Genomic DNA, 144,179 nt, shown 5'->3' with positions numbered 1-144,179 from the left:
AATTACCCCTCAGACGCAGCCCACTGAGCTTCTCACCGGATCTTCTCAGTGGGTCGCGTTTCCGATCCGGTGGTAGATTCTGCGAAGCACAGCTCTTGCTGGGGTTCGTGTTAGCAACGTCGTCAGGTTTGAGCCCCGTGAGCTCATCTACTAGTTAAGGTTACGCTGATATAGCCTCTCAAGGCTACCAGCTTAGGTAGGAAAAAAAAAGTAAATAATAACCCACTTCAAATAATCAACGTAAAAGATATTTATTTGGCAGCATAGAATGTTATTCACGTTGGCAGTAAGCCGCGTCACGCGGTCGTGAGCTACAATGTAGGTATAAGGAACAGAATTTTGGCTCGTTATTAAAAAAATAACCAAATTCCAATTGTTGCAAAATATATAGTAACACAAAATATGTAGTGTTGATCAGCTTCAGTCGAGATCTTAACCGATGCTGTAGAGCTCTCGGCGGGATGATGCGTTTGAGATCTCTTTCATATCCACCCCAAGGCCTGAACATGTGGGTTTTAATAAAAAGTAATTCATATATTTGCCAAGGAAGATAATATGAAAAAATATATTAAGTGTATAATCTATGATATGAAATTTAAAAATTAACGGGTGACATTGACAGAAGGATGAAAGAAGAACCGTCGAATGTAAATAATACATCTCTATATTACAGACTGAGGTCGCATAACACGCATTGTGAACTTCGCTCAACAGATAAGAAACTAGGAAGAGATGCTTGTGTCATGCAATCAATCATTATTGTACGAGTATATAGGCTACATATACTATGTATTAACCTTCATTTGTTAGAGGTGTTTTTTTTTCTATTCGCCGGACTTGAGCCAACGGGACGCAATCGATCGGCCTTAAAATAACGCAAAGAAATATAACGTCATATTATTTAGGTTTTTTTTAAAGGCAAACGATATACTGCCGTATATTGTACTGTGTTTTATAGAACTTGATAATTTTGTAAGATACCGATCAAATGATTTACTTTCACTCATATATATATTTAAAAATATATAAAATCATTAACATAGAATACGTAGTAAAATAAGATTAAAGTCGTCGTGACCTAAAGGGTAAGACGTCCGGTGCATTCGCATGTAGCGATGCACCGGTGTTCGAATTCCGCAGGCGGGTACCCATTTTCTAATGAAATACGTACCTAATAAATCAATCAAACAATCACGATTGACTTCCACGGTGAAGGAATAACATCTTGTAATAAAAATCAAACCCGCAAAATTATAATGTAATTTGCGTTATTACTGTGAGTCCGCCACCATGGTACCACATGGTACCACCGTTCTGCCTATTTATGCTGTGAAGCAGTAATGCGTTTCGGCCTGAAGGGTGGGGCAGCCGTTGTACTGTTAAAACTGAGACCTTACAACTCATGTCTCGAGGTGGTTGGCGGCATTTACCTTGTAGTGTCTATGGGCTCCGGTAACCACTTAACACCAGGTGGGCCGTGAGCTGTGTGCTTAGTGCGAGTTTTTTAACGTTCTCGATAGCGTAAAAGTTAACTTAAATTTGTGTGCATTTGGAACAGCGACCCTAGAGGCAAACGTAGGCAAAAGATCCAACTCCATACAAATTTGAGTTATTTTGTATTTTCTTTTTTTTATTGCTTAGATGGGTGGACGAGCTCACAGCCCACCTGGTGTTAAGTGGTTACTGGAGCCCATAGACATCTACAACGTAAATGGGCCACCCACCTTGGATATAAGTTCTAAGATCTCAGTACAGTTACAACGGCTGCCACACCCTTCAAACCGAAACGCATTATTACTGCTTCACGGCAGAAAGAGGCAGGGTGGTGGTACCTATCCGAGCGGGCTCACAAGACGTCCTGACACCAGTAATTACGCAAATTATAAGGTGGTTAAGTTTTACGCTATCGAGAATGTTAAAAAACTCGCACTAAGCACCCCAAGTCCACCCACGTAAACAATAAAAAAAATGCAATTTCTATTTTTAGATGTAAAAAAAGATAAAATATCCTATTTCCTTCGTTATTCTGAATTTTCATAATAACATCAAAAAAAAAACGTTCGCACTTACGTCCATCTAAATCAGCGGTCGGCGAACTTTTTTAATTATTACCCCAAAATATTTTGGTGTAAGTTGATATTACCCCATGGCCAAGAACAAAAAAAAAACGAAATCGCTTCTTTTTAGCATCTTTCATATTATAGCCCCCATGATAGTTTTGAAAAGAAAACCATAACTAAAAATTTAACGATTCTAAAGAAGTTTCACTTTACGTTTTTACTGGTGGTAGGACCTCTTGTGAGTCCGCGCGGGTGGGTACCACCGCCCTGTCTATTTCTGCCGTGAAGCAGTAATGCGTTTCGGTTTGAAGGGTGGGGCAGCCGTTGTAACTATACTGAGACCTTAGAACTTACATCTCAAGGTGGGTGGCGCATTGACGTTGTAGATGTCTATGGGCTCCAGTAACCACTTAACACCAGGTGGGCTGTGAGCTCGTCCACCCATCTAAGCAATAAAAAAAAATATATATATATACTTTTTACTCACAAAAGTTTCATTTTTACGCCCCAAAATTTCATTTTACCCCGGTAATTATAATTTACCCCGGTTCCCCGACCGCTGATCGACAGTTTAAAAATTAAAGTATATCCTGGAGTGAAATGTTATTTCGTGTAAACGACTTTTCACATAATAAGCAACTTTTATCTTTGTAATTGGTATTAGCTTTTTTTTTTTTTCCTACCTAAGCTGGTAGCCTGGAGCGGCTATTCCAGCGTAACCGTAACTAGTAGGTGAGCTCACGGGGCTCAAACCTGACGACGATGCTAACACGAACCCTAGCAAGAGCCGTGCTTCGCAGAATCTACCACCAGATCGGAAACGCGACCCACTGAGAAGATCCGGCGAGAAACTCAGTAGGCTGTATCTGAGGGTTAATTAACTCGTCGAGCCCTTCGTCGCAAGCGACGGGTTCGACGAGAACGGTGACCGGTGCTTGAAGTACCTAAAAGTACCGTTAGTGGATCGGGAGGATCCGAGATGACGTGTTTTGGGCGACGTCGACTGCTTTCCATTCTGTCCGCAGGATCGGGAATGTAGTTACCGGCGGCCACGATGAGAGGGTTCTCGTGTCGTGCCGCTTTATCGAAGTGGTGGTATTAGCATTGTTGAGTCTCTATATCGGGCAACGGTTAATAAGACACGTGCTCAGTTAAGTGACTAACGTATATTAGGATTACAACCTATCGTGCTATCGACAGCCCGACAATCCCGAGACTGACGTAGCATCATTGCAATATAATTATCGATAACACATACATATAATTGTTAGTTGCTAGGTGGACATTTGTGGTTCCCACAGCATCAACTGTTCGTTGTTTTTAATTGAAATTCAATTAAGTTATTAACACCATTCAAACTATGAGGTGTTTCAGGATTATCCATTCTTTCTGGGACACCCTGTATAGTGTATATTGCCTGCTTTCAGGCAAATAATGCTCTTCTGTTTGAAATTCTGCAATTTAATTACTTAAGTTCCTTCGAATACAGTGTGCTTAGTGCGAGTTTTTTAACGTTATCGATAGCGTAAAAGTAACTCAAATTTGAATGCAGTTGGAACAGCGCTCCTATTCCAACTCCATACAAATTTGATTTAACTATTACGCTATCGATAACGTTAAAAAAAAACTCTCACTAAGCAAAGAGCACGCTGCCCGGATCTTTAATAACATTGAGCACGTTTGGGCCATTTTAAAAGCAGCAGTATGTATGAGCAATACCGTCTTTACCATAAGGGCACACGGGGCCCGTGCCCAGGGCCCCCATTCTCAGGGGGCCCCTAAGGACCGACAATTTCTCTCACACATTTATTCGGTTTCCGTTATCGTAATCGTAACCAAAAAACCAGCAGCATTCTAATATCATTAATGACATATTATATCATACTGTATATGATTACCTATAATAAATGGTCATACTCAGTAAAAAAATGTTATTATAATTCGCTTTTTTTACTTTCCAAAAGGGCTTCAAACTCTTGTGTGCCCAAGGGCCCCAGCCTAATTTAAGACGTCCCTGTGTATGATAGACAAGAGCAATTTGGCATAAGTCGGACAATTTGTTTTTATTAGTTAGAATTATTGTTTATGTATTTTATGTCCTTTTTTTTCACAAATGAATCGATATTTCCAGTGAACAAACTTAAAGATATTGTACTATGAAGTTTTGAAGTTATCAAACCAATCTATACAATTTTCTATTTTAAAAAACTCGCACTAAGCACACTGGTTCGAACAAGATAACGCTGCGGTAAGTACTTAGCCCCTTATCTTCTCAACGATTCCGATCCGGTAGTAAATTCCACGAAGCACTGCCCTTGCTAGTGTTATTAAATTCTCTCAGGTTGAGCCCGTGAGCTCACCTACCCGTCAGGACGTAGCTGGGCTAACCCCTTAGACAAGGGCAAAAAAAGTACTTCATAACACACCGGATACTTATAGTCACACCGTGAAGAGTTGAGCGAGACGAATTGAAACCTTAAACGAATACTTTCACGGCCCCCCCCTAGCCGCAAAATAGCGTCTGAAGGAGAGGACAGCAGTCATCATGAGGGATTGGGGGAGGGGGCACAGAGCGGGCCCCGGAGTGTCCCCCTCTGCCCGAGCATTAAGGCATAGTTTTGATCACTACTACCTTAATTGGCCACGAAGCCAATCCTTTCCTTTCTTCTAGCTACTGGCTTTCCTCATTCATTTCTTTTGATATATATATATAAATCTTTTGCCTTTTATAACCTTTTTTTCAGTATGGCAATCGACTTCTCATAATGTTATGTTTTCATTGACGACTGGTTACCGGTGGTAGGACCTCTTTTGAGTCTGCGCGGGTAAGTATCACCGCCCTGCCTATTTCTGCCATGAAGCAGTAATGCGTTTCGGTTTGAAGGGTGGGGCAGCCGTTGTAAGTATACTTGAGACCTTAGAACTTGTATCTCAAGGTGAGAGGCGCATTCTCGTCATAGATGTCTACGGGCTCCAGTAACCATGAAACACCAGGTGGGCTGTGAGCTCGTTCACCCATCTAGCAATAAAAAAAAAGACTTTATACGGTCTTTAATTATCACTATAGATACATGCTCTGATGGCTAAGGTTGGAACGTATTGAATCCTCGCCCACCCGTCCCGGTGAAACTGGAAAGGCCACTGGGCTACCAGTACCAATTCATCATTCATAAAAAAAACTTGAGAGGTGTCAAGGGACACCCGGATGGAACGAAGTTCCTTTCGATTAATTAGTGAAGGAATTGTAATAAAAAAAATTTTTTTTAAGTTATAATAATATTTTTTTTATTATTAACAAATATAATGTTATATAAACTTAATCAGTAATATTTTATAATAAAAAAAAAATTGTACATATACATAAATATAATTGTATAAGAGAGAGAGAGACAGACAGACAGAGAAACATGCGACGCCGCACAGCTTACAATAGCTTACTATAGCAAAAAGTGTCGTGACAACTTTTCGTAAGGATTTTTTCCGTCTAGCCCCCTTTCACAACGCGCGTTGAAAAAAGAAATCTGTGTCTGTGGGTTAATTTACTCTCCGAGCCCTTAGTCGAAAGTGACGGGTTCGACGGATACGATGTCTGCCGACTGCATATATATACTTAGATACTGATGGACTCTAGGTTCAAGTCGTCGTTGAAGTCGACATTTCTTACGTACCATCGTGTTCCGGCGGCTATCCTGCAAAAACAGAATTGAATGACTTGAAGGGGTTTCAAATTATTGCGGGCCGCGTGAGCGAACACTACACTTGCATATGCTATGACCGGACGTATGCAAGTTTTGTACAGTGTCACGTTATTACGAAGGGCAAGGGACCCGAGAAAGCTGACTGTGTTTGTTGTTTGTTTTGCACTTACTCACAGATACTAAACTGTCAATAAGCCACCAACAATCGGTACATATTTGAACCATAAGAAACACTAAGCTAGACAAAGACAATAGTGAAAATTCACGCAATTTTACTTCTGGCGTTCCCGCGAAAAAAAAACGAGTTTAAAAAAAATATTATATATACATAATTAGCTATTTACACATTTTGAAAACCATTATAGCTCTGAAAATGTGACCACGTAAATATTATAATCAACAGTTTAAGACTTTCGCATATTATGTTTTAAAATCCCTTTACCTATTTGTATATATGTCGACCGGAAGTTCACAATTCAATACATTCGCTCAATTTTAATCTTTGCCTTTTTGAATACCGTTTGTGTGGACGTAGCAAAATCGATCTTATCCGTTCAGTTATGAAGCTTACATTCGCGTGTACATGTTCCGGGATAAATTAACAGTTGTGGCCACGTGTACGCAGAGGCGTACTAAGAAAAATAGAATTTAATACAGTTGCGTTTCGATATCTCGAATGACATAAGTAACGCAAAACAAAATCGAATTATTGAGTAGGTATTCGATTTAACAAGACATTCGAAATTTGAAGTTAGGGTCACTGCTCACGGGCCACAACCACAAAACGCCACCACCGGCATATTTCCTTTAATTTTCATACATTTTATATGGATTCGCCGCACACGGCTGACCCCGGTGACCCATAAACACAGCCCACTGAGTTTCTCGCCGGATCTTCTCGGTGGGTTGCGTTTCCGATCCGGTGGTAGATTCTGCGAAGCACTGCTCTGAGCTCTTGCTAGAGCCAGTGTTAGCAACAGTCCCGGTTTGAGTCCAGTGAGCTCGTCTACTAGCTCGGTGAATCTAGATGTAGTGTGCAACAACACGTTACTTTAGTTGTAGTGTAGGTATAAGCATTGTATTTTGTATTGAGTAATTAGTAAGGCAGTTAATAAACGGCCATCGACCAAAGCACTCGTTTCGTTTAGATAGCCCACACATCACATAAAATAAACCTTCGAGGTTACTAGAATAGGTAGGAAAAAAAAATTAAAAATTAAAAAGGGGTCTTTTTTACCAATACTACACGTTCTCACAAATACGCGCCTGTCTCGACAAACGACGCCATTCGCCCGGTGTCAGCTTTTACCAGATCGCACAAGTATGGTATGGTATTAAGTGACGCGAGTTGGTTTGCAAGAGGAACAATAGAGTCGTTAATGTCGTTATACATATTTAAGACTGCGAAAAAATCGGTTGTCTGTAAAGTCGGTTTACTAAGAGTTGAACGTGACAACGTCATAAAAAAATACTGATGGAATGGTTTCATTTTTCAAAAGAAAATTTTAATTGTAGTCGTTTGATAGATATCTTTTATGGACAATTGACACCACATTCACTTTTCACTGAACTTCATACTTGACGAAAACATGTAAATGTAATAATGTATAGCAGCTGTCCACGCGGATGCATCGCTCACTCAAGTAAGAGAGAGACAGATGTCGAAAGCTGCCGAACGCGGAGGCCGATTGTGCCTCTATGTCGCTCGTTGCGCGCTCTCGCTTGCACTTCAAGCCTTAAATGGAACGCCTCAATGAGTCATGTTTTTCGTGCGTGCAACCGGACCCATCGAATTATAAGACGTTGTCACGTCAAAAACGACAAGCAAATACACAGGAGGCTTTGACTTATAGTGTACATACGAGATTAATATCGACGGGTAAAAGACTATTTGATATAAGCGACATTTTTGCAAACATTACAGGAGAGCCATTTAAAGTTTAATTTGGAAAAAATATCATAACAAAAATTTCAACTATTTGAATAGAGTAACCTTAATTGAAATTCAATTAAAAACATTGAACTGTTGATGCTAGTCTATATTCTATACTAATATTACTAATATTACTTAATATTATAAAGAGGAAAGATTTGTTTGTTTGTTTGTATTGAATACGCTCCGAAACTACTGAACCGATTTGAAAAACTCTTTCACTGTTTGGAAGCTACACTATTCCCGAGTAACATAGGCTTCTTCAATTGCTCTTGCAAAGTGTTCTTTTATTTTAAAAAATAAAACAACGTCAAATATCGTTGAATTTTTTATTAAAGACCCGAGCGGAGCCGGAGCATGCCGCTAGTGTACCAAATAAATTGCTAGTACCAAATAATTACAAAAATAAATAAATGAAGTCATTGTGGCCTAAAGAGTAAAACGTCTGGTGCATGCATCGGTGGTCGAATTCCGCAGGCGGGTACCAATTTTTCTGATGAAATACGTACTTAACAAATGTTCACGATTGACTTCCACGGTGAAGGAATAACATCGTTTTATAAAAATCAAAGTCGCAAAATTATAATTTGCGTAATTACTGGTGGTAGGACGTCTTGTGAGTTCGCGCGGGTAGGTACCACCACGTTGCCTATTTCTGCCGTGAAGCAGTAATGTATTTCGCTTAGAAGGGTAGGGCAGCCGTTGTTCTGTAAAAACTAAGACCTAACTAATGACTAACTCATGTTTCAAGGTAGGTGGCGGTATTTACTTTGTAGATGTCTATGACCTCCACCAACTTAAGTGAAAAAAAGTTTTAAGCGAAATGTCACTTAAACAAACTAGCCTTTCAATCACTGAAGTAGGAAACCTATGGAAATGAAACGTCAACAAAAAATTCGTGCCACTGTGACGTCATCTGGCCACAAAACATGGCGGTTTTAGTGCTGCCCAGAAGATTTTAATGTTAGTAGGTTTTATCGATAAACGTTCTTGGCTTATTTTATTTTAAATATTGTTGAGTATGAATGTATTTGTAGAATTTATACTTTAATAGGAATTAAGTATATTGTTATGTGCAAAGATGATGTGATTTAGATATTATGTGAAATCTAAGACGAGTTCGTGCTTCAAATTCTCCAAGTAAACGATATGACGATTTTTAAAATTTGCTACACTGATTTTATAAAGTTGTCGTTGGCCGCAAAACATAAAGATATGGCATAGTACAGTGCCATCAGCCCATTTCTAGCATGCTGAATGTTATCGTATTTTGAGTACGTGTTTTTCTTAGACTATTACAATCTATTTTAATTGTTTTGCTGACTCTAAAGTCCGTAACAGACTACCGCAGTGCACCTCAAGGAAGGTGCACTGCACCATTTGAATCATTCTCACTTGAAAGTGATTCAAATTTTAAACTTATCAAGGAACCGCCTGATAAAAAAAAACACCTACAGAACATTTATTCGTTAATGAAATTACAAACGTCATTCCTTGTGACTTCCTCTCTAAAATCACTTAATTATTAAATATTTAACGAATTTACAATAGTGTTTTACTCACTGCGGAATAAAACTATTTTATTTAAATAGTTCCGAAGAGATTTTGTCGGTAGCCTTTTTCCCGAAATATCTAAACAGAATGTCTAAATATGTTTTGATGACATATTTTAAAGAGGTATTTATGATTAGTGTCATGATTAATAGATTCCGACCGAAAAATGGTGTCCGATTTTTCGGATGAGGGCTCCATAATGAATTTAAATATATATATAGATAATAGTTTTGGGGCATCGACTTTCTTGAGATCCTATAAAATATGTTTTAATTATTATTTTTGTATGTTTTAAGCATGATAAAACTAGAAATTTTATATAAGCAATCATATTAAATCGATATCAAAGTCAATAAATAATGTACAACCCAAAACAGACGGCCGAACTGACGTGACAATGACATTTGGCGCGCTAAACATGGCGGATTTTCGGCCTCATTAGACGGAGACGGAGACATTTACGTATATTCATGTTTCATTTTATGTACGCACTGAAATACTGTTATATTGTTTTCCTGCGAGTTAAAGTACTGAGTAAGAACGAGATAGATATATGTTTATGAGTGTGCCTTCAAAATGGGTGCTATTTATATAAGCAATTGTACGTATAGAACAATATGTCGTGTCCCTACTATATAAGTCTATGCTTTCAATACTCGACTGGATGTTTTTTTTTTTTTTTCTTAAATACCACAGCTGATGCTATTTCTGAATGCCTAATTTACCCTATTAGTCAGTTTTAATACAATTGTTCATTTTTTAGTTCAAGAACGAAAGAAGACTATTCATAATATTAATTGTGAAATCGACAAATGTGTTAGGTATTTACTAGAAAAATTTAGTGAATACACGTCTTTTGGTTGTCTTTGAAGGCCGACGAGCATTAGGCCCACCTGATTGGTAGTGGTTATCGTCGCTAATGCATGGCAGTTATGCCTGCCTACTATCGCGTATACTTCGCAAATTTCGTCTTCGTCGAAGAAGAACATGTTACAGCGATCGAGAAACACCGTGGAAAGGAGTTCATTCCAGAGCCGGAAAATATCTCTGGGATCGCACTGTGGATTAACGCAGCGGTTCTACGTGGTCTGTACTACTACTAATTGTACTAGAATCGGTCACCGTCCTCGCCGAACCCGTCGCTTGCGACGAAGGGCTCGACAAGTAAATTAACCCATAGACACAGCCCACTGAGTTTCTCGCCGGATCTTCTCAGCGGGTCGCGTTTTCGATCCGGTGGTAGATTCTGCGAAGCACTGCTCTTGCTAAGGCCAGTGTTAGCAACACTTCCGGTTTGAGCCCCGAGAGCTCACCTACACGCTAGGGTGAAGCTGAAATAGCCATCAAGGCTATCAGTATAAAAAAAAAAGGTACTAGAATATGTATGTACTGGTATAGTCGCGCTACTCGCATACAGTAATCTAAGCTATACATGATTTGAAAACACGCAAGGCAACCCTAAATTGCCTATGCACTAAAAGAGCGGCTAACCTAACCTATTTTTTTTGTGACAGGATAGTAAAACAAATATTTTAGAAGTTTGGTTTTCGAACTTCTTGGTAAAGGCGCCAAGACAACGCTACAAACACTACATACTGGCAACATAACTATTTGAAAGCTTCAATTTGATTATTTCAAAAAAAGAACACTTTAATTACCTACCTACCTAAGCCATTTTCGATAAAACGCCACTTTACTTGTTGAGGTTACTTGACCGAAACTCTATAAAAATACTGAAGACATTAGGTGTCTTCAAGTCATTGCGGCCATCTTTAAACTTTGTGGAATAATTTGATTGCGATAAGACTAAGTATGGTCATGATAAACCGGTACCTATTGGGCTCGACCGATTGTTCTATCAACAGTAATTGCTATATAATGCTCGATCAACAAATTATTTAACTCCATTAACTGCAATTAACTAAGATTAAGCAACAAATAATGACTTTGTTATCTAAATTAGGAAATTGAATTCCGAAATTCCAACACCCGTGTGACGTGCGATCAATGGCGGATGACGTCATGTTCCAGGTCATTGTGAAAACTGTCATCAGTACAATGACCTTGACGCAGCCGATAGATTATAAATGTAGGTTTAGGTTTGTAGTACATAGCGTAAATGCGTAGCACATATCTATATTATTATATAACTGTTCAGACGGGTTATGTAATCCACTGCATTATGACAAACATTATAGAACTTTGAACGGATACAAGAATTTAGCAATTCTTTACAAATTTTTCATCAGACCCTAAGGGTAAAGATTATTTACAATTTTCTTTCAGAAATAAATTATGTACTTTCAAAATAAAAACCAGTATGGGATTTTTATCATTTTTATTTTTTCTATCATTACATGTGTGCTCGTTTTGTATGAATTTTTCAGGAAAAACTCAAACACGAACTCTCTTAGGATCACAAATATTTTTACCTACATGAGATATTGATTGGCAGCTACACAGCGATTTTCAATTGATTAAAAACAATAATGTCAACTATTAGGTTCCGCACACCAATTTAACAAGTCACAAATGTCAGCGTTACATAATCAGCTTCAAAATCACATGATTTTACATTTAATAGCATAATGTGTACAGAAGTCAAAAATACACTACATAATTATGTCAAACTCACTCCCGCTGTGTAAGAAAAAGTGGAAATTCTCAATTCCCACAAAACTCAAATTTAAAATAGATAATAAGACATACACTTCTTTTAATGTGAAGTCCTGAACAATTTTTAGTTCAGCCTTGGCCTCCGGCACCAGACTGAAATGAGGTTAATTACATAACAGCCGCAGCCCAAACTATGTAATGTCACATAAAGAAAACCAATCATTTTTCATTTTGAATTAAGAATAGATTATATAATATGAAAGCAATTGAGATGTCAAAATTAGAAAATTTTCAAAGAGGTCCTATATCACTTCAGTTAGGACAAGCAATTATGTAACACTTAATAAAACAATAAATTATGGAATCATTGTATAACACTTTATTTAACTAAAAATAAGTTACTAAAGTCGTTTTCGTGTCTAATAATACATGATTTGAGGGGAGTGGCTGCGACACGGAATCACATAGAAATTATGGTAACAATTCTTACGTTAGATTTACAGGACCTTCTTGATCTCATCATACAAGACGAGCACGAAGGCACCACCAGTACCTCTGAGGACGTTGGAGAAGGCTCCCTTGAAGAAGGCCGAGGTTCCCTCGGTCTTGGCAATGGTAGCCCAGCAGTGGATGGTGTTCTTGTACAGGATATCGCTCTTGGCACGACCAGACTGCATCATCATGCGCCTACGGACTGTGTCGAAGGGGTAGGAGATGATACCGGCGACTGTGGTTACGGTCTGAGCGATGGCCCAGCTGATTACAATGGGTGTGTTCTTAGGGTCGGGCAGCATGCCACGGGCAGTGTCGTAGAAACCGAAGTATGAGGCACGGTAGATGATGATACCTTGCACGGACACACCGAAACCTCTGTACAGACCGATCAGACCGTCGGACTTGAAGATCTTGCTGATGCAGTTTCCGAGACCGGAGAATTCACGCTGGCCATCTCCCTTACCGACATCGGCGGCGAGACGGGTACGTGCGAAGTCGAGGGGGTACACGAAGCACAGAGAGGTGGCTCCGGCGGCACCACCGGAGGCCAGATTACCAGCGAAGTAACGCCAGAACTGCGTCTTCTTGTCAACGCCGCCGAGGAACACCTGCTTGTACTTGTCCTTGAAGGCGAAGTTGAGCGCCTGGGTCGGGAAGTACCTGATGACGTTGGCGAAGTTACCACGCCAGAATGAAAGGAGACCCTGCTCCTTGGGGATGCGGACGAAGGCGTCGACGATACCCTTGTAACGCTGGTCGGCGGCGATCTGCTTGCTGACGTGCTGTACTTGGAGCAGCAGCTTGACACGCTCGATGGGTGCTACGGCGGTCTTGGAGACGGCGGCGGAGATACCGCCAGCCAGGAAGTCCTTAGCGAACGCGACCGGATCGGCGAGGTTCGACATTTTGTTCGATTATGTGATCTTCACTAGGTGAATATGTCGAGGTGGGAGTTGCGGCACACGCGGATGGGGGATCACGAAACACTAACTCCTGATTTTTAAACAGGAGATTTGGAGTAATTTCGTAATCACGGGAGCACAGAGGGTAGGTGTGTGCCTTTTTTGAAATTCGATCGATCACGTTCTATCGCAGTTCTGCCCAGTGGATCGGCGCAAAAGGAAGGAAGGGGCAGACGCTGCCAACATAACGATACAGTACCACGAGGTCAGTGTGGCCGATATAACATTTTAATTTCCCTTAAAAGCAACTTTCGAGAATTTTATTCTTTCAAACTAAAACTTATATTTTAAAAATACTAAATTGATTTTAAAGATCTAAAAAATGAGTTTCTACTAAATAAAATTATTTTTTCTTTATTAATTTATTCGTTTTTCACTTAAGAATTTGAGTTTTAAACGTTTCTGTGTTCTGAAGTATTTTATGTGGTCGAAAGTTCCAAATACTTTAAATTTCAGTTCTAAAACATCGATTTTGTTTTTAAAACACGGTTCCCAAATTTACAAATTTCCATATCTTTACTTAAATGCAAAAATTGTGCAACACTAGAGTGACGTGCATCTTTTGCGTTTTATAATTGCAATGTAAATTCGCCACTCGCGGAAGACAAACTCAAACAAAAAAATCGTAACGAGTTATATTTACCCTTATTTTGTGTTCTTTCTAAAACAAAAAACTTTTCACATAATACTTTGTATTTATTATTTTTCGACCGCGATTCAAAAGCCGTACACTATTGCAGCTTTAATTATTTTTAGATGCAGTATCAAAACGTTTCTCATCTAGCCAACCTAAGTTAATTTTTTTTTTAAGATTTTATGTTTCATGGTATTCAGTATAATGAATGAATAGTGCTGCCATGACTGACAAAAGCAAATAAAAATTACTAGGTGAATGAAGTTAGCCCCTCAAAAAAATTTTTTTTTCCTATTTTATACTTATTTTCTATTAATTCGTTTGTTCATCATTTGTTCATGATTGTTCACTGTTAATAATTGTTTGTTCTGCATTAATTTATTTAAAAAATATATTTAAAAATATACCTACAAGTTAGCCCCTCTAATGCAATTTTTAATATTTTTTCATCCTTAATGACTCGTAAATATTCATTTTCGATTGTTCTTATACAAAACACGTTTGTTCTCTTTCGAAATTACTCGTTTTTTGTTTAATTTACTATTTTTATTAGTTGAATAAATGTATGCAAAATATGTGTACTGCGCATGCGTCAACTATAATGCCTAAACTTTCTACGCGGTTTTAATCGAGAAAAAAAAAAAACAAATATAAATCCTGAAGGAGCAATTAATTGGTATACAGTTTAATTAAAAAAAAAAAAAAAAAAATAATGAAATAATGTGCATTGGCGTTAAGTTAGACCAAATACATTTTTCCATCCTCCTACTTATCGTTATGAAGGTAAAAAGATAGGGAGTTTACATAGGTAATATAAACAAATAAGTAAATATGTCCATTATTTATCTTTCAAGAGATAATATAGGTATACATTATAATAACTTTTTTACACAGTCGAAATTATATTCCTAACATTAGTAAAATAACATTTTAATACGATAGGTAAGAGGATGGAAAAAATGTATTTGGTCTAACTTAACGCCAATGCACATTATTTCATTATTTTTTTTTATTTTTGGAGTTTACTCCTTTAGAATCGATTTACATATATAGGCCCGGGGTATGAAAATTATGGGGACCAAAATCGTACTAGCATGTCACACGAAATGCGTTATGCGCATTTCGTGTGACATGCTAGTACATGCGCCGGCAGTCCGCCACAAAGCCTCGTACTGATCGCGCGTTTCTCTCATTATTGTATTTTCATATATTTGTTAGTCGTTTGTTTTGTGTCTCGTTAATTTGTTAATAATCTGTAGTGTATCGTGTTGTCGTAATATAGAACTATTTCTCGTATTGTTTCGTTTAATTTTTTATATCCAGTAAACTCCAGTCGTGCGTCGGAGCGGACACACACACTTTTTTTTTTTTAATTAAACTGTATTTCAATTAATTGCTACTTTTTTTGGAGTTTACTCCTTTAGAATCGATTTACATATATAGGCCCGGGGTATGAAAATTATGGGGACCAAAATCGTACTAGCATGTCACACGAAATGCGTTATGCGCATGTCACACGAAATGCGCGCCGGGCTGCTGCGCCGGCAGTCCGCCACAAAGCCTCGTACTGATCGCGCGTTTCTCTCATTATTGTATTTTCATATATTTGTTAGTCGTTTGTTTTGTGTCTCGTTAATTTGTTAATAATCTGTAGTGTATCGTGTTGTCGTAATATAGAACTATTTCTCGTATTGTTTCGTTTAATTTTTGGAGTTTACTCCTTTAGAATCGATTTACATATATAGGCCCGGGGTATGAAAATTATGGGGACCAAAATCGTACTAGCATGTCACACGAAATGCGCATAACGCATTTCGTGTGACATGCTAGTACATGCGCCGGCAGTCCGCCACAAAGCCTCGTACTGATCGCGCGTTTCTCTCATTATTGTATTTTCATATATTTGTTAGTCGTTTGTTTTGTGTCTCGTTAATTTGTTAATAATCTGTAGTGTATCGTGTTGTCGTAATATAGAACTATTTCTCGTATTGTTTCGTTTAATTTTTTATATCCAGTAAACTCCAGTCGTGCGTCGGAGCGGACACACACACTTTTTTTATATCCAGTAAACTCCAGTCGTGCGTCGGAGCGGACACACACACTTTTTTTTTTTTTTTTATTGCTTAGATGGATGGACGAGCTCACAGCCCACCTGGTGTTAAGTGGTTACTGGAGCCCATAGACATCTACAACGTAAATGCGCCACCCACCTCGAGATATAAGTTCTAAGATCTCAGGTATAGTTACAACGGCTACCGCACCCTTCGAACCGAAACGCATTACTGCTTCACGGCGGAAATAAGCGGGGTGGTGGTACCTACCCGTGCGGACTCCCAAGAGGTCCTACCACCAGTGATTACGCAAATTATAATTTTGCGGGTTTGATTTTTATTGCACGATGTTATTCCTTCACCGTGGAAGTCAATCGTGAACATTTGTTGAGTACGTATTTCATTAGAAAAATTGGTACCCGCCTGCGGGATTCGAACACCGGTGCATCGCTTCAACACGAATGCACCGGACGTCTTATCCGTTAGGCCACAACGACTTACTAAAAACTCCTTCAGGATTTATATTTGTTTCTTTTTTCACGATTAAAACCGCGTAGAAAGTTTAGGCATTATAGTTGACGCATGCGCAGTACACATATTCTGCATACATTTATTCAACTAATAAAAATAGTAAATTTAACAAAAAACGAGTAATTTCGAAAGAGAACAAACGTGTTTTGTATAAGAACAATCGAAAATGAATATTTACGAGTCATTAAGGATGAAAAAATATTAAAAATTGCATTAGAGGGGCTAACTTGTAGGTATATTTGTAAATATATTTTTTAAATAAATAAATGCAGAACAAACAATTATTAACAGTGAACAATCATGAACAAATGATGAACAAACGAATTAATAGAAAATAAGTATAAAATAGGAAAAAAAAATTTTTTTGAGGGGCTAACTTCATTCACCTAAAATTACTTGAATAGCTAGGTACATAGCTTTACTACAAAATGATTCTATTCATTTTTATTTATGTAGAGCCCTACTAAAGCTATCTATGGAAGTAAACAACCACACACATGGTTTATGGAATTTGGACTGTAACATTAAGCAATTTAGATTTAGAGATTAAAATTTCCCAGATTAACAAATTAAAAAAAACCTTTTTCGAAATAATCTCTGTCATTATATTTTTTTTTTTTGACAAAAACTGATAGTTCGCTTGATGACTTTTATTACACAATGTTATTCCTTTGTTGGAACTATGGAGGGTAGAGGTAAGGAGAACCGTCTCATATGGGAGAAGCTTGAAAAAGTGGTCCACTTTCAGCACTAAATTACAGTCCAAAAATCTTCCAGAATGGCGCTAGGATAGGCACAGGGTATGATATGAATTAAGCAGTTGTTAACTGATTGAAGTATGCTGAGTTAGAAAATTTAATATTGTTAATGACTAGAGTAGTTAGTGACAGTGTAATATACAAACCTCACGTGTTTACGTAGTCCAAATTAATTTCGTCAATATAACCTAAAATTATTGCTGTGGTAAAACGTGGAGACATCGATCGCATTTTCTTATCAGCTTTAAATAAATTATTTTTTTGTGATTTTGTAGTGCTTACAGTTCTTTCGTCCTTATTTATTTCTCTACCTTATTCTAATAACTTTCATCGCCTTTCCTTTAATTTACCCGGTTGCTACTCTAGCGCCACCCTTATTTAGCAGATTTAACGGACACTTTTTACACACAGAGACGGCTCTCCTTACCTCTACCCTCCATAGTTGGAACTCTCAAATATTGAGTATTATTGGAACTACCAGCCCGTCTAGTATATGCATAGTTTATTCAATACGTAATGTATTCAATAAATCGCCAGTAGTAGTTTGATGATAGTTTACCAAAAACCATGTCTGATAGGCTTAAAGAACTGTATTAACCAGTCAATCAATCGAATACAGCTTGTACTAACGTTTCGATTAGAAATAATATAGCCAACAAATATTTTGTTTAAGAGATTTCACTTGCACTTCTCGTTCTGTAGAAAAGGACCTCGATACATCACACATTACAATATATTTCAAACGGCTATGCCACCGTGTATAATTGACACTTAGTTTGGCATTTTCCTCAACCTTTTATTACATAATAATTCTTGGAAATCCCCAAAAACAGTAAGCAGAATGTCTATCCATTAACAAGTTTATACAAGCTTAATAGAAATTAACTAGACAAGCAAATAGCGTTAAACTAATAAACGACGAAAATGAGAAATTTGTTGACTAGCTTCAACTAACATTATAGTGATTATAGTGAATATATTAGTGATTTATTTATTGATAGGTTTTAGAAGAATGTTTTTGCGATTACTATTTAATTTCAAATACAAAAGACAGTTTTATTCCAACTACCTATCTAGTCGATTTATAATTTGTGAGTTTTAATCTGGTTCAAACTAAGTTGAGGGCTGCCAGGGAAATATTGGATGATTCAGTTCTAAGGATAAAAGTCTTCAAAAAATTAATCCGTTTCAAAATACTGTTTAGTAAGCTTTTTTATTACACGATATTAATTACCTACTGAGAATCCGACACAATTTATCGAAAGGGTGAAAACTAAAAGTCCATAACATAATCAATTGAAAGAGATTGTTCGTTCCTAATTATTGCGTTAGTACGTTTTCAATCAAATTGTAATCAGACATTAGTTTGGGAATATGTAGTGTTTGCTAATAAAGTTTCTGAAAATACTTTTTACGACTCACTCAGCAACACTCGTCCAATCAAACTTCAAAGTGCTGGCCTAAAAGTCTAGATACCAGGCCATAAACTCCAAAAAAAAAACTTCAAAGTGCTGAGTGTACTAAAGTAAATGGTTTTTTAAATTGCAATAATTGTTAAATGTAAGAAAAGCATTAATTAATGAAATTTTCACTAAAGCGATGCAAATGAGCCGTATCGGTTCACCATCGGTCGGTATGGACGACGACGGTTGCGCAGGACACGCTTTAGGCGACTTCCTTCTTCAGCTTGAGAATTATAATCCATCCATACCTGATTCCGTGGTCGCATATTATTTGAATTTAACCGGATTCGAGTCACAGGATCCGAGGTAAGCCTTGAAATCCAATAATTAAACACTAATAACTAAAAGCCAAGTATCAATTAACGAAAAAAACATCAAAAAATGTTCAATTTTTTCATCTAAAATCACCTTGAAATTTTTACTTTTGTTCTAAAATGTAACACGTAGTTTTGTCAACATTTTGTTACAACAACATTATTTGAAGCGTCATAGTCTCAATGGATCAGAATTCAAATATTTACCTAAATCATTTAATGATTAATTTTGTTTTCATCATTGTTCACAAATGATTGAGATTTTTTGTCTTGTAATTGTCTATTAAGATATGTACTTCATTCAAATTTCTAAGTGTCAATTTAAGAGTTGAATTAACAGCTAACAAATATAACTGACTATTGATAATTCTGAAACATGTGGCTTGATGTTTGAAATATGTCTTTTAAACTTTCAATATGTTGCTTTGATCCAAGTATGTAGCACACATTAGATTTGGGGTTTTTCATGGGTCAATTATACCAATCATGTTAGACAACACTCAGAAGTTCAGTCAGCCTCGGCACTGATATGATGTCACTGTTGTATAGGAAACTTTTAATTAATTTATTGCTTAGATGGGTAGACGAGCTCACAGCCCACCTAATGTTAAGTGGTTACTGGAGCCCATAGACATCTAGAACGCAAATGTGCCACCCACCTTGAGACATACGTTCTAAGGCCTCAGTAAAATTTCAACAGCTATCCCACCTTTGAAACCAAAGACGCATTACTGCTTCACGGCAGAAATAGGTGGGGTGGCGGTACCTACCCGTGCAGACTTACAAGAGGTCCTACCACCAGTAATTACGCAAATTCTAATTAACAAGTTTGGCTTTAAAAAGCCAGGAAAGAAAGTACAAAATAAATATTTCAATAAGTCTAATTTCGTAAAAGCAATTGTTTTTTGTGTTCTGGTTTTTTAGTGATAGTCCACAAACTTTTTTTCATTATTACTTTGATGCATAGACGTGCCCACCTGGTGTTAAGTGTTCACCAGAGGCCACAGACATCAACAACTTGAATGTTGTCACCCACCCTGAGAAATGTCTGTTCTTATAGCATAACAGCTGCCCTACCTTTCAAACTGAAATGCTTTACTAGTTCATGGCAGAAATTAACAGAGTGGTAGTATCTGCCACCAGTAACATAACCCCACCCTACCAACCACAAGATTAACTTTTTGAACAAATCTCAGATATCGTGGAGCATTCTTAAATAGTTATGTAAAAAGTTCAAAGGAGCAAAACTTAAAATTTTGGTTCTACATAAATTACATTCTTGCTTACTTGAAAGTTAGAATAGTCTATTCGAATGTAATTTAAGCTAACATTTACATCTAAAGATTAATACTTAGTATAAAACCAGAATCCTGCCTTTAAGCTAATAATGTCTTCATAGTTTTTTATTGCTTAGAGAGATGAATTAACTTATTGTCCACCTGGTGATTAAGTGATTACTGGAACCCGTAGTCATTAATAACATAAATGCAGTCACCCACTTTGAGAAAAGAGATCTAAGTTTATAGTTCTAACAAGAATTCTAGGTAGTTGGTACATGATATGCCATGTGAGTTTTTTTTTTGTTATCATTTTATTTATGTATGTAATTTTCAAATCCATTTTCACATTTCAGACTTGTCAGATTGATCGCATTGGCATCACAGAAATTCTTGTCTGACATTGTAAATGATGCACTGCAGCATTGCAAGATGCGTACGTCGAATCAAATAAATCAAAGCTCCAAAAACCAGAAGGGACCCAAAGAGAAGAAATATGTCATGACCATGGACGATTTGGCTCCCGCATTACAAGAGTATGGCATAACAGCAAAGAAACCGCACTATTTTGTTTGAAATACATGAAATCAATATTTGAAATTGTTTTACTTTAAAATAAATGTTTAATACTGTACATTCCGCAATGTATTTAATTGGTTCCTCTCAATGCTGTTTAAAATCATGCCCGAATATAATCCTTGTATGCTTTTGTTAACAATGAAATTGAGCTTATCTCAAATCAAACAAAAAAGGTTTGTTTATTTGTATGTTATGGTTGGAGACGTCTCCTCAGAATTCCGTGGACTGCGTACCGTACCAACATTTCGATCCTGAAAGAGCTGAACATCATGGAGAGACTATCGTCAACAGTCCAAATACGAATCCTCAAGTTCTTCGGGCACATCACTCGTAATGAGGACTCCATTGAGTGGTTGGTGGCGCAAGGGAAAGTCGAGGGCAAAAGATCTTGCGGACGATCTCCAACATAAATGATTGCTCTCACTCTGCAAAACATCGTGCCACATGGCGTCGCATCGCGAGAGCATCGGTATCGTAGGATCCGACTGATGCATGACCACGACAAGTCTGTCATGAGTGTACGAATAGGAAGAAGAATGGTTTCCTTTTTTGTGGCCTTTAGAAATTGCTGTCATACACATAGGCAAAACTAAAGGCACAGTCAAGTCTGTCTTAATCCAATTGTTCTATCGAGTTTATTTGAAAACGCTTTTATATGAGTAGTAGTTTCACTTCTCGATATTAGTAATGGTATATAAAAGGAACGTTTTGGCGTCGTGGATATCAATTAATGCTTACAAACATAACAAATGTTCAGGAATGATTGTTATGATTTTCATGTTAAAGTAATAAAATCTATCTTATATATTATTATATAAAAATGAATTGCTGTTCGTTAGTCTCGCTAAAACTCGGGAACGGCTGGACCGATTTGGCTGATTTTGATCTTGAATTATATGAAATTACTGGTGGTAGGACCTCTTGTGAGTCCGCGCGGGTGGGTACCACTACCCTGCCTATTTCTGCCGTGAAGCAGTAATGCGTTTCGCTTTGAAGGGTGAGGCAGCCGTTGTAATTATACTTGAGACCTTGGAACTTATGTCTCAAGGTGGGTGGCACATTTAGGTTGTGGATGTCTATGGGTTCCAGTAACCACTTAACACCAGGTGGGCTGTGAGCTCATCCACCCATCTAAGCAATAAATAAAAATAACAATTTTGTTTTTCCCTTGATGTGTTCCCCGTCCGTCGGATTCCTTTTGTTGTTTTAAATTTTATTTTATACAAAAGTTCAGGTTTTGTATTTATTTATCGTCTGAGGCACTACGAAGTCCGCCGGGTCAGCTAGTTGTGTAATAAAAATCTCTCTGTAATCAAACTCAATAATTTATAATTTTTGTAATTAGTTGTGGTAGGGAGTCTAATGAGGTCGCTCGGATATGTACCATCATTTATTTATTTTTATTTATTTATTTATCATCCTACCTATTTCTGCTCATAGTTTGATCAGCGTGCCTGGTGCGAGTTTGTTAACGTTCTCGATAACGTAAAAGTTAATCAAATTTGTATGGGAGTTGGAACGTTTTCCTACGTTTGCCGCCAGGGACGTCGCGCCGTTCCAAGTACCTACAAATTTCGCACTAAGCACACTAGTGTACGGGAGCCATGAAACTCTCCAAAGGCTTTTTAGGCAGCCTCTCAAGTATTTTTTTTCTTACGCACTAAGTTTTCCAAACCTTGGAAAACATAAAAGACAGTCAGTGCAAGGTCTGATGGGTATATTGAGTTTTTTTTTATTGCTTAGATGGGTGGACGAGCTCACAACCCGCCTGATGTTAAGTGGTTACTGGAGCCCATAGACATCTACAACGTAAATGCGCCACCCACCTTGAGATATAAGTCCTAGGGTCTCAGTATACTTACAACGGCTGCCCAACCTTTCAAACCGAAACGCATTACTGCTTCACGGCAGAAATAGGCAGGGTAGTGGTACCCACCCGCGCGGACTCACAAGAGGTCCTACTACCAGTAATTTCATATAATTCAAGATCAAAATCAGCCAAATCGGTCGCAAAAAAACACGCAAGACCTTTTTTTTTTTATTATTGAAAGATTACTGGTGGCCCGGAGACCTTTCCGAGCAAAGGCTCAGCCAGGAGGGGTGGGATGAATCTACTACCGGATCGGAACCGCGACCCGCTGAGAAGATCCGGCGAGAAACTCAGCGAGCTGATTCATGGGTTAGGTTGCACGGCGAACTCTTTGTCGAGTTCGACGAGTACGGTTACCGAGGTCCCTAAGTCTGCTTCTAGTGTTAGAGCTGAAGGCGTTTATTGGATCTGTTGGATCCGTAAGGACGTGTCTAGGGCGTCGACGGTGACTGGCTCCTGCGTGATCAGGATTCGGGGAGTAGTCAGCGGCGGCAACGATAAGGCTATTATCATGACGACGCAAGACCTTGTTGCAACGCATAGGTATGCGTTCGTCGCGCTGGCGATCATTCAGTTCCCCCGGCACCCACATATCTAGTTTTTTTATTAAGCCAAACCAGCCAGTTTTTTGACGCAAATGGACCAATATTACTTCGATGCTAACGTTGAAACTTGCCGCTAACTTAGCAGTAGCATGAACAGCGTCAGCTTCCACTATCGCCTTTCGTCGTTATTGACTGTAGTTAGTTTAGTAGGAAGTCGTCGTGGCCCAAAGGATAAGACGTCCGGTGCATTCGTATGTAGCGATGCACCGATGTTCGAATTCGGCCGGCGGGTACCAATTTTTCTGTATTAATCATTGTGTAATAAAAATCAAACCAGCAAAATTATAATTTGCGTAATTACTGGTGGTAGGACCTCTTGTGAGTCCACACGGGTAGGTACCACCATCCCGCCTATTTCTGCCGTGAAGCAGTAATGCGTTTCGTTTTGAAGGGTGGGGTAGCCGTTGTAACTATACTGAGACCTTAGAACTTATATCTGAAGGTGGGTGGCGCATTTACGTCGTAGATGTCTATGGGCTCTAGTAATCACTTAACACCAGGTGGGCTGTGAGCTCGTCTACCCATATAAGCAATAAAAAAAAATAGATTTCCATTTTTTTTAATTAAAATTCATTACGAATTGAGAATTTACTGCCAGTCATACAATAAAATAGGTACATGCCTACATAAATCAGTTTAATTTTTCCTTCACCTTACTAGGTAGGTAATAGTTTTTTTGGGTTTCTAAATTACATTTTTCCGACATAGGCTCTGTCTTACTCAGCCCCCGGATCCCTATTATTTCGAGGAGCACATATTATAATATAATACCAGTGGCCGGGAGTCCGGACATGTTGATGCTACTTATTGCCTCTAGGATCAACCTTAGTGCCAATTTGAGGATCTGTACTGGTCAGGTGCCCCGATTAAGTTGAAAGAGTACAGAGTCAGGACTGGTATTTTCCAGTACCTATAGCGTCTAGGGTAAAAATTTTAGTTCAAAAATGATTCTGTATGAAGAATACATCATGGTCATTCATTTAAATTATTGTCCTCAGCAAACATGCAGACGTTGAGTGGTCACCGCCCGCTCATGACGTCAGGCAGCATTGCCCAGGGGAACAGCTAATAACCTTAATATACTGAATCGGTTTGAGCATGGAAACAAGCTTAAAAAAATAAAACAAAACTTTTTAAAACGTTTAATAAAATACTTGACAAACTTACAATATTTTTGAATCAACAACAAAAAAGAAATCAACCATTATAAATTAATAGAAATATTAATATTACGTTTACGCTTCGACCTGTCTTTCTTATATATTCTACGTAGGTAATTAACTATTTATTAAGTTGACTTTTTGGCGGGAACGCGAAAAGTGAAAGCGCAGAAATGTGGGAAAATGAAACAAAGCCGCTGGACGTAACTTCTCGGGATCCTCCAAAAAGTCCACTGAAAATATCACAGTAAATGACCACCATTTTACGGAGATTATATTTCATCCCATATCATCTCATCTCATTTCATTTAATTTCATTCCAGTTGATTAATGTCTCAAATTAATCATCTTTCACTTCATATTATCATTTTTCATAAAAATAAGAATATAACTTAAGATAAGACATGACTTAAAGGTAACCGGGTCACAAAATCCCTAAAAAAATAATAATTATAAAATTGTAAAAGAGTTTGAATGAAAACAGTCACAAGTCCTACATTTGATATAAACAGACTTTGTATAACAACTCTTTCGATGTTGAGACTATCACAATGTTATCACAAATATAAAGACACTGCATTCAACAACAATTTCTAACACTAATGTGTCGTGTCCAATCGATCTTATTCAAGCTCCAGAATAATTGATATGTAGCTTAACTGGTAGTAAAATCAAGTGTTAGAAAAAAAAAATCTTTCATATATTTCCTTTCACATTAATTAATATTTGGCATTTTTTTTAAATATCTAGAGTAACACATCAAGACAGTTTTTGGAATAGATAGCAGTAATGATGACAGTTCATGTAGGTATTCGTTTTATTTTTAAAAGTTTTTTAATTAACTGTTTAATTCTGTTAGTGGTTTCTGATTCAAAGGACATGAGGCCACTCTCCATACATTGCACGGCCAACTAGACGAAGTTCAAGGACAGTAATGAAATTAAGTTTAAATAACAGACTATATATCCCTTTTATTATAAACTAATTAAAATCAATATTGTTCATGGGGATATAGATGTTTAAAAAATAAAATAAGAATTATAGGTTATGTCATATCATTTTGCTGTCAATACACTGACAATTTAACATCATCATCAGCTTAAATAGTATTTATATTACTTACTATACTTTATATTACAACAAATTATAATAAGCAGGTATATCGCAACGAAACAATAATATCCACAATGCGCACGAGTGCGAAAACGAGTGATCAAATGTAAAACGTCAATAAACATTACACAATTATTTTTTTTTGCTTAAAACCAATAATTATTCATCCATGTTATGATTTATTATACGGATTTAAAAGTATAAAAATAGATTTTTGCTTAGATATAATATTTTGTATTAATTTTAAAATCTGTCAAAATCTGTAAATGGCATTCCTGTCATTCCTAACTACGACGTAGTTCGTGACTTTGGGGTCACGACGCGAGGGCTTAAGGCAAATAGGAGTATTTGCCTTAAGCCAACCCGGTCGGCTGGTTTTGGCCCAGCGGGGTATCCCGGAACACCAGCCGCATCGCCCGGGCGGCCTGGTAGGGCCGCCGTATCGCGGACACCGACGTCGTTGGTTGTCGACTATCGTCCTCGGGGTGGTCGCGGTCTGGTTGTAGCGTTGACCGCGTTTTGACCCCGGACAGAGATCGGACGTCGGGTGTAAGAGTGCAGGGGAGTCGTTTAGTGGGTGGGCCCTAATATTCCTTGGGCCCGCAGTCTGCTCTCAACACCTGCAGATCGATCGTAAAATGTCTGTCAGATTGTCGCGGAGGAATTCATATATATGATCGCGCTGTCGCGCGAGTCCGTTGACATTGAAGAATGCGAACTTTAAAGAAAAAGGTTTATTACGTACTTTTTGAGCCATTGATTACCGTTTATATTAGACTCGTAGACGTCCATATGATCGAATGTCGCGGTGAGACGTTCGTCGGCCATAGTCGAAAGAGCTCGACGTCGAACTAGTGAAAGAAGACCTCATCGGGCTGGCATACTCTATAGTAAGTGTGCACCGTATGCACAGCGGACGCGACAAGTTTGCATATTATATGGTGCTCGTCGCACTTGGAGCCTACCGCGGAAGGCAAACGGATTGCCTCATATCTCCGCACCGTCTGTGGCTTATTCGGGGTCACAGTCGAAGCCCCCTATAAACACGGCACTCCCGGGCAGTGCCATCGCTGCCAATCGTATGACTATTCCTCAACTGTCTCGGAGATCACGCGACCGCCAACTGTTCGCGCGTCAAGGATATCGCGACTGAACCTCCGAGCTGTGTCCTCTGCCGGAAGCAGAGTTACACGGCCAACTACCACGGATGCGCCAAGGCTCCGACCGGCCCCAAGACCTTGTTGCCCCGCGTGCCGAAGCTGGCCTTCGTGCCGGGTGTGGTGCCCACCTTCTCCGCGTGGGTAAAACCGCTGCCTTACACGAAGGCGGGTATGCCATTGGTACCCCATCCCCTGCGCCTCCCATAAACGAATACTCATACGTGCACGACTTCGTAGTCGCGATTAACTACGACCGTTTGCGATCGTTCGCAGACGCCATCCGCAGGTCGACTACAGCCGACCAACGCACATAGGAGTATTTTGCTGATCGAGTCTGTCATAAAACAATTTTTTTAAAGTTTTCGCAGGTAAAAAAACTGGATTCTGTAGTAATCGAATGCTAGAGAACAATAGATAGCCCGTCCCGGTCCCTCACCTCACTGCGCATTTGTTTGGTCAGAAGTTAGTTATCGCTTCAACTATACGCATCTTAAGCGTTTCCTAAGCGTGATAGTGTCTGACAAGAAGTTAAATATTTTCGTGACTACTGATTTCTTTTAAAATATTGTTATGGATATGGATCAAGGAGGTAAGAACGTTTATTCTTAAAATAGATAGCGTCGCCTCATAGAAATACAATTATTGTGATAGATTTACTATAGAATAGAACGTAAGGAAGCATATTGAAATAAATAGTATACATTTTCGCCCTGTTATTTCCCGATAGATTCAAGAATAAGATAACTTTATTCAAATACGAGCTCGGCCCACGTCCCGAAACTATGTATCAACAGTATTGATCTGTGTTCGGGACCGGGTATTTTGCTTATACAGGCGCGTAATATCGATTAACCATAGTGTTCCACCCCGCAACAGTTTGTTGTAAAATACATATATTTATATTATTATTTATTGTGAATAATTTATTTTTTTGTTCTCTCAGTATGTAATGCGACACATGACGCATTGGTTTATATCGGGACTCGACGACGTCCATGTGGTCGAACGTCGCGCTTAAGCGTTCCTCGGCCGTAGTCGCCCTGCTCATGGCATCTGCGAACGAACGCATACGGTCGAGGTTGATCGCGGTGATATAGTCGCGCATGATCGAGTAATCTGTTGTGGGGGGCGCGTGGGACGGGGGGTGGACGGTGGGGGACCAGGTCGGGGCGCGAGTAGCGACTGGGGCGCGTGGGGGGTGCGAGCCCGGGTTGGGGTGCCGGTGGCATACCTGCCTTCGGGTACGGCAGCGGTTTTGCCCACGCATAGACGGTGTGTACCGCAGCCGGCACGAGAGCCGGTTTCGGCGCGCGGGGCACTAAATTCTTAAGGCAGACTGTTTCGGGGGCACGTTGGCCAGGCGCTTCCGCGGAGCTTCGGGGCATCCGCGGTTGTTGGCCGTGTGACCCTGCTTCCGGCAGAGGACACAGCTGGGGAGGTTCCGTCGCGGTCTTCTTGATGCGCGAGCAGTCGGCGGTCGCGTGGTCGCCGAGACAATTAACGCATCGCGGTCACGCGTTGTAGTTCCGCGAGGAATGCCCGTATAGTTGACAGCGGTGGCACTGCGCGGGAGTGCCACGTTTGTAGGGAGCTTCAACCGTAACCCCGGATAGGCTGCAGACGGTGCGGAGCCATGAGGCAGTTCGTTTGCCTTCAGGGGAAGGCTTGAGAGCGATGAGCCCCATGTCGTAGGCGACTTTATCGCGACCTCTGTGCATGCGATGCACACTTACGACCGGGTAAAACTGACCAACCAGGTCGTTTTTGATCTGTTGGACGTCAAGCTCCGCGAACTCCGCGTCGTAGTACTCCTGGAGCGCATAGGTATGAAAACCTATGCGTTCCTTTCGGAGGTACGCGGTCAATGACCTATGGTCGTCAGGCGTAGTCACCTTAATTTGAATTCCGTGCGGAGTATTCCTCGCATGGACGATGTTTATTTTGTTGGCCTAAGGGCCAGGGACACGCGATCCCATGCCGATTTTTCCCTTAAGGTTACCGGCGGCGGTGCGGCGACTTTGCAGACGGGCGCGGGTTTAGGCGACGGGGAGTATCGGGCGTGACGACGGTTTTGGGCTGCGACGCGTTCGCGGCTTTTGACTATTTCGTGGAGGTCGTGGAGTCTCGGGACACCACGGCGCGGGCGCGTTTCTTACCGCGCGCGACGGATATGAACCCATCCGGGGGAGGTCCCCCGGGACCTAAACGTACTCGCCCAAGAGTCCCTTAGAGTGGGGTTTAACCCCCTGCGCTGTGCAAGTCAGCAGTGATGGCAGGGGGGAGTGCTTATGCCGTGAAAACGACAATCAGCAGGAGTTCAGGAAGGAACCCCCTCGGGCTTCATTTGCTACAGCGGGCGGAAACCGAGCGGGGTTCTAGTCTTAAAAAAACTAGCCTATCCCGGGAAAGGTTCGGGAATCGCTAGGCTGTGATATGCCACAGCAAGCCTGAACGTAGCGATTGTCTGTCAAGCACGATTTGTGGGTTTCAGACTCAAGGTTGCGACGACAGCGACAATTTTTCGAAAGAACAAGTCCCAGCTTGATGGCGTTGCGAGCGGAATGAGCCTCATGGAATCTGAAAGTCTGAATGCGCTTTTATACAGATTAACTCTCGAGCGGTGTTGCCGCAACGAGAGCGATTCCACATTCTCATTGACATTCCGCTCGCAACGCCACCAAGTTTGGACGTGTTGTTTCGGAACATTGTCGCTCTTGTCGCGACATTGAGTCGTAAACGCACAGTCCGTACTTGATTTGTTTACGAACGAAAACTCGCAACTGTCTTTCTCAAAACAAAAAGCCCACTACGATCTGCTTGTTGTGGCGTGTCACAACCTAATGGGTTCCCCCCTTCCCGCACTCCATCCCAATTCCTGCTGATTGTCGTTTTTACGGCATAGGCACTCCCTCCCCTGCAATCATTGCGGACTAGCACAGCGCAGGGGTTTAACCCCATCCTAGGGGCTCGCTTCGGCGAGTTACGTTTAGGTTTCGGGGACGCCCCTCCCGGGCACCACAAATAGAAAAATGAATGACAGCGAACTTTACGCTGAATTTTTGCGCATATGCCATCCGGGTATCAAGGATCAGCTTAGAGCCTTCAAGGCACATCGAACAAATGCCCCGGAAGCATACTCCATAATCTCCGCCGCCGTGTTGTCAATTGTCACGCCCGAGTCGGACACCTCCCTTGCGTAACTCCGTCTCCGCGCCAGCCCGACAAATTGCCGCATAGCCGCCAGTAATTTTACAAGATAAGACCGCTTGGGATCGCGTATCCCTGGCCCTTAAGGCCAAAAAATAAATTATGTCCATTCGCGATGTTTTGCGCATTTAGCTGTCTGCGGCGTCCCTACAGACACCGATGCGGCAAAAGTAACCAATGCCCTAAAGGAACTGGGATTCCCGGCTCGGTACGCAAGGTCCAAGAGAAGGCGTCCGGATTGCATGTTTCACGTAGCCCTGGATCACCTCTTGAAGGACGACATCGTCCACCTGTACGCAGTCGATGAACTGCTGTACTTGCCGGGGGTGACACGGTTGAGGGATGGCGCCGGAATCGCGGGCCCGCGCAGTGTTATCGCTGCCAGGCCTCCAACAACTGTCACTGTGCGGTCCGTTGCATCCGCTACATGTGCTGGGGAGCACATGTAGCGGACTGCCCAAGGCCGAGGGACGGCCCATTCCCATGTGCCGATTGCGGGAAAAACCACGCCGCCGTCGATAAGCGATGCCCGGTCTACCGAGGGAAGGCCAGGATGATGGGAGTATCCGTTCCTCCTCCAGTGCCACCGGTGCCTCGAACCGGGACCGTCACAGCCCCTCCTTCAGTTTTCATCCGAAAGGGGAAGGGGAAATCTTCCCTAACCCCTGCCCCTCCCTCTTATATTACCATCCTGTTCGCCATGGTAGTGGGAGCTATGGCGTCAGCGACTACGTTGATGGCATAAGCAAACCCGCCGCGGCAGATAAACAAATCCACTCCTATTTTCTTCGTGGCCGTACTTCTACCGGTGCTATACCCATATCTTGTCCGACCAGCGGTTTCGCGCCTAGTGAATATACGATGAAAAACAAACGATAAAAAAAATGAGAGCTATAAGAGCTACCGACATCATACCTTCCGAACAAAAACAAACCATTGTTGAGACAATGGAGGTAACTGAGACCTCCCCACCTGCCCAAACTACAAAAACCAGCCCACCATTGCCCTTGGCCCATCCCATCGTGGACCCCACGAGCATCTCCGGAATATAGCTCCTTTGCACGCCAAACCACCGGATGGTCGGGCGCGACCAAGGGAGCTACTGGAACCTTCTACGGGATATGGGATAGTTCATAATGAGTGCCCCCATGGGACTGAGCTGTCCACACTCATCATCCCACTTATTGGGGGTACCCGTTGCACCACCTTCGTGGGTGTACCATTCTCCCGTCAGGGGAGTGTTTTCAAGTTGGTCCTTCCTCGCCTCGGTCTTCCCCTTCTGGTGAACCCGGAGCGGGTGAGCGCCAAAATCAAGTGCTGCGGCTTCTCTGGTTTGTAGAGGTGGGGCCGCGGCACGGGGCCGGTGGCGGGCCCCGACCGTTGCTGACTGTTGTCCTTTGTTTTGGTATATAGTAGTTGTAGTTTTAGTTAGATGTAAGGGAAAAACAGGACAGGGACAGCACGAAGCCGGAGGGTCCGCCGCCGGGTGACATCCCTTCAACCGACTCAAGTGCATCGTATTATGTATATGTAGATGTAAGCTGCGACCGAGCGCGCTGCGAACAGCAGTCTGGCCACCCGTATCTGTTCCCAGACCTCCCCTACCCGTCGGAGCTGCAACGAGCATCCGACAGAGCAATCCTTTTCACAGGTCTGCGGCGTAGGAGCCCTTAGTTTAGTTTTCTAGTTCCGCATATTGATTCATTTTCGTTTAGTATTAGTAAATACACAATAGTTTAGTTAAGTTTCTACTAAAATATAGTTAACATTTAGTGGTGGTCGTCGAATGAACGGACAGTTTTTTTAAACTGTTTCTTTGTTGTGAACTAATAGACTAGTTTAAAGTTGTCTGATAAACATGTTTACGTATGAACGATTTCGCGAATCGGTCGTCGCGTCAACGTTTGAAACACGAACGCGAAGTCGACTTACGGGTATTCCCGAAGGCATCCGAATTTAGACGACGCGAGGCGATTGCTGCTCCTTACCCGCCCCGCTAACCTCACCACCCGTGGCCGCTAGTCGAGGCAAAATCATAACGCATATTTTATTAACATGGAGTAAATGTTTGCATTTTATGACGAAAACAGTCTTTGAAGTCACGCCACGTGAAGGCCACGCCATTTTTTGAACCTAACGGTCGTTTTTAAATAAAGTGAGTTATAATTCGTTGAACTCTGGTGTCAAGTGATGGGACTATCATTACATATTGAAACGTCAATGTACATTGTACAATGAAATCATTTTTCGTTTTAAAATTTGCACTGAACTTATTGCTAGATCAAAATACTCTATTTTGATAACTTTAAATATATATTGTCTTGGATTTATTACAAAGTATTGGATTGAAAATTGATATTTTGTTTGTTTATATTATTTTATTTTAGTTTAATTTGAATGCGTTACGCGCACTGCGCAGTGCAGGTCACAGGTAACTGCAAAAAGACTATCGCGAACGTTTTTATTTGGGTTCAAATTAGACAAGGTGAAAAAATCCGTAAAACCTAGGTTTATTTTAATTTAATCTTATTATTACCCCGAGTCTCCGATCAAGAAACAAGAACAATTAAGACACCAGAAAAATTCATGAATTTTCGCACAGAATATCGTCGACAAGGAATCAGATTTACAGAACGGGTGGCTTTCAAATATTGTGAAATGCAGTTATAAGCGATTACTGGAGTTTAAATGGATAAAGCCATGGACACTACTAACGACCAATAAATATTTTTTTAATATGAAATGTGTTCAACATGAGAAACATAATATGTATATGGATAATACAGCTGGGAAACCCTTAAAACAATTAACATCTAACAAGTAAATGACAATCGTTTTGATGATGTCCAAAACAAGAATGATTGTTAGTATTCTCTTGTTCACATGTGCCATGCAATATTCCTATCTATTCCAACATTTTTTCACTGCTTATAATATACCTGAACCATATTAGTGGACATAAATTGTTTCTCCAATACATGATTACATTTGATAATATTCCCCACTAATTATTTAACTCTGAATAAATATGACATTGTTCGACAATTAACAGACACTAAAAATTAAACCATATTGAACTTTTGAACGCAGGTTGAAATTTTACACAAAAATCAGTTTCTTTAACCGAATAGCACAGCCCATAACACTTAACAAATTAAATTATTTTTAACAAGTCAATACCATTTCCAGTCTTCAACTTCTTATTCAATCAATAGCCTTCAAAATATCTGATGCCTTAGCTGTGATGTCTACATCAAGGGCACTAATGATCTGTTTTGCTGTCAGTAATGAATGAGCCTCACAAGACCCCCTATAAACAATATCATACAGTAGACCCCTTTATCTACGGTTTTAATAGAATGTAGAAGGAATCTGAATTGTCTTACTTGACAGCTCCCAATAACAGACTAGCCTGTAGTTGTATGTGTATTTTAAAATAAAATCTATTGAAATTTTTTGTAAACTGCTTTCAAATATTCACTCATTGATGTATTATCAGCTTCCATATACAATGTTACTTCCAATAGATCATCACGCAGCGATTTGCAGACCCTCTTAAGTGGTTTAGCAAATGAAATTCTAAATAAATTAATTGTTTCTAAAATTACTTAATGTGTCTCTGTGTCACAGTCCCTCTTCGAGTGAAGTCAGCCTAAAGTTGTGGCTCATGATAAAAGACAGCTCATTTGTCCCAGGATTGATGCGAAGGAAGCCTTTTTCTGATGTATTGATGCCTGCTTCTAAGCAAGCCTTGACATCGATAGGAAATTGTGCATGGGGTGACCTAGAATAAAAGAAATTCTTTTGCAATTATTTCTATCAGTCAGCCCAATTTCTGTGGCACGTAGGGTCTGGATACTGAAAAGAGAAGCCTAAACCGTATTATATATGCATCTCTTTATTATCATTTATTATAGTACCTATTAACTATCCTGTCTGGTTGCAAGAAGCTAGTTCTTTTAACACTAATATAGGGAATTGCCTGAAAACAGCACATTTGTACCTTTGACAAAAAAAACTGATTTACAAATCGTCATGTAAAGCCTAATCAGTGTTTGGTGGTACCAGAACCCATAAATACCACAACATAGTTAACCATAATAATATTGTCAATAGTTATGGGACATTCAGCTTGAAAAATGGTAACTGATGTCAATTGTGTAGTGTAATTATTTCACTCTGTCAAGTATTATGACAAAACCCTCCCCAAAGAAATACGTTATAACTGAATCTTACAAAAGCATTTATTTAAATCTATCAACAGAATAAGAATTAGTGATTTTAAATAGTCATAAATAATTTATTTAAAATAAAACATGACCCAAAAGCTTCCCTGGCACTTGTAACAAATAAATGCTAATTTATTTGTTTTAAAGAGTAGTCTGCTTCATGAGTTTAATGAAGTTTTAGTGAAGCGTGTGGTCCAAAAAAATAATGTCAGTAGTAATACAGAGCTGCCACATTACAAATGCAGTAGTGGAAGTGTGAAGAATGTCATGGAATGTCTAATGATGAGATTTAATATTGAAGATATGTGCTACCAGACAATGAACTGCAATACTTAGTTTATTTTGAAGGTGCTAATGTTGGCTTCATGTGTTGAGTTGTGTAAGTGCACTTCTCTTGATCTGGTATGAAGTGAGCGGTATACTGGTAGTAGGAAACAATGATGCTTTTGCTCGGTATACCACCTGGTCTGATTGTTGCGAGGAGTCTAGGAGTTTTTCATATTTGATTTTATTCAAAATTTTCAGTCAAGACACCAAGTCATTAATCCATATTTAAATCAGAACTATTGTACAAATTGAAATCTCAATCAATCATGATCCATTTGTCCTATACGACAAAAACGGTAAAAATGCTGGCACCTACTTTACTGTTAGAACTCGACCAAAATTGAATTGTTTCATCTTGTTACACGATGTCACTCACTCATGGTAGAAGTTTATGTGCACGTGGTAGACACGTCCACATTTACTAATATTTGTTTGCAATGCAGAGCAATGCATTTAGCAGAGATAGATAGAGATATTGCAGAGTAGTTACAGTAGCAAATTAGCAATAAGCTATGCAAGAGCAATAGCGAAACTTATAGGCACCCCAATTCAATTGGAACAAGCCACAACGGCATGCCTACTAAGCAGGTGTAGCTTCCGGCAATTAATAAAAATTCCCATTTTTTACTCACCAACGCATAAAAACTCCAAGTCTTCATGATAACTGAAGTCTGGTATTTTCGGATAATATCCTCTTCTTTCTGTTGTGTACCAACGGCCTTCCAAATAGGGATGTAAACCGGTTCGAAGAAAACCGGAGAAAAACCGGTTTTTATACATACCGATAAATACCGGTTTTTATTTAATAATACCGGTTTTTTTACGCTTTACATTCACAGTTCACACCAGTGCTACCAGATCAAATATACAAGCTACAAATATAAAAAAAACCGTGTTTCAGAATCAAATTACCGTGCATTACATTTAAAAACTACAGTGCAATAACCACAATATGGTTGGTAGACTTTTAGCGTACGAAATGAGGACCGTGACCTAAATATCCACATATCTGCACCCAACACTCAGAAATGGCTTTCGCCAACCAGAGCACATGTTATCTGCAAAAGAAATGGTGCATAGTGAACTGGGGAATCTTCTTGAAGAATTTTAAATTCTCGCTTTATCATCGGACCAGCCAGAAAAAACCGCAAACAATTTTAAAAAGCCTGGTATTCTGGATTTTTTGCATTCGCGAAAACGGGATATTCCGAACGCCACGGCGGCCGCAGTGAATATAGTGCGAATGTATATTGAGACTGAAGCCGCCACAGAAAACCACACCGAAATTGCTGGCACGTGCTAACATCCAGAAGCAGGCTTCTGAATGACGCAGTGGACCAACTATGCCTCTTGCATCAAAATTTTGATTTAATACAATAGTATTAAATAAAAAATAAAAAGCTTTTATTATTGGATAATATATATGATCATTAAAAGCCTATATAAAATATGCTCACCCAATTAATTGTATGAAGAAAACTCTTCGTTTGTACATAAATTTGTTTTATTTAGTGATTATTTAGCCTTTATGGAAAAAACCTAAAAATACCTAAAAAAACCGGTTTTTTGAGAAAAAACCGGTTTTTTGAGAAAAAAACCGGTAATAAACCGGAGCTAGAAATTGTAATCGGTTCACATCGCTACTTCCAAACAGGAAATGAGCGCCAAAGTTTCGGTGAATCTTCGACATTTTTTTTAAGGGATTTTATTACCTGGTAACTTAGACCTTTAAGTCATGTCTATTTTTAATTTATATTCTTAATTTTATGAAAAAATTATAATATGAAATGAAATGAAGATGATTAATTTGAGACGTTAATCGTAACGTAAATCTTTACATTTAATTTCCTTTGCATATTTTAGTACCTAAACCCAAAATAACCATGAAGTAGATACTAATTAGAGGAGTCAAAAACCGAAGCATTAATTACCTAAAATGGAGTGATTCAGGATTGAGAGGTGAATGGGGAAAAAACCAGAAAAATCCTTCGACGCTCAATATCAGTTTTTTAATCGTTGCAAAATCTTCTATTTTTGTAGTGTAATCGTAGAACGTTGAAAGTTCACAAAACAATTTTGAATATGCATGACAATAGCTGCTAACTTATAAAAAATCGCATTTCAAATTAACTTCTTGTGGTGGTAATTATTTTAGTGTTTTTTTTTTTTTTGCCTAAGCTGATAGCCTTGGGAGGCTATTTCAGCATAACCGTGGCTAGTAGGTAAGCTCACGGGGCTCAAACCTGACGACGATGCTAACATGAACCCTAGCAAGAGCCGTGCTTCGCAGAATCTACCACCGGATCGGAAACGCGACCCACTGAGAAGATCCGGCGAGAAACTCAGTGGGCTGTGTCTGAGAGTTAATTTACTCGTCGAGCCCTTCGTCGCAAGCGACGGGTTCGACGAGAACGGTGACCGGTGCTTGAAGTACCTAAAAGCACCGTTAGTGGATCGGGAGGATCCGAGGTGACGTGACCCTTTTAGTGTTAGAAACTTTGCTCTCTTTTATTTATCTGATAATAATAGAAGACGACCGTCATTTATAAACGTTATTTAGTGTTTGAACCATCATATATATTAAAGGTAAGTCTCAGTTGTTATTGGTTTTAATGTTTTTGATAAAATAAAAATACATGAAAAAAATCTGTGGTTTTTGGGGATATTGGGGACGTCTCAGGTACAAATAACAACGCAAATGGGGTCAATTGGGATGAGAATAAGTAAAATGGAAACGATCTCAGTATAAATAGGTACAGGTTTGTAGGGTTGTCTATGTAGTTATAACAATATTTTTTTAATTTGTTGGCAAGAATCTGTTTTATTCATGATGTTTTTGTCTAGAACGTTTATTCTAAATTATCAATGCAGTGTTATTTTATTTTTTGACAAATATTTATATTATCAGTTACGTATTGTTTTCTATTTTTAGATATGCCTCGCATGTACATATCAAAGAGTGCAAAGCTTTATAAGAGACAATATGATCCCTTAATACTAAAAACAGCAACAGAAGCCTATGAAATGGGGAATAAGCCTTTAGTTGAAATAGCTAAGCAATTTAGTATAAGTAAGTCGGTTTTGCACATACATGTAACAAGAACAATGAAATCTCAAGGTGGACAAAAATGTGTAAGTAATACACAATAAAATATATTAATATTTGTTCAGAGTGGGGGTATCCACTTGATTAATCCATGGAATAACCGACACACTAAAGCCTTGTTCAGACTAGGCGAGTATTTTAGTCGAGTACCGAGTAATTTAGTGGCTAAGCTACTCGCTACTGCACAGAAATCGTTCGCATCACGGTCCAGTAGAGTACACAAGTGAATAGTGTTTTGTAAGATGAACAGGCTGCAACGCAATAGAGTGAATAAACTGATTAAGCTAATTGTAATGGCTATTTTAGAAGAGGTGGAGGCTAAACTTCCGTCGATTTGTAAATTCACAGTTTTTTTTTTTGTAGATAGTACTCATAAATAAAAAGCTTTCTGCAAAATTTCAAGTTGCGGAGAATATATGAAAAATCGTCAAGGTAGACGTCACAGTTGACGTTTCACGTTCCATTCACGTAAGCGTAAGCGTGTATTTTGTTAAGTTATATGTCATGGTTTTTCTCGAAATATATTTTATTATTTTAATATACATATTCACATAGTAAATTTGTTGTAATTAATGTGCATTGCAATTGTTTCGGTAATAAGCAGTTATATTGACTTTTTACACAAAAAGTAACAAAATGTTGTTTATACTGTGGAACGGAACGTGAAATGTCGTATTTTTTTAAAGCGTATTTTTATCTGTCTGTAATAAACTATCTTTTTAAATAAGATTTAAATATAAAATAGTAAAATTGCTCGTGTTTTGGAAATAAAATTGCATAAATATTCGAAAAATATCGAAAACCGAATCAGAGCACCCCCACTTTCCATCTGGTCTTGTCTGCCCTACCCCTAGTGTATATAAAAAACCGGAGGCGCGGAGGGAGAGCAGTCCGCGCCCGCTCTGACGGAGCACGGAAACAGTGCGAGGCAAAGCGGCTGATCAAGCCGAAGCTGCGGAGCAGAGCACGGTAGTTTTCCAATTACAGAGCATAATGCGACTTAGTGACGCACAATGCCGAATTATGCTGAAGCTTAATTGGAACGTGAATTAGTTTTCAAATGCATCAGCAGAGTGCGCTAAGTTAGCACAGTTTTAATTAGCATTGATTATTTCTAAGAACTACGACGAAACGAAAGCCTTACCATTTTTTTCAACATTAAATAATATTACTAACGATAATATAAACAAAATTTCGATCAATGCCAACTTAAAGAAAAAAACACTTGTCAATTTTGTGTCACTGAATCGGTATCGATTGCGAGTATCACGCGAGAGCAAAACTTTTGAGAGTGCTCGATTGTGCGAAGCGTTGCTGTAGTTGGAACATTCAACGTTGAGCATTATGCCGCATAATGCGCTCTTGTGCTGTAATTGGAAAACTACCCACGAGTGACCGTGCTTCGGCACGCAAGGGCGGAAGGGCTGCTCTTCCCGCAGCGCCGGAGATAAGGCGGATTCAAACTTAAGCTCCCTTCGAGTTTGACTAAATCATGTAGTTTTAATCTAAAAAATTAGAGTCCCCGGCACGTAACTTGGCAAGAGTCGTTAGATGCGCAGAAGTCGTTTTTTAGGTCTCTTTGGTTGTCAAGCGGGACGCGGGGAAAGACGTAGCACCGTTCCGAGCGCGCGATTGGTGAGTCAGTCGACCCTCCTCTTCCGCACCGCGTCCACGTTCCGTTCGCTCCTGATTACACATGCGCCTACTAAATTGTAGGGACCCTTTGTTTATATTGAGTTTTTGTTACGAGTTGTTATTATTGTTTTAAATTTAGTTTTTGTTACGAGTGTTATTCTTTTAAATTGGTTTGTAATGCCAGGACCAAATACCAATCACCATATAGTCGATTCAGTCACTGAGCGTTTTATTATTTACGCCAGTAACGACAGCGATTCTTCGTTATGTCAACGATGAGGAGCCAACTCCTTCCACCAGCTCAGATGCTACCATAAATTTAATCCAAGGGGTAGCACTATTAGAGAATGATAGTGACAAACGGCGACACATAATTTTAAATATTAAGTATATTTTTTTAAATAAACTTCTTAACTTTTAATTGTATTTTATTTATAACACCTAATACACTTCACGAATTCCTCTCTTTTCTTTAACTTTCTTCTAAAGACACAGGCTTAAAAACAAATTATGGCAAATAAAAAATTTAATAAAATAAAATTAAATTATATGCAGGGAATAAAAGTGACCATTTTTTTGTTGCAATGTGCACTATCCGCGACATTACCCCCACTACACCAAAACCTTGCCAACTTATGTGCCGCTTACTATAACCATGGATATCTTCATAACCATGGAGGTCTGCGGCTTGGTGATGGTGCAGTGGTAAGCCCTTACACCCTTCCCTCCTCGACTCAAAAATAATGGACCACAATTGAAAATTTACTCTATTTTGACTAAATAGTGCTATTCTAACCTCAAAACATTAACCATGAATATCTTCATAACCATAGGATTCCGCGGGGTAGGAATAGTTCAGGGGGTAAAACTTTAGAAAAATTGATACCCGCCTGCGGGATTCGAACACCTGTGCATCGCGTCATACGAATGCACCGGACGTCTTATCCTTTAGGCCACGACGACTTCACTGGATTGACTTGACTAAATTATTTACTAACCTACTCGACAAAATTTTTGGTGCTCAGACACATTTAGCTACTAAATTACTCGGTACTCGACTAAAATACTCGCCTAGTCCGAACAAGACTTTAAACTCACCAAGAACGAACAAATACCTAGTCAGGTCATAAGTATTGTCACACAGTAAAAACTTTTCTTTTAGAATGCTGGCCACAAAAAAGTTTATTGAATTCGAATTTCGAATTGTTCATGAAAATAAAAATGTATACTTTTAGAATTTTACTCATTTTTAAATATGGAGTAGACGCTTAAAGAAGACCGTGTTGCAGTTATTGCGTTGCATCGTTGCGGTTACGCGCCAATTCAAATTTTTTACATACTGAAAAATTTGAATATATCCAAAAGATTCGTTTATCGTACCATCCTCCGATACATTGAAGACTCTAGTGTAGATGACAGGTCAAGAAGTGGTCGCCCTCGGTCTGTTAGGACTCCAGCAGTGATAAAAGCTGTGAAGGCGCGAATTCAAAGAAATCCCAAACGTAAGCAGAAACTGTTGGCCCTTCAGATGGGGTTAAGCAGAACCACGGTGAAAAGGGTGTTAAATGAAGACTTAGGGCTTCGGGCATATCGAAGAAAAACAGGACATCGTTTGAATGCTCGTCTAATGGACCTGAGACTGAAGAGATGCCGCGCTTTGTTGAAGCAGTACGCGGGAAAAAAATATCGGGAAATTCTTTTTTCGGATGAAAAAATTTTTACCGTAGAAGAGAGCTACAACAAACAAAATGATAAGGTGTACGCACACAGTAGTGAAGAAGCGAGCAACCGTATTCCGCGTGTCCAACGAGGTCATTTTCCATCCTCGCTCATGGTATGGTTGGGAGTTTCTTATTGGGGCTTAACAGAGGTACATTTTTGTGAGAAAGGTGTAAAAAAGAATGCAGTTGTGTATCAAAATACAGTCCTGACGAACCTTGTGGAACCTGCTTCTCATACCATGTTCAATAACAGGCACTGGGTATTCCAACAAGATTCGGCGCCAGCTCATAGAGCGAAGAGCACACAAGACTGGCTGGCGGCGCGTGAAATCGACTTCATCCGGCACGAAGACTGGCCCTCCTCCAGTCCAGATTTGAATCCGTTAGATTACAAGATATGGCAACACTTAGAGGAAAAGGCGTGCTCAAAGCCTCATCCCAATTTGGAGTCACTCAAGACATCCTTGATTAAGGCAGCCGCCGATATTGACATAGACCTCGTTCGTGCTGCGATAGACGACTGGCCGCGCAGATTGAAGGCCTGTATTCAAAATCACGGAGGTCATTTTGAATAAACTTTAGTGTCATAAAAATCTATGTTTTATTAAGTTCATTTTGGTATATGAATGGTTACATAATGAATAAACTTGTTTCAATTATTTTACATTAAACATATGACAGAATTTATGACCTGACTAGGTATAAACAGTTTATATATGTAAGAAAGCCCGCTCGTTGGAATTTAGGTGCTTACTCTCCCTTAAACAGAATGCTTTGGAACTACAACAATGTCCACAGTAGCGCGGTCTCCGTCAATGTTCGTTCGGAGTTGTACGATTGCGCGGAACTAATTTTATGTGATGAAATAGATGTTTTTTTCTAATTGTCTCACAACTTACAGGAAGAATCTGTCGCGGATCATTACTCAATTAAATATAAACTAGTTCGGCCGTCTGTTTTGGGTTGTACATTATTTATTGACTTTGATATCGATTTAATATGATTGCTTATATAAAATTTCTTATTTTATCATGCTTAAAACATACAAAAATAATAAATAAAATATATTTTATAGGATCTCAAGAAAGTCGATGCCCCAAAACTATTATCTATATATATTTAAATTCATTATGGAGCCCTCATCCGAAAAATCGGACACCATTTTTCGGTCGGAAACTGACCATGACACTAATGACACTAATCATAAATACCTCTTTAAAATATGTCATCAAAACATATTTAGACATTCTGTTTAGATATTTCGGGAAAAAGGCTACCGACAAAATCTCTTCGGAACTATTTAAATAAAATAGTTTTATTCCGCAGTGAGTAAAACACTATTGTAAATTCGTTAAATATTTAATAATTAAGTGATTTTAGAGAGGAAGTCATAAGGAATGATGTTTGTAATTTTATTAATGAATAAATGTTCTGTAGGTGTTATTTTTTCACGCGGTCCCTTGATAAGTTTAAAATTTGAATCACTCTCAAGTGAAAGTGATTCAAATGGTGCGGCGCACCTTCCTTGGGGTGCGCTGCGGTAGTGTGTTACGGACTTTAGAGTCAGCAAAACAATTAAAATAGATTGTAATAGTCTAAGAAATCTATGCTTATTAATATTTGAGTTTTGTTGGCCATTATTTGCTAATTACATATCCGGCCCGGGCGACGTGGCACCGCAAAGACGATCCGTTGGTAGACTACTTACTTAAGAGATACAATTTTTTCCTTGTCGTCTAGTTCGTGTCCGTCTTTTGGGAAGACCATAGATTAAACACTTAAGGGAAGACATTAAAAGCACTGCCTGCCGCTAGTCACGTCCGCCCTCGTTCCATTTCTCTTTTTTCTTTTCATATTCTTGTCAAGTCTCTGTCTTAGTCTATGTGTAGTCGTTGTAGATCTTACGTCCTGTCAAAGAGATTGCACGCCACGGCACCAACTAAAATGTGTTTTACCAAAACAAAAAAAATCCAACTGTTAATTTTCTAGAATTGAACATCGATTCAGTTGCTCCATATCAATTTAAAAAGAGGCTTCATTGATTAGATTGATTGAAGTCGTGATTTATGTATTAGTGTTATGACTTATGATTATGATAAACCCCATTCTTGAAATATCGATTCTGTGTTACATATCGACTTAAAAAAAAATTTATTATAAATAAATATAGAGGTATATTCTTGGATAAATCGATTTCAGATCGCCATCCTTGATCCACGCCCAACTCATGTTCACTAAATGACTTTCACGATGAAGGACATAATTGTAATTTGCGTTATTTTTTTATTTTATTTTTTATTGCTTTCATGAGTGGACGAGCTCACAGCCCACCTGGTATTAAGTGGTTACTGGAGCCCATAGACATCTACAACGTAACTGCGACACCCACCTTGAGATATAAGTTCTAAGGTCTCAAGACTCATAAACAAAATTGTGCGTGGTCATAACATGCGGCTGCGCCCGCAAGCTCCGTTGCTTTTTACTTTTTAAGTTTTAGTCGCGAATAAACTCTACGATTAACCAGTTGTGTTAATTAATTATTATAGTTATCTCACTTCCGATAACGCCTCGAACCATTGGTCAGCACTACCAATGTAACCGCTAAAAGTCTTATCGCACAGTACAACTGTTTCAGAGCCGCCTGCGTCAACAGCAAATCGCAAGCCGCCGCGGCTTCGATGTCGAGGGCCAAGCCCACCTTTGAGTCTGCGACTATGTACAGTGTATCGGTACACCCACAAACAGCCCACTGAGTTTCTCGCGATCTTCTCAGCGGGTCGCGTTTCCGATCCGGTGGTAGATTCTGGGAAGCACTGCTCTTGCTAGAACCAGTGTTAGCAACACCTCTGGTTTGAGCCCTGAGAGCTCACCTACACGCTAGGGTAACGCTGATGTAGCCTCTCAAGGCTAACGGCATGAGCAGGGGAAGAAAAAGTGCGTGCGTACAAAGTACACATGTCAGAAGTGAAACTTCTTTGGCGAACTAATTTATAAGTCTTGCTTATATTTATACAAATCTAAAACTTTACATTTCCGAGACTTAGAGGAAGGGAAAAAGGAAGATATGTTAGGAATTTAATTGTCATTAAGATATTAAGTGTTGAAAATTAATATAAAATATAATTTTTTTATTTTTTTTTTTCTTCAATATTTACATTATTCGACGCGATCTCTATTGGTATTGTTGTGACTAAAGCATTATGATGCGTAAAATATGCAATATAAGTTCGTGTTTCAACATTATCTAAATATCTTGTAAAAATAGCATCTATTGTCGTTCCTGAATTTGTAGTTGGTGTGTTTGGATTATTATTTAGCTGTAGACTAAATTTTTCTTCTAGAAAGTTAATTAATGGTTTGAAATTATCAACTGCAAAATTAATGTTAAAGTCACCACCCAAAACAGACTAATATAATTTCGTGCTATTTGATTAATGTTCCTAATTCTTTTCATTTCATTTCAATTCCTATTAACATTTTTGACAAAACAATTATAAAATATTAGGCTGGTATGATACATTTGCCTTTCCAGTTGGAAAAATACAACAACTACTACTACTGACATTTGACAAGTACTTAATTTCAATAGTAGTTTGATTTACTGGCACCGTTTCTCATGTTACCGATTGAGTTATATATGACACTTCCGTTGCATACCTGCGTGACGTTACATCTGTAAAAATTTTACCCTCATGTGCCTAAAGAAGTTTCACTTCAAAAAATTCTTGGGCAAATCTGCTAGGTACCGCTCAGTGTCTCAAGTAGCACTCATCTTCCGAAATAGCTCCACTCTACGGTACATATTTCACAAAGAAAGGAAAAATTAGTTCACTTGAGACACAATCAATCTTATCGAGACAAACTTCGTTCGTTTAGTTCTTTGAATAAAATAGACATTGTTAGGCGCAGTGAGGTAGCCTGCATATTGTGAGTCCGCACGGGTAGGTACCACCACCCCGCCTATTTCGGCCGTGAAGCAGTTAACGCCTTTCGGTTTGAAAGGTGGGGCAGCCGTTGTGACTATACTGAGACCTTAGAACTCATATCTTAAGGTTGGTGGCGGCATTTACGCTGTAGATGTCTATAGGAGCTGCGGTAAGCACTTAACACCAGGTGGGCCGTGAGCACGTCCACCCATACAATAAAAAAAAAAACGCTTGGGGTCTTTAAAACCGCATAACGCATTCAACGTGTTAATTTTTAATGAATCTGTTTGAGTAAGGAAACAAGCTCAAAATAAATAAAACCAAACATATAAACTTTTTAAATCATTTAATAGAAAATGTAACAAACTCTTACAATATTATTCAAACAATAACAAAAATAAAAACCAACCAAGAAAATTAATAGAAATAAAAATACTGTGTTTACGTTTCGGACCTGTCTTACTTATTTATCTACGTAGATAATTAACTATTTATGAAACAGTTAATGTATGTTATTTGAAGGAAAACAGTCACAGGTCATACATTTGATATAATCATTTTTTTATGAATTAATTTAATGTTGAGATTATCACACTGTTTTTCGAATGGATATTCATAAATAAATATAAGACACTGGATTAACAACAATTTCCACGACGAATAATTTTTGTCCAATCGATCTTATTCAAGCACGAGAACGAATAATTGACAGGTTAATTGGTAGTAAAATCAAACGTTAGCAAACAAAAGTTTTCTTTCCCATTACAAATGTTTATAAGTTTATCACACATTAACATCAAACTGTGTTGCATCTCATCGTCACACCCCATTTAGCATATGAGTTTAGTAAAAAGACTACATCCCATAAATTAATATTTCGTATGTTTTTAATTAATAACATCAAGAGAGTTTTTCGAATAGATAGAAGTAATGATGATATTTCATTGAGTTATTATTTTAGGTTTAGTTTTTTTATATTATACGGTACATTTCTGTTAGCGCTATCGGATTCAAATTTTAATTAAAAATTAAATACTATACGAGTATAAAGTAAACTCCAGTAATACGTCGCAGCTGAACTTGTGCTCAGGCTGTCACAGGCGACAAGCCCCGGCGTCTCGCCACAACAACAATTCAATAGCATTCCACCACCACGTCGGTCAACATGCACTAGACCTCGCAACCGCCCCCCCGCCACAGAGACGCGCGACCCTACCGCGGCTTCATAGGAGGATGAAGTTTGTGCACTTACGAGCAGCACCGCTAGTCTAGTCAACAAGTTCAAAAACGTGTTAAATAGACATAAAGCTCCTAAAAATATGTACGATAGCTCATTGGATGCGGAATGATGTCTACAACAATGTTTTTTAAGGGCTTATTAGCACATAAAAAATTGCGATTGTTATAAACAAAATAAGATTTAAAAAAAAGGAATTTGGTTTTTCCTTAATAATTTCTAAAATAACGATATTTAAGGAATTTTGAAAAAAGATCCTGAAAGAGGAGGAAATTTCCAATAAAAAAGTCGCAACTCCCGGAATTGTATCTCTATTATTTATAAATTTTTTTTAACGCTGAAAATAGCGCTCCGCGACGTCGTTACGACATAGGCGCGCCGTCTAAAAAGCCGGTATATCACCTAAAATATTTTTTTATAGTATTAAATAACAATTTAAAAATTTGAATAAATTATGGTGTAATCTAAACACTTGAACGAAAAAAACATCGGTGGAAAAAAAAATTTATATCGATTTTTCAAAAATTTACACCATTGTTAATTAGCTAACTTTTTTCCAATCTCTGTTTTTATAAATTACAGTATAAAAGTTTCAATAATTCATCTATAAATTTTTCCCTTCGTGGAGCTCTTATCATTTAAGTACTTAATAAAGTAATGCAAAAAAAATTTTTTAATCTTTATTATTTTGATAATTATAATTTTTTTTAATTAACAAAAAATTAAATTTCTAAAAAATGTTATGAAAAATATTTTTTTTCCGTAATATCTTAATAATGCTCTTTTTGCATCTACCATAGGTATCTATTAATAAACATTTAAAAAAAATTTTTACGCTATTTGTTAAGAAATTGTTTATAAACAAATAGACCATTTTGGGATTTTTTAAAAAAATTTTTTTACCGTCTTATTGTATAGGTGAAATAATGATTTAAAAAAAAAATCTTAAATAAATGTTTTAATTGTTTAAAATCGTTTTTTTCATATTTCAATTGTTTAAATAATTAGTTAAGAAATTATTTTTTTCTTAAAAATCATCATTGACTCTTTTCAGCGGATTAACAAAGAAATACATTTTTTTATAAATAATTTCATTGTTTATTAACTTAACAATTTGTTATAAAAATTAATATTAATCGTTATATTTTTTTCGAAAACTACAAAAAATTACAAAAACAACCATACATAACAAAATATAGAAAAAAAAATTGTATTTTTTACAGCATTTTTAGATATTATATGATAATGAAATTACAGCCGTTACATAATTTGTCAAGTTATAAATTGTTATAACTTTTAAACTATAAGAGATACAGTAAAGGACACTCAGGTCATTTTTATAAAGGATTTATTTATTTTTAAAATAAATTCAAAATCGATCCTGTAGCTATTGTTTATCAGTTGTTATGATAAACAATAGTTATCAATATAATTTTTTTTTTAAAAAATCCCAAAATAGTCTATTTGTTTATAAACAATTTCTTAACAAATAGGGTAAAAATTTTTTTAAAAATGTTAATTAATACCTATGGTAGATGCAAAAACAGCAATATTAAGATGTTACGGAAAAAAACTATTTTTCATAACATTTTTTAGAAATTTAATTTTTTGTTAATTAAAAAAAATTATAATTATCAAAATAATAAAGATTAAAAATTTTTTTTTTGCATTATTTTATTAAGTACTTAAATGATAAGAGCTCCACGAAGGGAAAAATTTATAGATGAATTATTGAAACTTTTATACCGTAATTTATAAAAACAGAGATTGGAAAAAAGTTAGTTAAGTAACAATGGTGTAAATTTTTGAAAAATCTATATAAATTTTTTTTTTCACCGAGGTTTTTTTCGTTCAAGTGTTTAGATTACACCATAATTTATTCAAATTTTTAAATTGTTATTTAATACTATAAAAAAATTATTTTAGGTGATATACCGGCTTTTTAGACGGCGCGCCTATGCGGTAACGACCTCGCGGAGCGCTATTTTCAGCGTTAATTTTTTTTTATAAATAGTAGAGATAGAATTCCGGGAGTTGAGACTTTTTTATTGGAAATTTCCTACTCTTTCAGGATCTTTTTTCAAAATTCCTTAAATCTCATTATTTTAGAAATTATTAAGGAAAAACCAAATTCCTTTTTTTTTAAATCTTATTTTGTTTATAACAATCGCAATTTTTTATGTGCTAATAAGCCCTTAAAAAACATTTTTGTAGACATCATTCCGCATCCAATGAGCTATCGTACATATTTTTAGGAGCTTTATGTCTATTTAACACGTTTTTGAACTTGTTGACTAGACTACGCCGCCTCAGCGACAACGCGCTGCTCGTGGCCGCCGCTAACCTAAGGGTAGTTACCCTCCTGCTCAAACTCCTCACGACCAGTCACCGTCGACGCCCAGATACGTCCTATGCATCTACCAGTAGACTAATGCATTTGCTACTGGTAACTACCACCAACATTCAAAACTTAGGTCACCGTATTCATTGAGCTCGAGTCGTGAGACCTCGTGTCCCATACCTTAAAGGGATTATGAGTAGCGATACCGAGCAAGCAACCCCCCAAGGTTGTTCGACGTGGATAGGTCGGACAACGGCACCAGCCTGAAAGGACCGGTAATGGAATCGCGCTAAGCCATCGACGACGCAACAGCGAAAGAAGCAGCAAAACAAACGATCGTCTGGAAGTTTATCCTTTCCGGAGACCATTCACTGGTGATTCTACCCATAAAAACTAAGACTTTGTATAGACGAATAACAAATGCGACAAACTCGCTCATTAAAACAGAAATAGTGTTAAAAATAAAACAATAATGACGTTATAAATGGTTTCAATAATCAAGATGTTAAAATATTATTATTAAATCATAAAACCGTAGGCAACGTAGAATTAAACAGAACATTTTAATGAAATGGATAGTAACATTATAAACAAGCAATTGGGAAAGTTATAAAGTGGTCTCGTTAAAGTAACACACAAATAGAGGGTACATTTTAAGCGCTCTCGTTACGGCAACACACCGCTCGAGTCAATCTGTATAAAAGCGCATTCAGACTTTCAGATTTCTCCGCGTCACAGCCGGAGTCCCGCAAGGCTCCGCCCTCTCCCCGTTACTATTCAGTTTGTATATCAATGATATACCCCGGTCTCCGGAGACCCATCTGGCGCTCTTCGCCGATGACACCGCCATCTACTACTCGTGTAGGAAGAAGGCGTTGCTTCATCGACGACTCCAGACCGCAGCTACCACCATGGGACAGTGGTTCCGGAAGTGGCGCATCGACATTAACCCCACGAAAAGCACAGCGGTGCTCTTTAATAGGGGTCGCCCTCCGAACACCACGCTGAGCATCCCTCTCCCGACTAGGCGCGTCAACACCCCCGCCCCCGCCGTTCGCCCAATCACGATGTTCGACCAGCCCATACCGTGGGCCCCGAAGGTCAAATATTTAGGCGTCACCCTCGACAGTAGGATGACATTTCGCCCCCACATCAAGACGGTACGCGATCGTGCCGCCTTCATCCTAGGACGTCTCTACCCGATGATATGTAGGCGAAGTAAAATGTCCCTTAGAAATAAGGTGACACTCTACAAAACTTGCATACGCCCCGTCATGACCTATGCAAGTGTAGTGTTCGCTCACGCGGCCCGCACTCACTTAAAGTCATTCCAAATTATTCAATCCCGTTTTTGCAGGATAGCCGTCGGAGCCCCGTGGTTCGTCAGGAACGTCGACCTCCATGACGACCTGGACTTAGAGTCCACCAGTAAGTATATGCAGTCGGCGTCGATGCGCCACTTCGATAAAGCGGCACGACATGAGAACCCTCTCATCGTGGCCGCCGGTAACTACATTCCCGATCCTGCGGACAGAATGGAAAGCAGTCGACGTCGCCCAAAACACGTCATCTCGGATCCTCCCGATCCACTAACGGTGCTTTTAGGTACTTCAAGCACCGGTCACCGTTCTCGTCGAACCCGTCGCTTGCGACGAAGGGCTCGACGAGTAAATTAACTCTCAGACACAGCCCACTGAGTTTCTCGCCGGATCTTCTCAGTGGGTCGCGTTTCCGATCCGGTGGTAGATTCTGCGAAGCACGACTCTTGCTAGGGTTCGTGTTAGCAACATCGTCAGGTTTGAGCCCCGTGAGCTCACCTACTAAAGTTAGGGTTACGCTGACATAGCCTCTCAAGGCTATCAGCTTAGGTAGGAAAACACCACACACACCCAGATTTCTCAGTTCCGATTGCATCGCCAGTCAGTCCGGACGCGTTTTTACAAAAAATTGTCGCTGCCGTCGCGAACGTGTGTCTCGAGTTGTCCAACATTGTCGTTGTCGCACCGATCGCGGCATTGTTGTGCATTCTTGACGCGCTGTCGCTGGCGTCGCGACCTTGAGTTGTGAAAACAGTTTGAACTTGAGTTGTGCATTCGAAACGCCAACTTCACTATCATTTCACTCATACCATATTATTAAATTTATTTATATTATTCGGCGAGAAAAACAGTCTTTTTAAAGACTGAACCCCCACTGCGATCACCGCTTGTTGTGGCACTCACAACCCAGTGGGGCCCCCACCTTCCCAACTTCCACCCCAATCCCAGCTGACTGCCGTTCTCACGGCAAAGGCACTCCCCCCCTTTGTTGCTGGTAAAGCACAAGGGGTGAACTCCTACTCAGGGGACTCGCCTTTCGGCGAGTGTGCCTTAAGTCCCGGGGACGCCCCCCCCGGGCAAAACTACGATGGAAGAAGACGATAACCCCGCGTTGTTCGCGAAATTCGTTCGAGAGTACTGCCCGGACATTATGTCGAAGTTTAGGGCGTACAAAGCTAGCCTAGTAGCCGCGACTATCCCCGACTCACCGATGTCGCCCCCCACCCCCTCGCCCGCGTCGATCGCGTCATGCGCGGCATCGAGCTCCGGCTCCGACTCCGAGTCGGAAATGGAGTTCGAGTCGGCCGCCAGCCCCGAACCCGGACCCTCGGATGGGTTCAAAACCGTCACGCGCGGCAAAAAACGCGCCCGTGCCGTGGAACCGTCCACGGCGCCAAAACAGCCTAAGGCCGCGAACGCGTCGCGTCCTAAAGTCGTGGTCACACCAGACTCCCCTCGCCGCGCAACTCCGTCGCCGAAACCCGCGCCCGTCAACAAAATCGTCGCGCCCCCGCCCGTAATCCTACGTGAAAAATCCGCGTGGAACCGGGTATCCCAGGCCCTTACGGCCAACAAAATCAACTACTCCCAAGCGCGTAATCTTGCGCACGGGATTCAAATAAAGGTCGCAACGCCGGGCGACCATAGGGCCCTCACTTCTTACCTCCGAAAGGAGAGCATAGGATACCACACCTATGCACTCCAGGAGGACCGCGAGCTCCGCGTAGTAATACGCGGAGTACCAAAAGAGCTCGACGTCGAGCTAATCAAGGAAGACCTAATCAGGCAAACGTACCCAATCATAAGTGTGCACCGTATGCACAGCGGGCGCGATAAATTCGCGTATAACATGGTTCTCGTCGCGTTGGAACCAACCGCCGAAGGCAAACGAATTGCCTCAAGCCTCCGCACCGTTTGCGGGTTATCAGGGGTCACCGTCGAGGCCCCACACAAAAAAGGCACTCCCGGTCAGTGCCATAGGTGCCAACTGTATGGCCACTCCGCGCGCAACTGCCACGCGCGTCCGCGGTGCGTAAAGTGCCTCGGTGACCACGCGACAGCCGACTGTCCTGCCGGGCCTGCGCGGCCAGCCGTTAACGACTTTTCAATCGTGCGTGATTATATCGCCGCGATAAATATAGATCGCATGCGCTCGTTCGCCGACGCCATGCGCAGGGCAGTCACGGCCGATGACCGCCTATACGCGACGTTCGACCATATGGACGTCATCGAGTCCGTCCAGCGTACGCTGGCTTGATTACCGGTAATCAATGGCCAACAACGGTAGGGAAAAACCGCGTTCCTTAAAGTTAGCATTTTATAATGCTAACGGACTCGCGCGTCAGCGCGATCAAGTATATGAGTTTCTCCGTGACAATCTCATCGACATCCTTCTGGTGCAGGAGACCTTCCTAAAGCCCTCGCGTCGCGACCCCAAAGTCGCGAATTACGTCATGGTTAGGAATGACAGACTCTCCGCCCGCAAGGGCGGGACTGTCATTTACTATAGGAGGGCCCTGCACTGCGTCCCTCTCGATACTCCCTCGCTCTTACATATCGAGGCGTCAGTGTGCCGCATCGCGCTGACGGGACACCAGCCGATCGTCATCGCATCCGTTTATCTCCCCCCTGACAAACCCCTCCTGAGCAGTGACCTCGAGACACTGCTCGGTATGGGGGACGCGGTCATCCTGGCAGGCGATTTAAATTGCCACCACACTAGGTGGAACTGCCATCGCACGAATGTGAACGGTAGGCGTCTCGACGCGTTCATAGACGACCTCACATTCGAAATATTCAACCCCCCGACCCCCACGTGCTATCCGTACAACGCCGCGCGTCGTCCGAGCACAATAGATCTGGCACTGCTGAGGAACGTAACTCTGCGCTTACGCTCCATCGAGGCAATGTCAGAACTCGACTCAGACCACCGACCTGTCGTCATGCAGCTCGGTCGCCCACTCAACCGCGAACCAGATACGAGGACCATGGTGGATTGGAAGAAGCTGGGCACGTGCTTAGCTGACACCGCTCCACCAATCCTCCCTTGCGGCCCGGATTCAACTCCATCCCCCGAGGATACCGTCGAATCCATAAACATCTTCACTGATCACGTCTCGACGGCGATCATAAGATCCTCGAAACAAGTCGATGTGGAGGACTGCTTCCACCGCATCAGACTTTCCCCCGATCTTAGGGACCTCGTTAGAATCAGAAACGCGGCAATCCGGGCCTAATATCGATATCCCACGGATTCAAACCGGACTCGGATGCGTCGCTTACAGCGGGAGGTCAAATCCCGCTTAAGCGACGCCCGAAACGAAAACTGGGATAGTTATTTAGAAGAACTCGCGCCCACTCACCAAGCATACTGGCAACTAGCTAGGACCCTCAAGTCCGAAACTATAGCCACTATGCCGCCTCTCGTACGCCCCTCAGGCCAATCACCGGCTTACGATGACGATGACAAGGCAGAGTTGCTGGCCGATGCACTGCAAGAGCAGTGCACCACCAGCACTCAACACGCGGACCCCGAACACACCGAGTTCGTCGACAGGGAGGTCGAGCGCAGAGCTTCCCTGCCGCCCTCGGACGCGTTACCCCCCATTACCACTTCCGAGGTCAAGGAGGCGATCGATAGCCTACAAGCACGGAAAGCTCCCGGCTCCGACGGCATCCGCAACCGCGCGCTTAAACTGTTACCAGCCCAACTGATAACGATGTTGGCCACCATATTAAATGCTGCTATGACGAACTGCATCTTTCCCGCGGCGTGGAAAGAAGCGGACGTTATCGGCATACACAAGCCGGGCAAACCGAAGAACGAAACCGCGAGTTACCGCCCCATCAGTCTCCTCCCGGCGATAGGCAAACTATACGAACGGCTCCTTCGTAAACGCCTCTGGGACTTCGTATCCGCGAACAAAATTCTGATAGACGAGCAGTTTGGATTCCGCGCCAGACACTCGTGCGTCCATCAAGTGCACCGCCTCAAGGAGCACATCTTACTAGGGCTGAACAGGCGGAAACCCATTCCGACAGGAGCCCTCTTCTTCGATATAGCGAAGGCGTTCGACAAAGTCTGGCACAACGGTTTGATATACAAACTGTATAACATGGGAGTGCCAGACAGACTCGTGCTCATCATACGAGACTACTTGTCGAACCGTTCGTTCCGATATCGAGTCGAGGGAACGCGTTCCCGGCCCCGTCACGTCACAGCCGGAGTCCCGCAAGGCTCCGCCCTCTCCCCGTTACTATTCAGTTTGTATATCAATGATATACCCCGGTCTCCGGAGACCCATCTGGCGCTCTTCGCCGATGACACCGCCATCTACTACTCGTGTAGGAAGAAGGCGTTGCTTCATCGACGACTTCAGACCGCAGCTACCACCATGGGACAGTGGTTCCGGAAGTGGCGCATCGACATCAACCCCACGAAAAGCACAGCGGTGCTCTTCAAAAGGGGTCGCCCTCCGAACACCACGCTGAGCATCCCTCTCCCGACTAGGCGCGTCAACACCACCGCCCCCGCCGTTCGCCCAATCACGATGTTCGACCAGCCCATACCGTGGGCCCCGAAGGTCAAATACTTAGGCGTCACCCTCGACAGTAGGATGACATTCCGCCCCCACATTAAGACGGTACGCGACCGTGCCGCCTTCATTCTAGGACGTCTCTACCCGATGATATGTAGGCGAAGTAAAATGTCCCTTAGAAATAAGGTGACACTCTACAAAACTTGCATACGCCCCGTCATGACCTATGCAAGTGTAGTGTTCGCTCACGCGGCCCGCACTCACTTAAAGTCATTCCAAATTATTCAATCCCGTTTTTGCAGGATAGCCGTCGGAGCCCCGTGGTTCGTCAGGAACGTCGACCTCCATGACGACCTGGACTTAGAGTCCACCAGTAAGTATATGCAGTCGGCGTCGATGCGCCACTTCGATAAAGCGGCACGACATGAGAACCCTCTCATCGTGGCCGCCGGTAACTACATTCCCGATCCTGCGGACAGAATGGAAAGCAGTCGACGTCGCCCAAAACACGTCATCTCGGATCCTCCCGATCCACTAACGGTGCTTTTAGGTACTTCAAGCACCGGTCACCGTTCTCGTCGAACCCGTCGCTTGCGACGAAGGGCTCGACGAGTAAATTAACTCTCAGACACAGCCCACTGAGTTTCTCGCCGGATCTTCTCAGTGGGTCGCGTTTCCGATCCGGTGGTAGATTCTGCGAAGCACGACTCTTGCTAGGGTTCGTGTTAGCAACATCGTCAGGTTTGAGCCCCGTGAGCTCACCTACTAAAGTTAGGGTTACGCTGAAATAGCCGCTAGGGCTATCAGCTTAGGTAGGAAAAAAAAAAAAAAAAAAAAAAAAAACAGATTTCTTCAATTCCGTTTGCAACGCTGTCGAGTCCGGACGTGTTTTCTCGAAATATTGTCGCTGCCGTCACGATCTTGTGTTTTGGTTTGCACGACATTGTCGCTGTCGCGTCGATCGCGACTTTGTTGTGTATTCCTGACGCACGGGCGCTGGCGTAGCGACCTTGGGTCGAAAAAACGTTTCGAATTCGTTTGTTCTGCATTCGAAAACGCCAATTTCACATTCACTTCATTCATTACCATTTATTAAATATATTTAATTTATCCGTCGTGCAAAACAGTCTTTTTAAAGACTAAAACCCACTGCGATCACCGCTTGTTGTGGCACTCACAACCCAGTGGGGTCCCACCTTCCCCAACTCTCCACCCCAATCCCAGCTGACTGCCGTTTTCACGGCATAGGCATCCCCCCCTGCAAATCACTGCTGGCAAGTACAGCGCAGGGGGTATAAATCCCACTCAGGGGACTCGCCTTTCGGCGAGTTTGCTTTAAGTCCCGGGACGCCCCCCCCGGGCACACGTCACCATGAGTGACGCCAACGGCGCGCTCTTTTTTAAGTTCGTCCGCGACTTTTGTCCGGACATCATCTCAAGATTCGAAGCCTACAAGGCCGGCCTTGACGCGCCGGCACTCCGCGACTCTCCGCTGTCGCCCCCCGCGCCGGTACCTCGCGACTCGCCACTGTCGCCCCCCACCCCCGCGCCCGTGTCGATCGCGTCCACCGTAGCGGTAAGCTCCGGCTCCGACTCGGAGTCGGAAATGGAGTACGAGTCCGCCGCGAGTCCTCAACCGGGAACCTCGGAAGGGTTCACCACCGTCGCGCGCGGCAAAAAACGCGCCCGCGCTGTGGATCCGCCCACGGCGCCCAAACAACCCAAGGCCGCGAACGCCTCGCGGCCTAAGACCGTCATAACCCCGGACTCCCCTCGCCGCGCCCCGGGCCCGCGCCCGTCCGAAAAGTTCCCGCGCCGCCGCCGGTCATCCTGCGGGAAAAGTCTTCTTGGGATCGCGTATCCCTGGCCCTTAAGGCCAACAAGATAAATGTAGTCCATGCGAGGAATATCCCGCATGGAATACAAATCAAAGTAGAGACATCCGACGACCATAGGTCTTTGACAGCATACCTCCGCAAGGAACGCATAGGTTATCACACCTATGCGCTCCAGGAGGAGCGCGAACTCCGCGTCGTAGTACGCGGAGTCCCAAAAGAGCTCGACGTCGAGCAAATTAAAAATGACCTGGTAGGTCAGTCCTACCCCGTCATAAGTGTGCACCGGATGCACAGCGGGCGCGACAAATTCGCGTACGACATGGTGCTCGTAGCACTCGAACCCACACCGGAGGGCAAGAAAATTGCCTCATGTCTCCGCACCGTGTGCGGCCTATCGGGGGTCACCGTAGAGGCCCCCTACAAACGCGGCACTCCCGGGCAGTGCCACCGTTGCCAGCTCTATGGCCACTCCGCGCGTAACTGTAACGCGCGACCGCGTTGCGTGAAGTGTTTAGACGATCACGCGACCACCGATTGCTCGCGCGTAAAGGAGACAGCGACGGAGCCGCCGAGCTGTGTACTCTGCCGCAAGCAGGGACACACGGCCAACTACCGTGGATGCCCCAAGGCTCCACGGAAGCGCCCGGCAAACGCGCCCCCTAAAACCGCTGGCCCAAAGACTTCGGCGCCCCGCGCGCCGAAACCGGCTTTCGTACCGGCTCCGGTGCCCACAGTCTCCGCGTGGGCGAAACCGTTGCCGTTCACGAAGGCAGGAACGACACCGGCACCCCAACCGCGGTACGCGCCGCAACCTCTACTCGCGCCGCGCCCCGCCCCCGGTCCCGCGCCTCGCCCCGGCCCCGCGCACTCAAACGACTTTACGATTATTCGCGACTACATCGCCGCGATAAACATCGACCGCATGCGTGCATTCGCCGACGCCATGCGCAGAGCGGTCACGGCCGAAGACCGCCTAAACGCGACGTTCGAATACATAGACGTCATCGAGTCTGTCCAGCGCACGCTGGTTTGATTACCGGTAATCAATGGCGTGCAACGCGAGATTAAAACCCCATTCCTTGAAGTTAGCATTCTACAATGCTAACGGACTCGCGCGCCAGCGCGACCAGGTTTATGAGTTTCTACGTGACAATCTCATCGACATCCTTCTGGTGCAGGAGACCTTCCTAAAGCCCTCGCGTCGCGACCCCAAAGTCGCGAATTACGTCATGGTTAGGAATGACAGACTCTCCACCCGCAAGGGCGGGACTGTCATTTACTATAGGAGGGCCCTGCACTGCGTCCCTCTCGATACTCCCTCGCTCTTACATATCGAGGCGTCAGTGTGCCGCATCGCGCTGACGGGACACCAGCCGATCGTCATCGCATCCGTATATCTCCCTCCTGACAAACCCCTCCTGAGCAGCGACCTCGAGACACTGCTCGGTATGGGGGACGCGGTCATTCTGGCAGGCGATTTAAATTGCCACCACACTAGGTGGAACTGCCATCGCACGAATGTGAACGGTAGGCGTCTCGACGCGTTCATAGACGACCTCACATTCGAGATATTCAACCCCCCGACCCCCACGTGCTATCCGTACAACGCCGCGCGTCGTCCGAGCACAATAGATCTGGCACTGCTGAGGAACGTAACTCTGCGCTTGCGCTCCATCGAGGCAATGTCAGAACTCGACTCAGACCACCGACCTGTCGTCATGCAGCTCGGTCGCCCACTCAACCGCGAACCAGATACGAGGACCATGGTGGATTGGAAGAAGCTGGGCACGTGCTTAGCTGACACCGCTCCACCAATCCTCCCCTGCGGCCCGGATTCAACTCCATCCCCCGAGGACACTGCTTCCACCGCATCAGACTTTCCCCCGATCTTAGGGACCTCGTAAGAGTTAGAAACGCGGCAATCCGGGCCTATGATCTTTCGATGACGATGACAAGGCAGAGCTGCTGGCTGATGCACAAATAAGCGGACCCCGAACACACCGAGTTTTGCATTCTCGAAGCACTTTCGCTGGCGTCGCGACCTTGAGTCGTGAAAACACAGTGCGAATTTGTTTCGCTTTGCAAACGAAAACTCAAAAAACTGTCTTTTTCGAGACAAAACCCGTTACGTTCAGCGCTTGTTGTGGCATTCTCACAACCTAGTGGGGTCCCACCTTTCCAAGTTCCATCCCAATTCCCTGCTGATTGTCGTTTTCACGGCATAGGCACCCCCCTTGCAAATCACTGCTGACTAGTACAGCGCAGGGGGGTCAAACCCCATTCAGAGGGCTCACCTTTCGGCGAATTACATAAGTCCCGGGACGCCCCCCCCGGGCACCCCTTCAAAATGACGGACGAGGACAGCGCGCTGTTCTCACTATTCGTCCGCGAATTCTGCCCGGACATGTCCCGTTTCGAGGCCTACAAGGCCAGCCTAGGTTCGAACCCCCATGCACCGATTGCCGCCGCCGCGAAGGTCCCGTCGGTACTCCCAGAGTCACCGCTTTCCCCTCCCCACCCGCGCTCGCAGTATCAATCGCGTCCTCCGAGGTCGCTAGCTCCGGCTCCGACACAGAGTCGGAAATGGAGTACGAGTCCGCCGCGAGCCTATCTGGGGGAACGGTCGAATAAACGTGACACTCCCGGGCAGTACCACCGATGCCAACTTTACGGGCACTCGTCGCCTAATTGCCACGCGCGCCCACGTTGCGTTAAACCCGGGCTTACGATCGTTATTCCAACGGAACTCCGATTAAGAAACAAGAACAATTAAACACCAGGAAATTTCAATAATCTTTGCAAGAAATATCGGCGTCTCTGAACGAGGTTTAAAGAACGAGTGGCTCTCAATTATTGTACAATGCAGTTATAAACGAATACTGGAGTTTAAATGGATTAAGTCGTGGATACTACTAGCGACCAATATTTTCTTTAATATGAAATGTGTTCAACATGAGAAACACAATATATGGAAAATACTACTGAAAAACCCTTGAAAAATTTACATCTAAACATTTCATGAAAATCATTTTGATGTTGTTTTTGTGTGTGTATGTGAGCTTATGTGTTAAACATGAATAGCTGTTAACATTGTCTTGTTCACTCACATGTGCCATGCAATATTCCTATCTATTCCAATATTTTTTCACCGCTTATAATATACCTTTATTTTATTCGGAATAAATAATACATTGTTCAACAATTAACAGACACTAAAAATTCAACCTTGGAACACAGGTTGAATTTTTACGTAAAAATCAGTTTCTTTAATGTAATGGTATCCATAACTTTTAACAATATTTTTTTTAATAAGTCAATCGTTTTCCAGTCTTCATCATAATATTGAATAAATAGCTTTCAAAATATCTGATGCCTTAGCTGTGATGTCTACATCAAGGGCACTAATGAACTGTTTTGCTGTCAGTAATGAATGAGTCTCACAAGACCCCCTCCCTATAAACAATATCATACAGTAGACTCCTTTATCTAAGGTTTTAATAGAATGTGGAAGGAATCTGAATTGTCTTACTTGAAAGCTCCCAATGACAGACAATGCTATAGTTGTATGTGTATAATAAAATAAAATATATTGAAGTTTTTTGTAAGCTGCTTTCAAATGTTCACTCATTGGTGTAGTATCAGTTTCCATATACAATGTTGCTTCCAACTGATCATCACTCAGTAGTTTGAAAACCCTCTTAATTCTTTTCACAAAGGGCGGTTTAGAAAATGAAATTCTAGATAAATTAATTGTTTCTAAAATTACTTGATGTGTCTCTGTGTCACACAGTCCCTCTTCGAGTGAAGTCAGCCTAAAGTTGTGGCAAACGACGAAAGTCAGCTCAGTTGTCCCAGGTTTGATGCGAAGGAAGCCTTTTTCTGATGTATCGATGCCTGCTTCTAAGGGTGCCTTGACATCGATAGGAAATTGTACATGGGGTGACCTGGAATAAAAGAAATTCTTTTACAATTATTTCTATCAGTCAGCCCAATTTCTGTGGCACGTAGGGTCTGGATACTGAAAAGAAAAGCCTAAGCTGTATTATACATGCATCTCTTTATTACCATATATTATAGTATCTATTAACTATCCTGCCTGGTTGCAAGAAGCTAGTTATTTTAGCACTAACATAGGGAATTGCATGAAAATAGCACAATTGAACCTTTGACAAAAAAAACTGATTTACAAATCGTCATGTAAAGCCTAATCAGTGTTTGGTGGTACCATAACCCATAAATACTACAACCTAGTTAGCCAGAATAATATTGTCAATAGTTATGGACATTCAGCTTAAAAAATGGTAACTGCTGTCAATTGTTTTCACTCTGTTTGGGGAGGGTTTTGTCATAACTGAATCTTACAAAAGCATTTATTTAAATCTATCAACAGAATAAGAATTGGCGATTTTAAATAGTCATAAATAATTTATTTAAAACAAAACATGACCCAACAGCTTCCCTTGCACTTGTAACAAATAAATGCTTAGTTTTATAGAGTAGTGTGCTTCATGAGTTTAATGAAGTTTTAGTGAAGCGTGTGGCCCAAAAAAATAATGTCAGTAGTAATACAGAGCTGCCACGTTACCAATGCAGTAGTGGAAGTGTGAAGAATGTCAATCAATGTATAATGTTGAGATTTAATATTGAAAATATGTGCTACCGGATAATGAACTGCAATACTTAGTTTATTTTGAAAGTGCTAATGTTGGCTTCATGTGTTGGGTTGTGGATGTGCACTGCTCCTGATCTGGTGTGAAGTGAGCAGTATACTGGTAGTAGAAAACAATGATGCTTTTGCTCGGTATACCACCTGGTCTGATTGTTGCGGATATGAAATTCGTATAAAAAATTTAATCAAGATTTCTAAGAGTTTTTCAATTTGATTTCGTTCAAAGTTTTCAGTCAAGACACCAAGTCATTGATTCATATTTAATTCAGAACTATTTTTGGCTCAAGAAGTGGTCTCCTTGTCAAAACACTACTGGTTGTACTGCTCCGTGTCTTCCCAAAGCTAGTGGGGCGCATCTGGTTATAAATAGGTATTGGAACCCATGGACATCGCAACATAAACACAACTATCCATCTTTTGAGACCAAGTTGAAATCTCAATCAATCATGATCCAGTTGTACTATACTACAGAAACGGTAAAAATGCTGGTACTTCACTGTTCGAACTCAACCAGAATCTCGAGTTTCTTCTTGTTACACGATGTCACTCCTTCATGGTAAAGGTGCACGTGGTAGACACGTCCGCATTTACTAATATTTGTTTGCTATACTTAATGCAGAGCAATGCATACAAATATTAGCAGAGATAGATAGAGAGATAATGCAGAGCAGAAGCAAATTAGCAACAAGCTATGCATGAGCAAGAGCGAAACTTATAGGTACCCCAATTCAATTGGGACAAGCCATAACGGCTTACCTATGAAGCAGGTGTAGCTTCCGGCAATTAATAGAAATTTCGATTTTATTAGACTCACCAATGCATATAAACTCCAAGTCTTCATGATAGCTGAAGCCTGGTATGTTTGGATAATATCCTCTTGTTTCTGATGTACACCAGCGGCCTTTCAAACAGGAAATGGGCGAGGGACCGAGGGACGCCAAACGCCGAAGCTTCGTTAATCTTCGACACTTTCTTGACTTGGTAACTAAGACTTTTAAGTCAAGTCTGATTTTAATTTTATGAAAACTTTTATAAATTAAAATCATATTATGAAATGAGTCGAAGTTGATTAATATGAAACATGGCATGAAATGAAATGAAATTAAACGGAAACAAAACGAAATGAAATGAGATGAGATGATATGGGGTGAAATATAATCTCAGTAAAATAGTGGTCATTTACTGAGATTTTTTCAGTGGACTTTATGGAGAATCTCGAGAACTTACGTCCAGCAGGTGTGTTTCATTTTTCCACATTTATGATCTTTCACAGATATTAAACAGTTAATAAACCGCCATGATTACACATTTAAACCTGAAGAAACACTAAATAGACAAAATACAACAAATCACACAACTTCACTCCTTGCGTTCCCGCCATAAAGAAAACGAATCTTCGACATAATTTCTAACAGTGTTTCCACTTAAGATTTTTGTTTTATCCTAAATTGCTTAGAAATGATCCTTTCAAAAAATACCCTTTTTTAATTCCTTGACTTAGGACGAAGAATGTATGTAAGTCTCTGCATTTAATTTTCTTTGCATATTTAAATACCAAAAATCAAACAACCATGAAGTATATACTAATTAGAGGAGCTAAAAATCGAAGCATTAATTACTGTTTCACATTTTCACGGTCCTACACGCCTACACACGGCACTGAGTAAGTTCCAAAATTAGGCAGTCGTTAGCTGCCATTTCTATTAAAACTTACTAGCGACCCGCCCTCGCTTCGCTTCGAAAACTGTAATTTATTATTGATTTCTCCATTATTTAATGGATTTATATATGTATATATAAACCTTCCTATTCAATCACTCTATTATCTCTCTATTATCTATCTATTAAAAATCAATCTATCTATTAAAAAAAACCGCATCAAAATCCGTTGCGTACTTTTAAAGATTTAAGCACACATAGGGAAAGACAGATATAGGGATAGTGATTGTGAAGGATAGTGATAGTGATTCCGTTATGGTTTTCTTTGGTGAGCCTGTTTCTTTAGTGAGTTTTTTCATTTTTCAGGATACTGCATAATCTTACGGCTTCAATTCTGTATTTGAAGATGGAATCCATAGTGAAAATATGCTTCCACTTCGATTTTTATTTATAAAAAAACTAGCACTGTTGTCTCTGAAGCTTACTTAACTGGCTTTATTTTTTAAATACGAAACACATGTTCCGATTAAAGTCTGATTTCGATATTCGTTAGCAGATTATTTCATGTTGCATTTAACGATTATAGCCCCAAAATGGTCAAATACATCTTTCATAGATAGCTTTTCTAAATTTCATCATAATAAATAAAAAAGTGTCTCGTCTAAATTGGACCATTTTTAAATCTGCAAAATAAATACACAAAAAAAAAACAAAAAAAATGAAGTGATTTTTAAGGTCAAGGCTTCAACAGAAAGCTTTGTAACATCTTTTGGATCATCAATGGCAACATGTAAAGTTAGGTTAATTTTTATTGTTAAAAAAAAATCGGTTGTCTGTAAAGTCGGTTTACTAGCGATAGTTGAACTTGACAACGTCATAAGAAAATACTGATGGAATGGTTTCATTTTTCAAAAGAAAATTTTAATTGTATTTGTTTGGTAGATATTTTGTATGGACAATTGACTCAACTTCATAATTATGTAAGTATGTAAGTAGTGTATAAAAACATGTAAGCATATTATGTAAGTAGTGTATAAAAACATGTAAATATATTATTGTATAGCATCTGTCCACGCGGATGCATCGTTCACTCAAGTTGGAGAGAGACAGATGTCGAACGCTGCCGAACGCGGAGGCCGTTTGGGCCTCTTTGACGCTCGTAGCGCTCTCGGTTGCACTTCAAGCCTTAAATGGAACGCCTCAATGAGTCATGTTTTTTCGTGCATGCAGCCGGCTCCATCGAATTATAAGACGTTGTCACGTCAAAAGTGTTATACTCGTTTGTTCCTGTATCTTGTGAAGTTATAACTCATGAAACGTAAATATGCTTGAGTGAATGGGTCAATAAGATAATATAATAATGAATCATTTGTATTAGAGGGCTCCTAAAAAAGAGCCTCTGAAAAAATAATCAAGGTATCGTATCGTACCCGTCTCCTGCCGATCTAAGCTTGAAGTGACAGCTGTAGGTTTACGACGAGCTTGTGAACGCGCCGTGTTCAATTCTCTGGATTCCGACATCTGTTTCTCCGGGGTATTCGTAGTCGTGGGTCACTAGTTTGTAGGTTTGCGACGAAAGGAAGATCTTCCTCCGAACCAGTGATACTGCTCGGTAGATCGACGGTCCCAATGTTGTTGTTCGGAACTTGTATATATGCAAGCTTATCTTGAAAATGTCGTAAGCAAGATCCAGGCATCTGTTAATAATCTTGTGTTGTATCATGGCTACCACAACCATCTTGTTTTAGCTGCAGTTAATAAATTATGGTCAATGTTCAAAAAATCTTGGAACTGTTTCAATTATTACGTTCTCTTAGGGGTCATGTGTAAATATGCCTTTATTTACGTCATAAATCTTACGAAAAAAAAACACTCAATTTCGCGTAATAAAATTAGCTCTTTGCTATAATTTCAATGCCGGGAGAATATTTAAGAAACGAAACAAATATAGTTATATAAATCATTATGAATGTATATTGCCTTTTACAAAAAATGTTGATAAAACTATCCAAACAGTAAAATAAAATTTATTGGAATTTAATCCTAACTAATTTGGGTAATTCCCTCAAGAAGATAAAGCAATGCTTTTGAGCATATAATAAATAGTTACCTTTACAGAATTTGTAAAATTTCCTAAATTCAATTTACATTTTTAAAATAAGCCATAAGTTGTGCATGAATCACAATTTTGCTCTAAAAAAGGCGAAATCCCTAAAAGTAGAAACACTGATTTAAACTTGTTTGTTGTAGGTAGGTACCGATATTTTGATATATACTTGTGTTTTTTTCAGTATGGCAAGAGCTTTTTGCGATATCATTGTCGTACTGGGTGTAACATTTATGATTAACAAGCCAATTCTGAGTGAATTCTTTTAATGAGGTATTATATCGGCAATATAACAGGCAGTGGGTTCTGTTATAAAGAAAACGCAACACAATCTAATGAAACTTTTTATATTTTGTACAAGCGCTTCCTTAATTTTTCTCACGGTTTCACGGTCAGCCATTTAAATAGGTTTTAATGGTTATAGCAACTAAATACAACTTCTTTTATAAAAATAAATTGAAATTGAATTACTACCAAACAATTGATAAAACGTAACTAATGATTAACATTAAATATATAAGTGAATTTTACATCAGCCCAAGTCGTTTAATTTACATAAATTCTATTTAAATAACCCAAACAAATGTATTCTTACATAGTATGATAATAGGTGGCACCACCAACATGATTCGCAATAACAATTTTTCTATATTTATTCAGTGTGAACTGTAACAGGGTTGTTTTTAATATCTATGCTTATTAATATTTGAGTTTTTTGGCCATTATTTGCTAATTACATATCCGGCCCGGGCGACGTGGCACCGCAGAGACGATCCGTTGGTAGACTACTTACTTAAGAGATACAATTTTTTCCTTGTCGTCTAGTTCGTGTCCGTCTTTTGGGAAGACCGTAGATTATACACTTAAGGGAAGACATTAAAAGCACTGCTTGCCGCTAGTCACGTCCGCCCTCGTTCCATTTCTCTTTTTTCTTTTAATATTCTTGTCAAGTGTCTGTCTTAGTCTATGTGTAGCATAGACCTATATAGTAGGGACACGACATATTGTTCTATACGTACAATTGCTTATATAAATAGCACCCATTTTGAAGGCACATACATAAACATATATCTATCTCGTTCTTACTCAGCACTTTAACTCGCAGGAAAACAATATAACAGTATTTCAGTGCGTACATAAATGAAACATGAATATACGTAAATGTCTCCGTCTCCGTCTAATGAGGCCGAAAATCCGCCATGCTTAGCGCGCCAAATGTCATTGTCACGTCAGTTCGGCCGTCTGTTTTGGGTTGTACATGATTTATTGACTTTGATATCGATTTAATATGATTGCTTATCTAAAATTTCTTATTTTATCATGCTTAAAACATACAAAAATAATAATTAAAACATATTTTATAGGATCTCAAGAAATTCGTTAGAACTATTTAAATAAAATAGTTTTATAACACTATTGTCAACTCGTTAAATATTTAATAATTAAGTGATTTTAGAGAGGAAGTCACAAGGAATGACGTTTGTAATTTTATTAACGAATAAATGTTCTTGTGTTTTTTTTTATCAGGCGGTCCCTTGATAAGTTTAAAATTTGAATCACTCTCAAGTGAGAGTGATTCAAATGGTGCGACGTACCTTCCTTGAGGTTTTTTGGATTTTAATGTTAGTAGGTTTTATCGATAAACGTTCTTGGCTCATTTTATTTTAAATATTGTTGAGTGAATGTATTTGTAGAATTTATACTTTAATAGGAAGTAAGTATATTGTTATGTGCAAAGATGATGGGATTTAGATATTATGTGAAATCTAAGAAGAGTTCGTGCTTCAAATTTGCCAAGTAAACGATATGACGATTTTTTAAATTTGCTATACTGATTTTATAAAGTTGTCGTTTGCCGCAAAACATAAAGATATGGCGTAGTACAGTGCCATCTGCCCATTTCTAGCATGCTGAATGTTATCGTATTTTGAGTACGTGTTTTTCTTAGACTATTACAATCTATTTTAATTGTTTTGCTGACTCTAAAGTCCGTAACACACTACCGCAGCGCACCTCAAGGAAGGTACGTCGCACCATTTGAATCACTCTCACTTGAGAGTGATTCAAATTTTAAACTTATCAAGGGACCGCCTGATAAAAAAAACACAAGAACATTTATTCGTTAATAAAATTACAAACGTCATTCCTTGTGACTTCCTCTCTAAAATCACTTAATTATTAAATATTTAACGAGTTGACAATAGTGTTATAAAACTATTTTATTTAAATAGTTCTAACGAATTTCTTGAGATCCTATAAATATGTTTTAATTATTATTTTTGTATGTTTTAAGCATGATAAATAAGAAATTTTAGATAAGCAATCATATTAAATCGATATCAAAGTCAATAAATAATGTACAACCCAAAACAGACGGCCGAACTGACGTGACAATGACATTTGGCGCGCTAAACATGGCGGATTTTCGGCCTCATTAGACGGAGACGGAGACATTTACGTATATTCATGTTTCATTTTATGTACGCACTGAAATACTGTTATATTGTTTTCCTGCGAGTTAAAGTGCTGAGTAAGAACGAGATAGATATATGTTTATGTATGTGCCTTCAAAATGGGTGCTATTTATATAAGCAATTGACGTATAGAACAATATGTCGTGTCCCTACTATATAGGTCTATGATTGAAACGCACATGTATGGCTCAGCTGACGTTTGACACTTACTTCCTCTTGACAGTAATCACAATTAATGTGTGAATAATGCATAGACCTATATAGTAGGGACACGACATATTGTTCTATACGTACAATTGCATATATAAATAGCACCCATTTTGAAGGCACATACATAAACATATATCTATCTCGTTCTCACTCAGCACTTTAACCCGCAGGAAAACAATATAACAGTATTTCAGTGCGTACATAAAATGAAACATGAATATACGTAAATATCTCCGTCTCCGTCTAATGAGGCCGAAAATCCGCCATGTTTAGCGCGCCAAATGTCATTGTCACGTCAGTTCGGCCGTCTGTTTTGGGTTGTACATTATCTATTGACTTTGATATCGATTTAATATGATTGATTATATAAAATTTCATAATTTATCATGCTTAAAACATACAAAAATAATAATTAAAACGTATTTTATAGGATCTCAAGAAAGTCGATGCCCTAAAACTATTATCTATATGTATTTAAATTCATTATGGAGCCCTCATCCGAAAAATCCATTTTTCGGTCGGAATCTATTGATCATGACACTAATCATAAATACCACTTTAAAATATGACATCAAACATTTTGTTTAGATATTTCGGGAAAAAGCTACCGACAAAATCTCTTCGGAACTATTTAAATAAAATAGTTTTATTCCGCAGTGAGTAAAACACTATTGTAAATTTGTTAAATATTTAATAATTAAGTGATTTTAGAGAGGAAGTCACAAGGAATGACGTTTGTAATTAATGAGTAAATGTTCTGTAGGTGTTTTTTTTTTCACGCGGTCCCTTGATAAGTTTAAAATTTTAATCACTCTCAAGCGAAAGTGATTCAAATGGTGCGGCGCACCTTCCTTGGGGTGCGCTGCGGTAGTATGTTACGGACTTTAGAGTCAGCAAAACAATTAAAATAGATTGTAATAGTCTAAGAAAAACACGTACTCAAAATACGATAACATTTAGCATGCTAGAAATGGGCTGATGGCACTGTACTACGCCATATCTTTATGTTTTGCGACAAACGACAACTTTATAAAATCAGTGTAGCAACTTTTAAAAATCATCATATCGTTTACTTGGCAAATTCGAAGGACTAACTTGTCTTAGATTTCACCCATCTAAATCATATCATATTTGCACATAACAATATACCTACTTACTTCCCATTAAAGTATAAATTCTACAAATAAATAATACTCAACAATATTAAAATAAAATGAGCCAAGAACGTTTATCGATAAAACCTGATAACATTGAAATCTTTTGTACAGCACTAAAGCCGCCATGTTTTGTGGCCAGATGACGTCACAGTGGCACGAAATTTTGGTTGACGTTTCATTTCCATAGGTTTCCTACTTCATTGATGTGTAGTCGTTGTAGATCTTACGTCCTGTCAAAGAGGTTGCACGCCACGGCACCAACTAAAATGTGTTTTACCAAAACAAAAAAATCAACTGTTAATTTTCTAGAATTGAACATCGATTCAGTTGCTCCATATCAATTTAAAAAGAGGCTTCATTGATTAGATTGATTGAAGTCGTGATTTATGTATTATTGTTATGACTTATGATTATGATAAACCCCATTCTTGAAATATCGATTCAGTGTTACCCATAGACATGTACAACGTAACTGCGACACCTACCTTGAGATATAAGCTCTAAGGTCTCAAGACTCATAAACAAAATTGTGCGTGGTCATAACATGCTGCTGCGCCCGCAAGCTCCGTTGCTTTTTACTTTTTAAGTTTTAGTCGCGAATAAACTCTACGATTAACCAGTTGTGTTAATTAATTATTATAGTTATCTCACTTCCGATAACGCCTCGAACCATTGGTCAGCACTACCAATGTAACCGCTAAAAGTCTTATCGCACAGTACAACTGTTTCAGAGCCGCCTGCGTCAACAGCAAATCGCAAGCCGCCGCGGCTTCGATGTCGAGGGCCAAGCCCACCTTTGAGTCTGCGACTATGCAGTGTATCGGTACACCCACAAACAGCCCACGTGAGTTTCTCGCCGGATCTTCTCAGCGGGTCGCGTTTCCGATCCGGTGGTAGATTCTGGGAAGCACTGCTCTTGCTAGAACCAGTGTTAGCAACACCTCTGGTTTGAGCCCTGAGAGCTCACCTACACGCTAGGGTAACGCTGATGTAGCCTCTCAAGGCTAACGGCATGAGCAGGGGAAAAAAAGTGCGTGCGTACAAAGTACACATGTCAGAAGTGAAACTTCTTTGGCGAACTAATTTATAAGTCTTGCTTATATTTATACAAATCTAAAACTTTACATTTCCGAGACTTAGAGGAAGGGAAAAGGAAGATATGTTAGGAATTTAATAGTCATTAAATATTAGTGTTGAAAATTAATATAAAATGTATATTTAATTTTTTTCTTCAATATTTACATTATTCGACGCGATCTCTATTGGTATTGTTGTGACTAAGCATTATGATAAGTAAAATATGCAATATAAGCTCGTGTTTCAACATTATCTAACTATCTTGTAAAAATAGCATCTATTGTCGTTCCTGAATTTGTAGTTGGTGTGTTTGGATTATTATTTAGCCGTAGACTAAATTTTTCTTCTAGAAATTAATTAATGGTTTGCAATTATCAACTGCAAAATTATGTTAAAGTCACCACCCAAAACTGACTAATTTAATTTCATGCTATTTGATTAATGTTCCAAATTCGTTTCATTTCATTTTAATTCTTATTAACATTTTTCACAAAAAATTATAAAATATTAGGCTGGTATGATACATTTGCCTTTCCAGTTGGAAAAATACAACAACTACTACTACTGACATTTGACAAGTACTTCATTTCAATAGTAGTTTGATTTACTGGCGCCGTTTCTCATGTTTCCGATTGAGTTAAATATGACACTTCCGTCGCATACCTGCGTGACGTTACATCTGTAAAAATTTTACCCTCATGAGCCTAAAGAAGTTTCACTTCAAAAAATTCTTGGGCAAATCTGCTAGGTACCGCTCAGTGTCTCAAGTAGCACTCATCTTCCAAATAGCTCCACTCTACGGTATTTCACAAAGAAAGGAAAATTAGTTCACATGAGACGCGATCAATCTTATCGAGACAAACTTCGTTCGTTTAGTTCTTCGAATAAAATGACATTGTTAGGCGCAGTGAGGCAGCCTGCATATTGTGAGTCCGCATGGGTAGGTACCACCACCCTGCCTATTTCGGCCGTGAAGCAGTAACGCCTTTCGGTTTGAAAGGCGGGGCAGCCGTTGTGACTATACTGATACCTTAGAACTCATATCTCAAGGTGGGGGTGGCGGCATTTACGCTGTAGACGTCTGCTGGAGCTGCGGTAAGCACTTAACACCAGATGGGCCGTGAGCACGTCCACCCATATAATAAAAAGAAAACCGCTTAGTCTTTAAAACCGCATAACGCATTCAACGTGGTACTTTTTAATGAATCTGTTTGAGTAAGGAAACAAGCTCAAAATAATAAAACCAAATATATAAACTTTTTAAATCATTTAATAGAAATGTAACAAACTCTTACAATAGTATTTAATCAAAAACAAAATAAAAACTAACGTAGAAAATTAGTAGAAATAATAATACTGTGTTTACGTTTCGAACCTGTCATTCTTATTTATCTACGTAGATAATTAACTATTTATGAACAGTTAATGTATGTAGTTTGAAGGAAAACAGTCACAGGTCATACATTTGATATAATCATTTTTTTAAGAATTAATTTAATGTTGAGATTATCACACTGTTTTTCGAATGGATATTCATAAATAAATATAAGACACTGCATTCAACAACAATTTCCACGACGAATAATTTTTGTCCAATCGATCTTATTCAAGCACCAGAACGAATAATTGACAGGTTAATTAGTAGTGAAATAAAACGTTAGCAAACAAAGTTTTCTTTCCCATAACAAATGTTTATAAGTTTATCACACATTAACATCAAACCGTGTTGCATCTCATCGTCACACCCCATTTAGCATATGAGTTTAGTAAAAAGACTACATCCCATAAATTAATATTTGGCATTTTTATTAATTAATAACATCAAGAGAGTTTTTGGAATAGATAGAAGTAATGATGATATTTCATTAAGTTATTATTTTAGGTTTAGTTTTTTTTTATATTAAACTGTGCATTTCTATTAGCGCTATCGGATTCAAATTTTAATTTAAAATTAAATACTATACGAGTATAAAGTAACCTCCAGTAATACGTCGCAGCTGAACTTGTGCTCAGTGTGTCACCAGCGACAAGCCCCGGCGTCTCGCCACAACAACAATTTAATAGCATTCCACCACCGCGTCGGTCAACATGCACTAGACCTCGCAACCGCCCCCCCCCCCCCGCCACAGAGACGCGCGACCCTCAGCGACAACGCGCTGCTCGTGGCCGCCGCTAACCTAAGGGTAGTTACCCTCCTGCTCAAACTCATCACGACCAGTCACCGTCGACGCCCAGATACGTCCTACGCATCTACCAGTAGACTAATGCACTTGTGTCCCATACCTTAAAGGGATTATGAGTAGTGATACCGAGCAAGCAACCCCCCAAGGTTGTTCGACGTGTATAGGTCGGACAACGGCACCAGCCTGAAAGGAACGGTAATGGAATCGCGCTAAGCCATCGACAACGCAACAGCAAAAGAAGCAGCAAAACAAACGATCGCCTGGAGGTTTATCCTTTCCGGAGCACCATTCACGGACTTTGAAAAATGGCGTGAACAGCAATACCGGAAGTCAAGAAGTGGAATTTACAGTGAAAAGTCACACACCCACGTCTCGGACACTGCGAACGATCCGGAACTAATTATTGCTAGGTGGTCCGGTAGCCACGTCAGGAACGCTTGAAGAGTACGACACCGGCACACGAAACAGCTGGAGAACGTAGACATTAGAGAACCTTGGGCAGAGTCCTGCGAAGACTGGTGATTCTACCCATAGAAAACTAAGACTTTGTACAGACGAATAACAAATGCCACAAACTCGCTCATTAAAACAGAAATAATGTTAAAAATAAAACAATAATGACATTATAAATGGTTTCAATAATCAAGATGTTAAAATATTATTATTAAATCATAAAACCGTAGGCAACGTAGAATTAAACAGAACATTTTAATGAAGTGGATAGGAACATTATAAGCAAGCAATTGGGAAAGTTATATAGTGGTCTCGTTAAAATAACACACAGATCAAGGGTGCATTCTAAGCGCTCTCGTTACGGCAAAACACCGCTCGAGTCAATCTGTATAAAAGCGCATTCAGACTTTCAGATTGTGTCCATTCCCGATCCTGCGGACAGAATGGAAAGCAGTCGACATCGCCCAAAACACGTCATCTCGGATCCTCCCGATCCACTAACGGTGCTTTTAGGTACTTCAAGCACCGGTCACCGTTCTCGTCGAACCCGTCGCTTGCGACGAAGGGCTCGACGAGTAAATTAACTCTCAGACACAGCCCACTGAGTTTCTCGCCGGATCTTCTCAGTGGGTCGCGTTTCCGATCCGGTGGTAGATTCTGCGAAGCACGACTCTTGCTAGGGTTCGTGTTAGCAACATCGTCAGGTTGAGCCCCGTGAGCTCACCTACTAAAGTTAGGGTTACGCTGACATAGCCTCTCAAGGCTATCAGCTTAGGTAGGAAAAAAAAAAAAAAAAAAAAAAAAAAAAATGTGTCAGTTCCGATTGCATCACCTTACAGTCCGGACGTGTTTTTGCGAGAAACTGTCGCTGCCGTCGCGATCTTGTGTCTTGAGTTTCGCTGCATTGTCGTTGTCGCATCGATCGCGGCATTGTTGCGAATTCTTGACGCACTATCGCTGGCGTCGCGACCTTGTGTCGTAAAAGCAACTCGAACTTGTCGATTGTGCATTCGTAACGACTTCACATTATCATCCACTCATATCATTTATTAAATTTATTTATTTATTCGGCGAGTAAAACAGTCTCTTTCGAGACTAACCCCCCGCTGAGATCACCGCTATTTGTGGCATTCTCACAACCCAGTGGGGCCCACCTTCCCAAACTTCCACCCCAATCCTAGCCGACTGCCGTTTTCACGGCAAAGGCACTCCCCCCTTGTAGCTGGCACAGCGCAGGGGGTGAACTCCTACTCAGGGGACTCGCCTTTCGGCGAGTGTGCCTTAAGTCCCGGGGACGCCCCCCCGGGCAAAAAACCGAAAAATGGAAGAAGAGCTTTTAGGGTTTCTCGGGTTACTTGCCGAGAAGTACCCGGTGCTATCTAACCTCACGGCCGAATTCGCGGCCTACAGGGCCGCCCGCGCGAGTCCCGCCCCGCCCGCGTCCCTCGCCGCGTCATTTCGAGCCGCGCAGTCATGCCCCGCCTCCAAATCCAATTTGAGCGCACGTACGCACGTAGCGACTCATGAAGCGCCTAGCGCCAACGAAGCGCCTAACGCACCCGCGACGTCATTCTCGCCAATCTCATCCGTCGCGTCGTCCGTAATCATCAACTCAGGTTCAGACTCCGATACCGGATCGGAGATGGACTTCGAGTACGCGACGAGCCCGCAGCCCGGAACCTCGGATGGGTTCCAAACGGTAAAACGCGGGAAAAAACGTACTCGCGCCGTGGAGTCCCGGAGCTCCACGACAAAACAAACAAAATCAGCGACTGCCTCCCGTCCGCAGGTAGTCGTGACACCGGAGTCGGACTCCGGCCGCCGCGCAACCCCACCGCCGCGTCCCAAGCCCGCACCCGCGCAAAAAACCGTCGTCCCGCCCCCGCTGATTCTCCAGGAGAAGTCAGCATGGAACCGCGTCTCCCAGGCCCTTCAGGCAAACAAAATAAATTATACCCATGCGCGTAACGTCGCGCATGGGATTCAAATAAAGATCGCAACGCCGGGCGACCATAGGGCTCTATCCGCGTACCTCCGAAAGGAGAACATAGGTTTCCATACCTATGCTCTTCAGGAGGACCGCGAGCTCCGCGTAGTAATACGCGGAGTTCCGAAGGAACTCGACATAGAGTACGTAAGGGAGGATCTGACCGCTCAGTCCCTCCCGATAGTAAGTGTGCACCGGATGCACAACGGACGCGACAAAAAACCATATAACATGGTTCTAGTCGCTCTAGAACCAACCCCGGAGGCCAAGAAAAAGATCGCATGTCTCGCGACAGTATGTGGCCTATCCGGGGTTACCATTGAAGCCCCCCATAGACGTGGCACTCCCGGACAGTGCCACAGATGCCAACTCTATGGCCACTCGGCTCGGAATTGCCACGCGCGCCCCCGCTGCGTGAAGTGCCTCGGCGATCACGCCACGTTAGATTGCTCGCGAGTTAGGGAAACCGCGACCGAACCTCCAAGCTGTGTCCTATGCCTTAAGCAAGGGCACCCCGCGAATTACCGTGGATGTCGTAGGGCTCCGCGAAAACGTCCGACCCACCCAGCCCCCCGTACCGTCGGCCCAAAGACTTCGGTGCCTCCAGCACCGAAACCCGCCTTCGTACCGGCTGCGGTTCCCACCGTCTCGGCGTGGAATAAACCGCTGCCGTATACGAGGTCGGGAACACAAACAGCACCCCAGCCCCCGCTCGCGACACGTCCCGCGCCGCAGCCCCTGCTCGCACCTCCCCCCGCGCCCGCGTACCGTCCCCCGCAACCCTCAGCCGTCAACGACTTCACGCTCGTGCGCGACTTCGTCACGGCGGTCAACTTCGACCGTCTGCGATCGTTCGCAGACGCGATGCGAAGGGCGGTAAACCCCAAACAACGGCTCGCGGCCGCGTTCGAATACATGGACGTTTACGAGTCCGTGGCCCGTACTTTCTAAAATCACCGGTAATCAATGGCGCAAAACGCTAGAGAGAAACCATATTCCCTTACGTTAGCATTCTACAATGCTAACGGACTCGCGCGACAACGCGATCAAATTTACGAATTCCTCCGCGTAAATCTTGTAGATATTCTGCTAGTGCAGGAGACCTGCCTGAAGCCCTCGCGTCGTGACCCGAAAGTCGCGAATTACGTCATGGTTAGGAATGACAGACTCACCGCCTCCAAAGGCGGGACTGCCATTTACTATAGGCGGGCCCTGCACGTTGTCCCTCTCGATACCCCCTCGCTCTCACATATCGAGGCGTCAGTGTGCCGTATCTCGCTGACGGGACACCAGCCGATCGTCATCGGATCCGTTTATCTCCCCCCGGACAAGCCCCTTCTGAGCAGTGACATCGAGTCACTGTTCGGCATGGGAGACTCAGTCATCCTGGCAGGCGATTTAAATTGCCACCACACTAGGTGGAACTGCCACAGTTCAAACATAAACGGTAGGCGTCTCGACGCGTTTATAGACGACCTTACCTTCGAAGTAGTCGGTCCCCCACTCCAACATGTTATCCGTATAACATCGCGCTCCGTCCGAGCACTATAGACCTGGCACTGCTGAGGAATGTAACTCTGCGCTTACGCTCCATCGAAGCAATGTCAGAGCTCGACTAAGACCAGCGACCTGTCGTTATGCAGTTCGGTCGCCCCCACAACCCAGTCACAGCTACGAGGACCATGGTGGACTGGAAGAAGCTGGGCAAATGCTTAGCCGATGCCGCTCCACCAATCCTCCCCTGCGGCCCGGATTCAACTCCATCCCCCGAGGACACAGTCGAATCCATAAACATCATCACGGATCACATCTCTTCCGCGATCATAAGATCCTCAAAGAAGTCGATGTGGAGGATAGCTTTCACCGCATCAGACTGTCCCCCGAACTTAGGAACCTCCTAAGAGTTAGAAACGCGGCAATCCGGGCCTACGATCAACTTCCCACGCACTCAAACCGGATTCGGATGCGTCGTCTACAGCGGGATGTAAAATCACGCCTAAGCGACGCCCGAAATGAGAATTGGGATAGTTACTTAGAAGGACTCGCGCCCTCTCATCAAGCATACTGGCGACTAGCAAGGACTCTCAAGTCCGAAACTACCGCTACTATGCCTCCTCTCGTACGCCCTTCAGGCCAACCACCGGCTTTCGATGACGATGACAAGGCAGAGTTGCTGGCCGATGCACTGCAAGAGCAGTGCACCACCAGCACTCAATACGCGGACCCCGAACACACCGAGGCAGTCGACAGGGAGGTCGAGCGCAGAGCTTCCCTGCTACCCTCGGACGCGTTACCCCCCATTACCTCTGACGAAGTTAGAGAAGTAATAGATAACCTTCAACCTAAGAAGGCACCCGGCTCCGACGGCATCCGCAACCGCGCGTTAAAACTCTTACCAGTCCAACTGATAACATGTTGGCTACCATCTTAAATGCCGCTATGACGCACTGCATCTTTCCGGCGGTATGGAAAGAAGCGGACGTTATCGGTATACACAAGCCGGGCAAACCGAATAATGAAACCGCTAGTTACCGACCGATTAGTCTCCTCCCAGCGATAGGCAAAATTTACGAACGGCTCCTTCGGAAACGCCTCTGGGACTTCGTTACCGCGAATAAAATTCTAATAGACGAGCAGTTTGGATTCCGCGCCAAACACTCGTGCGTACAACAAGTGCACCGCCTCACGGAGCACATCTTAATAGGGCTAAATAGGCGTAAACAAATCCCGACCGGCGCCCTCTTCTTCGATGTAGCGAAGGCGTTCGACAAAGTCTGGCACAACGGTTTGATCTACAAACTGTACAACATGGGAGTGCCAGACAGACTCGTGCTCATCATACGAGACTTCTTGTCGAACCGTTCGTTTCGATATCGAGTAGAGGGAACTCGTTCTCGTCCCCGTCATCTGACTGCCGGAGTCCCGCAAGGCTCCGCACTCTCCCCGTTACTATTTAGTTTGTATATCAACGATATACCCCGGTCTCCGGAGACCCATCTAGCGCTCTTCGCCGATGACACGGCTATCTACTACTCGTGTAGGAAGATGTCGTTGCTTCATCGGCGACTCCAGACCGCAGTAACCACCATGGGACAGTGGTTCCGGAAGTGGCGAATAGACATTAACCCCACGAAAAGCACAGCGGTGCTATTCAAAAGGGGTCGCCCTCCGAATACCACTTCGAGCACCCCACTCCCCAATAGGCGCGTAAACACCTCCGCCGTTAGCCCCATCACTCTCTTTGACCAGCCCATACCGTGGGCCCCGAAGGTCAAATACCTAGGCGTCACCCTCGACAGAGGGATGACATTCCGTCCCCACGTAAAAACGGTACGCGATCGCGCCGCGTTTATACTAGGACGACTCTACCCAATGCTTTGTAGACGAAGCAAACTGTCCCTCCGTAACAAGGTAACCCTCTACAAAACTTGCATACGCCCCGTCATGACGTATGCAAGCGTAGTGTTCGCTCACGCGGCCCGCACCAACTTGAAACCCCTTCAGGTTATACAATCCCGATTCTGCAGGATAGCCGTCGGAGCACCATGGTTCCAGAGGAACGTGGACCTCCACGATGACCTGGAGCTCGACCCCGTCAGTAAGTATCTACAGTCGGCATCGCTGCGCCACTTTGAGAAGGCGGCACGACATGAGAACCCTCTTGTCGTGGCCGCCGGAAACTACATACCCGATCCTGTAGACCGTTTGGTAAACCGTCGACGTCGCCCAAAGCACGTCATCACGGATCCTCCTGATCCATTAACGGTGCTTTTAGGCAATACAAGCACCGGTCACCGTCCTCGCCGAACCCGTCGCTTGCGACGAAGGGCTCGACGAGCGAATTAACCCACAGACACAGCCCACTGAGTTTCTCGCCGGATCTTCTCAGTGGGTCGCGCTTCCGATCCGGTGGTAGATTCTGCGAAGCACTGCTCTTGCTAGGGCGGTGTTAGCAATTCTCCGGTTTGAGCCCCGCGAGCTCACCTACACAAGCTAGGTAGGGTACCCTGAAATAGCCTCTCAAGGCTATCAGCATAGGTAGGAAAAAACAGATTGTGTCAATTCCGTTTGCAACGCTGTCGAGTCCGGACGTGTTTTCTCGAAATATTGTCGCTGCCGTCGCGATCTTGTGTTTTGGTTTACACGACATTGTCGCTGTCGCGTCGATCGCGACTTTGTTGTGTATTCCTGACGCACGGGCGCTGGCGTAGCGACCTTGGGTCGAAAAAACATTTCGAATTCGTTTGTTCTGCATTCGAAAACGCCAATTTCACATTCACTTTCATTCATTACCATTTATTAAATATATTTAATTTATCCGTCGTGCAAAACAGTATTTTTAAAGACTAAAACCCACTGCGATCACCGCTTGTTGTGGCACTCACAACCCAGTGGGGTCCCACCTTCCCCAACTCTCCACCCCAATCCCAGCTGACTGCCGTTTTCACGGCATAGGCATCCCCCCCCTGCAAATCACTGCTGGCAAGTACAGCGCAGGGGGTATAAATCCCACTCAGGGGACTCGCCTTTCGGCGAGTTTGCTTTAAGTCCTGGGGACGCCCCCCCCGGGCACGCGTCACCATGAGTGACGCCAACGGCGCGCTCTTTTTTAAGTTCGTCCGCGACTTTTGTCCGGACATCATCTCAAGATTCGAAGCCTACAAGGCCGGCCTTGACGCGCCGGCACTCCGCGACTCTCCGTTGTCGCCCCCCGCGCCGGTACCTCGCGACTCGCCACTGTCGCCCCCCACCCCCGCGCCAGTGTCAATCGCGTCCTCCGTAGCAGTAATTCGTTGCCGGCTGACATCCGAGTTTGCAAGTCTGTTTCTGTTTTTAAATACAAGGTCAAACAATTTTATCTCTCATCAACCGAATGATCATGGTTCTATACTCTTCGCATATACGAGTGTTACTGTGTTACTTATAATATTTGCTATGTGTATGTGCTATAATTCTCATGTTGTATTTGTTATTTTAGTTATGTGTTATTTGTTCTACACACACTTATCACTTTTTATTATTATTCTCATTATCCTCTCGCAGGTCTGCTGGAAGAGATTTCTCAAAGAAATAAGCAGTGCCTTTGTACATAATTTTCCTGTTACTCTGTACTGTGTCTTGTTTTCTGTGTGTACATAAATAAATAAATAAATAAATAAATAAGCTCCGGCTCCGACTCCGAGTCCGAAATGGAGTACGAGTCCGCCGCGAGTCCTCAACCGGGAACCTCGGAAGGGTTCACCACCGTCGCGCGCGGCAAAAAACGCGCCCGCGCTGTGGATCCGCCCACGGCGCCCAAACAACCCAAGGCCGCGAACGCCTCGCGGACTAAGACCGTTATAACCCCGGAATCCCCTCGCCGCGCCCCGGGCCCGCGCCCGTCCGAAAAGTTCCCGCGCCGCCGCCGGTCATCCTGCGGGAAAAGTCTTCGTGGGATCGCGTATCCCTGGCCTTTAAGGCCCAAAAGATAAATGTAGTCCATGCACGAAATATCCCGCATGGAATACAAATCAAGGTCGAAACATCAGACGACCATAGGTCATTGACCGCATACCTCCGCAAGGAACGCATAGGTTATCATACCTATGCGCTCCAGGAGGAGCGTGAACTCCGCGTCGTAATACGCGGAGTCCCAAAAGAGCTCGACGTCGAGCAAATTAAGAATGACCTGGTAGGTCAGTCCTACCCCGTCATAAGTGTGCACCGGATGCACAGCGGGCGCGACAAATTCGCGTATGATATGGTGCTCGTAGCACTAGAAGCCACACCGGAGGGCAAGAAAATTGCCTCATGTCTCCGCACCGTGTACGGCCTATCGGGGGTCACCGTAGAGGCCCCCTACAAACGCGGCACTCCCGGGCAGTGCCACCGTTGCCAGCTCTATGGCCACTCCGCGCGTAACTGCAACGCGCGACCGCGTTGCGTGAAGTGTTTAGACGATCACGCGACCACCGATTGCTCGCGCGTAAAGGAGACAGCGACGGAGCCGCCGAGCTGTGTACTCTGCCGCAAGCAGGGACACACGGCCAACTACCGTGGATGCCCCAAGGCTCCACGGAAGCGCCCGGCAAACGCGCCCCCTAAAACCGCTGGCCCAAAGACTTCGGCGCCCCGCGCGCCGAAACCGGCTTTCGTACCGGCTCCGGTGCCCACCGTCTCCGCGTGGGCTAAACCGTTGCCGTTCACGAAGGCAGGAACGACACCGGCACCCCAACCGCGGTACGCGCCGCAACCTCTACTCGCGCCGCGCCCCGCCCCCCGCCCGCGCCTCGCCCCGCCCCCGCGCACTCAATCGACTTCTCGATCATACGAGATTACATCGCCGCTATAAACATAGACCGCATGCAAACATAGAACATATGGACGTCATCGAGTCCGTCCAGCGCACGCTGGTTTAATCACCGGTAATCGATGGCGTGCAACGCGAGATTAAAACCCCATTCCTTGAAGTTAGCATTCTACAATGCTAACGGACTCGCCCGTCAGCGCGACCAGGTTTATGAGTTTCTACGTGACAATCTCATCGACATCCTTCTGGTGCAGGAGACCTTCCTAACGCCCTCGCGTCGCGACCCCAAAGTCGCGAATTACGTCATGGTTAGGAATGACAGACTCTCCACCCGCAAGGGCGGGACTGTCATTTACTATAGGAGGGCCCTGCACTGCGTCCCTCTCGATACTCCCTCGCTCTTACATATCGAGGCGTCAGTGTGCCGCATCGCGCTGACGGGACACCAGCCGATCGTCATCGCATTCGTTTATCTCCCTCCTGACAAACCCCTCCTGAGCAGTGACCTCGAGACACTGCTCGGTATGGGGGACGCGGTCATTCTGGCAGGCGATCTAAATTGCCACCACACTAGGTGGAACTGCCATCGCACGAATGTGAACGGTAGGCGTCTCGACGCGTTCATAGACGACCTCACATTCGAGATATTCAACCCTCCGACCCCCACGTGCTATCCGTACAACGCCGCGCGTCGTCCGAGCACAATAGATCTGGCACTGCTGAGGAACGTAACTCTGCGCTTGCGCTCCATCGAGGCAATGTCAGAACTCGACTCAGACCACCGACCTGTCGTCATGCAGCTCGGTCGCCCACTCAACCGCGAACCAGATACGAAGACCATGGTGGACTGGAAGAAGCTGGGCACGTGCTTAGCTGACACCGCTCCACCAATCCTCCCTTGCGGCCCGGATTCAACTCCATCCCCCGAGGACACCGTCGAATCCATAAACATCTTCACTGATCACGTCTCGACGGCGATCACAAGATCTTCAAAGCAAGTCGATGTGGAGGACTGCTTCCACCGCATCAGACTTTCCCCCGATCTTAGGGACCTCGTAAGAATTAGAAACGCGGCAATCCGGGCCTACGATCGATATCCCACGGATTCAAACCGGACTCGGATGCGTCGCTTACAGCGGGAGGTCAAATCCCGCTTAAGCGACGCCCGAAACGAAAACTGGGATAGTTACTTAGAAGAACTCGCGCCCACTCATCAAGCATACTGGCGACTAGCTAGGACCCTCAAGTCCGAAACTATAGCCACTATGCCGCCTCTCGTACGCCCCTCAGGCCAATCACCGGCTTACGATGACGATGACAAGGCAGAGTTGCTGGCCGATGCACTGCAAGAGCAGTGCACCACCAGCACTCAACACGCGGACCCCGAACACACCGAGTTCGTCGACAGGGAGGTCGAGCGCAGAGCTTCCCTGCCGCCCTCGGACGCGTTACCCCCCATTACCACTTCCGAGGTTAAGGAGGCGATCGATAGCCTACAACCACGGAAAGCTCCCGGCTCCGACGGCATCCGCAACCGCGCGCTTAAATTGTTACCAGCCCAACTGATAACGATGTTGGCTACCATACTAAATGCTGCTATGACGAACTGCATCTTTCCCGCGGCGTGGAAAGAAGCGGACGTTATCGGCATACACAAGCCGGGCAAACCGAAGAACGAAACCGCGAGTTACCGCCCCATCAGTCTCCTCCCGGCGATAGGCAAACTATACGAACGGCTCCTTCGTAAACGCCTCTGGGACTTGTTGATGGCGTTGTCCTTAGATGTAAGGAACGCTTTCAACACCCTGCCCTGGTCGGTGATCGCGGGGGCGCTGGAGTATCACGGCGTCCCCGCGTACCTCCGCCGGCTGATCGGCTCCTATCTCGAGGACAGGTCGATCGTATGCGTCGGACACGGTGGGGCGGTCTACCGCTTCCCCGTCGAGCGCGGTGTTCCGCAGGGGTCTGTCCTGGGCCCCTTGCTATGGAACATCGGCTACGACTGGGTCCTGCGGGGCGCCCTATGGGGTTCCCTCCCCGGGCTAAGTGTCGTCTGCTATGCTGACGACACGCTGGTCGTAGCCCCGGTGAGGGACTACCGGGAGTCTGCCCGTCTGGCTTGCGCAGGTGTGGCAAGCGTCGTCGCAAGGATCCGACGGTTGGGGCTCGAGGTGGCGCTCGAAAAAACCCAGGCCCTCTTATTTCACGGGCCGGGACGGGCGCCGCCTACGGATGCCCACCTCGTGATCGGAGGCGTTCGCATCGGGGTCGGGGTGACCGGTCTCAGGTACCTCGGCCTCGAACTGGATGGTCGTTGGAGCTTCCGCGCTCACTTTAAGAAATTGGGCCCTCGGCTGATCGCGACGGCCGGCTCTTTGAGCCGGCTTCTTCCTAACATCGGGGGTCCCGATGAGGCGGCGCGCCGCCTATACATGGGGGTGGTGCGGTCGATGGCACTGTACGGGGCTCCCGTATGGTGCCACGCCCTGACCCGCAAGAACGTCGCGGCGCTGCGACGTCCGCAGCGCGCGATCGCGGTCAGGGCGATCCGAGGATACCGCACCGTCTCCTTCGAGGCGGAGGCGCTCGCTGCCGATTACAGGTGGCGTAGCGACCTCCGCTCTAGGGGGGAAAGGCGCCCCAGCGAAGGTGTAGTTCGAGCGCGGAGGCTCCACTCTCGGCGGTCCGTGCTGGAGGCGTGGTCTCGCCGCTTGGCGAACCCGTCGGCCGGCCTCCGTACCGTCGAGGCGGTCCGCCCGGTACTCGCGGACTGGGTGGGCCGCGACCGCGGATGCCTCACCTTCCGACTGACGCAAATGCTTACCGGCCACGGTTGTTTTGGCCGGTACTTGCATAAGATAGCCGGAAGGGAACCGACGGCGCAGTGCCACCACTGCGCGGACCGCGACGAGGAAGACACAGCGGAACATACATTGGCGCGTTGCTCTGGTTTCGACGAGCAACGCGCCGCCCTCGTCGCGGTCATAGGAGAGGACCTCTCGCTGCCGCGCGTCGTGGCTACGATGCTCGGCAGCGACGCGTCCTGGAAGGCGATGCTCGACTTCTGCGAGTCCACCATCTCGCAGAAGGAGGCGGCGGAGCGAGAGAGGGAGAGCTCTTCCCTTTCCACACCGATCCGTCGCCGTCGAGCCGGGGACCGGAGGCGGGAATACGCCCGTACGTCCCGGCCCTGTAGGTAGCGGCCTCCCCCCGATGAAGGTCAAGGGGCGACCTGAGGGGGTGAGGCCGCGCGGCGCGCTACCAGCACTCTAGCGCGCTGCCGTGGATTGAATAGAGCGATCGGTCGACGGTGTATCGCGTCCCGACCCGGCAGGCTGGTTCTGGTCCAGCGGGGTATTCCGGGACACCAGCGGCACCGTCTGGGCGGCCCGACGGGCTGCCGTATCGAGACGGCCGACGTTTCAGAGCCTTCGATTCGCCTCGAAGGCTCCGTCGGCTGGGCGTCCTTGGGGTGAGCCGCGCCGTCTGGTTGTAGTGTTGACCGCGGTAGCCCCCCTACCTCATCCGGGTTCTGACCTCGGAGGGGATCGGACGTCGGGTGTAAGAGTGCAGGGGAGTCGTTTAGTGGGTGGGTCCTAAAATCCTTGGGCCCGCGGCCTGCTCACAACACCATGCAGATCGTTGAGTCTCACATACCCCGCGCGCCCCTTTTGCGCGGGGACCTCGTAGGAGGTTCGGCCCTCTACCCGAAAAAAAAAAAAAAAAAAGGGGGTGCTCCCCCTTGACCTACGCGTACGCGAGATGGCCTCGCTATACGTGGCCAAGAGGGGGGCGCATCTGCCGGTGCTGGGAGACGGGGATATCGAGCGGGTGGCATCGGCACTGGAGAGGCCTCATCCAGCGGAACAAGTTGGGATGGAGCTACGAAGCCTGGTAGACGAGGAGCAATACCTCGAACATCGAGGATATGATGTGCGTATATTTACGGACGGGAGCAAGATTGAGGGCAAGGTCGGGGCCGCGCTATCCATCTGGACTGGCGAGGCCGAAGCCAAAACCCTCAAACTTGCTCTCTCGCCCCACTGTACCGTCTACCAGGCAGAGCTCTTGGCCCTTTGTGAAGCTGCAAATGAGATCAGACGGCGAAAAGAGAACGTTTTCGCCATCTTCAGCGACTCCATGGCGGCCCTTCAGACAGTGGCTGACCCGGATTCCCTTCACGTCCTTGCGGTCCGGATGAGGGGCGCTCTTAGTCACTGCAAAACGCAGGGCAAGAGCGTCTCCTTGTTTTGGATTAAGGCTCACGCGGGACTTGAGGGGAATGAGAGGGCCGATGCCCTGGCTAAAGCGGCCGCCCTGAGGTTGAAGAAGAAAACCAACTATGACCGGTGTCCGGTCTCATTCGCGAAGCGTGTAATCCGCATGGACACGCTCGCCGAATGGGATCGGAGGTACAGCGCCGAGCAAACGGCCTCAGTCACCAAGCTGTACTTCCCAATCGCGTCCGAGGCATACAGGATAATCAGAAAGATAGAAATGACCAAGGAGGTAGCACAGGCCTTCACAGGGCATGGTGGGTTCTCCGAGTACTTGGCCAGGTTCAAGTGCAAGGAGAGCCCAGCATGCATCTGTGACCCTTACGTCGACGAATCAGTGGCCCACGTGCTTCTGGAGTGTCCAGTCTTTGGCTCAGCACGATTCGACTTGGAGGTCGAACTGGGCCAAAGACTCCATGCGCGAGAACTCCCCAATTTAATGAAAAAAAACCTGTGCGAGGAACTTGTTCCTAAAATATGCTATAAAAATTATAAAGGAGGTTAATAAAAGAAATAGAACATAAGAAATTTTTATAACATATAATATTTTAACATATTATTACTGTTGTAAATAACCTAGTTTAAGTAAATAGGATTAAGTGTACATGTACTAGGTTGAAGGTAGAATAAGGAAATGTAAATAATTATAGAAATAAAGAGTCCCAACAGCCCTACTCCCCTCCCCTCCTTTTAGTAACCGCAGCTAGGAATGCAAAGTATGAATGGAATGAATGAAAGTACGAGAGGAATAAATGCGAGAACTGGTATGATAAAGAGGCTCGGAATGAATGCGTGACCTAGTTTTTAAGCCCCTTATGGGTAGGAGTATAAACTATAATTAAAATTAAAACAAAACAAAAAATGTAAACATGAATCTCTCTCTGGCTTTGTTGTTTGCTAGAGGTACGGAAAAAAAAAAAAAAAAAAACAGTCGAATCCATAAACATCTTCACTGATCACGTCTCGACGGCGATCATAAGATCTTCAAAGCAAGTCGATGTGGAGGACTGCTTCAGACTTTCCCCCGATCTTAGGGACCTCGTAAGAGTTAGAAACGCGGCAATCCGGGCCTACGACCGATATCCCACGGATTCAAACCGGACTCGGATGTGTCGCCTACAGCGGGAGGTCAAATCCCGCCTAAGCGACGCCCGAAATGAAAATTGGGATAGTTATTTAGAAGAACTCGCGCCCACTCACCAAGCATACTGGCGACTAGCTAGGACCCTCAAGTCCGAAACTATCGCCACTATGCCGCCTCTCGTACGCCCTTCAGGCCAACCACCGGCTTACGATGACGATGACAAGGCAGAGCTGCTGGCCGATGCACAAATAAGCGGACCCCGAACACACCGAGTTTTGCATTCTCGAAGCACTGTCGCTGGCGTCGCGACCTTGAGTCGTGAAAACACAGTGCGAATTTGTTTCGCTTTGCAAGCGATAACTCAAAAAACTGTCTTTTTCGAGACAAAAAACCCGTTACGTTCAGCGCTTGTTGTGGCATTCTCACAACCTAGTGGGGTCCCACCTTTCCAAGTCCCATCCCAATTCCCTGCTGATTGTCGTTTTCACGGCATAGGCACCCCCCCTACAAATCACTGCTGACTAGTACAGCGCAGGGGGGTCAAACCCCATTCAGAGGACTCACCTTTCGGCGAATTACATAAGTCCCGGGGACGCCCCCCCCCGGGCACCCCTTCAAAATGACGGACGAGGACAGCGCGCTGTTCTCACTATTCGTCCGCGAATTCTGCCCGGACATGTCCCGTTTCGAGGCCTACAAGGCCAACCTAGGTTCGAACCCCCATGCACCGATTGCCGCCGCCGCGAAAGTCCCGTCGGTACTCCCAGAGTCGCCGCTTTCCCCTCCCCACCTGCGCCCGCAGTATCAATCGCGTCCTCCGAGGCCGCTAGCTCCGGCTCCGACATCGAGTCAGAAATGGAGTACGAGTCCGCCGCGAGCCTATCTGGGGGAACGGTCGAATAAACGTGACACTCCCGGGCAGTACCACCGATGCCAACTTTACGGGCACTCGTCGCCTAATTGCCACGTGCGCCCACGTTGCGTTAAACCCGGGCTTACGATCGTTATTCCAACGGAACTCCGATTAAGAAAAAAGAACAATTAAACACCAGGAAATTTCAATAATCTTTGCAAGAAATATCGGCGTCTCTGAACGAGGTTTAAAGAACGAGTGGCTCTCAATTATTGTACAATGCAGTTATAAACGAATACTGGAGTTTAAATGGATAAAGTCGTGGATACTATTAGCGACCAATATTTTCTTTAATATGAAATGTGTTCAACATGAGAAACACAATATATGGAAAATACTACTGAAAAACCCTTGAAAAATTTACATCTAAACATTTCATGAAAATCATTTTGATGTTGTTTTTGTGTGTGTATGTGTGTGTGTGAGCTTATGTGTTAAACATGAATAGCTGTTAACATTGTCTTGTTCACTCACATGTGCCATGCAATATTCCTATCTATTCCAATATTTTTTCACCGCTTATAATATACCTTTATTTTATTCGGAATAAATAATACATTGTTCAACAATTAACAGACACTAAAAATTCAACCTTGGAACACAGGTTGAATTTTTACATAAAAATCAATTTCTTTAATGTAATGGTATCCATAACTTTTAACAATATTTTTTTTAATAAGTCAATCATTTGCCAGTCTTCATCATAATATTGAATAAATAGCTTTCAAAATATCTGATGCCTTAGCTGTGATGTCTACATCAAGGGCACTAATGAACTGTTTTGTTGTCAGTAATGAATGAGCCTCATAAGACCCCCTCCCTATAAACAATATCATACAGTAGACTCCTTTATCTAAGGTTTTAATAGAATGTGGAAGAAATCTGAATTATCTTACTTGAAAGCTCCCAATGACAGACAATGCTATAGTTGTATGTGTATAATAAAATAAAATATATTGAAGTTTTTTGTAAGCTGCTTTCAAATGTTCACTCATTGGTGTAGTATCAGTTTCCATATACAATGTTGCTTCCAACTGATCATCACTCAGTAGTTTGAAAACCCTCTTAATTCTTTTCACAAAGGGCGGTTTAGCAAATGAAATTCTAGATAAATTGTTTCTAAAATTACTTGATGTGTCTCTGTGTCACACAGTCCCGCTTCGAGTGAAGTCAGCCTAAAGTTGTGGCTCACGACGAAAGTCAGCTCAGTTGTCCCAGGTTTGATGCGAAGGAAGCCTTTTTCTGATGTATCGATGCCTGCTTCTAAGGGTGCCTTGACATCGATAGGAAATTGTGCATGGGGTGACCTGGAATAAAAGAAATTCTTTTACAATTATTTCTATCAGTCAGCCCAATTTCTGTGGCACATAGGGTCTGGATACTGAAAAGAAAAGCCTAAGCTGTATTATATATGCATCTCTTTATTACCATATATTATAGTATCTATTAACTATCCTGCCTGGTTGTAAGAAGCTAGTTATTTTAGCACTAATATAGGGAATTGCATGAAAATAGCACATTGTACCTTTGACAAAAAAAACGGATTTACAAATCGTCATGTAAAGCCTAATCAGTGTTTGGTGGTACCATAACCCATAAATACTACAACATAGTTAGCCAGAATAATATTGTCAATAGTTATGGACATTCAGCTTAAAAAATGGTAACTGCTGTCAATTGTTTTCACTCTGTTTGGGGAGGGTTTTGTCATAACTGAATCTTACAAAAGCATTTATTTAAATCTATCAACAGAATAAGAATTGGCGATTTTAAATAGTCATAAATAATTTATTTAAAACAAAACATGACCCAACAGCTTCCCTTGCACTTGTAACAAATAAATGCTTTTTTTTATAGAGTAGTGTGCTTCATGAGTTTAATGAAGTTTTAATGAAGCGTGTGGGCCCAAAAAAATAAGGTCAGTAGTAATACAGAGCTGCCACGTTACCAATGCAGTAGTGGAAGTGTGAAGAATGTCAATCAATGTATAATGTTGAGATTTAATATTGAAAATATGTGCTACCGGATAATGAACTGCAATACTTAGTTTATTTTGAAAGTGCTAATGTTGGCTTCATGTGTTGGGTTGTGGATGTGCACTGCTCCTGATCTGGTGTGAAGTGAGCAGTATACTGGTAGTAGAAAACAATGATGCTTTTGCGCGGTATACCACCTGGTCTGATTGTTGCGGATATGAAATTCGTATAAAAAATTTAATCAAGATTTCTAAGAGTTTTTCAATTTGATTTCGTTCAAAGTTTTCAGTCAAGACACCAAGTCATTGATTCATATTTAATTCAGAACTATTTTTGGCTCAAGAAGTGGTCTCCTTGTCAAAACACTACTGGTTGTACTGCTCAGTGTCTTCCCAAAGCTAGTGGGGCTCATCTGGCTATAAATAGGTATTGGAACCCATGGACATCGTAACATAAACACAACTATCCATCTTTTGAGACCAAGTTGAAATCTCAATCAATCATGATCCAGTTGTACTATACTACAGAAACGGTAAAAATGCTGGTACTTCACTGTTCGAACTCAACCAGAATCTCGAGTTTCTTCTTGTTACACGATGTCACTCCTTCATGGTTTAAGTTTATGTGCACGTGGTAGACACGTCCGCATTTACTAATATTTGTTTGCTATACTTAATGCAGAGCAATGCATACAAATTGTTCACCCTGTTTTTTTCAACTCCTAAAACCGTCACTAGAGAGCGCTGTAATACGCAAATCCGTTGTCATGATACCCTTGTCATAAGTGACACTGTATCCTAGATTATTGATTTTTTACTTTAATATACAAGTTTTTCTAATCCAAGTTTATTTTAATAATCATCCCTCGGAAAGTCGAACATGGTCCAATACGAGCCAGATAAGAAAACAACTAATGATAAACAACAATTTTAAGTGCAAAGAATGTTACAAACCGTAATTAACACAAAACTATTTCGTTGCTAAGTACTAGTGAATGTGAAGAATGGGCCCGGACAGTTATATTAAAAAACCGATATTCAAAATAAGATATTTAAGGCAAAGATTAATTTCAAAAAGTCACCTGCGTCTAGAATAACAAGGGAATATATCGAAACGAGATTGCAATTATTGGAACAACACTGGTTAGTTTGAAGAAAATCACCAGAATGTTATATTGGGATGCGAAAATAACGAATATAGCTATTAAACAAAAGGTACAATAACAAACGTTACATCGCGAACAGCATTCTGGCCAGGCTGGTGGGCCAAAGGGCTTTATCTTCAGAGTCATCCAACGGTGTTAAACAAATACTCGATACGACAAATGATTGCTTGCACGCTTTATCTAACCTTGGTATACCTGTATCGACATGGGACATCCTGATTATATATCTCATCACAATAAAATTGGATAATGAATCCCAGAAACAATGGGAACAAAAACTAAGCGAACAGGCTGATCGATTGCCTACACTAAGCGAGTTCCAATCATTCCTGGAATCAAGATATCGAGCACTCGAGTTTTTAGAACCAAACCAAAGAAGAGAGTTTAGAGGCAAAGATGCAGCGGATAAACCGAAGGTGTTCAGCGTGACGACGTCTGTATCCTGCCCATTCTGTTCGGGACATCACTTGCTTTATCAATGCAAGAAATTTGTACAAGAAGCCATCGGGAATCGCCGGGACTTCATCCAGAAGAGAAAACTGTGTTTCAATTGCTTCGGAGCTAACCATTCGGTAACACAGTGCAAACGACGCACGGCTTGTCGGTGCTGTGGCCAACGTCATCACTCGCTGCTGCACCAGGAAGGCGGCACTCACAATCCGACCCTGGCGGGTCCTAGTCAGCCCACTAATCAACAGCGGGAGCCAGCACAAGAACCGCAGGCAGCGGATCACGTGGAGCGTGTTGTCAGCCATTTTTCTAACAGTGAAATGAGATCAAGTAGTCAAGTAATGTTAGCTAGCGCATTAGTTTATGTATCCAACAAGGGTATGTATCACACACTTAGGGCATTGTTGGATCAGGGCTCTCAAGCCTCGTTTATTAGTGAACACGCAGTTCAACTTTTGCAGCTTTGAAGGTTGCCAGTTCTAAGTACCATATCTGGTTTAGGAGGAGAAAAATCTAGTATTTCAGTAAAACATATGGTTCAATTTAAAGTACAGTCCACATATAACTCTTTTAGCTATCCCGTTCAAGCCTATGTTTTAAACTGCCTAACATCCACTCTTCCTTCACAGAAAATTCAATTACAGGATTGGCCGGAATTGTTGCAATTGCAGATGGCTGATCCAGGATATGGTACACCAAGCAATATAGATCTTCTACTGGGCGCTGATGTGTATGGTCAGGTTTTGTCAGAAGGCATATTGAGAAATCCATCTGGAATCTTGACAGCTCAAAATACACAGCTGGGATGGATCCTGTCGGGACGAGTTTAAGTTAGTGGGGATACTCCTTACATTATTAGCGCACATACCCATGACAACTCAATCAATGATTTGCTGCGTCAGTTCTGGGAGATTGAAACTGACTAGCATCATCCACTTTTATCCAAGGAAGAAGAATCCTGTGAAAGATACTTTGAATCCACTACAACTAGGGACAGTTTGGGTCGTTATGTTGTAGGTCTTCCTTTTCGCGACAACAATCCACTTGCTCAAGAAGAAACTTGAAAATAATCCATTCTTGAAGCAAGAATAATCCAAGGTAATAAATGTAGCCACCTGGCTATGAATCATATAGAAGTAATTAATGACAAACAAGAAGCTGCTAAGCCAGGATGCGTTTATCTACCTCATCATGCAGTTGGTTGTTCGCGAGGACAAAAGTACAACGAAGGTCGGCGTTGTTTTCGACGCTTCGTGTAAGGGTACCAGCGGCAAGTCATTGAACAATGATTTATTGGTAGGTCCAAGGCTTCAACCAGAGTTACGACACATAATTATGAAATGGCGTACTTATCCTATATGTTTCGCAGCGGACATAGTTAAGATGTATCGAATGGTCAAGGTCGTACCAGAGCATACTGACTTCCAGATAATGTCACAAGGGTACTATCAAATGTAAGAAATCTAAAATTGTAAGACCAGTCTCCAAACTTTGCATTTTGCCTATCGCTTTTAAACATTACTTACCTGAATAACTGTAGATATTTCATGCAATGTATGTAATTTAAATGTATCTTTGGATGCATCAGCTATTAAGTATTTTGTTATTGTTTAGTTGTAAGTAAGTACGAACTGTTTAAAAGCAACCCTTGACTGAACTTTGTCGTTATTATGGTTTCTTTAATGTGTAAGTTTATATTTAGTTCATGTTGAGCAGTTCTTTATTGATTACTATTAGGTTAAGATGTTACGGTTTCATGGAGATGTTAATTGTACATGTAAAATTTGATGGCCTCATTGTTGGCTATGAACTTTTGTAGTTCATGGTGGGCGGAATGTTCACCCTGTTTTTTTCAACTCCTAAAACCGTCACTAGAGAGCGCTGTAATACGCAAATCCGTTGTCATGATACCCTTGTCATAAGTGACACTGTATCCTAGATTATTGATTTTTTACTTTAATATACAAGTTTTTCTAATCCAAGTTTATTTTAATAATCATCCCTCGGAAAGTCGAACACAAATATTAGCAGAGATAGATAGAGAGATAATGCAGAGCAGAAGCAAATTAGCAACAAGCTATGCATGAGCAAGAGCGAAACTAATAGGTACCCCAATTCCATTGGGACAAGCCATAACGGCTTACCTATGAAGCAGGTGTAGCTTCCGGCAATTAATAAAAATTTAGATTTTATTAGACTCACCAACGCATATAAACTCCAAGTCTTCATGATAGCTGAAGCCTGGTATGTTCGGATAATATCCTCTTGTTTCTGTTGTACACCAACGGCCTTCCAAACAGGAAATGGGCGAATTGGGCGAGGGACGCCAAACGCCAAAGCTTCGTGAATCTTCGACACTTTTTTGACTTGGTAACTAAGACCTTTAAGTCAAGTCTGATTTTAATTTTATGAAAACTTTTATAAATTAAAATCATATTATGAAATGAGTCGAAGTTGATTAATATGAAACATGGCATGAAATGAAATGAAATTAAACGGAAACAAAATGAAATGAAATGAGATGAGATGATATGCGATGAAATATAATCTCAGCAAAATTGTGGTCATTTACTGAGATTTTTTCAGTAGACTTTTTGGAGAATCTCGAGAAGTTACGTCCAACGGGTGTGTTTCATTTTTCCACATTTATGCTCTTTCACAGATATTAAACAGTTAATAAACCGCCATTATTACACATTTAAACCTGAAGAAACACTAAATAGACAAAATAAAACAAATCACACAACTTCACTCCTCGCGTTCCCGCCATAAAGAAAACGAATCTTCGACATAATTTCTAACAGTGTTTCCACTTAAGATTTTTGTTTTAACCTAAATTGCTTAGAAATGATCCTTTCAAAAAATACCCTTTTTTAATTCCTTGACTTAGGACGAAGAATGTATGTAAGTCTCTGCATTTAATTTTCTTTGCATATTTAAATACCAAAAATCAAACAACCATGAAGTATATACTAGATAGAGGAGCTAAAAATCGAAGCATTAATAATAATTACTGTTTCACATTTTCACGGTCCTACACGCCTACACACGGCACTGAGTAAGTTCCAAAATTAGGCAGTCGTTAGCTGCCATTTCTATTATAAGTTACTAGCGACCCGCCCTCGCTTCGCTTCGGACACTGTAATTTATTATTGATTTCTCCACTATTTTATGGATAATATTATACATATAAACCTTCCTCTTCAATCACTCTATCTTTTAAAAAAAACCGCATCAAAAACCGTTACGTAGTTTTAAAGATATATGCATACATAAGGACAGACAGATATAGGGATAGTGATTGTGAAGGATAGTGATAGTGATTCCGTTATGGTTTTCATTGGTGAGCCTGTTTCTTTAGTGAGTTTTTTCATTTTTCAGGATACTGCATAATCTTACGGCTTCAATTCTGTATTTGAAGATTGAATCCATAGTGAAAAGATGCTTCCACTTCGATTTTTATATATAAAAAAACTAGCACTGTTGTCTCTGAAGCTTAATTGGCTTTATTTTTTAAATATGAAACACATGTTTCGCTTAAAGTCTGATTTCGTTATTCGTTAGCAGATTATTTCATGTTGCATTTAACGATTATAGCCCCAAAATGGTCAAATACATCTTTCATAGATAGCTTTTCTAAATTTCATCATAACAAATAAAAAAGTGTCTCGTCTAAATTGGACCATTTTTAAATCTGCAAAATAAATACACAAAAAAAAAAAACAAAAAAAATGAAGTGATTTTTAAGGTCAAGGCTTCAACAGAAAGCTTTGTAACATCTTTTGGATCATCAATAGCAATATGTAAAGTTGAGTTGATTTTTATTGTTAAAAAAAATCGGTTGTCTGTAAAGTCGGTTTACTGACGATAGTTGAACGTGACAACGTCATAAGAAAATACTGATGGAATGGTTTCATTTTTCAAAAGAAAATTTTAATTTTATTTGTTTGATAGATATTTTGTATGGACAATTGACTCAACTTCATACTTGATGTAAAAATGTAAATATATTATTGTATAGCAGCTGTCCACGCGGATGCATCGTTCACTCAAGTTGGAGAGAGACAGATGTCGAACGCTGCCGAACGCGGAGGCCGTTTGGGCCTCTTTGACGCTCGTAGCGCTCTCGGTTGCACTTCAAGCCTTAAATGGAACGCCTCAATGAGTCATGTTTTTTCGTGCGTGCAGCCGGCTCCATCGAATTATAAGACGTTGTCACGTCAAAAGTGTTATATTCGTTTGTTCCTGTATCTTGTGAAGTTATAACTCATGAAACGTAAATATGCTTGAGTGAATGGGTCAATAAGATAATATAATAATGAATCATTTGTATTAGAGGGCTCCTAAAAAAGGGCCTCTGAAAAAATAATCAAGGTATCGTATCGTACCCGTCTCCTGCCGATCTAAGCTTGAAGTGACAGCTGTAGGTTTACGACGAGCTTGTGAACGCGCCGTGTTCAATTCTCTGGATTCCGACATCTAGTTTGTAGGTTTGCGACGAAAGGAAGATCTTCCTCCGAACCAGTGATACTGCTCGGTAGATCGACGGTCCCAATGTTGTTGTTCGGAACTTGTATATATGCAAGCTTATCTTGAAAATGTCGTAAGCAAGATCCAGGCATCTGTTAATAATCTTGTGTTGTATCATGGCTACCACAACCATCTTGTTTTAGCTGCAGCTAATAAATTATGGTCAATGTTCAAAAACTCTTGGAACTGTTTCAATGATTACGTTCTCTTAGGGGTCATGTGTAAATATGCCTTTATTTACGTCATAAATCTTACGAAAAAAAACACTCAATTTCTCGTAATAAAATTAGCTCTTTGCTATAATTTCAATGCCGGGAGAATATTTAAGAAACGAAAACAAATATAGTTATATAAATAATTATTAATGTATATTGCCTTTTACAAAAAATGTTGATAATACTATCCAAATAGTAAAATAAAATGTTGGAATTTAATCCTAACTAATTTGGGGAATTTCCTCAAGAAGATAAAGCAATACTTTTGAGCTTAATATAATAAATAGTCACCTAATAAAGAATTTGTAAAATTCCCTAAATTCAGTTTTCATTTTTAAAACAAGCCATAAGTTGTACTTGAATCACAATTTTGCTCTAAAAAAGGCGAAATCCCTAAAAGTAGAAACACTGATTTAAACTTGTTTGTTGTAGGTAGGTACCGATATTTTCATATATACTTGTTTTTTTCAGTATGGCAAGAGCTTTTTGCGATATCATTGTCGTACTGGGTGTAACATTTATGATTAACAAGCCAATTCTGAGTGAATTCTTTTAATGAGGTATTATATCGGCAATATAACAGGCAGTGGGTTCTGTTATAAAGAAAACGCAACACAATCTAATGAAACTTTTTATATTTTGTACAAGCGCTTCCTTAATTTTTCTCACGGTTTCACGGTCAGCCATTTAAATAGGTTTTAATGGTTATAGCAACTAAATACAACTTCTTTTATACAAATAAATTGAAATTTAATTACTACCAAACAATTGATAAAACGTAACTAATTATTAACATTAAATATATAAGTGAATTTTACATCAGCCCAAGTCGTTTATTTTACATATATCGCACCCTTAAAATATAAATGACACTATACGAAAATGTTCATTTTACAGTATGGCCGTTTTAAGTTTTTTAAGTATTGTATGGGTGATATGGAACATAAAAAATGTAAATAAAGCTTCGTGATCGGTATAAAATAACAGTTTAACTAACGCTGTTTCAGAATCCAGTGGCGTACCATAAAATTATTGATTATTTATCAATGGAGAAGCATTTAAAAAAAAAGTTTTGTATAGTGTCGGTTATAGTTTGATAGTTATTCAATAATTTTTGCTTAATGACCTCTAAGTCGTTATTTTACCTACATTGTAATGATAAAAAAGAGACAAATAAAACAATATAATTACTGAAATATTAAAGAATACTATTTATTTGACACACGCTCACAGTTTTAGGTCAAAACTAGCGCAAATAATCATAAAAAAAATCTGTCTAAATCTAGACAATGGTATTGTCAAAAAAACAGAAACTTAGGATTTGTGTTGGAATAAAATTCGTAATTTTATCAGAATTAATATTATATTAGAATCTTGTTCTTACTACTTACTAATCAATACAAATTAATAGAGGTATTCCAAATTAAATACCAAGGTTAAAAGTCTTTCAAAGTAGGAACTGTAAAAGTTACGTATAAATCAGCGTATTAAAGGCTTAATCACAAGAGTCAGCAAAAATATTATTTATTATAACTTACAGTAGGTACTTAACTTAAAAATATTGTTTTTCACAAAAAAAACGTAAGTAATTATAAAAAATATTGTATCAACATCATGTAGGTAGGTACATCCTATAAAATCTTGTAAAACTGAATTTAAAACTGAATTATGTAAGAGCCTGTCGTCTTTTAGCAATTCGGTCTTAAGCATCAAGCTCTAGAACCGAGAAAAATATTAATAAAGTGACAGTAACTTAAAAACATTTCCGCACAAAAATCCGTAAAATAGATCACAAAAAACACCTATCAAAAACCTCTTCTTACAAATAATAATTAATCAACTACAAAAGGGTGGACACTACCCACCTAGTTCAAAACTCTGTCAAAGTAGGAATTGTAAAAGTTGGGTATCAAAACAGCATCTAGAAGGCTTTTCACGTCACTCTTCTTTCTTTCGGATAAATCTAACTTTTGGTTATACAGATGTTGCAATTCTTCAGTCCTCTGGTTCCTTGCACTGGCTTTTTTAGGTCCCAGGTTAAGTTCTTTGAAATCATCAACGTAGGATGTTTTGTAACAAAACTTTACCTTATTATCTTCAACTTTCACCACTTTGATGACTTTTATATCAGACACCTTTACAAGCTCACTTTCAACGCTTTTGTTCAGTCTAGGAACGGGCAGTTGTTTGATGTCAATGAAATCGTTATAAGCCATTTCGTTTACTTTGAATGATGTGCCATGTTTTTTTGCACTTCTGATGTCGGTTACGTACTGGGAAGGCACATAAATGGGTCCAGATTTAAGTATTATTTTTATTTGTAGCTCAATCGTTGAATGTGCTGCATCTCCTTCGTTCTGTGTGTGTGTCCACGGATTTAAAACTTATGTGTTATAGATGCTACTTTTCAGTTAAGTGCACATCATCGGTATGTACTATGCAAGATGTACCGATGATGAATTGATTTTTCTGCTGGCCGCAGCAGTTATCTGAATAGAAAACAAATCTAAGTCTTCGTCAGCTAAAGAAGATTTCTTCGCAAGTATTTCAAGACACAACAGCCTATTTCATTTGCTCCACGGTTACCTTGCAATTCGTCCCAGAAAACACATTCAGTATTATGTCTTGCAAGCTCAGAGATGGTAAAATTCAAACAATTTATCTTTGACTTGTAGAAGACAGAAAACAAAATCCTAATTAAAGTTATTAAATAACTGACGTTAAACTCAAACTGCCACTTATGCACTTACTCACTGTAAATATTCGAAAGTATATTTATTTAATAAGTGACACTGAACACAATGTGCCAGTTTTTTACTCACCTCGACAAGGGAACCCTCCGGTGACTTGTCGCGATCTGGCATAGTGCCGGTTTATTAGTTACCGACCGTACAAGTTGTTACAAATTCATAAGTGACACTAGTAACATCTAGCGAAAATTAAGCGCGTTAGAGCTACAGGGGTCTTTGCATTAGGCGCGTTTCGTCTTACGCATTTTGACACTATACTTAACTAAAAAATAGCATTTTTTGTATAGTGCCATTTATGTTTTAAGGGTGCGATATTATATTTAAATAACCCAAACAAAATGTATTCTTACATAGTATGATAATAGGTGGCACCACCAACATGATTCGCAATAACAATTTTTCAATATTTATTCAGTGTGAACTGTAACAGGGTTGTTTTTAATATCTATGCTTATTAATATTTGAGTTTTTTGGCCATTATTTGCTAATTACATATCCGGCCCGGGCGACGTGGCACCGCAAAGACGATCCGTTGGTAGACTACTTACTTAAGACATAGTACAATTTTTTCCTTGGCGTCTAGTTCGTGTCCGTCTTTTGGGAAGACCATAGATTATACACTTAAGGGAAGACATTAAAAGCACTGCCTGCCGCTAGTCACGTCCGCCCTCGTTCCATTTCTCTTTTTTCTTTTCATATTTTTCTCAAGTCTCTGTCTTAGTCTATGTGTAGTCGTTGTAGATCTTACGTCCTGTCAAAGAGGTTGCACGCCACGGCACCAACTAAAATGTGTTTTACCAAAACAAAAAAATCAACTGTTAATTTTCTAGAATTGAACATCGATTCAGTTGCTCCATATCAATTTAAAAAGAGGCTTCATTGATTAGATTGATTGAAGTCGTGATTTATGTATTAGTGTTATGACTTATGATTATGATAAACCCCATTCTTGAAATATCGATTCAGTGTTACCCATAGACATCTACAACGTAACTGCGACACCTACCTTGAGATATAAGTTCTAAGGTCTCAAGACTCATAAACAAAATTGTGCGTGGTCATAACATGCGGCTGCGCCCGCAAGCTCCGTTGCTTTTTACTTTTTAAGTTTTAGTCGCGAATAAACTCTACGATTAACCAGTTGTGTTAATTAATTATTATAGTTATCTCACTTCCGATAACGCCTCGAACCATTGGTCAGCACTACCAATGTAACCGCTAAAAGTCTTATCGCACAGTACAACTGTTTCAGAGCCGCCTGCGTCAACAGCAAATCGCAAGCCGCCGCGGCTTCGATGTCGAGGGCCAAGCCCACCTTTGAGTCTGCGACTATGCACAGTGTATCGGTACACCCACAAACAGCCCACTGAGTTTCTCGCCGGATCTTCTCAGCGGGTCGCGTTTCCGATCCGGTGGTAGATTCTGGGAAGCACTGCTCTTGCTAGAACCAGTGTTAGCAACACCTCTGGTTTGAGCCCTGAGAGCTCACCTACACGCTAGGGTAACGCTGATGTAGCCTCTCAAGGCTAACGGCATGAGCAGGGGAAAAAAAAGTGCGTGCGTACAAAGTACACATGTCAGAAGTGAAACTTCTTTGGCGAACTAATTTATAAGTCTTGCTTATATTTATACAAATCTAATACTTTACATTTCCGAGACTTAGAGAAAGGGAAAAGGAAGATATGTTAGGAATTTAATTGTCATTAAAATATTAAGTATTGAAAATTAATATAAAATATAAATTTAATTTTTTTAATTTATTTCTTCAATATTTAGATTATTCGACGCGATTTCTATTGGTATTGTTGTGACTAAAGCATTATGATGAAGTAAAATATGCAATATAAGTTCGTGTTTCAACATTAGCTAAATATCTTGTAAAATAGCATCTATTGTCGTTCCTGAATTTGTAGTTGGTGTGTTTGGATTATTATTTAGCTGTAAACTAAATTTTTCTTCTAGAAAGTTAATTAATGGTTTGAAATTATCCACTGCAAAATTAATGTTAAAGTCACCACCCAAAACCGACAAATTTAATGTCGTGCTATTTGATTAATATTCCTAATTCTTTTCATTTCATTTCAATTCCTATTAACATTTTTGACAAAACAATTATAAAATATTAGGCTGGTATGATACATTTGCCTTTCCAGTTGGAAAAATACAACAATTACTACTACTGACATTTGACAAGTACTTCATTTCAATAGATGTTTGATTTACTGGCACCGTTTCTCATCTTTCCGATTGAGTTATATGTGAGTCGTCTATTATCAAAGGTGGCAATCTGTGCATTTGGACAAAAAATGTTATTGATATGTCAATACAGATTGATTTGAATATAATAGTCTCCTTCAAAGAATACGGTTCATAACCTGCATTAAATAAAGGTTAATACTTAACCTGTTATTTATCTAACATGTCGTTCAGAAGAGTTTTGTGACTGCCAATGGAATACAAAGTCAATAATTCGTTTTTCTGATTTACCAATAATTGTCCAAAAGTCTCATTGCCGGCTTTGATAATAGTCGACTCATATGACACTTCCGTCGCATACCTGCGTGACGTTACATCTGTAAAAATGTTACACTCATGCGCCTAGTTTCACTTCAAAAAATTCTTGGGCAAAACTGCTAGGTACCGCTCAGTGTCTCAAGTAGCACTCATCTTCCAAAATAGCTCCACTCTACGGTATTTCACAAAGAAAGGAAAAATTAGTTCACTTGAGACACAATCTTATCGAGACAAACTTCGTTCGTTTAGTTCTTCGAATAAAATGACATTGTTAGGCGCAGTGAGGGAGCCTGCAAAAAAAAAAAAACGCTTGGGGTCTTTAAAACCGCATAACGCATTCAACGTGTTCATTTTTAATGAATCTGTTTGAGTAAGGAAACGAGCTCAAAATAAATAAAACCAAATATATAAACTTTTTAAAACATTTAATAGAAAATGTAACAAACTCTTACAATATTATTCAATCAAACACAAAAATAAAAACCAACCAAGAAAATTAATAGAAATAATAATACTGTGTTTACGTTTCGGACCTGTCTTACTTATTTATCTAGGTAGATAATTAACTATGTATGAAACAGTTAATGTATGTAATTTGAAGGAAAACAGTCACAGGTCATACATTTGATATAATCATTTTTTATGAATTAATTTATAGTTGAGATTATCACACTGTTTTTCGAATGGATATTCATAAATAAATATAAGACACTGCATTCAACAACAATTTCCACAACGAATAATTTTTGTCCAATCGATCTTATTCAAGCACCAGAACGAATAATTGACAGGTTAATTAGTAGTGAAATCAAACGTTACCAAACAAAAGTTTTCTTTCCCATAACAAATGTTTATAAGTTTATCACACATTAAACATCAAGCTGTGTTGCATCTCATCGTCACACCCCGTTTAGCATATGAGTTTAGTAAAAAGACTACAATCACATCAATTAATATTTCGCATTTTTATTACATTAACTAATAACATAAAGAGACAGCTTTTGGAATAGATAGAAGTAATGATGACATTTCATTGAGTTATTATTTTAGGTTTTTTTATTTATTTATTATAAACTGTAAATTTCTATTAGCGCTATCGGATTCAAATTTTAATTTAAAATTAAAAACTATACGAGTATAATTAAAGATTAAAAAGTAACGTAGTAATTACTCGTAGTTATCCTTTCAACCCCGTCAATTGCTGACAGATTTTAATTTATATATGTGTGTGTGTGCAAAGTAAACTCCAGTAATACGTCGCAGCTGAATTTGTACTCAGACAGGCGTCGAATGAAGTCGTGTGCACCGTTGCTCGGGCCCACTTTAATAGTACGCACTTCAAATTGCTGCCTCCCGTCACTACAGCGTCCAGGAGGACTCATCGGACTAAGCACGTTGCTTCTGCCGGCTTCGGCTCCTGGTTTATCGCCAGCGACAAGCCCCGGCGTCTCGCCTTAACAGCAATTCAATAGCATTCCACCACGTCGGTCAACATGCACTAGACCTCGACCCCCCCCCCCACAGAGACGCGCGACCCTACCGCGGCTTCATAGGAGGATGACGTTTGTGCACTTACGAGCAGCACCGCCGCCTCAGCGACGACGCGCTGCTCGTAGCCGCCGCTAACCTAAGGGTAGTTAGTTACCCTCCTGCTCGACTCGTCACGACCAGTCACCGTCGACGCCCAGATACGTCCTACGCATCTACCAGTAGACTAATGCACTTGCTACTGGTAGCTACCACCAACATCCAAAACTTAGGTCACCGTATTCATTGAGCTCGAGTCGTGAGACCTCGTGTCCCATACCTTAAAGGGATTATGAGTAGCAATACCGAGCAAGCAACCCCCCAAGGTTGTTCGACGTGGATAGGTCGGACAATGGCACCAGCCTGAAAGGAACGGTAATGGAATCGCGCTAAGCCATCGACAACGCAACAGCGAAAGAAGCAGCAAAACAAACGATCGCCTGGAGGTTTATCCTTTCCGGAGCACCATTCACGGACTTTGAAAAATGGCGTGAACAGCAATACCGGAAGTCAAGAAGTGGAATTTACAGTGAAAAGTCACACACCCACGTCTCGGACACTGCGAAGGATCCCGAACTAATTATTGCTAGGTGGTCCGGTAGCCACGTCAGGAACGCTTGAAGAGTACGACACCGGCACACGAAACAGCTGGAGAACGTAGACATTAGAGAACCTTGGGCAGAGTCCTGCGAAGACTGGTGATTCTACCCATAGAAAACTAAGACTTTGTACAGACGAATAACAAACGCGACAAACTCGCTCATTAAAACAGAAATAGTGTTAAAAATAAAACAATAATGACATTATAAATGGTTTCAATAATCAAGATGTTAAAATATTATTATTAAATCATAAAACCGTAGGCAACGTAGAATTAAACAGAACATTTTAATGAAATGGATAGTAACATTATAAACAAGCAATTGGGAAAGTTATATAGTGGTCTCGTTAAAATAACACACAGATCAAGGGTGCATTCTAAGCGCTCTCGTTACGGCAAAACACCGCTCGAGTCAATCTGTATAAAAGAGCATTCAGACTTTCAGATTGTGGTCAAGCAGTTCCGATCGCAAAGCTGTTGAGCCCGGACGCGTTTTCCTGAAAAATTGTCGCTGCTGTCGCGATTGTGTGTCTAGTTTGCACGACATCGTCGTTGTCGCTTTGATCGCGACTTTGTTTTGCATTCCGGACGCTCTGTCGCTGGCATCGCGACCTTGAATCAGGAAAGCGTATTTCGAGTTCGTAGTTCTGCAATCGAAAACGACAAATTCATATTATCACCAAAACATCCAATTCATTGTCATTATTATTTTTATTTATCTATCATTTTAAAAAACAGTCTCTTTCGAGACTAACCCCCACTGCGATCACCGCTTGTTGTGGCACTCACAACCCAGTGGGGCCCCACCTTCCCAAACTCTCCACCCCAATCCCAGCTGACTGCCGTTTTCACGGCATAGGCATCCCCCCCCTGCAAATCACTGCTGGCAAGTACAGCGCAGGGGGTTTAAACTCCCACTCAGGGGACTCGCCTTTCGGCGAGTTGCTTTAAGTCCCGGGGACGCCCCCCCCGGGCAAAAACCAAAATGAACACGAACAGCGCGCTATTCGCGCAGTTCGTGCAATTAATATGCCCGGACATTATGTCCCGTTTTGAGGCCTACAAGGCTACGCTAGAATCGAACCCCGATGGTTCGTCCGCCGCCGCCGCGATTATCATCCGCGACTCGCCGCTATCGCCTCCCGCGCCGGCACTCCGTGACTCGCCGATGTCGCCCCCCACCCCCGCGCCCGCGTCGATCGCGTCATGCGCGGCATCGAGCTCCGGCTCCGACTCCGAGTCGGAGATGGAGTTCGAGTCGGCCGCCAGCCCGGAACCCGGACCCTCGGATGGGTTCAAAACCGTCACGCGCGGCAAAAAACGCGCCCGTGCCGTGGAACCGTCCACGGCGCCAAAACAGCCCAAGGCCGCGAACGCGTCGCGTCCTAAAGTCGTGGTCACACCCGACTCCCCTCGCCGCGCAACTCCGTCGCCGAAACCCGCGCCCGTCAACAAAATCGTCGCGCCCCCGCCCGTAATCCTACGTGAAAAATCCGCGTGGAACCGGGTATCCCAGGCCCTTACGGCCAACAAAATCAACTACTCCCAAGCGCGTAATCTCGCGCACGGGATTTAAATAAAGGTCGCAACGCCGGGCGACCATAGGGCCCTCACTTCTTACCTCCGAAAGGAGAGCATAGGATACCACACCTATGCACTCCAGGAGGACCGCGAGCTCCGCGTAGTAATACGCGGAGTACCAAAAGAGCTCGACGTCGAGCTAATCAAGGAAGACCTAATCAGGCAAACGTACCCAATCATAAGTGTGCACCGTATGCACAGCGGGCGCGATAAATTCGCGTATAACATGGTTCTCGTCGCGTTGGAACCAACCGCCGAAGGCAAACGAATTGCCTCAAGCCTCCGCACCGTTTGCGGGTTATCAGGGGTCACCGTCGAGGCCCCACACAAAAAAGGCACTCCCGGTCAGTGCCATAGGTGCCAACTGTATGGCCACTCCGCGCGCAACTGCCACGCGCGTCCGCGGTGCGTAAAGTGCCTCGGTGACCACGCGACAGCCGACTGTTCGCGGGTCAAAGAGACCGCGACCGAACCGCCGAGCTGTGTGCTCTGCCAGAAGCAGGGCCACACAGCCAACTACCGCGGATGCCCCAAGGCCCCGCGGAAGCGTCTGGCCAACGCGCCATCTAAAACCGTCGGCCCAAAGACTTCGGCGCCCCGCGCGCCGAAACCTGCCTTCGTGCCGGCACCGGTGCCCACCGTCTCCGCGTGGGCAAAACCGCTGCCGCTCACGTTGGCAGGGAAACCACCGGCACCCCAGCCCCTGCTCGCGCCGCGCCCCGCCCTCGCGCCCGGTCCCGCGCCTCGCCCCGGCCCCGCGCGGCCTGCCGTAAACGACTTTTCAATCGTGCGTGATTATATCGCCGCGATAAATATAGATCGCATGCGCTCGTTCGCCGACGCCATGCGCAGGGCAGTCACGGCCGATGACCGCCTATACGCGACGTTCGACCATATGGACGTCATCGAGTCCGTCCAGCGTACGCTGGCTTGATTACCGGTAATCAATGGCCAACAACGGTAGGGAAAAACCGCGTTCCTTAAAGTTAGCATTTTATAATGCTAACGGACTCGCGCGTCAGCGCGATCAAGTATATGAGTTTCTCCGTGATAATCTCATCGACATCCTTCTGGTGCAGGAGACCTTCCTAAAGCCCTCGCGTCGCGACCCCAAAGTCGCGAATTACGTCATGGTTAGGAATGACAGACTCTCCGCCCGCAAGGGCGGGACTGTCATTTACTATAGGAGGGCCCTGCACTGCGTCCCTCTCGATACTCCCTCGCTCTTACATATCGAGGCGTCAGTGTGCCGCATCGCGCTGACGGGACACCAGCCGATCGTCATCGCATCCGTTTATCTCCCCCCTGACAAACCCCTCCTGAGCAGTGACCTCGAGACACTGCTCGGTATGGGGGACGCGGTCATCCTGGCAGGCGATTTAAATTGCCACCACACTAAGTGGAACTGCCATCCCACGAATGTGAACGGTAGGCGTCTCGACGCGTTCATAGACGACCTCACATTCGAAATATTCAACCCCCCGACCCCCACGTGCTATCCGTACAACGCCGCGCGTCGTCCGAGCACAATAGATCTGGCACTGCTGAGGAACGTAACTCTGCGCTTACGCTCCATCGAGGCAATGTCAGAACTCGACTCAGACCACCGACCTGTCGTCATGCAGCTCGGTCGCCCACTCAACCGCGAACCAGATACGAGGACCATGGTGGATTGGAAGAAGCTGGGCACGTGCTTAGCTGACACCGCTCCACCAATCCTCCCTTGCGGCCCGGATTCAACTCCATCCCCCGAGGATACCGTCGAATCCATAAACATCTTCACTGATCACGTCTCGACGGCGATCATAAGATCCTCGAAACAAGTCGATGTGGAGGACTGCTTCCACCGCATCAGACTTTCCCCCGATCTTAGGGACCTCGTTAGAATCAGAAACGCGGCAATCCGGGCCTACGATCGATATCCCACGGATTCAAACCGGACTCGGATGCGTCGCTTACAACGGAAGGTCAAATCCCGCTTAAGCGACGCCCGAAACGAAAACTGGGATAGTTATTTAGAAGAACTCGCGCCCACTCACCAAGCATACTGGCGACTAGCTAGGACCCTCAAGTCCGAAACTATAGCCACTATGCCGCCTCTCGTACGCCCCTCAGGCCAATCACCGGCTTACGATGACGATGACAAGGCAGAGTTGCTGGCCGATGAACTGCAAGAGCAGTGCACCACCAGCACTCAACACGCGGACCCCGAACACACCGAGTTCGTCGACAGGGAGGTCGAGCGCAGAGCTTCCCTGCCGCCCTCGGACGCGTTACCCCCCATTACCACTTCCGAGGTCAAGGAGGCGATCGATAGCCTACAACCACGGAAAGCTCCCGGCTCCGACGGCATCCGCAACCGCGCGCTTAAACTGTTACCAGCCCAACTGATAACGATGTTGGCCACCATATTAAATGCTGCTATGACGAACTGCATCTTTCCCGCGGCGTGAAAAGAAGCGGACGTTATCGGCATACACAAGCCGGGCAAACCGAAGAACGAAACCGCGAGTTACCGCCCCATCAGTCTCCTCCCGGCGATAGGCAAACTATACGAACGGCTCCTTCGTAAACGCCTCTGGGACTTCGTATCCGCGAACAAAATTCTGATAGACGAGCAGTTTGGATTCCGCGCCAGACACTCGTGCGTCCATCAAGTGCACCGCCTCACGGAGCACATCTTACTAGGGCTGAACAGGCGGAAACCCATTCCGACAGGAGCCCTCTTCTTCGATATAGCGAAGGCGTTCGACAAAGTCTGGCACAACGGTTTGATATACAAACTGTATAACATGGGAGTGCCAGACAGGCTCGTGCTCATCATACGAGACTACTTGTCGAACCGTTCGTTCCGATATCGAGTCGAGGGAACGCGTTCCCGGCCCCGTCACGTCACAGCCGGAGTCCCGCAAGGCTCCGCCCTCTCCCCGTTACTATTCAGTTTGTATATCAATGATATACCCCGGTCTCCGGAGACCCATCTGGCGCTCTTCGCCGATGACACCGCCATCTACTACTCGTGTAGGAAGAAGGCGTTGCTTCATCGACGACTTCAGACCGCAGCTACCACCATGGGACAGTGGTTCCGGAAGTGGCGCATCGACATCAACCCCACGAAAAGCACAGCGGTGCTCTTCAAAAGGGGTCGCCCTCCGAACACCACGCTGAGCATCCCTCTCCCGACTAGGCGCGTCAACACCCCCGCCCCCGCCGTTCGCCCAATCACGATGTTCGACCAGCCCATACCGTGGGCCCCGAAGGTCAAATACTTAGGCGTCACCCTCGACAGTAGGATGACATTCCGCCCCCACATTAAGACGGTACGCGACCGTGCCGCCTTCATTCTAGGACGTCTCTACCCGATGATATGTAGGCGAAGTAAAATGTCCCTTAGAAATAAGGTGACACTCTACAAAACTTGCATACGCCCCGTCATGACCTATGCAAGTGTAGTGTTCGCTCACGCGGCCCGCATACACCTAAAAACATTTCAAATTATTCAATCCCGTTTTTGCAGGATAGCCGTCGGAGCCCCGTGGTTTGTCAGGAACGTCGACCTCCATGACGACCTGGACTTAGAGTCCATCAGTAAGTATCTTCAGTCGGCGTCCATGCGCCACTTCGATAAAGCGGCACGACACGAGAACCCTCTCATCGTGGCCGCCGGTAACTACATTCCCGATCCTGCGGACAGAATGGAAAGCAGTCGACGTCGCCCTAAACACGTCATCTCGGATCCTCCTGATCCACTAACGGTGCTTTTAGGTACTTCAAGCACCGGTCACCGTTCTCGTCGAACCCGTCGCTTGCGACGAAGGGCTCGACGAGTAAATTAACTCTCAGACACAGCCCACTGAGTTTCTCGCCGGATCTTCTCAGTGGGTCGCGTTTCCGATCCGGTGGTAGATTCTGCGAAGCACGACTCTTGCTAGGGTTCGTGTTAGCAACATCGTCAGGTTTGAGCCCCGTGAGCTCACCTACTAAAGTTAGGGTTACGCTGAAATAGCCGCTAGGGCTATCAGCTTAGGTAGGAAAAAAAAAAAAAAAAAAAAAAAACAGATTGTGGTCAGTTCCGATTGCAACACCATTTGGTCCGGACGCGTTTTTGAGAAAAATTGTCGCTGCCGTCGCGAACGTGAGTTGTGAGTTGCCCGACATTGTCGTTGTCGCATAGATCGCGACATTGTTGTGCATTCTCGACGCGCTGTCGCTGGCGTCGCGACCTTGAATCCCAAAAACAGTTCGAGCTTGTTGTTGTGCACTCGTAACGCCAACTCATTATCTCATATATTAAATTCATTTATATATTCGGCGAGCAAAACAGTCTCTTTCGAGACTAAAACTCCACTGAGATCACCGCTTGTTGTGGCATTCTCACAACCCAGTGGAGCCCCACCTTCCCAACTTTCCACCCCAATTCCCAGCCGACTGCCGTTTTCACGGCAAAGGCACTCCCCCCCTTGTTGCTGGCACAGCGCAGGGGGTATAACTCCCACTCAGGGGACTCGCCTTTCGGCGAGTTTGCTTTAAGTCCCGAGGACGCCCCCCCCGGGCACACGTCACCATGAGTGACACCAACGCTGCGCTATTCATCAAGTTCGTCCGCGACTTCTGTCCGGACATAGTCGCAAGGTTCGAAGTTTACAAGGCCGGCCTTGACGCGCCGGCACTCCGCGACTCTCCGTTGTCGCCCCCCGCGCCGGTACCTCGCGACTCGCCGATGTCGCCCCCCACCCCCGCGCCTGCGTCGATCGCGTCTTGCGCGGCATCGAGCTCCGGCTCCGACTCCGAGTCGGAGATGGAGTTCGAGTCGGCCGCTAGCCCCGAACCCGGAACCTCGGAAGGGTTCACCACCGTCGCGCGCGGCAAAAAACGCGCCCGCGCTGTGGATCCGCCCACGGCGCCCAAACAACCCAAGGCCGCGAACGCCTCGCGGCCGAAGACCGTCATAACCCCGGACTCCCCTCGCCGCGCCCCGGGCCCGCGCCCGTCCGAAAAGTTCCCGCGCCGCCGCCGGTCATCCTGCGGGAAAAGTCTTCTTGGGATCGCGTGTCCCTGGCCCTTAAGGCCCAAAAGATCAATGTCGTCCATGCGAGGAATATCCCGCATGGAATTCAGATCAAGGTTGAAACATCCGACGACCATAGGTCGTTGACCGCGTACCTCCGCAAGGAACGCATAGGTTATCATACCTATGCGCTCCAGGAGGAGCGTGAACTCCGCGTCGTAATACGCGGAGTTCCTAAAGAATTAGACACAGATCAAATAAAGAACGACCTGGTAGGTCAGTCCTACCCCGTCATAAGTGTGCACCGGATGCACAGCGGGCGCGACAAATTCGCGTATGATATGGTGCTCGTAGCACTAGAAGCCACACCGGAGGGCAAGAAAATTGCCTCATGTCTCCGCACCGTGTGCGGCCTATCGGGGGTCACCGTAGAGGCCCCCTACAAACGCGGCACTCCCGGGCAGTGCCACCGTTGCCAGCTCTATGGCCACTCCGCGCGTAACTGCAACGCGCGACCGCGTTGCGTGAAGTGTTTAGACGATCACGCGACCACCGATTGCTCGCGCGTAAAGGAGACAGCGACGGAGCCGCCGAGCTGTGTACTCTGCCGCAAGCAGGGACACACGGCCAACTACCGTGGATGCCCCAAGGCTCCACGGAAGCGCCCGGCAAACGCGCCCCCTAAAACCGCTGGCCCAAAGACTTCGGCGCCCCGCGCGCCGAAACCGGCTTTCGTACCGGCTCCGGTGCCCACCGTCTCCGCGTGGGCTAAACCGTTGCCGTTCACGAAGGCAGGAACGACACCGGCACCCCAACCTCTACTCGCGCCGCGCCCCGCCCCCGCGCCCGCGCCCGGTCCCGCGCCTCGCCCCGGCCCCGCGCACTCAAACGACTTCACAATTATTCGCGACTACATCGCCGCGATAAACATCGACCGCATGCGTGCATTCGCCGACGCCATGCGCAGAGCGGTCACGGCCGAAGACCGCCTAAACGCGACGTTTGAGTACATCGACGTCATCGAGTCCGTCCAGCGCACGCTGGTTTGATTACCGGTAATCAATGGCGTGCAACGCGAGATTAAAACCCCATTCCTTGAAGTTAGCAGTCTACAATGCTAACGGACTCGCGCGTCAGCGCGACCAGGTTTATGAGTTTCTACGTGACAATCTCATCGACATCCTTCTGGTGCAGGAGACCTTCCTAAAGCCCTCGCGTCGCGACCCCAAAGTCGCGAATTACGTCATGGTTAGGAATGACACTCTCCACCCGCAAGGGCGGGACTGTCATTTACTATAGGAGGGCCCTGCACTGCGTTCCTCTCGATACTCCCTCGCTCTTACATATCGAGGCGTCAGTGTGCCGCATCGCGCTGACGGGACACCAGCCGATCGTCATCGCATCCGTCTATCTCCCCCCTGACAAACCCCTCCTGAGCAGTGACCTCGAGACACTGCTCGGTATGGGGGACGCGGTCATTCTGGCAGGCGATTTAAATTGCTACCACACTAGGTGGAACTGCCATCGCACGAATGTGAACGGTAATCGTCTCGACGCGTTCATAGACGACCTCACATTCGAGATATTCAACCCTCCGACCCCCACTGCTATCCGTACAACGCCGCGCGTCGTCCGAGCACAATAGATCTGGCACTGCTGAGGAACGTAACTCTGCGCTTGCGCTCCATCGAGGCAATGTTTTTTTTTTTTTTTTTTTTCCTACCTAAGCTGAGAGCCTTGAGAGGCTATGTCAGCGTAACCCTAACTTTTGTAGGTGAGCTCAAGGGGCTCAAACCTGATGACGTTGCTAACACGAACCCTAGCAAGAGCCGTGCTTCGCAGAATCTACCACCGGATCGGAAACGCGACCCACTGAGAAGATCCGGCGAGAAACTCAGTGGGCTGTGTCTGAGAGTTAGTTTACTCGTCGAGCCCTTCGTCGCAAGCGACGGGTTCGACGAGAACGGTGACCGGTGCTTGAAGTACCTAGAAGCACCGTTAGTGGATCGGGAGGATCCGAGATGACGTGTTTTGGGCGACGTCGACTGCTTTCCATTCTGTCCGCAGGATCGGGAATGTAGTTACCGGCGGCCACGATGAGAGGGTTCTCGTGTCGTGCCGCTTTATTGAAGTGGAGGCAATGTCAGAACTCGACTCAGACCACCGACCTGTCGTCATGCAGCTCGGTCGCCCACTCAACCGCGAACCAGATACGAGGACCATGGTGGATTGGAAGAAGCTGGGCACGTGCTTAGCTGACACCGCTCCACCAATCCTCCCCTGCGGCCCGGATTCAACTCCATCCCCCGAGGCCACAGTCGAATCCATAAACATCTTCACTGATCACGTCTCGACGGCGATCACAAGATCTTCAAAGCAAGTCGATGTGGAGGACTGCTTCCACCGCATCAGACTTTCCCCCGATCTTAGGGACCTCGTAAGAGTTAGAAACGCGGCAATCCGGGCCTACGATCGATATTCCACGGATTCAAACCGGACTCGGATGCGTCGCTTACAGCGGGAGGTCAAATCCCGCTTAAGCGACGCCCGAAACGAAAACTGGGATAGTTACTTAGAAGAACTCGCGCCCTCACACCAAGCATACTGGCGACTACCTAGGACTCTCAAATCCGAAACTACCGCTACTATGCCTCCCCTCGTACGCCCTTCAGGCCAACCACCGGCTTTCGATGACGATGACAAGGCAGAGCTGCTGGCCGATGCACAAATAAGCGGACCCCGAACACACCGAGTTTTGCATTCTCGAAGCACTGTCGCTGGCGCCGCGACCTTGAGTCGTGAACACACAGTGAGAATTTGTTTCGCTTTGCAAACGAAAACTCAAAAAACTGTCTTTTTCGAGACAAAAAACCCGTTACGTTCAGCGCTTGTTGTGGCATTCTCACAACCTAGTGGGGTCCCGCCTTTCCAAGTTCCATCCCAATTCCCTGCTGATTGTAGTTTTCACGGCATAGGCACCCCCCCTGCAAATCACAGCGCAGGGGGGTCAAACCCCATTCAGAGGACTCACCTTACGGCGAATTACATAAGTCCCGGGGACGCCCCCCTCCCCCGGGCAACACTTCAAAATGACGGACGAGGACAGCGCGCTGTTCTCACTATTCGTCCGCGAATTCTGCCCGGACATGTCTCGTTTCGAGGCCTACAAGGCCAGCCTAGGTTCGAACCCCCATGCACCGATTGCCGCCGCCGCGAAGGTCCCGTCGGTACTCCCAGAGTCGCCGCTTTCCCCTCCCCACCCGCGCCCGCAGTATCAATCGCGTCCTCCGAGGCCGCTAGCTCCGGCTCCGACATCGAGTCAGAAATGGAGTACGAGTCCGCCGCGAGCCTATCTGGGGGAACGGTCGAAGCCCCCTATAAACGTGACACTCCCGGGCAGTACCACCGATGCCAACTCTACGGGCACTCATCGCCTAATTGCCACGCGCGTCCACGTTGCGTTAAACCCGGGCTTACGATCGTTATTCCAACGGAACTCCGATTAAGAAACAAGAACAATTAAACACCAGGAAATTTCAATAATCTTTGCAAGAAATATCGGCGTCTCTGAACGAGGTTTAAAGAACGAGTGGCTCTCAATTATTGTACGATGCAGTTATAAACGATTACTGGAGTTTAAATGGATAAAGTCGTGGATACTACTAGCGACCAGTATTTTCTTTAATATGAAATGTGTTCAACATGAGAAACACAACATATGGAAAATACTACTGAAAAACCCTTGAAAAATTTACATCTAAACATTTCATGAAAATCATTTTGATGTTGTGTGTGTGTGTGTATGTGTGTAAAACATGAATAGCTGTTAACATTGTCTTGTTCACTCACATGTGCCATGCAATATTTCTATCTATTCCAATATTTTTTCACCACTTATAATATACCTTTATTTTATTCGGAATAAATAAGACATTGTTCAACAATTAACAGACACTAAAAATTCAACCTTGGAACACAGGTTGAATTTTTACATAAAAATCAGTTTTTTAATGTAATGGTATCCATAACTTTTAACAATTTTTTTTTTAATAAGTCAATCGTTTTCCAGTCTTCATCATCATATTGAATAAATAGCTTTCAAAATATCTGATGCCTTAGCTGTGATGTCTACATCAAGGGCACTAATGAACTGTTTTGCTGTCAGTAATGAATGAGCCTCACAAGACCCCCTCCCTATAAACAAAATCATACAGTAGACTTCTTTATCTAAGGTTTTAATAGAATGTGGAAGGAATCTGAATTGTCTTACTTGAAAGCTCCCAATGACCGACAATGCTATAGTTGTATGTGTATAATAAAATAAAATATTTTGAATTTTTTTGTAAGCTGCTCTCAAATGTTCACTCATTGGTGTAGTATCAGTTTCCATATACAACGTTGCTTCCAACTGATCATCACTCAGTAGTTTGAAAACCCTCTTAATTCTTTTCACAAAGGGCGGTTTAGCAAATGAAATTCTAGATAAATTAATTGTTTCTAAAATTACTTGATGTGTCTCTGTGTCACACAGTCCCTCTTCGAGTGAAGTCAGCCTAAAGTTGTGGCTCACGATGAAAGTCAGCTCAGTTGTCCCAGGTTTGATGCGAAGGAAGCCTTTTTCTGATGTATCGATGCCTGCTTCTAAGGGTGCCTTGACATCGATAGGAAATTGTACATGGGGTGACCTGGAATAAAAGAAATTCTTTTACAATTATTTCTATCAGTCAGCCCAATTTCTGTGGCACGTAGGGTCTGGATACTGAAAAGAATAGCCTAAGCTGTATTATATATGCATCTCTTTATTACTATATATTATAGTATCTATTAACTATCCTGCCTGGTTGCAAGAAGCTAGTTATTTTAGCACTAACATAGGGAATTGCATGAAAATAGCACAATTGAACCTTTGACAAAAAAAACTGATTTACAAATCGTCATGTAAAGCCTAATCAGTGTTTGGTGGTACCATAACCCATAAATACTACAACATAGTTAGCCACAATAATATTGTCAATAGTTATGGACATTCAGCTTAAAAAATGGTAACTGCTGTCAATTGGTTTCACTCTGTTTGGGGAGGGTTTTGTCATAACTGAATTTTACAAAAGCATTTATTTAAATCTATCAACAGAATAAGAATTGGCGATTTTAAATAGTCATAAATAATTTATTTAAAACAAAACATGACCCAACAGCTTCCCTTGCACTTGTAACAAATAAATGCTTAGTTTTATAGAGTAGTGTGCTTCATGAGTTTAATGAAGTTTTAGTGAAGCGTGTGTGGTCCAAAAAATAATGTCAGTAGTAATACAGAGCTGCCACGTTACCAATGCAGTAGTGGAAGTGTGAAGAATGTCAATCAATGTATAATGTTGAGATTTAATATTGAAAATATGTGCTACCGGATAATGAACTGCAATACTTAGTTTATTTTGAAAGTGCTAATGTTGGCTTCATGTGTTGGGTTGTGGATGTGCACTGTTCCTGATCTGGTGTGAAGTGAGCAGTATACTGGTAGTAGAAAACAATGATGCTTTTGCTCGGTGTACCACCTGGTCTGATTGTTGCGGATATGAAATTCGTATAAAAAATTGAATCAAGTTTTCTAGGAGTTTTTCAATTTGATTTTGTTCAAAGTTTTCAGTCAAGACACCAAAGTCATTGATTCATATTTAATTCAGAACTATTTTTGGCTCAAGAAGTGGTCTCCTTGTCACAACACTACTGGTTGTACTACTCTGTGACTTCCCAAAGCTAGTGGGGCGCATCTGGCTATAAATAGGTATTGGAACCCATGGACATCGCAACATAAACACAACTATCCATCTTTTGAGACCAAGTTGAAATCTCAATCAATTATGATCCAGTTGTACTATACTACAAAAACGGTAAAAATGCTGGTACTTCACTGTTCGAACTCAACCAAAATGTCGAGTTTCTTCTTGTTACACGATGTCACTCCTTCATAGTTAAGTTTAAGTGCACGTGGTAGACACGTCCGCATTTACTAATATTTGTTTGCTATACTTAATGCAGAGCAATGCATACAAATATTAGCAGAGATAGATAGAAAGATAATGCAGAGCAGAAGCAAATTAGCAACAAGCTATGCATGAGCAAGAGCGAAACTCATAGGTGCCCCAATTCAATTGGGACAAGCCATAACGGCTTACCTATGAAGCAGGTGTAGCTTCCGGCAATTAATAAAAATTTCGATTTTATTAGACTCACCATCGCATATAAACTCCAAGTCTTCATGATAGCTGAAGTCTGGTATGTTTGGATAATATCCTCTTGTTTCTGTTGTACACCAACGGCCTTCCAAACAGGAAATGGGCGAATTGGGCGAGGGACGCCAAACGCCAAAGCTTCGTGAATCTTCGACACTTTTTTGACTTGGTAACTAAGTCCTTTAAGTCAAGTCAAAACTTTTATAAATTATAATCATATTATGAAATGAGTCGAAGTTGATTAATATGAAACATGGCATGAAATGAAATGAAATGAAACGGAAACAAAATGAAATGAAATGAGATGAGATGATATGCGATGAAATATAATCTCAGTAAAATGGTGGTGATTTACTGAGATTTTTTCAGTAGACTTTTTGGAGAATCTCGAGAAGTTACGTCCAACGGGTGTGTTTCATTTTTCCACATTTATGCTCTTTCACAGATATTAAACAGTTAATAAACCGCCATTATTACACATTTAAACCTGAAGAAACACTAAATAGACAAAATAAAACAAATCACACAACTTCCCTCCTCGCGTTCCCGCCATAAAGAAAACGAATCTTCGACATAATTTCTAACAGTGTTTCCACTTAAGATTTTTGTTTTATCCTAAATTGCTTAGAAATGATCCTTTCAAAAAATACCCTTTTTTAATTCCTTGACTTAGGACGAAGAATGTATGTAAGTCTCTGCATTTAATTTTCTTTGCATATTTAAATACCAAAAATCAAACAACCATGAAGTATATACTAGATAGAGGAGCTAAAAATCGAAGCATTAATAATAATTACTGTTTCACATTTTCACGGTCCTACACGCCTACACACGGCACTGAGTAAGTTCCAAAATTAGGCAGTCGTTAGCTGCCATTTCTATTATAAGTTACTAGCGACCCGCCCTCGCTTCGCTTCGGACACTGTAATTTATTATTGATTTCTCCACTATTTTATGGATAATATTATACATATAAACCTTCCTCTTCAATCACTCTATCTTTTAAAAAAAACCGCATCAAAACCCGTTGCGTAGTTTTAAAGATATATGCATACATAGGGACAGACAGATATAGGGATAGTGATTGTGAAGGATAGTGATAGTGATTCCGTTAAGGTTTTCATTGGTGAGCCTGTTTCTTTAGTGAGTTTTTTCATTTTTCAGGATACTGCATAATCTTACGGCTTCAATTCTGTATTTGAAGATTGAATCCATAGTGAAAAGATGCTTCCACTTCGATTTTTATATATAAAAAAACTAGCACTGTTGTCTCTGAAGCTTAATTGGCTTTATTTTTTAAATATGAAACACATGTTTCGCTTAAAGTCTGATTTCGTTATTCGTTAGCAGATTATTTCATGTTGCATTTAACGATTATAGCCCCAAAATGGTCAAATACATCTTTCATAGATAGCTTTTCTAAATTTCATCATAACAAATAAAAAAGTGTCTCGTCTAAATTGGACCATTTTTAAATCTGCAAAATAAATACCCAAAAAAAAAACAAAAAAAATGAAGTGATTTTTAAGGTCAAGGCTTCAACAGAAAGCTTTGTAACATCTTTTGGATCATCAATGGCAATATGTAAAGTTGAGTTGATTTTTATTGTTAAAAAAAAATCGGTTGTCTGTAAAGTCGGTTTACTGACGATAGTTGAACGTGACAACGTCATAAGAAAATACTGATGGAATGGTTTCATTTTTCAAAAGAAAATTTTAATTTTATTTGTTTGATAGATATTTTGTATGGACAATTGACTCAACTTCATACTTGATGAAAAAATGTAAATATATTATTGTATAGCAGCTGTCCACGCGGATGCATCGTTCACTCAAGTTGGAGAGAGACAGATGTCGAACGCTGCCGAACGCGGAGGCCGTTTGGGCCTCTTTGACGCTCGTAGCGCTCTCGGTTGCACTTCAAGCCTTAAATGGAACGCCTCAATGAGTCATGTTTTTTCGTGCGTGCAGCCGGCTCCATCGAATTATAAGACGTCACGTCAAAAGTGTTATATTCGTTTGTTCCTGTATCTTGTGAAGTTATAACTCATGAAACGTAAATATGCTTGAGTGAATGGGTCAATAAGATAATATAATAATGAATCATTTGTATTAGAGGGCTCCTAAAAAAGGGCCTCTGAAAAAATAATCAAGGTATCGTATCGTACCCGTCTCCTGCCGATCTAAGCTTGAAGTGACAGCTGTAGGTTTACGACGAGCTTGTGAACGCGCCGTGTTCAATTCTCTGGATTCCGACATCTAGTTTGTAGGTTTGCGACGAAAGGAAGATCTTCCTCCGAACCAGTGATACTGCTCGGTAGATCGACGGTCCCAATGTTGTTGTTCGGAACTTGTATATATGCAAGCTTATCTTGAAAATGTCGTAAGCAAGATCCAGGCATCTGTTAATAATTTTGTGTTGTATCATGGCTACCACAACCATCTTGTTTTAGCTGCAGCTAATAAATTATGGTCAATGTTCAAAAACTCTTGGAACTGTTTCAATGATTACGTTCTCTTAGGGGTCATGTGTAAATATGCCTTTATTTACGTCATAAATCTTACGAAAAAAAACACTCAATTTCTCGTAATAAAATTAGCTCTTTGCTATAATTTCAATGCCGGGAGAATATTTAAGAAACGAAAACAAATATAGTTATATAAATCATTATTAATGTATATTGCCTTTTACAAAAAATGTTGATAATACTATCCAAATAGTAAAATAAAATGTTGGAATTAAATCCTAACTAATTTGGGGAATTTCCTCAAGAAGATAAAGCAATACTTTTGAGCTTAATATAATAAATAGTCACCTAATAAAGAATTTGTAAAATTCCCTAAATTCAGTTTTCATTTTTAAAACAAGCCATAAGTTGTACTTGAATCACAATTTTGCTCTAAAAAAGGCGAAATCCCTAAAAGTAGAAACACTGATTTAAACTTGTTTGTTGTAGGTAGGTACCGATATTTTGATATATACTTGTGTTTTTTTCAGTATGGCAAGAGCTTTTTGCGATATCATTGTCGTACTGGGTGTAACATTTATGATTAACAAGCCAATTCTGAGTGAATTCTTTTAATGAGGTATTATATCGGCAATATAACAGGCAGTGGGTTCTGTTATAAAGAAAACGCAACACAATCTAATGAAACTTTTTATATTTTGTACAAGCGCTTCCTTAATTTTTCTCACGGTTTCACGGTCAGCCATTTAAATAGGTTTTAATGGTTATAGCAACTAAATACAACTTCTTTTATACAAATAAATTGAAATTTAATTACTACCAAACAATTGATAAAACGTAACTAATTATTAACATTAAATATATAAGTGAATTTTACATCAGCCCAAGTCGTTTATTTTACATATATTATATTTAAATAACCCAAACAAAATGTATTCTTACATAGTATGATAATAGGTGGCACCACCAACATGATTCGCAATAACAATTTTTCAATATTTATTCAGTGTGAACTGTAACAGGGTTGTTTTTAATATCTATGCTTATTAATATTTGAGTTTTTTGGCCATTATTTGCTAATTACATATCCGGCCCGGGCGACGTGGCACCGCAAAGACGATCCGTTGGTAGACTACTTACTTAAGACATAGTACAATTTTTTCCTTGGCGTCTAGTTCGTGTCCGTCTTTTGGGAAGACCATAGATTATACACTTAAGGGAAGACATTAAAAGCACTGCCTGCCGCTAGTCACGTCCGCCCTCGTTCCATTTCTCTTTTTTCTTTTCATATTTTTCTCAAGTCTCTGTCTTAGTCTATGTGTAGTCGTTGTAGATCTTACGTCCTGTCAAAGAGGTTGCACGCCACGGCACCAACTAAAATGTGTTTTACCAAAACAAAAAAAAATCAACTGTTAATTTTCTAGAATTGAACATCGATTCAGTTGCTCCATATGAATTTAAAAAGAGGCTTCATTGATTAGATTGATTGAAGTCGTGATTTATGTATTAGTGTTATGACTTATGATTATGATAAACCCCATTCTTGAAATATCGATTCAGTGTTACCCATAGACATCTACAACGTAACTGCGACACCTACCTTGAGATATAAGTTCTAAGGTCTCAAGACTCATAAACAAAATTGTGCGTGGTCATAACATGCGGCTGCGCCCGCAAGCTGCGTTGCTTTTTACTTTTTAAGTTTTAGTCGCGAATAAACTCTACGATTAACCAGTTGTGTTAATTAATTATCATAGTTATCTCACTTCCGATAACGCCTCGAACCATTGGTCAGCACTACCAATGTAACCGCTAAAAGTCTTATCGCACAGTACAACTGTTTCAGAGCCGCCTGCGTCAACAGCAATTCGCAAGCCGCCGCGGCTTCGATGTCGAGGGCCAAGCCTACCTTTGAGTCTGCGACTATGCACAGTGTATCGGTACACCCACAAACAGCCCACTGAGTTTCTTGCCGGATCTTCTCAGCGGGTCGCGTTTCCGATTCGGTGGTAGATTCTGGGAAGCACTGCTCTTGCTAGAACCAGTGTTAGCAACACCTCTGGTTTGAGCCCTGAGAGCTCACCTACACGCTAGGGTAACGCTGATGTAGCCTCTCAAGGCTAACGGCATGAGCAGGGGAAAAAAAAGTGCGTGCGTACAAAGTACACATGTCAGAAGTGAAACTTCTTTGGCGAACTAATTTATAAGTCTTGCTTATATTTATACAAATCTAATACTTTACATTTCCGAGACTTAGAGAAAGGGAAAAGGAAGATATGTTAGGAATTTAATTGTCATTAAAATATTAAGTGTTGAAAATTAATATAAAATATAATTTTTTTCTTTTTTTTTTTCTTCAATATTTACATTATTCGACGCGATCTCTATTGGTATTGTTGTGACTAAAGCATTATGATACGTAAAATATGCAATATAAGTTCGTGTTTCGTGTTTGTAGTTGATGTGTTTGGATTATTATTTAGCTGTAGACTAAGTTTTTCTTCTAGAAAGTTAATTAATGGTTTGGAATTATCAACTGCAAAATTAATGTTAAAGTCACCACCCAAAACTGACTAATTTAATTTCATGCTATTTGATTAATATTCCTAATTCTTTTCATTTCATTTCAATTCCTATTAACATTTTTCACAAAAAAATTACAAAATATTAGGCTGGTATGATACATTTGCCTTTCCAGTTGGAAAAATACAACAACTACTACTACTGACATTTGACAAGTACTTCATTTCAATAGTAGTTTGATTTACTGGCACCGTTTCTCATGTTTCCGATTGAGTTAAATATGACACTTCCATCGCATACCTGCGTGACGTTACATCATAGGTCTATGCGTTACATCTGTAAAAATTTTACCCTCATGAGCCTAAAGAAGTTTCACTTCAAAAAATTCTTGGGCAAATCTGCTAGGTACCGCTCAGTGTCTCAAGTAGCACTCATCTTCCAAAATAGCTCCACTCTACGGTACATATTTCACAAAGAAAGGAAAAATTAGTTCACTTGAGACACAGGGGTTGATTGCTTCCCGCTTCCGTAGGTTTAACCCGCGATTCCCTACAAGTGACCCCTGGGTGGTGCAAAACGGGAGCCGAATACATAATCGGTGGTAGGACTTGTCCGACTGGCTGGCGACCACCCTCCAACTAGAGTCCGCCGCCAAATAGCCTAGCTGTGTTCCGGCGTGTGGGTTGGAGAGCCAGTGTTATTCCTTCCCTTTCCTCTTCCTTGTTGGGGGTGAATCTTGGCGATACCTGGAACATGCGGAGCAGACGTGCGTGTGAGCTCGCGGGACGTGATTGTTTGACGGGGGTATAGGGAGACCCAGTGAAACGGTGTTCGCCGCCGCCCGCCGGTCAGTTGGGGACCTGAACCCGGGTGTCACTACTAAACTCCGCCCCGGGAAGCTGTCCCGCCAACCGGTGTAAAATCCTGTCGTGCGGTCGTCGTGCCGGAGTCGGAGACCGGAGTGGATCCCGGCGATCGCACGCAGGGTGGACTGGGGGCCCTTCCATGCCCTGCGTCAGTCGCTCACGCAACCCGTGGTCGAGCACGTACTGTGCTCCGCGCTTTATTCAGGTATTGTCATGATTTCGCCTCGAACATCCTACCCCGCCCAATCCCACTCTCCAAATAAAAAAAATTAAAGTTCGAAAAAGGAAAAGGGTTTTGTCGGCGACTCCCCATTCCACATTTAATGTGGATTTCAGCAATGTAAGGGGTCTACATAGTAACCTCGACGCCGTACACCACCATCTTGAGACGGCGCAGCCTGCCCTTCTTTTTCTGACGGAGACGCAGATATCTGCTCCGGATGATACTTCGTACCTTGAATACCCCGGCTACGTATTGGAGCACAACTTCCTGCGTAAAGCCGGGGTGTGTGTATTCGTCCGGGCTGATGTCTGTTGTCGCCGTCTACGAAGCCTCGAACAACGGGACCTGTCCCTCTTGTGGCTGCGCGTAGATCACGGGGGCTGCACCCGAGTCTACGCGTGCCTGTACAGGTCCCACAGCAGTGATGCAGGTTCAGCTCTGATAGAGCATGTGCAAGAGGGGACTAACCGCGTGCTTGAGCAGTACCCATCTGCGGAGGTGGTGGTTCTTGGAGACTTTAACGCTCATCACCAAGAGTGGTTGGGGTCCAGAACCACTGACCTCCCGGGTCGGGCTGCCTACGATTTCGCCTTGGCCTACGGCCTCTCCCAGCTGGTGACACAGCCCACCCGTGTCCCAGATATTGAGGGGCATGAGCCTTCTCTGTTGGACCTTCTGCTGACCACCGATCCAGCCGGATACAGTGTGGTGGTCGACGCTCCACTTGGATCGTCTGATCACTGCCTTATCCGTGCTGCCACACCACTCTCTCGTCCTAGTCGTCGAACGACGACCAGGTATCGAAGAGTTTGGCAGTATTTGTCAGCAGATTGGGATGGATTGCGTGAGTTTTACGCATCCTACCCATGGGGGCGGTTCTGCTTTTCCTCTGCTGATCCTGACGTCTGTGCGGACCGTCTTAAAGACGTGGTGCTCCAGGGGATGGAATTGTTTATTCCCTCCTCTGAAGTGCCCGTTGGGGGTCGCAGCAGACCCTGGTATAACAATGCCAGCAGGGATGCTGCACACCTCAAGCGGTCCGCATACGTGGCATGGGATGATGCTAGGAGACGTCGGGATCCTAACATCTCAGAGGAAAGGCGGAAATATAACGCCGCTTCCAGGTCCTACAAGAAGGTTATTGCCAGGGCGAAATCGGAGCACGTTGCTAGAATTGGCGAGCGACTGAAGAGCTATCCCTCTGGGAGCCGTGCTTTTTGGTCGCTCGCCAAAGCTGCAGAAGGTAACTTTTGCAGGTCTAGTCTCCCACCACTACGCAAGTCCGATGACAGTCTGGCCCATAGTGCGAAAGAGAAGGCTGACCTTCTGGTCAAACTCTTCGCCTCGAACTCGACTGTGGACGACGGGGGTGCCACACCACCGAACATCCTCCGGTGTGATAGTTCCCTGCCGGAGATCTGCTTTACACAGTGTGCAGTCAGGCGGGAACTCCGACTCCTGGACGTCCATAAGTCGAGCGGGCCAGACGGCATCCCTGCAGTGGTTCTGAAAACGTGCGCCCCTGAGCTGACGCCTGCGCTAACGCGTTTGTATCGCATCTCTTATTGCGCTAACAGGGTTCCGTCTTCATGGAAGACTGCCCACGTCCACCCTATCCCCAAGAAGGGTGACCGGTCGGACCCATCGAGCTATAGGCCTATCGCGATAACTTCCTTGCTTTCCAAGGTGATGGAGCGAATAATTAATATACAACTCCTGAAGTATCTGGAGGATCGCCAGCTGATCAGTGACCGACAGTACGGTTTCCGTCACGGTCGCTCAGCTGGCGATCTTCTTGTATACCTTACTCACAGGTGGGCTGAAGCCTTGGAGAGCAAGGGCGAGGCTCTTGCTGTGAGCCTTGATATCGCGAAGGCCTTCGACAGGGTCTGGCATAGGGCACTTCTGTCGAAGCTACCATCTTACGGAATCCCCGAGGGTCTCTGCAAGTGGATCGCTAGCTTTTTGGATGGGCGGAGCATCACGGTCGTTGTAGACGGTGACTGTTCTGATACCATGACCATTAACGCTGGCGTTCCACAAGGTTCGGTGCTCTCCCCCACGCTTTTCATCCTGTATATCAATGACATGCTGTCTATTGATGGCATGCATTGCTATGCGGATGACAGCACGGGGGATGCGCGATATATCGGCCATCAGAGTCTCTCTCGGAGCGTGGTGCAAGAGAGACGATCAAAACTTGTGTCTGAAGTGGAGAACTCTCTGGGGCGAGTCTCCAAATGGGGTGAATTGAACTTGGTTCAATTCAACCCGTTAAAGACACAAGTTTGCGCGTTCACTGCGAAGAAGGACCCCTTTGTCATGGCGCCGCAATTCCAAGGAGTATCCCTGCAACCTTCCGAGAGTATTGGGATACTTGGGGTCGACATTTCAAGCGATGTCCAGTTTCGGAGTCATTTGGAAGGCAAAGCCAAGTTGGCGTCCAAAATGCTGGGAGTCCTCAACAGAGCGAAGCGGTACTTCACGCCTGGACAAAGGCTTTTGCTTTATAAAGCACAAGTCCGGCCTCGCGTGGAGTACTGCTCCCATCTCTGGGCCGGGGCTCCCAAATACCAGCTTCTTCCATTTGACTCCATACAGAGGAGGGCCGTTCGGATTGTCGATAATCCCGGTCTCACGGATCGTTTGGAACCTCTGGGTCTGCGGAGGGACTTCGGTTCCCTCTGTATTTTGTACCGTATGTTCCATGGGGAGTGCTCTGAGGAATTGTTCGAGATGATACCGGCATCTCGTTTTTACCATCGCACCGCCCGCCACCGGAGTAGAGTTCATCCATACTACCTGGAGCCACTGCGGTCATCCACAGTGCGTTTCCAGAGGTCTTTTTTGCCACGTACCATCCGGCTATGGAATGAGCTCCCCTCCACGGTGTTTCCCGAGCGCTATGACATGTCCTTCTTCAAACGAGGCTTGTGGAGAGTATTAAGCGGTAGGCAGCGGCTTGGCTCTGCCCCTGGCATTGCTGAAGTCCATGGGCGACGGTAACCACTCACCATCAGGTGGGCCGTATGCTCGTCTGCCTACAAGGGCAATAAAAAAAAAAAAAAAAAACAATCTTATCGAGACAAACTTCGTTCGTTTAGTTCTTCGAATAAAATGACATTGTTAGGCGCAGTGAGGGAGCCTGCATATTGTGAGTCCGCATGGGTAGGTACCACCACCCTGCCTATTTCGGCCGTGAAGCAGTTAACGCCTTTCGGTTTGAAAGGCGGGGCAGTCGTTGTGACTATACTGAGACCTTAGAACTCATATCTTAAGGTGGGTGGCGGCATTTACGCTGTAGATGTCTATAGGAGCTGCGGTAAGCACTTAACACCAGGTGGGCCGTGAGCACGTCCACACATACAATAAACATTTAATAGAAAATGTAACAAACTCTTACAATATTATTCAATCAATAACAAAAAAAAAAACCAACCAAGAAAAATTAATAGAAATAATAATACTGTGTTTCCGTTTCGGACCTGTCTTACTTATTTATCTACGTAGATAATTAACTATTTATGAAACAGTTAAAAGTATGTAATTTGAAGGAAAACAGTCACAGGTCATACATTTGATATAATCATTTTTTTAAGAATTAATTTAATGTTGAAATTATCACACTGTTTTTCGAATGGATATTCATAAATAAATATAAGACACTGGATTAACAACAATTTCCACGACGAATAATTTTTGTCCAATGGATCTTATTCAAGCACCAGAACGAATAATGGACAGGTTAATTAGTAGTGAAATCAAACGTTAGCAAACAAAAGTTTTCTTTCCCATAACAAATGTTTATAAGTTTATCACACATTAACATCAAGCTGTGTTGCATCTCATCGTCACACCCCGTTTAGCATATGAGTTTAGTAAAAAGACTACAATCACATCAATTAATATTTCGCATTTTTATTACATTAACTAATAACATAAAGAGACAGCTTTTGGAATAGATAGAAGTAATGATGATATTTCATTGAGTTATTATTTTAGGTTTAGTTTTTTATATAAACTGTACATTTCTGTTAGCGCTATCGGATTCAAATTTTAATTTAAAATGAAATACTATACGAGTATAAAGTAAACTCCAGTAATACGTCGCAGCTGAACTTGTGCTCAGTCTGTCACCAGCGACAAGCCCCGGCGTCTCGCCACAACAACAATTCAATAGCATTCCACCACCACGTCGGTTAACATGCACTAGACCTCGCAACCCCCCCCCCCGCCACAGAGACGCGCGACCCTACCGCGGCTTCATAGGAAGATGAAGTTTGTGCACTTACGAGTAGCACCGCCGCCTCAGCGACAACGCGATGCTCGTGGCCGCCGCTAACCTAAGGGTAGTTACCCTCCTGCTCAAACTCCTCACGACCAGTCACCGTCGACGCCCAGATACGTCCTATGCATCTACCAGTAGACTAATGCATTTGCTACTGGTAACTACCACCAACATTCAAAACTTAGGTCACCGTATTCATTGAGCTCGAGTCGTGAGACCTCGTGTCCCATACCTTAAAGGGATTATGAGTAGCGATACCGAGCAAGCAACCCTCCAAGATTGTTCGACGTGGATAGGTCGGACAACGGCACCAGCCTGAAAGGACCGGTAATGGAATCGCGCTAAGCCATCGACGACGCAACAGCGAAAGAAGCAGCAAAACAAACGATCGTCTGGAAGTTTATCCTTTCCGGAGACCATCTCGACGCGCTGTCGCTGGCGTCGCGACCTTGAATCCCAAAAACAGTTCGAGCTTGTTGTTGTGCACTCGTAACGCCAACTCATTATCACTCATCCATTTCATATATTAAATTCATTTATATATTCGGCGAGCAAAACAGTCTCTTTCGAGACTAAAACTCCACTGAGATCACCGCTTGTTGTGGCATTCTCACAACCCAGTGGAGCCCCACCTTCCCAACTTTCCACCCCAATCCCCAGCCGACTGCCGTTTTCACGGCAAAGGCACTCCCCCCTTGTTGCTGGCACAGCGCAGGGGGTATAACTCCCACTCAGGGGACTCGCCTTTCGGCGAGGCTGCTTTAAGTCCCGGGGACGCCCTCGCGACTCGCCGATGTCGCCCCCCACCCCCGCGCCTGCGTCGATCGCGTCTTGCGCGGCATCGAGCTCCGGCTCCGACTCCGAGTCGGAGATGGAGTTCGAGTCGGCCGCCAGCCCCGAACCCGGAACCTCGGAAGGGTTCACCACCGTCGCGCGCGGCAAAAAACGCGCCCGCGCTGTGGATCCGCCCACGGCGCCCAAACAACCCAAGGCCGCGAACGCCTCGCGGCCGAAGACCGTCATAACCCCGGACTCCCCTCGCCGCGCAACCCCGTCGCCGCGCCCCGGGCCCGCGCCCGTCCGAAAAGTTCCCGCGCCGCCGCCGGTCATCCTGCGGGAAAAGTCTTCTTGGGATCGCGTGTCCCTGGCCCTTAAGGCCCAAAAGATCAATGTCGTCCATGCGAGGAATATCCCGCATGGAATTCAGATCAAGGTTGAATCATCCGACGACCATAGGTCGTTGACCGCGTACCTCCGCAAGGAACGCATAGGTTATCATACCTATGCGCTCCAGGAGGAGCGTGAACTCCGCGTCGTAATACGCGGAGTTCCTAAAGAATTAGACACAGATCAAATAAAGAACGACCTGGTAGGTCAGTCCTACCCCGTCATAAGTGTGCACCGGATGCACAGCGGGCGCGACAACTCCGAGACTCTCCGCTGTCGCCTCCCGCGCCGGCACTCCGAGACTCTCCGCTGTCGCCTCCCGCGCCGGTACTCCGCGACTCGCCGATGTCGCCCCCCACCCCCGCGCCCGCGTCGATCGCGTCATGCGCGGCATCGAGCTCCGGCTCCGACTCCGAGTCGGAGATGGAGTTCGAGTCGGCCGCCAGCCCCGAACCCGGAACCTCCGATGGGTTCAAAACCGTCACGCGCGGTAAGAAACGCGCCCGCGCCGTGGAACCGTCCGCGGCGCCGAAACAACCCAAGGCCGCGAACGCGTCGCGGCCTAAAGTCGTGGTCTCACCCGACTCCCCTCGCCGCGCAACCCCGTCGCCGCGACCCCAACCCGCGTCCGTCCGCAAAATTCCCGCGCCGCCGCCGGTCATCCTGCGGGAAAAGTCGTCGTGGAACCGGGTATCCCAGGCCCTTACGGCCAACAAAATTAACTACTCCCAAGCGCGTAATCTCGCGCATGGGATACAAATAAAGGTCGCAACGCCGGGCGACCATAGGGCCCTCACTTCTTACCTCCGAAAGGAGAGCATAGGTTACCACACCTATGCACTCCAGGAGGACCGCGAGCTAATACGCGGAGTACCAAAAGAGCTCGACGTCGAGCTAATCAAGGAAGACCTAATCAGGCAAGCGTACCCGATCGTAAGTGTGCACCGTATGCACAGCGGGCGCGACAAATTCGCGTATAACATGGTTCTCGTCGCGTTGGAACCAACTGCCGAAGGCAAACGAATTGCCTCAAGCCTCCGCACCGTTTGTGGTTTATCAGGGGTCACCGTCGAGGCCCCACACAAAAAAGGCACTCCCGGGCAGTGCCATAGGTGCCAACTTTATGGCCACTCCGCGCGCAACTGCCACGCGCGTCCGCGGTGCGTAAAGTGCCTCGGTGACCACGCGACAGCCGACTGCTCGCGGGTCAAGGAGACCGCGACCGAACCGCCGAGCTGTGTGCTCTGCCAAAAGCAGGGTCACACGGCCAACTACCGCGGATGGCCCAAGGCCCCGCGGAAGCGTCTGGCCAACGCGCCATCAAAAACCGTCGGCCCAAAGACTTCGGCGCCCCGCGCGCCGAAGCCTGCCTTCGTGCCGGCACCGGTGCCCACCGTCTCCGCGTGGGCAAAACCGCTGCCGCTCACGTTGGCAGGGAAACCACCGGCACCCCAGCCCCTGCTCGCGCCGCGCCCCGCCCTCGCGCCCGGTCCCGCGTCTCGCCCCGGCCCCGCGCGCCCTGCCGTAAACGACTTCTCAATCGTGCGTGATTATATCGCCGCGATTAACATCGATCGCATGCGCTCGTTCGCCGACGCCATGCGCAGGGCGGTCACGGCCGATGACCGCCTATACGCGACGTTCGACCATATGGACGTCATCGAGTCCGTCCAGCGTACGCTGGCCTGATTACCGGTAATCAATGGCCAACAACGGTAGGGAAAAACCGCGCTCCTTAAAGTTAGCATTTTATAATGCTAACGGACTCGCGCGTCAGCGCGATCAAGTATATGAGTTTCTCCGCGATAATCTCATCGACATCCTTCTGGTGCAGGAGACCTTCCTAAAGCCCTCGCGTCGCGACCCCAAAGTCGCGAATTACGTCATGGTTAGGAATGACAGACTCTCCGCCCGCAAGGGCAGGACTGTCATTTACTATAGGAGGGCCCTGCACTGCGTCCCTCTCGATACTCCCTCGCTCTTACATATCGAGGCGTCAGTGTGCCGCATCGCGCTGACGGGACACCAGCCGATCGTCATCGCATCCGTTTATCTCCCCCCCTGACAAACCCCTCCTGAGCAGTGACCTCGAGACACTGCTCGGTATGGGGCACGCGGTCATCCTGGCAGGCGATTTAAATTGCCACCACACTAGGTGGAACTGCCATCGCACGAATGTGAACGGTAGGCGTCTCGACGCGTTCATAGACGACCTCACATTCGAAATATTCAACCCCCCGACCCCCACGTGCTATCCGTACAACGCCGCGCGCCGTCCGAGCTCAATAGATCTGGCACTGCTGAGGAACGTAACTCTGCGCTTGCGCTCCATCGAGGCAATGTCAGAACTCGACTCAGACCACCGACCTGTCGTCATGCAGCTCGGTCGCCCACTCAACCGCGAACCAGATACGAGGACCATGGTGGATTGGAAGAAGCTGGGCACGTGCTTAGCTGACACCGCTCCACCAATCCTCCCTTGCGGCCCGGATTCAACTCCATCCCCCGAGGATACCGTCGAATCCATAAACATCTTCACTGATCACGTCTCGACGGCGATCATAAGATCCTCGAAACAAGTCGATGTGGAGGACTGCTTCCACCGCATCAGACTTTCCCCCGATCTTAGGGACCTCGTAAGAATTAGAAACGCGCCAATCCGGGCCTACGATCGATATCCCACGGATTCAAACCGGACTCGGATGCGTCGCTTACAGCGGGAGGTCAAATCCCGCTTAAGCGACGCCCGAAACGAAAACTGGGATAGGTATTTAGAAGAACTCGCGCCCACTCACCAAAGCATACTGGCAACTAGCTAGGACCCTGAAGTCCGAAACTATAGCCACTATGCCGCCTCTCGTACGCCCTTCAGGCCAATCACCGGCTTACGATGACGATGACAAGGCAGAGTTGCTGGCCGATGCACTGCAAGAGCAGTGCACCACCAGCACTCAACACGCGGACCCCGAACACACCGAGTTCGTCGACAGGGAGGTCGAGCGCAGAGCTTCCCTGCCGCCCTCGGACGCGTTACCCCCCATTACCACTTCCGAGGTTAAGGAGGCGATCGATAGCCTACAACCACGGAAAGCTCCCGGCTCCGACGGCATCCGCAACCGCGCGCTTAAATTGTTACCAGCCCAACTGATAACGATGTTGGCCACCATACTAAATGCTGCTATGACGAACTGCATCTTTCCCGCGGCGTGGAAAGAAGCGGACGTTATCGGCATACACAAGCCGGGCAAACCGAAAAACGAAACCGCGAGTTACCGCCCCATCAGTCTCCTCCCGGCGATAGGCAAACTATACGAACGGCTCCTTCGTAAACGCCTCTGGGACTTCGTATCCGCGAACAAAATTCTGATAGACGAGCAGTTTGGATTCCGCGCCAGACACTCGTGCGTCCATCAAGTGCACCGCCTCACGGAGCACATCTTACTAGGGCTGAACAGGCGGAAACCCATTCCGACAGGAGCCCTCTTCTTCGATATAGCGAAGGCGTTCGACAAAGTCTGGCACAACGGTTTGATATACAAACTGTATAACATGGGAGTGCCAGACAGACTCGTGCTCATCATACGAGACTACTTGTCGAACCGTTCGTTCCGATATCGAGTCGAGGGAACGCGTTCCCGGCCCCGTCACGTCACAGCCGGAGTCCCGCAAGGCTCCGCCCTCTCCCCGTTACTATTTAGTTTGTATATCAACGATATACCCCGGTCTCCGGAGACCCATCTGGCGCTCTTCGCCGATGACACCGCCATCTACTACTCGTGTAGGAAGAAGGCGTTGCTTCATCGACGACTTCAGACCGCAGCTACCACCATGGGACAGTGGTTCCGGAAGTGGCGCATCGACATCAACCCCACGAAAAGCACAGCGGTGCTCTTCAAAAGGGGTCGCCCTCCGAACACCACGCTGAGCATCCCTCTCCCGACTAGGCGCGTCAACACCCCCGCCCCCGCCGTTCGCCCAATCACGATGTTCGACCAGCCCATACCGTGGGCCCCGAAGGTCAAATACTTAGGCGTCACACTCGACAGTAGGATGACATTCCGCCCCCACATTAAGACGGTACGCGACCGTGCCGCCTTCATTCTAGGACGTCTCTACCCGATGATATGTAGGCGAAGTAAAATGTCCCTTAGAAATAAGGTGACACTCTACAAAACTTGCATACGCCCCGTCATGACCTATGCAAGTGTAGTGTTCGCTCACGCGGCCCGCATACACTTAAAATCCTTCCAAATCATTCAATCCCGTTTTTGCAGGATAGCCGTCGGAGCCCCGTGGTTCGTCAGGAATGTCGACCTCCATGACGACCTGGACTTAAGAGTCCATCAGTAAGTATCTGCAGTCGGCGTCCATGCGCCACTTCGATAAAGCGGCACGACACGAGAACCCTCTCATCGTGGCCGCCGGTAACTACATTCCCGATCCTGCGGACAGAATGGAAAGCAGTCGACGTCGCCCAAAACACGTCATCTCGGATCCTCCCGATCCACTAACGGTGCTTTTAGGTACTTCAAGCACCGGTCACCGTTCTCGTCGAACCCGTCGCTTGCGACGAAGGGCTCGACGAGTAAATTAACTCTTAGACACAGCCCACTGAGTTTCTCGCCGGATCTTCTCAGTGGGTCGCGTTTCCGATCCGGTGGTAGATTCTGCGAAGCACGGCTCTTGCTAGGGTTCGTGTTAGCAACATCGTCAGGTTTGAGCCCCGTGAGCTCACCTACTAAAGTTAGGGTTACGCTGACATAGCCTCTCAAGGCTATCAGCATAGGTAGGAATAAAAAAAAAACAGATTCTTACAGAGGCTCAGTTCCGATTGCATCGTCGTACAGTCCGGACGCGTTCTTACGAAAAATTGTCGCTGCCGTCGCGATCTTGTGTCTTGAGTTTCACTGCATTGTCGTTGTCGCACCGATCGCGGCATTGTTGTGAATTCTTGACGCACTGTCGCTGGCGTCGCGACCTTGTGTCGTAAAAACAACTCGAACTTGTTGATTGTGCATTCGTAACGACAACTTCACATTATCATCCACTCATCTCATTTATTAAATTTATTTATTTATTCGGCGTGCAAAACAGTCTTTTTAAAGACTAACCCCCCACTGCGATCACCGCTTGTTGTGGCACTCACAACCCAGTGGGGCCCCACCTTCCCAACTTCCACCCCAATCCCCAGCTGACTGCCGTTTCACGGCAAAGGCACTCCCCCCTTGTTAGCTGGCACAGCGCAGGGGTATAACTCCTACTCAGGGGACTCGCCTTTCGGCGAGTTTGCCTTAAGTCCCGGGGACGCCCCCCCGGGCAAAAAACCAAAACCATGGAAGAAGAGTTGGTAGGGTTTCTCGGGTTACTTGCCGAAAAGTACCCAATCTTATCGAACCTCACGGCCGAATTCGCGGCCTACAGGGCCGCCCGCGCAAGTTCCCCCCCGCCCGCGTCCCTCGCCGCGTCGTTCAGAGCCGCGCAAACATGCCCCGCCCCCAAATCCATTTCGAGCGCACGTATTCACGTAGCGACTCATGAAGCACCTAGCGCCAGCGAGGCGCCTAACGCACCCGCGACGTTTACACCGATCTCGTCCGTCGCGTCGTCAATCGCCAACTCCGGTTCAGACTCCGATACCGGATCGGAGATGGACTTCCGAGTCCGCAACGAGCCCGCAGCCCGGAACCTCCGATGGGTTCAAAACCGTCACGCGCGGTAAAAAACGCGCCCGCGCCGTGGAACCGTCCTCGGCGCCGAAACAACCCAAGGCCGCGAACGCATCGCGACCTAAAGTCGTGGTCTCACCCGATTCCCCTCGCCGCGCAACCCCGTCGCCGCGACCCCAACCCGCGCCCGTCAGTAAAATCGCCGCGCCCCCGCCCATAATCCTACGGGAAAAATCCGCGTGCAACCGGGTATCCCAGGCCCTTACGGCCAATAAAATAAATTATTACCAAGCGCGTAATCTCGCGCACGGGATCCAAATTAAGGTCGCAACGCCGGGCGACCATAGGGCCCTCACTTCTTACCTCCGAAAGGAGAGCATAGGCTACCACACCTATGCACTCCAGGAGGACCGCGAGCTCCGCGTAGTAATACGCGGAGTACCAAAGGAGCTCGACGTCGAGCTAATTAAGGAAGACCTTATCGGGCAGGCGTACCCGATAGTAAGTGTGCACCGTATGCACAGCGGTCGGGACAAGTTCCCGTATAACATGGTTCTCGTCGCGCTTGAACCTACTCCGGAAGGCAAACGGATTGCCTCAAGTCTCCGCACCGTTTGCGGTTTATCAGGGGTCACCGTCGAGGCCCCACACAAAAAAGGCACTCCCGGGCAGTGCCATAGGTGCCAACTTTACGGCCATTCCGCACGGAATTGCCACGCGCGTCCGCGATGCGTTAAATGCCTCGGCGACCATGCGACAGCCGACTGCTCGCGGGTCAAGGAGACCGCGACCGAACCGCCGAGCTGTGTGCTCTGCCAAAAGCAGGGCCACACGGCCAACTACCGCGGATGCCCCAAGGCCCCGCGGAAGCGTCTGGCCAACGCGCCACCGAAAACCGTCGGCCCAAAGACTTCGGCGCCCCGCGCGCCGAAACCTGCCTTCGTGCCGGCACCGGTGCCCACCGTCTCCGCGTGGGCAAAACCGCTGCCGCTCACGTTGGCAGGGAAACCACCGGCACCCCAGCCCCTGCTCGCGCCGCGCCCCGCCCCCGCGCCCGGTCCCGCGCCTCGCCCCGGCCCCGCGCGCCCTGCCGTAAACGACTTCTCAATCGTGCGCGATTATATCGCCGCGATTAACATCGACCGCATGCGCTCGTTCGCCGACGCCATGCGCAGGGCGGTCACGGCCGAAGACAGGATATACGCGACGTTCGACCACATGGACGTCATCGAGTTCGTCCAGCGTACGCTGGTTTGATTACCGGTAATCAATGGCGTACAACGCGAGACTTAAACCCCATTCTTTGAAGTTAGCATTCTACAATGCTAACGGACTTGCGCGTCAGCGCGACCAGGTTTATGAGTTTCTACGCGACAATCTCATCGACATCCTTCTGGTGCAGGAGACCTTCCTAAAGCCCTCGCGTCGCGACCCCAAAGTCGCGAATTACGTCATGGTTAGGAATGACAGACTCTCCGCCCCAAGGCGGGACTGTCATTTACTATAGGAGGGCCCTGCACTGCGTCCCTCTCGATACTCCCTCGCTCTTACATATCGAGGCGTCAGTGTGCCGCATCGCGCTGACGGGACACCAGCCGATCGTCATCGCATCCGTTTATCTCCCCTCTGACAAACCCTCCTGAGCAGTGACGTCGAGACACTGCTCGGTATGAGCGACGCGGTCATTCTGGCAGGCGATCTAAATGGCCACCACACTAGGTGGAACTGCCATCGCACGAATGTGAACGGTAGGCGTCTCGACGCGTTCATAGACGACCTCACATTCGAGATATTCAACCCCCCGACCCCCACGTGCTATCCGTACAACGCCGCGCGTCGTCCGAGCACAATAGATCTGGCACTGCTGAGGAACGTAACTCTGCGCTTGCGCTCCATCGAGGCGATGTCAGAACTCGACTCAGACCACCGACCTGTCGTCATGCAGCTCGGTCGCCCACTCAACCGCGAACCAGATATGAGGACCATGGTGGATTGGAAGAAGCTGGGCACGTGCTTAGCTGACACCGCTCCACCAATTCTCCCCTGCGGCCCGGATTCAACTCCATCCCCCGAGGACACAGTCGAATCCATAAACATCTTCACTGATCACGTCTCGACGGCGATCATAAGATCTTCAAAGCAAGTCGATGTGGAGGACTGCTTCCACCGCATCAGACTTTCCCCCGATCTTAGGACCTCGTAAGAATTAGAAACGCGGCAATCCGGGCCTACGATCTTTCGATGACGATGACAAGGCAGAGCTGCTGGCTGATGCACAAATAAGCGGACCCCGAACACACCGAGTTTTGCATTCTCGAAGCACTGTCGCTGGCGTCGCGACCTTGAGTCGTGAAAACACAGTGCGAATTTGTTTCGCTTTGCAAACGAAAACTCAAAAAACGGACGGACGAGGACAGCGCGCTGTTCTCACTATTCGTCCGCGAATTCTGCCCGGACATGTCCTGTTTCGAGGCCTACAAGGCCAGCCTAGGTTCGAACCCCCATGCACCGATTGCCGCCGCCGCGAAGGTCCCGTCGGTACTCCCAGAGTCGCCGCTTTCCCCTCCCCACCCGCGCCCGCAGTATCAATCGCGTCCTCCGAGGCCGCTAGCTCCGGCTCCGACATCGAGTCAGAAATGGAGTACGAGTCCGCCGCGAGCCTATCTGGGGGAACGGTCGAATAAACGTGACACTCCCGGGCAGTACCACCGATGCCAACTTTACGGGCACTCGTCGCCTAATTGCCACGCGCGCCCACGTTGCGTTAAACCCGGGCTTACGATCGTTATTCCAACGGAACTCCGATTAAGAAACAAGAACAATTAAACACCAGGAAATTTCAATAATCTTCGCAAGAAATATCGGCGTCTCTGAACGAGGTTTAAAGAACGAGTGGCTCTCAATTATTGTACGATGCAGTTATAAACGATTACTGGAGTTTAAATGGATAAAGTCGTGGATACTACTAGCGACCAATATTTCTTTAATATGAAATGTGTTCAACATGAGAAACACAACATATGGAAAATACTACTGAAAAACCCTTGAAAAATTTACATCTAAACATTTCATGAAAATCATTTTGATGTTGTGTGTGTGTGTGTATGTGTGTAAAACATGAATAGCTGTTAACATTGTCTTGTTCACTCACATGTGCCATGCAATATTCCTATCTATTCCAATATTTTTCACCACTTATAATATACCTTTATTTATTCGGAATAAATAAGACATTGTTCAACAATTAACAGACACTAAAAATTCAACCTTGGAACACAGGTTGAATTTTTACATAAAAATCAGTTTTTTAATGTAATGGTATCCATAACTTTTAACAATATTTTTTTAATAAGTCAATCGTTTTCCAGTCTTCATCATCATATTGAATAAATAGCTTTCAAAATATCTGATGCCTTAGCTGTGATGTCTACATCAAGGGCACTAATGAACTGTTTTGCTGTCAGTATTGATGAGCCTCACAAGACCCCCTCCCTATAAACAATATCATACAGTAGCCTCCTTTATCTAAGGTTTTAATAGAATGTGGAAGGAATCTGAATTGTCTTACTTGAAAGCTCCCAATGACAGACAATGCCATAGTTGTATGTGTATAATAAAATAAAATATTTTGAAGTTTTTTGTAATTCACACCCGGAATTCGGCGACTCAACAGTTGACGCATATCTTGTTGAACCCGGAATTCGGCGATTGCACTGTCCAAAGGATACAACGTTGCTTCCAACTGATCATCACTCAGTAGTTTGAAAACCCTCTTAATTCTTTCCACAAAGGGCGGTTTAGGAAATGAAATTCTAGATAAATTAATTGTTTCTAAAATTACTTGATGTGTCTCTGTGTCACACAGTCCCTCTTCGAGTGCAGTCAGCCTAAAGTTGTGGCTCACGACGAAAGTCAGCTCATTTGTCCCAGGTTTGATGCGAAGGAAGCCTTTTTCTCATGTATCGATGCCTGCTTCTAAGGATGGCTTAACATCGATAGGAAATTGTGCATGGGGTGACCTGAAATAAAAGAAATTCTTTTACAATTATTTCTATCAGTCAGCCCAATTTCTGTGGCACGTAGGGTCTGGATACTGAAAAGAAAAGCCTAAGCCGTATTATATATGCATCTCTTTATTACCATATATTACCTATTAACTATCCTGTCTGGTTGCAAGAAGCTAGTTATTTTAGCACTAATATAGGGAACTGCATGAAAATAGCACATTTGTACCTTTGACAAAAAAACTGATTTAAAAATCGTCATGTAAAGCCTAATCAGTGTTTGGTGGTACCATAACCCATAAATACTACAATATAGTTAGCCACAATAATATTGTCAATAGTTATGGACATTCAGCTTTAAAAATGGTAACTGATGTCAACTGTATAGTGTAATTATTATTTCACTCTGTTTGGGGAGGGTTTTGTCATAACTGAATCTTACAAAAGCATTTATTTAAATCTATCAACAGAATAAGAATTGGCGATTTTAAATAGTCATAAATAATTTATTTAAAACAAAACATGACCCAACAGCTTCCCTTGCACTTGTAACAAATAAATGCTTAGTTTTATAGAGTAGTGTGCTTCATGAGTTTAATGAAGTTTTAGTGAAGCGTGTGTGGTCCAAAAAATAATGTCAGTAGTAATACAGAGCTGCCACATTACCAATGCAGTAGTGGAAGTGTGAAGAATGTCAATCAATGTATAATGTTGAGATTTAATATTGAAGATATGTGCTACTGGATAATGTACTGCATACTTAGTTTATTTTGAAAGTGCTAATGTTGGCTTCATGTGTTGGGTTGTGGATGTGCACTGCTCCTGATCTGGTGTGAAGTGAGCAGTATACTTACTGGTAGTAGAAAACAATGATGCTTTTGCTCGGTATACCACCTGGTCTGATTGTTGCGGATATGAAATTCGTATAAAAAATTTAATCAAGATTTCTAGGAGTTTTTCAATTTGATTTTGTTCAAAGTTTTCAGTCAAGACACCAAGTCATTGATTCATATTTAATTTAGAACTATGTTTGGCTCAAGAAGTGGTCTCCTTGTCAAAACACTACTGGTTGTACTGCTCCGTGTCTTCCCAAAGCTAGTGGGGCGCATCTGGCTATAAATAGGTATTGGAACCCATGGACATCGCAACATAAACACAACTATCCATCTTTTGAGACCAAGTTGAAATCTCAATCAATCATGATTCAGTTGTACTATACTACAGAAACGGTAAAAATGCTGGTACTTCACTATTCGAACTCAAACAAAATGTCGAGTTTCTTCTTGTTACACGATGTCACTCCTTCATGGTAAAGGTGCACGTGGTAGACACGTCCGCATTTACTAATATTTGTTTGCTATACTTAATGCAGAGCAATGCATACAAATATTAACAAAGATAGATAGAGAGATAATGCAGAGCAGAAGCAAATTAGCAACAAGCTATGCATGAGCAAGAGCGAAACTTATAGGTACCCCAATTCAATTGGGATAAGCCATAACGGCTTGCCTATGAAGCAGGTTTAGCTTCCGGCAATTAATAAAAATTTCGATTTTATTAGACTCACCAACGCATATAAACTCCAAGTCTTCATGATAGCTGAAGCCTGGCATACCAGGCCAAACATATTTGGATAATATCCTCTTGTTTCTGTTGTACACCAACGGCCTTCCAAACAGGAAATGGGCGAGGGACGCCAAACTCGGCCAAACGCCAAAGCTTCGTGAATCTTCGACACTTTTTTGACTTGGTAACTAAGACCTTTAAGTCAAGTCTGATTTTAATTTTATGAAAACTTTTATAAATAAAAATCATATTATGAAATGAGTCGAAGTTGTTTAATATGAAACATGGCATGAAATGAAATGAAATGAAACTCAAACAAAATGAAATGAAATGAGATGAGATGATATGGGGTGAAATATAATCTCAGTAAAATGGTGGTCATTTACTGAGATTTTTTCAGTGGACTTTTTGGAGAATCTCGAGAAGTTACGTCCAGCGGGTGTGTTTCATTTTTCCACATTTATGCTCTTTCACAGATATTAAACAGCTAATAAACCGCCATGATTACACATTTAAACCTGAAGAAACACTAAATAGACAAAATAAAACAAATCACACAACTTCACTCCTCGCGTTCCCGCCATAAAGAAAACGAATCTTCGACATAATTTTTAACAGTGTTTCCACTTAAGATTTTTGTTTTACCCTAAATTGCTTTGAAATTTAAAAAAAATACCCTTTTTTAATTCCTTGACTTAGGACGAAGAATGTAGGTATGTAAGTCTCTACATTTAATTTTCTTTGCATATTTAAATACCAAAAATCAAACAACTATGAAGTATATACTAATTAGAGGAGCTAAAAATCGAAGCATTAATAATTACTGTTTCACATTTTCACGGTCCTACACGCCTACACTCGGCACTGAGTAAGTTCCAAAATTAGGCAGTCGTTAGCTGCCATTTCTATTATAACTTACTAGCGACCCGCTCTCGCTTCGCTTCGGAAACTGTAATTTATTTCTGATTTCTCCACTATTTAATGGATTTTTGTATATATAAACCTTCCTCTTCAATCACTCTATCTATTAAAAAAACCGCATCAAAATCCGTTGCGTACTTTTAAAGATTTAAGCATACATAGGGAAAGACAGATATAGGGATAGTGATTGTGAAGGATAGTGATAGTGTTTCCGTTATGGTTTTCTTTGGTGAGCCTGTTTCTTTAGTGAGTTTTTTCATTTTTCAGGATACTGCATAATCTTACGGCTTCAATTCTGTATTTGAAGATGGAATCCATAGTGAAAATATGCTTCCACTTCGATTTTTATTTATAAAAAAACTAGCACTGTTGTCTCTGAAGCTTACTTAACTGGCTTTATTTTTTAAATACGAAACGCATGTTCCGATTAAAGTCCGATTTCGTTATTCGTTAGCAGATTATTTCATGTTGCATTTAACGATTATAGCCCCAAAATGGTCAAATACATCTTTCATAGATAGCTTTTCTAAATTTCATCATATCAAATAAAAAAGTGTCTCGTCTAAATTGGACCATTTTTAAATCTGCAAAATAAATACACAAAAAAAAACAAAAAAATTAAGTGATTTTTAAGGTCAAGGCTTCACAGAAAGCTTTGTAACATCTTTTGGATCATCAATGGCAACATCTAAAGTTGAGTTGATTTTTATTGTTAAAAAAAATCGGTTGTCTGTAAAGTCGGTTTACTGGCGATAGTTGACCGTGACAACGTCATAAGAAAATACTGATGGAATGGTTTCATTTTTCAAAAGAAAATTTTAATTTTATTTGTTTGATAGATATTTTGTATGGACAATTGACTCAACTTCATACTTGATGAAAAAATGTAAATATATTATTGTATAGCAGCTGTCCACGCGGATGCATCGTTCACTCAAGTTGGAGAGAGACAGATGTCGAATGCTGCCGAACGCGGAGGCCGTTTGGGCCTCTTTGACGCTCGTAGCGCTCTCGGTTGCACTTCAAGCCTTAAATGGAACGCCTCAATGAGTCATGTTTTTTCGTGCGTGCAGCCGGCTCCTGCCGATCTAAGCTTGAAGTGACAGCTGTAGGTTTACGACGAGCTTGTGAACGCGCCGTGTTCAATTCTCTGGATTCCGACATCTGTTTCTCCGGGGTATTCGTAGTCGTGGGTCACTAGATTGTAGGTTTGCGACGAAAGGAAGATCTTCCTCCGAACCAGTGATACTGCTCGGTAGATCGACGGTTCCAATGTTGTTGTTCGGAACTTGTATATATGCAAGCTTATCTTGAAAATGTCGTAAGCAAGATCCAGGCATCTGTCAATAATCTTGTGTTGTATCATGGCTACCACAACCATCTTGTTTTAGCTGCAGCTAATAAATTATGGTCAATGTTCAAAAAATATTGGAACTGTTTCAATGATTATGTTCTGTTAGGGGTCATGTGTAAATATGCCTTTATTTACGTCGTAAATCTTACGAAAAAAACACTCAATTTCTCGTAATAAAATTAGCTCTTTGCTATAATTTCAATGCCGGGAGAATATTTAAGAAACGAAAACAAATATAGTTATATAAATCATTATTAATGTATATTGCCTTTTACAAAAAATGTTGATAATACTATCCAAATAGTAAAATAAAATGTTGGAATTAAATCCTAACTAATTTGGGGAATTTCCTCAAGAAGATAAAGCAATACTTTTGAGCTTAATATAATAAATAGTCACCTAATAAAGAATTTGTAAAATTCCCTAAATTCAGTTTTCATTTTTAAAACAAGCCATAAGTTGTACTTGAATCACAATTTTGCTCTAAAAAAGGCGAAATCCCTAAAAGTAGAAACACTGATTTAAACTTGTTTGTTGTAGGTAGGTACCGATATTTTGATATATACTTGTGTTTTTTTCAGTATGGCAAGAGCTTTTTGCGATATGATTGTCGTACTGGGTGTAACATTTATGATTATCAAGCCCATGCTGAGTGAATTCTTTTAATGAGGTATTATATCGGCAATATAACAGGCAGTGGGTTCTGTTATAAAGAAAACGCAACACAATCTAATGAAACTTTTTATATTTTGTACAAGCGCTTCCTTAATTTTTCTCACGGTCAGCCATTTAAATAGGTTTTAATGGTTATAGCAACTAAATACAACTTCTTTTATACAAATAAATTGAAATTGAATTACTACCAAACAATTGATAAAACGTAACTAATTATTAACATTAAATATATAAGTGAATTTTACATCAGTCCAAGTCGTTTATTTTACATAAATTACATTTAAATAACCCGAACAAAATGTATTCTTACATAGTATGATAATAGGTGGCACCACCAACATGATTCGCAATAAAAAAAATTCAGTATTTATTCAGTGTGAACTGTAACAGGTGTGCTTAGTGCGAGTTTTGTAACGCTCTCGATAGCGAGCCAGTTTGCTCAAATTTGTATGCAATTGGAACAGCGCCCCTGGCGGCAAACGTACCCGGTGTTATTTTGTGAGTGCGAGTTCATATTAACGTTGTGATCTCGTAACCGAGTAATTTTACCGAAATGAGTACCACGAATGACATTTGTGCGAGTGCGTGTTACAAATTAGTGGGTTTTAACGTTTCGATCGAGTATTTCTTTAGTAGTTCTATTTTTCCAACTAGAGAGGCAAAAGTATCATGCCATAAAGCCTAATCTTTTCTTATGAAAAATGATAATATGGAGTGAAATGGATTTGATTAATTTGAAGCATTAATCAATTGGCATGGAATGAAATGAAATGAGATCAGATAATATGGGATAAAATATAATCTCTGCAAAATGCTGATTATATACTGAGATTTTTTTCAGTGGACCTTTTCGAAGACTTCGAGAAGCTACGTCCAGCGGTTTTGTTTAATTTTTTAAAATTTTCGCACTTTCACAGATACTAAACAGTTAATAAACCCACGTTACTTTGTTATTGCACAGATGGGTGGACGAGCTCCCGGCCCACCTAATCTTAAGTGGTTACCGGAGCCCATAGACATCTACAACGCAAATGCCGCCTCCCACCTTGAGATATTAGTTCTAAGGTCTCAGTATAGTTACAACGGTTGTCCCACCCTTCAAACCGAAACGCATTACTGCTTCACGGCAAAAATAGGCAGGGTGGTGATACCTACCCGTGCGGACTCACAAGACGTCCTACCACCAGTAATTACAAAAATTAATTTTGCGGGTTTGATTTTTATTACATGATGCTATTCCTTTACAGTGAAAGTCAATCGTAAACATTTGATAAGTACGTATTTCATTAGAAAAATTGATACCCGCCGGCGGGATTAGAACACCGGTGCATTGCAAGATACGAATACACCGGACGCCTTAACCTTTAGGCCAAGACGGTCTCAAAATTACACTTATACACGAAGAAATATTAAATACGCATTAACTAAGAAACATTAAATAGACAAAATAAAACAATTCACACAATTTAGCTCCTCGCGGTCCCTCCAAAATGTCTTTTCATCTTTTTTTCCTAGTTGTTCAATTGTAAATGAATAAATCAAAATCAAATCGAGTTTACGTTCTATACGGTGAAAAATGAAGAATTGTGAGTGTGAGTTGAGATATGCTACTCGCTTCGCAGGGCGTTTATTCACCGAGAGCAGCATTAATATTATTTTTCGTATATTGGTAGCACGTGATGTTTTGGCATTAGACCGTCTAAATGAAATACAACGTATTTTAACAGCATTTTAATGGGAACCGACTACTTTCAAAATTATTCGGGTAATGTCACGTGTTCAATACTATTTTGTACCTTTAGAATTAAAGTGGCTCAACCCAAAATTCTTAGTTTCTGGTAAACTTCAATATTGTAATACAATAATTGTATTTTTTTAGTTTTTCGGTTTAAACACTTTAAGGCATGCCATTTTATTTGAAAAAGACAGAAAGAGTACTTAGTCCTTTTCTAGACTAAAAGAGACTGTTTAATTTTATAAGCTGATAGAATAATATAGAAAAGAATAATAGGATACCCTCTAATCGTCACATTGGAAAAAGGTATGGCTTTATCATTTTATCATTTAAATTATTTTTTATTGCACTTATAAAACTAATTTAATTTACAATATGTAACTACATATATCTATAACTAATCCGTACTTGTCAAATTCCTCATAAATTTTCAATATTCTTAATAAAATTCCTATCAATAATATACAAGTGCAAATGTTGAGCTGCTTGCCAGAAATGATATAATAGTGCTTTGTTTTTTTGTTGTTTCCTTGTAGGCTGCCTGTAATAATCTAAATCTGTGTGAAAGGCAATAAATGATTTTATTATTATCTACTAACGGTAGTCCAGTGGTCGAAATTTGACCATAATTTATTTAAATTTTAAGTTTGAACATTATTATAGTTCTATTGTCACCTTTCTATTATCATCATTTCTATAATAATCATTGCTCTATGTCGCCAAGGCTACATTATAGAAAAATAATATTAATCTATTCTCAATTTGACCACAGATTGATAAATCAATAAACAAAAAAAAGTATAAATGCATGTGTGTGTGTGTGTGTCAAATACATGGTAATGTGTGTAAGGTTTTTTTATTCATTTAGTTTATTTTTTTATTGTTTATGCACAGTTAAAAAAAAAAATTAGCAATCTGCACTACTTCTCTATATTCTCTATAAGTGTGGGAAATTTCATACTTCTCCGTCCGCGCAATTTTCGTAAAAAGGAGTCCAACATTTTTGCTGCACGTATTACCTACTTAAAATGTAGGTTCTTAATAATAATACATAAGTGTTTTGAAATATAAAACTAATCTTAAATTTTTTAGTTATACCACTTCCATTCTAAGGGTGCAATTTCGTAAACAAACTTTGCCGTAATGGCGTAACCTTTAAAATACACGAAAACTGCCCAGCATAAACATATTTTTTAGTAACTTTAATAGAAGTATTAGAATTAGAAGTTTATTATAGAATTTATTTAATTGTAATTACATATTTAGACATACTTAACATAATTAATCTTGGAATAGGTAATTATTTCAGCTTTTTTTAATTAAAGAAATTATGTTTTACACAGGTTTAATCTTTTACCCGTTGAACGTTTATAAAATGATT

The 144,179-nt window shown here is 43.3% G+C and overlaps 6 protein-coding genes and 2 long non-coding RNA genes across 11 annotated transcripts; 1 reads left to right on the top strand and 7 right to left on the bottom strand.

Annotated features, from left to right (window-relative positions):
- Positions 1 to 11,568: 11,568 nt before the first annotated feature.
- On the bottom strand, positions 11,569 to 13,429 carry Ant (ADP/ATP translocase). The gene has a single exon (XM_028172495.2). The coding sequence runs from the start codon at positions 13,259 to 13,261 to the stop codon at positions 12,359 to 12,361; it is 903 nt and encodes a 300-aa protein (XP_028028296.1). The 5' UTR covers positions 13,262 to 13,429; the 3' UTR covers positions 11,569 to 12,358.
- A 5,337-nt stretch (positions 13,430 to 18,766) lies between these two features.
- Positions 18,767 to 20,980, top strand: LOC114241647 (transcription initiation factor TFIID subunit 10). Its single transcript, XM_028172532.2, has 2 exons — positions 18,767 to 19,061; positions 20,703 to 20,980. Exons 1-2 carry the CDS (start codon positions 18,892 to 18,894, stop codon positions 20,920 to 20,922), a joined length of 390 nt encoding a protein of 129 aa, XP_028028333.1. The 5' UTR covers positions 18,767 to 18,891; the 3' UTR covers positions 20,923 to 20,980.
- Positions 20,981 to 24,526: 3,546 nt separating this feature from the next.
- LOC114241589 (uncharacterized) lies at positions 24,527 to 35,327 on the bottom strand. Its single transcript, XR_016325310.1, has 2 exons — positions 35,229 to 35,327; positions 24,527 to 33,824 (listed from the first exon to the last, which is right to left on the bottom strand). It is a non-coding gene; the product is annotated as an uncharacterized LOC114241589 (long non-coding RNA).
- A 14,860-nt stretch (positions 35,328 to 50,187) lies between these two features.
- Positions 50,188 to 56,372, bottom strand: LOC149500034 (uncharacterized). The gene is made up of 2 exons (XM_089738282.1): positions 56,106 to 56,372; positions 50,188 to 51,462 (listed from the first exon to the last, which is right to left on the bottom strand). Exons 1-2 carry the CDS (start codon positions 56,370 to 56,372, stop codon positions 50,932 to 50,934), a joined length of 798 nt encoding a protein of 265 aa, XP_089594408.1. The 3' UTR covers positions 50,188 to 50,931.
- Positions 56,373 to 58,311: 1,939 nt separating this feature from the next.
- On the bottom strand, positions 58,312 to 62,173 carry LOC114249175 (uncharacterized). Its single transcript, XM_089738280.1, is given in 4 exon segments — positions 58,312 to 60,139; positions 60,142 to 60,201; positions 61,741 to 61,931; positions 62,154 to 62,173. Coding segments are annotated over 4 exon segments (819 nt in total). The 3' UTR covers positions 58,312 to 59,591.
- A 7,853-nt stretch (positions 62,174 to 70,026) lies between these two features.
- Positions 70,027 to 115,533, bottom strand: LOC114249179 (peroxynitrite isomerase THAP4-like). 4 transcript variants are annotated; one of them, XM_089737963.1, is made up of 3 exons: positions 115,345 to 115,533; positions 113,621 to 113,798; positions 70,027 to 70,289 (listed from the first exon to the last, which is right to left on the bottom strand). In XM_089737963.1, the coding sequence occupies exons 1-3, from the start codon at positions 115,350 to 115,352 to the stop codon at positions 70,284 to 70,286; spliced, it is 192 nt and encodes a 63-aa protein (XP_089594089.1). In that variant the 5' UTR covers positions 115,353 to 115,533; the 3' UTR covers positions 70,027 to 70,283. The 4 variants fall into 4 exon arrangements, with proteins under 4 accessions (XP_089594089.1, XP_089594088.1, XP_089594087.1 ...); XM_089737962.1 differs by lacking the exons at positions 113,621 to 113,798; positions 115,345 to 115,533 and adding exons at positions 87,926 to 88,103; positions 92,590 to 92,793 and having other exon boundaries at positions 70,052 to 70,289; XM_089737961.1 differs by lacking the exon at positions 70,027 to 70,289 and adding an exon at positions 98,202 to 98,664 and having other exon boundaries at positions 115,345 to 115,531.
- On the bottom strand, positions 108,382 to 109,931 carry LOC149500033 (uncharacterized). Its single transcript, XM_089737964.1, is given in 2 exon segments — positions 108,382 to 109,072; positions 109,075 to 109,931. Coding segments are annotated over 2 exon segments (378 nt in total). The 5' UTR covers positions 109,127 to 109,931; the 3' UTR covers positions 108,382 to 108,746.
- A 2,872-nt stretch (positions 115,534 to 118,405) lies between the features above and the next one.
- LOC149500032 (uncharacterized) lies at positions 118,406 to 138,694 on the bottom strand. The gene is made up of 3 exons (XR_016325311.1): positions 138,115 to 138,694; positions 136,385 to 136,562; positions 118,406 to 119,184 (listed from the first exon to the last, which is right to left on the bottom strand). It is a non-coding gene; the product is annotated as an uncharacterized LOC149500032 (long non-coding RNA).
- Positions 138,695 to 144,179: the final 5,485 nt, after the last annotated feature.

The sequence above is a fragment of the Bombyx mandarina genome, chromosome 24 (assembly GCF_030267445.1).
Source record: "Bombyx mandarina strain Sakado chromosome 24, ASM3026744v2".
NCBI classification, from domain to species: Eukaryota; Metazoa; Arthropoda; class Insecta; order Lepidoptera; family Bombycidae; genus Bombyx; species Bombyx mandarina.
The sequence above is the reverse complement of the archived record's forward strand: the minus strand, read 5'-3'. Positions and strand labels throughout refer to the sequence as shown.

Excerpts from the sequence above, each read along its gene's own strand:
- LOC114241647 (XM_028172532.2), top strand. The coding sequence starts at position 18,892 with ATGCAAATGAGCCGTATCGGTTCACCATCGGTCGGTATGGACGACGAC. Across the intron at positions 19,062-20,702 it reads TTCGAGTCACAGGATCCGAG|ACTTGTCAGATTGATCGCAT; the intron begins GTAAGCCTTGAA and ends TTCACATTTCAG.
- LOC149500034 (XM_089738282.1), bottom strand. The coding sequence starts at position 56,372 with ATGGTCGTCGGATGTCTCTACTTTGATTTGTATTCCATGCGGGATATT. Across the intron at positions 51,463-56,105 it reads TGGGCGGATCCACAGCGCGG|TTGATTTTGTTGGCCGTAAG; the intron begins GCGCGTTTTTTG and ends GCTTGGGAGTAG.
- Ant (XM_028172495.2), bottom strand. The coding sequence starts at position 13,261 with ATGTCGAACCTCGCCGATCCGGTCGCGTTCGCTAAGGACTTCCTGGCT.
- LOC114249179 (XM_089737960.1), bottom strand. Across the intron at positions 113,308-113,383 it reads CGGTCATTGGGAGCTTTCAA|GGAGGGGGTCTTGTGAGGCT; the intron begins GTAAGACAATTC and ends TTTTGTTTATAG.